Source organism: Patagioenas fasciata, chromosome 6 (assembly GCF_037038585.1).
Source record: "Patagioenas fasciata isolate bPatFas1 chromosome 6, bPatFas1.hap1, whole genome shotgun sequence".
Classification (NCBI taxonomy): Eukaryota; Metazoa; Chordata; class Aves; order Columbiformes; family Columbidae; genus Patagioenas; species Patagioenas fasciata.
The window spans coordinates 16,212,712-16,356,890 of record NC_092525.1 but is presented as its reverse complement, the minus strand read 5'-3'; the positions used below and the strand labels follow the sequence as shown (position 1 = coordinate 16,356,890).

The following is a 144,179-nucleotide window of genomic DNA, read 5'->3' as shown; positions in this document are numbered from 1 at the left end:
GGGACACAGCACCGGCACCCGCTGACACACCAGCAAAACCTGGATAAGGAAAACCCTTCTCCACCCCAGGGTCTCCTCTGGACAAAGCCAGGGGGTGCGGAGGCTTCGCCCCATTGGGCTCATCCCTCCCTGCCCATGGGTGCTGGTCAGGGGGGTCACAGCATCTTCCCACCATGGGCCACCCACAAGGGCACTTCATTACACTGAGAGAATCATTTGTGTCATAACTAATCCGACCTGGCGTTACAAAAGAACCTCTTCCGAAATGAGAGTTTAAACGCATCCTTTTTGTGAATGACAATATGCACAGATGCGGAGAGTAAAATTGTCTGAAGTGGTTGTTCTACCCACTCCAGAAATCTTTCTTTAAGGGAGAGAATTAAATTGAACTGCTGACATTCTCAGTTCTGGAAATGGAAAAAACATGTATTTGTGTGGATTTGTAAGTAAGGACAAAATAGAACTCATTGAACTTCAGTATATTCAAGAATGATTAAAATCCATATCTCATTACCAAAAAGGAATCTGCTATTTTTTCTAGCAAGAGGCAATTCCATTGTTGTGTTACTGAGAATGGTGCTGGCACATTGTACGTTGCTTTTATTCATACTGACTCCCCACTCTAATCCATGTTAAAATTCAAATCACTAGGACTATGTATATGCCTTAAGTTGGGTTCACGCATGAAGTTCACCCATAAATCAGGGTCTAACACTGTAATCATAAATCTTGGGGAAAAAAAAAGAAAGTTGAAGCATAATCATCTGACTTAAACTCTTAAAGTTAGCAATATCCCTTCTCCATAAATACTGTGAAACCAAAACTAGAGTCTCTCCACAGTGGCATGTTTGTTCCCATTTATTGTGCAGCTGGATCAAGATAAAATACTTGGTTTCTGTAGCCCAGAGGAACATGCGGCTGGCATTTTCCTTTCCTTTAGCTACTGGTGTTTGGATTTCTTTGTATTTGATGTGACACTAAGAAGTTTGATCCATGCTTTCCCCCAGTGTTTATACATCATTGCCTTCAATAGAAGAAATAAAATGTGAGTGGGTAGTGTGTCTTAAGACAGATTCATTGCCAAGTAAACATTAGATGTTATTTTAAAAACTCATAAAATTGACAAGTGGCATGGCTTGATAAGTTGTAATAAAGAAATTTAGTTTGCTTTGAACACCAGTCAGAAATAATGGTTATGTCTTCAGACTTACAACAAGAAAATGTTTTTGATATATTTTATAATTTGGAGAGAGAGCGAGCAGTAGTACAAGGCGAGGCCAGATGCCTGGAGATTGAAGTCAGAATGAAGCCATTTAGATGAGGTCTGGCTGGTTTAGTGTTTCTCGAGAACAGGTTAGAGTGAAAACATATTGGGGAAAAAAGGGTAAAGGTAAAACTCTCATATGAGACAGACTTGATGATGGCGATGCTGAACAAAAAATACAATTAGGAGCACATTGCTACATGGGAAAGCTCTCTCCTGTTGTGGTCAAAGCATGCTGGTATTTTATTCCACCCAGACAAAAAGCAAGCAGGATACAGCATGGCAAACATCCAAAACCCACGTTCCCTGGGACTGTGCTCACCTGGGCCATTCACCTGACATACAGTAGTGGTCAGAAACTGCTTCTCTTCCCCAGGGGCATCACAAGATCAGGACATTTCCCTTACAGAGGCAGAGCAGTGTCCAGAGCAGGGGTGCCCACACAAGGAGCGTGTGGGACACCCAGAGCCAGCAGGACAGAGGGATGAGCAGGGGGAGCAGGGGCTTTCGGCTGGGGATGCTCAGTATGCAAGGCGAGCAGGGGCTTTCCACCAGAGATGCTCACAGAGCACAGGGATAGCAAGGGCTTTCCACCGGGGATGCTCACAGAGCACAGCTCTCACGGGTAAATGAAAGAGATTCAGCAAAATGGCAACACATTTTATAAAGTGTGCATTTCTGTGCCAGACATGACAGAGCGTTCAGGAGAGTGCTAGATATATTTAAATGTATTCTTCCCTTCACATGGGTAATGTTTATAACACTCAACGCTTTAAAAATGTGATTTGGGGGAAAGGGAGGGCTGCAGAACTGTTGTCCTTTTGGCATCGCTGTCTCAGTGGCAGCGCATCTCAGAGGTCTGGCAGGGTGTGAACCTCCCGGCATGCGTCTGGGTTGGTGCTGGGCTCAAAGGCACTGCACACTGGTCCCCAGCCATGTCTGCAGGAAAAAACAGACATTTCTGAGTTATCGGTCCCATTGAATGCCTCAGTCCCATTACAAACCCTGTCTCCAAACAGGTGAAATAATCTCTCCTGGCTCGGACCAGGGGCTCAGGGCTGGATGCAGCCTGATGACTTCGCTTCGTCCTGTTCCCATTCAAGGAAATAGTTTTTCAAAACACCCATTGAATTTGTACCTCTATAGTTGTAAAAACAGGAATGATAAGAAAACTAAAGCTTAGCTCTCTTGTGGAGTTGTCATAATTCTGAACAAAAACGGGCATTGCTCACAGAAGCGGGTGTCTCAGTTCTCTGACCTGGTGGGTGGCCCGTGTAGAGACCCCCCACAGCCCTGGTCAGCGGAGAGACTGTCCCAGCCTCTCTCCTGGATGGTTTTGGGGAGGACACGCTGTGTCCTGGGCTGCAGGGATGTCCCTGAGCCCCAGGGTCCCCAGGACCCCACACCACAGGCAGGCTCAGTGCCGACCCTGTCTGCGTCCCAGCTGAGCGCATCCCAGTCCGCCTCTGAATTCTGTCTCCAGCCAACTCTCATTGTGCAAAACCATGCCGCTAATCTCATATTTTTCACATTAATTTCAGCAGCATTAGCATATTGGCGATTCAATTAAGTAATTATTTAATGTGTTTGTTTTCTTTTAAAGTACCCCCAGTAATAATTGTTGGCTCTGTTATTATAAAAGATGTCAGAATCTATTTCAATTATTATTACTTTTAAAACACAAATGACATTTTTAATATCCTCCTGGATGCTTATTACCATAGGAAATTGCCACAGAAGTCCAGTAACATCTCTTTCTATAACTGATATTTATATTCTTCTCATTATTTCCTTGGCCTCACTGAGCGCTTATCCAGCAGCGATTGCATATGATCAGGGATGTTGCCCTGTGTCCCTTTTACTAAGTTACAAGGCAATGACAACAGGAGAACTTCTCTGCAAAACTATATTTGTGACAAATTCTGAAAAAAATATTAAAAACAGTTTATAATGGGACACAACAATGCAGTTGTACAGTAATGTTGGATGGGCACCTGGAGCTGATCCCTGCCTTTCCTGGGCAAAGGAACAGAGCGGTTTGGTGTGAGCTGTCCCAGTGTTCCTGTGTCCCATGTCCCCCTCTCCTTGCTCTCTCAGGGCAATGCTGAAGGCAAATTTTGGTGATTTTGCCCAAAATCCCATATTGCCCAGTCAACACTTTGTAGGAAAAACACACCAGCAACACGTGAAACATGAAGCTATGGATGTCCCCAGTGAGAGATGTTACTCCTCCCTCCTCCAACAAGCCCCGCACTCAAACATCGATGTTTCTGTGGACAGGCTCACAGCAAACGTGCTCAGGTCCTGTCAGGAGAAGGGGCTCATCCTGATGCCATCGGGAAGGGGCACAGCTGCTGTAGAAGTCACAGATACTCAAGTGTTTTCTCCATGGATGTTGAGTCTGAGAAATGAATACTGGAAGGAAAAAAGGCAGTTGGATCATATGGAAACACAAGCCTTTTATCAAGCTACTGGGAGAAACCCGCGCTGCTCCTCCAGCTTCTCCCAGCAAGCACGGGAACGGGTCAGGGGAGCAGAAAGTGCCCAACCCTCCTCTCATCTAAACCACACTAAAATTCAGGTCTAACAGGTGTTGGCACAGTCAGAGCACCACCTAAGGACAGTAACTAAAACCAGAATCCGTGACCGAATTAAGAATAAATGTACAAAAATAACACACTAGAGATATGCATTAAAAAGACCCATTTACAAATGTACCTTTTAGTATCTGCATCTGTCTTGGCAACGTGTGGAAGATCGGCTGCTTAGCATTTGGATTGGAATTTATTCTGTGAACTGGAGTGAACAGAGTGGAGCTCCATGTTCATGCTATTGATATGCTGGTCATCCCAAATTTCTCACCTCACTACCCAAATTGCTTTCTAAAGACCTGTTCCAAAGCCTGCCGAAATAAATCGGTGTTTTTCCATTAACTGCGGCGGACATTGGATGGAGCCCTGCCTTTCACAGGGCTGCTGCCGAAATCCATCGCTGTGCAGGAATTGGGTCATGGTTTTATGAACAGGTTCAATAGTACCCTCAGGCTGAGCCCTCACAGCGCAATGCATGAAAGAGATTGTTTTTATACAGATTTAATCAGGAACCCTAGTATCTGTAACCAGAGAAATATATTCTCCTTCCCCACATCGGAAAGGTCAGATATCCATCACAGACCCATCACCACACCACAAGCTCCTGCAAGCGCCAGGTTCCTGATCTCGCTCCTGATTTATCGCCTCTGGCTGCCGGGGTCACGTTCACAGTGTGCTTTCCACATGGGCTGCGATGTGGATCCCGAGGGATAAATATTGAGGCTCTGTACCTGGGGCTCCTGCAGCAGCAAACGATGTCCCCAGATAGCTCTGGCCAAACGGAGCTTGCAGAGTCCACAGCCAGCTGCTGCACATCAAGAGGAGTCAAAGCATCGTAGAGTTGAGCTCAATAATAAAACAAGTGAGACAACATGAAAAAAAAGGAACTTTAAGACAGGCTGGCCTAGATTCAGCATCAGAATATCAATTCGAAAGCGTAGGGCCAAATTCTGCCTCCTACAAGGTCTTACAGCTCTCAAGATGCATCTCTGAGTTCCTGTGGAGGGGATCAGCTTTCTACTTAAACTTTATCACATCCTCCGCACAGGAAATCTGCTTTTAACTCAGAGATGTCTCTGCCTTCCCCTGTAAATTCCTGCAACTGCACCGTGTGAGAGCAGCACTTGCAGGGCCGGACTCTTCGGCAGTCGCAGGAGCTGCAGCAAATGCTGACGAACAGCTCACTCTTCTCTCTGCCTAAGTGAAGGGCATTCAGTAGTCAAAACTTCAACATGACTGGTCCCTGGCTCTTCCTACCGCAAATCTGGTGCTGTGAACCCTCCGCAAGAGCACACTGCTCATCCTTCCCTGAAACTGCAGTCAGTAATATATGTGCCTTTTCTGATCTGCCTGTCCTGTCCCAGCTCTCTGACAGGAGCAGATGCCTGTACTGAGCAGTACCATGGGGATTAATTAATTAATTGGAAGACCATGGCATGATGAGCCCGCTGCTGGGGCTGCATCTCCTCCAGCTATCCCTGGCCCCCTCTGACACAGAGCTTGTTTTTATTCTTGCATGTAACACCAACCAAAGTCCTCTGACATCAGAACATTAACATTAAAAGCTGTTTCTAAGTCAAAATCTTCCACAGCACAGGATGCACCAGCCTTTACGAGTGGGATCCTTTTAATTTGTAACATCTTCTTAAAAGGTGACAAAATATTGAGTGAGAAAATGATGAAGATATTAACATTCTCTCTCAAGGATTTTCTGTGTCTAATTTAATAGTTTTTAAAGCATTTGCCAGCACAGTTTTCCCACTTCAGCTGGGCACACTTGTGACCTCCATCTGAGTAGTGTCAGATCCCAATGTGAGACACTCCTGAATGCACAAATCAAACCTGTTTGCTCTTTCTCGGTTTTCTGGGCACCAGTTGCAACTGCAGCCTTGGACGGGACCCAGCCAGGTGGGAGATGTGGCTGATCAGCCCTGCAGCTGCTCATTGAGGGTCCTGACGAGGCTCTGCTGAACATCAGACTCTTCTCATGTTGTTATGCCTCGGCTCAGAATTTCGAATAATTCAAATATTTTGCCATCTTGTGTGTATCTGCTGGGAGATGTACCAGCATCTCTCCACCACGCCTGAGAAATACTTTATGTGTGTTGTGTGGATTTAGTTTGTTTGGGTTTCTTTTCCCTACAATGGCTTAAAAAGACAGAATTTTTGAGACATATGTTTTTTATTTCCATCACTTCGACATCATCAGTGTCCCGTTTCCAGAGCCAGCGGTAACTCTGTGTGATGAGATGACTCTCAGTGTGCACCTCATAGCAAACTGAGCAGTGTCCTGTGCATTGGGGGAGCAGTTTCAGCATCCTCAATATTTACAGTGTCCCTAGTTCTGCATTGTCCCGGCAGAGAGATTAAAACAATCAAAATCCATTACAAGCCCTTAATTGTTACTTTCTCCAGAAAATAGATGTTTGGATGCATGAGTCGTAATAGTTACCATTCATTACGACGGCATTTTTGTGCTGCTAACTTTAAACAAACAGCAATGTTTTGACAAAGTTTGCAAAAGCATAATTAGTCCTACAGGCACAAAATTTTCAGATTTCAAATGCTTGTTCTCCAGCTGTACTTTTTATATTTATAATTTCAAAAGCAGCTGATCACAGTCTCCACTGAAGCTCAAGATTGAGGGGGGGTGGTGTTTAATGGCACTCAAAACCTTATTAAAATATATGCACACAGAGAGCTGCAGTACATTTCTCCATTTTCTTTGTTACGTGCATCAGTCACAATCTAAAGAAGGATGAAAGAAAAATCTAATATAAACCCAGACTTTAACATTAATTCTGCTGGGATTCCACAGCATGTAATTCTTCTTTCATGCAGTTCTTTATTTCTTTAATGGACCAAAACACACTCAGGTAAAAGTCGCTCTTTCAGAACAGCTGAAAAGGAAATATTGTAGTAAAGGACAACAAGGCGAGACGAGACGAGAAAACCACGAGGTGCATCGTGCCAAACAGGTCCCGGAGCTTTCATGGCTGTAAAGCCCATGATGTCAGTTACAATCAGCTTCTTCTTGGAGAAACAGACTGCTACAGTGTGCTCGTTTCCAAACAAATTCAATATTTTGCTGGTTAGCTTGACTTTTAGCTTTTTATTTCCCAACTGACTAACTTGTGAGAGCCTTCCCTGTACGTAGCAACTGCTACTCTTAGGCTTTAGGAGCAGTGCAGGTTCTCCTTGGGCTATAGCAAAATAGTGAGTAATTTTTTATTTATTTTACTCTTTTAAAATGTCAAGATTTAATACACTCAGCCTGAGCTCAGCGGATCCACAGCTGTTTGCCGAAGCAGCTGTGTGAGCCCAGCCGCAGGGACAAGAGGTGCTTCCCCAATGGGAAGCCTCCCCAGCACCCACACAGGGGTTCAGGGAAGGTATTTGTCCCCTTTGGGTCCAAACTACGCCTGAAAACAGCTGAGGGTGGTGGGATGGAGCCTTCCAAGAGGCACAACTGCACTGCTTTGCCTCTCTGTTCAATGCAGTTCTAGAACAAGCAAGTCTTTGCATTCCAAGAGATAAAACACAAGTCAATAAAGGAAATTTGCCCCTAAACTCTGCAGTTTCCAAGCACTGGTGGTGATGGGGGCAGTTCCCCTCGTAGGGCAATGGCAGCAGCTGCTCCCCCCAGTCCACGACAGCCCCGTTCCAGACGCCAGCCGCGGAAGAGCGTTTCTTTCTAACATCAGTTCTATAGCTTTTTATCTCAATTGAATCTGAATAGACATTTCTATATGCATTCACTAGCGTATTCCTTTCTACAAAATTACAGCAGTTTGGGTTACAGCAATTTTCTGTGTTTCGCATTGGGAATTCTCTGTATCTTTCAGACAACGAGCTCCAAGTTTATCTGTGCCTACTAGCTTTTGCTTTTCTAATCCAGCCAGTGACCATTAACCCCGGCTGATCCTCAGTTCACACAAGCTGCTGCCTTCCAGAGCAAATAACACAATGTGTTCTTTAGTGTTTTGACCAGATTCATTTCCTGTGCTAGCTCATGTAAACAGCAATTACTTTAGAAAACTACTTACTTGTTTGTATTTATGTTTGTATTTGAAACTCAGGGCTGTTTCCTCTGTACCAGCACAAGCCCGTGGGAAGGCTGAGCTCTGGTTTGGGGCTCTGTGGTGCTTTGGGGATTGGAGCAGTTTGGGCTGAAAACTGCAAGAAAGATCAACAGCAAAAGCTGCATTTGAGGAAGGCGGGGACAGCACAGAGGGAAGGGACAGAGAGGGGGTGTTAAACCAGCAAGGGTTTGGAGAAAGCAGAAACCTCAGGAGACGTTACCCTAAACCAGAAATATCACAGCTCCCAGCTTGGATAACCCATGTGTCCTCTCCTCTAGCTTCGATCAATCTTTAATCTAAAAAATACAATTAAACAATGAAATTGCTTCACAATTATTGCATAAATATACTAATGTGCCAGTGAGGACGACACAGAAGATTCACTCATCAATGATTTAAGGTTTTCTAGATCATACCTAACGTGTATCGCCATTTCTATACGATAAATCCCAATGATTTGGGAGCAGTTTAGCAAACTGCAGCAGAAATGGAGAGAGGGAATGCCTTGGAACAAAAGAGCTTAACAAGCCACCCAGATTTTCTGAGCAGGCTGTGTTAGAGGTTAGTTATTCTCCTTCGTTTGCTATAGCAACGGACACTTTAGCTGCAATGTGGAGATGTCACACCACTTTCTGCCTTTTTTTTTTTTTTCTGTAACCTCTCAGATGGCCTGGAAGTCTGTAAGCATCTCTTAATAGACTCTTGTTATGAAAATTCCTTCCTGGGGAGCATCTAGAGATAAAGATCTTTCACTCAGAAAAAAAAATGTAATGGGCTTTCTCTGGTGCAATTGTAAAGCAATTTAGCATGCAATTAGTCAGAAAGAAAGAAAACGTTGTGTCCTTATTCATTTTTTAAACTAACAGAGGAGAATCTGGTGCATGCTATTTGTAGTGCAAGCATTTCAAGAAGCAAAAATACCCAAGTTATTTTAGCAGAGATGTCAGAAAAATCAAAGGTCACCAAAATGACTTTTGTGTTTCCATGGCAGAGACTTGGCCCCAAACATGAGGTTTGTTTATTTTCGGTTTATTTTCTTCCTTTGACTGCTGTGTGGGGGTTTCTAACCCTCTTGGTCAGGTTTGCATGAAGGGGTCGGGACAAGTCGGCTCCCCGCACCGTGGCAGCAGCTCCAGCACTGTCTGCCTTGCCAAAAATACTCTTTTCTGGACCTTTCCAGCAGCAGGGTCACAGTGGGGAGTGCACGCTCTGTGGTGCTGAGCTGTGGCGCTGCTGGGAGGTGAAGTGACACCGGTGTCCCCAGGAGCCCTGGGAGCTCAGCAAACCCAGCCACACACCGGGGACTGCAGAGCATCAGGCCCTTCATTTTTATGGAAATTACATTCTAAACAGCCGCTTATTGAGATATTTATTGGCAGTAATTATTCGAATGAAGAAATCAAGCCATTAAACTTGGTTCTTCAGAAAATTTGTACCGATTTGCAGCATTAATAAATACAAATAGCAAAACGCAACTCAAGTGCCATCTGAAAGTCCTTCATTCAATTTTTCATCATTCATTGGTTTGACAGACTTCAAAAACCTAATCTGAAATATTGTGGTAAATATTTTTTTTAGTTTATCTCTGTCTGATACCCATTTTATATAAACATATGTACTCTTCTCGGTGACAACCAACGGTAGGACAAGGGGTAATGGGTTCAAACTGGAACATGAGAGGTTCCACTTAAATTTGAGAAGAAACTTCTTCTCAGTGACGGTGACAGACACTGGCCCAGGCTGCCCAGGGAGGTTGTGGAGTCTCCTTCTCTGCAGACATTCAAACCCACCTGGACACCTTCCTGTGTAACCTCATCTGGGTGTTCCTGCTCCAGCAGGGGGATTGGACTGGATGAGCTTTTGAGGTCCCTTCCAACCCCTGACATTCTGTGATTCTGTTTAGACATAAAGGCTTGTCATCATCTCCCAAATCAAGGGAAAGGGAGATAAAGCATGAAGTTCTTAAAACCTGATTTTTAGAAGATCAAATTAGGTGGCTGAATTGAAAAATAACTTTTAAAATGTTTAAGGTTTACTTGGAAGAAAGTATTCACTTTTGCCACCAAAGTGAAAATAATAGGGAATACGCGTTCTGTAATATAAACGTGGGAAATGTCTAAAGACAACATGTCTGAAAAAATATTCATCTGAAGGAAAGTTCTGATTGTCTTGATTTGTGAACAGTACGCTTGACAGACAATTTGACAAAGCACATATTAATTTGTTTCTAACTTTTTCTTCTTTTAAAGCAGAAAAAAACACAGGTTGCAAAACTTCATCCACCTCCACTGTGAGATCTGCCATGAAATGCTGAACCCTGTGCTGTCATCAGTCCATCAAAACTGTGCTGAAATGTTGGAAGTGGCACAGGGAAGAGCTACAGGAATAATTTGCATCTGGAAGCCTCCTTGCAGGAGAAGATTTGAGAAGATCAACAATTCATTTTATTCTGACATGTTCAGAAGGTGACTTAAACTGATAGTAGAGGAGCTCAACTTAGCACACAACACAATCTTCACATTGTGAAGAAATGAGACAATTCTGAATAAATCAAAATGGAGTTGTTTGGGGTTGTTTGATTGTTTGTTTGTCTGTTTGTTTCCTAGACAAGGAAAACGGCTTCAGGAAGGATTTGCAGGTTTAATTTTAAAGTTTCTGTTTTGCAAGAGGTTAAACTAGGTGACCATAGTGGACACTGTCGCCACAAAATCTACACATCTGTCAACAGAGAGACATTTAACCTTTTTCCTACCATTCAAATTTAAAAGCATTATATAGTGTTAAAATCAGTGTTCAGACTGGACAAAGTTTAAGGTGTTATTAAACCCAAACCTGGCAATAAGAAGCACTGCGGTCACTCACCCAGCCTCCCGGAGAACATTCCACAGGCATTGGTGCCGATTCTGAGGAGCCCCCCACGGCAGGTCCACCCGGCAGATCTGCTGGTCACCAGCACCAGCCCCCAGTTCTGCACTGCAGCCCACTGCACTAAAACACAAAAACCTTCCAGGAATCAACCAGAAGAGACTGTGACCTGAACTGCATTGAACTCACACATTTCACCAGTTTCGGACAAATTAACACAGGTCTGTGACAGTCCTTGGCATCAAGTGAGGCAGCAAACGCTGTGAACTGATGCTTAGGGCAAGTGATGCAGATCATGGGCACACGGCCAGGGTTTTGGACGGGGTTTGGGGTATGAAATGCAGCATCAGAGCAATCATGTGCGCCCCATCTGAGAACAACACAGCCCAGTGGGCTGGGGAGCTGCAGAACCATCGTCATGGAGCAGAACATGTCCTGGGACTGCTCACAGCGAGACTCCATAAAACCACCCAACCCTGCAAGCCGTGGTTTCCTCGCTTGCTTTTTGCAAGCTGAGACTGACAAATGCATACGTGACACAAAGGTAAGCAAACACTTATTGTACATTAATGAACATATAATAAAAGTTATGAGTTTTTTCTCTATATATGCTGTTGTAATACCCTATACTCACATGCAAAAGGGAAATGAGTAAATAAAAGTCTACCCTGCCCTTTCTCATGGTCATGCAGTTGGCTTCAAACACAATCCTCCCGACAGTGAACAGTGCAGCCCCACCACCAGCATGGTTGCTCAGCAGGAACCACAGGGATTCATACCATCAGTCATGGGAGCACCACGTGTTTCACGCCTCAATAATAAGCCAGTGCAGAAGGGACCTGAACTCTGCAGCCTCACAGGCACTGAAAGAGCTTAGAGGAAATTAAACCATATTATAGAAATATGAACTATAAAGAAGGAAATACTAAATGATTTTTCCTCCATTATGTCCCACAATTACTTTAATTCCTCTCTAAAGGCAAGAGGTTTAGTGCCATCCCTGTAAATCAAGGAAGATTGATTGCGGGGAGCACCAAAGCAGGGCTTGGGCCAAGCCCTGACGAGCCAAAGCCCGGCCTGGCTGGGCTGGCGCTGCCCTGAGCTGGACTCTGTGCCTGCAGGGACAATTCATAGGCACCAGCACCACAGACAGCCTTGCATGGTGAGCAGCTCCCTTCTCCAGCCACATAACACATGCGGGCAAAGGTACCAAACCAGAGGCATTCCTCCTCCGGTTAATAGCCTCCAATTTTCCAGGCTTTTAAGGTCATCTTTTAATGATGTTCACTAGAGAAGCATAACATCTAAAAGGACAGGGCTGGAGAGAAACACCTGCAAAAGAGAAGGTCTTGAATCCATTAACTAAAATATCAATGTGGTTAAAACTATAAATATCTTCTTTTAAAAAGAACACTTAACGGGGCTTCTAAGCAGGAGTAATACTCAGAGAATACACATTATAAGAGTGCTGTATTCTTACCAAAGAGCTTGCTTTTATGGATGGCAAAAAGGAAAGGCGCTGACCCTGGAAGGAGCCAGGGTGGTACCCACGGGATGCGGGATGCAGGATGCTCCCAGCCCTGGTGGCACCATGCAGCCTCGGGCACAGACGCGTGCTGCACCACAGCCTAAAACAAAGTCTTGCCTCCCGTGACTAATAGCAGAAATAAGCCCATAATGTAGATTTCCAGTTGGAAATTTATTTCCAAGCAAATGATAAGTAAAAATTCTGACTTTGGGCTCATCAGTACGTGATGATCTAGCAGCCTTAATAATGAAGATGAATTTCTAAGCACGTCAAAACATTTATGGAGAAGAGTCAAAGAATTAAAAAATGCACAGAGATTCCTTAGACACTCAGACTGAAGTTCAAGCTAGTGTTCCATCTGTGAGATTTAGTTTCAATTATAAGATTTTATTCTTGCTATTAATTTCCACTGTCATCTGAAATCTAAGGATTTGATGTACTAAGACTCAATTGCAGTGGAAAATAGAAGCTTCTCTACTGTTCAGTCAAGAGGGCCATATTTTTGGTATTAAAAGAATAGTAAAATTAGCAACTATACACAAAGATTATTAGAAATTGTAAAAATACTCCTTTATAAAAATAATTTAATGCTTTGATTTGGATGAGCTTCCACTTACATTGCTCACTCTTTTCTATCATCTTTCAGTCCCTTTTCCTTGCTGATGTGGATGTGCCATTGCTGAGATGCCGGATTCCTGCCCGGTCCCCACAGCTGTTCCCCCTCCATCTCCCCGGACTGTTTTGGGGAGGGTGTGAAGGGGCTGATACCTCTAGGTCATACGCTTCTTTGTGCTTCCTTTCCTGAAAACCTGTAAATCTTTCCCGTGCGGGGGAATTTCATGCAGCAGTGGCCTGTCTGGTGAGCGAGGACTGTGCAGGTCAAAAGGTGGCTGACGAGCGCTGGTTAACGATCTGCCTTCCCTTGCTCTTGCGCTCCTCTCCGGGCTCCTGAAGTTGTTGCCAATGCGGAGCTAAATGAAACCAAAATCCTCCAAAGCTAAAAAAGAAGAGAAGAAATCAGAAAGCAGAGCTTTTTTCAAGTGCAGATGTAAATGAAAGATAACTCCAGACTCAGCTCTCGGCAGGAAACTTTGAGTTAAGATCCATCTTTTCCTCTACTCCCTTGAACAGCACCAAAATATACGTTTCATTTTTCATGTCAGCTCCAACAAGCTGCAGAATCAGCTGCTGGATAATTCTTCACATAGATAAATTAATGCGAGAGAGAGAGAGAGATGAGTGCCAGGCTGCAAATGTTTTATCGGGACAGCAGCATCAAATCACGGTCAGATCCTGGAGCTTTGCTGGGACAGCCCCTGCTCACCCTGCAGCTGCTGGTGTGTGGTACAGTGTGCCTGCTGAACACGGGACAAACGAGAGAAACACCTTATCTGAACCTGAAGTTCTCCTATTTATTAGATTGATTATTTTCTGAAGGCAGAAGGAAAATCTAGACAACCCATATCAAAAACAATTCAGCAATTTGTCAGCTTTCCTATTATGCCACAAGGTCATCTCTAATTACCTTTAAAATCCATCTTAAAGAAGGCTTTGCAACCCAGCCAAGAGCCCATCCCAGTGGGGCTGACAGTGCTCATGCCTCCTGGGGACCCCTCTGGCTATCACCCCCAGAGGCAGCACTTCCTCCTGGCCAGGGACGATCCCCCAGTTCCTCAGCCCCGAGGACACCAGAGCTGGAGGGACACTGAGCAATGTCCTCTGTCATGGGCTGTAGCTGTCCCCAAGCCACAGCTTCAGGCTCAGCGGGTCACACATTGCTCTTCAGCTCAGTGTGGAGGTCACACAGCTGAAAGGAGGCATACCGCGACATGGCTGTGACATTGCCAAGTGAATTGGAGAATCGGTGTTTTTTCACCTTCTGCAGATGAACAGTGAGGTTCTTCCTTTGTTGTTTGATTGCCTTTGGGATTATTATCACTTAACTGCACTGCAGCTACCTCTAGGAATCCCCTCTATCGGCCAGGACCTTCTTTGCACAAGCTTAACAAAAAAAGAGATTCCTCCCTGAATTCACAATCTGATGCTATTATATTAATTCCTGTGAGTGCTCAGGGAGTTAGGGTGGTGTTTTTTGTGAGGTCAATTTGCAGCATTGTGTGGTACGCACAACAACTGCACCGCATCCATGCCACCCCCTCACTAAACCCGGCCTGGCTCCTCCTCACCATGGCACCAGGGGCAAGAACAACTCACTGCCACCAGTGCCCCCAGTGCTCCCAGTTTGCTGCCCCTGGGGAATCGCCCATTTCCCTGCGATGGAACGGAAGCTGTCCCATGGCTGCTCTGCTCCACGTCCCTCTGCCAGCCCTGTCCCCCGCACAACAGCTGCTACCAGGTTACTGTCACATGGGACACTTTGCCTATTCCATCAGTAAGACAGTTTGAATCCAATGAAGATCAAACACAAGCAAATACAGAGCCAGGTTTTCCAAACTTTCCATGTGCCTTATTCCTATTGAAGTAATTTTGAACCCTGCACTGTATTAACCACTATATTTCAACCATTACACTGTATTAACCACTCCCAAATCAGTTTTCACACAGAGGACAATGATTATACTTATATGACAACATTAAATAAATCAATATCCTCACGGCAAAAAGTCCACAACATTCGGCTGCACAAAGTGCTTCCTGCTTACACCACTCATGATGAATGAACCATATTCACCATGAGCAAGGACACTATTTTCCATATCCCTGAAGGGAGCACGAATTGACTGGTCCTGCTCCATTTCCAGGTGGCAGTTCCAGGACAGCACCACGAACACCGTGACACATCCCCAAGGCCACCGAGCACAGGTCACCTGAGTGGGACACGGGGGGGACAGAGAGAGGGGCAGCAGAGACTGGTTCCAGCAGCGATTGTAACAAAGTTATCAGCTTTGTGTTTAAGCCACTAAAGACGTGATACTGACAACAGCACAAATAAATGGGATGTCTGTTACACAAACACTCCTGAAAATTTCATATTTACATGGCAACCGGCTTATTATATTTACATGAACATCTGCTGCAGGTTTGCTAGAATCTTTAAAACAGATGGACACGAAGAAAGAGCTAGTAATTAACAAAGCTATATGCTGATTAAATCAGCGTGTGGTTAATTCTAATGATTACTGATCTTTATTTGGGTCCACAAGACTTATTGAAATCAGATCCCCTTTAGCTGAGGGGCTGATCAGCCGCAGATCCAGATGCGGGCGCTGATCGCCCACGTGCTGGCAGCACTGCGCTTCGCTGCAGGCCAGGCTCTGCTCCTGCTTCCGCACACATTAATAGCCGGGAAAGCCTGTTGTGAGTGAGCATCACTTGTGGCTTGGACATAAAACTTTGCAGGACTAATTACTTTCCATTGAGAGCAACCTTGCAGAAAAAATGTGAACCAATCTCCATTAAGACATTTGGTAATGAGGAGTCGGCCATCAGCTCTGGTAGGATGCTCCAGTCACCAAATCACCCCTACCATGCATAAAACTTGTGTTTACCTCAGCTCCCAGCTTTGGATCTCCTTATATCCCTGTCCACTATCTTGTCAAACGTCTACTCCCTCTGTTCACACTCACAGGCTGAGATCAAATTCTTTGCCATCTCGTTCTTGAATTCAGCAGACTGATGCCTTCGAGCCTCTTGATACCCAGCTTCTTCTCCTGGCCATCACCCCACTACACATCCTCACATGATCTCTCCATGTGGTCCCTCTCCCCGTAGCCCCTGTCCCCTCATTCACCCATCACAGCTCAGCAGAGGGTTCCACAGCAGCTGGACCTGAGCCAGGCTGCCTGCACCGTCCCAAATCCCATCCCCAAGAAAGAGGTACCAACCGAGCCTCTGCAGAGGTGACAGCCATGTCACCTGCCACCGCAGCTGCTGCACGATGCTCTGGCACACATCGCAGCCCAGCAGCATCCCAGTGCATCCCCAGATGTCACACCAGTGCCAAAGCAAAAGCCATATGGTTGGTGTATCACCACTCTCCTCATCCACTGCATTTGTCATCTCATTAGAAAAAAAATCAGCCTTATCTACAGGTTCTTTTTTCCAAACCCGCAAGTTGATTGACACTAATTAGAATACATTCTAATTAATTATTCATTAATCAATTCTCACATCAGCTTTCCTGTTATTGTGGCAGAGATCAGCAATGTGCTAACAGGCTGGACCTGCCCGTATCGTACTGACCGGTCCTCCAGCAGCGGCACCAGTTTGTGCTCCTGCAGGTCCTGCCTGCAGAGGCTGCAGCCTCAACCCCCACTTCTCCATTTTCTGGCCAGTTCCACTGCTGAGGAGAAAGCAACAGGAGAATGATAATTTTAGAAAAACTTTGAATTTGTGCAGTTCAAAACAAATATACAAAGAGCTTCAGTGCAACTTCATGGCACCCAGCAGGGAAAAGTGGCCACTTGGTGCCCGCTGCTCATGGAAGAGGAGAGAAAATCACCACCGGGGGCATGGGGTGTGTCCAGAGATAAAAGAGGCGGCTCAGCTCCCCTGAATTATCATACCTGTAACAACTAAGGTAACTAATGAACACAAATAACACCTTTTCTGGTTATATCTAGGAAAATATGGCAATTCAGCAGCACAAATCACCTGGCTAGCACAAAGTACCGACACTGAGTTGATGGGGGAGCTGCCAGTCGAGCCATCCTGCTTCTTCATAAAAATACACAGCAGTGGCAGGAGAGTTTCAGCTGTCTTCTTACCACTATTTTAAGTGAAAAAGGGAAAAAAAATACTTATGGAAAAAAAAAGAAATAAAATAAAATAAAAACAAAAATAATTTTAACAGGGAACTAAGAACAGGAGTTGCAAAAAAAAAAATCTTTTCATGATATTTGACTATGATTTCAAATGAACAAACCGCAAAAAGAGAAGGCCTTTATCATAGAGTTAATTTATATTGAGGCAGTTATAAATTTTCGATAGAAAACAAAACAAAATGCCACTTCTACGCTGTCTGGATTTTCTCCAGGGCAGCAATCTGCTTTACCCGAGCAAATGTGCCGGTAGGTCTGTTCATCAAGTCACATTCACAGGACACCACACATGCACAAGCTTCTTTTAATAATTGGTGGAAGAGTGCTGAACAGCCATATAAGCATTTTGGGATAAAGCATGAAAGAAAATTCTCTTGAGGCAATTTCTGCCACACAATGTCTCCAGATAGGATTGTAGGGCTTTCTGCACAGCCCAGAGAAGAGAATGAGAATAAAACTGGCCCATCCCAGGGGGGAAAAAACTGTACTGAAAACATGCAGACTGATTCTCTGTTTTGCTAGGGAAAATAAATCAAATGAGAGTAAATTTTTGGCCGGTTCTTTTGTCACGAACATATACAGCTACTCCAGGATTGGGAAAATGGGAAGGCAAAGCCACTGGTCTGCAGTTGTGGGATGAGATATTGCAAGAGCAACAGCACAGATCTCCATCACAGGATGAGAAATCAGTGCAGTGCAGCCCTGGGGCTCAGGGGACATTCGCTGTCACTCCTTTGATCACCAAATCAGGGGCAGAGGGACCATCTCAGACCCCACAGGGCAGTGGGACCCGGTTCCTCACTGTTGTTTCAGAAGAGCTGGAAGAACACATGAAATAACCCACACAAAATCAATGTTTGTGTTGTAGATGTTGTAAAGTTTGATATACTTGCAGTAGAATGGTTTAAACAGACTTGCAAGCCCAGCCTGCTGTTACACTAATTACTCTAAACGAATTCACCAAACTGTGCAAACTGCTGAGTCTGTACTATAAAAACCTTCCGTAAACACCAGGCGCTGGGATCCAAAACGCTTTAGCGCGTCCTTGGAAGACAGGATTATCATTGCAACTCCCGAGTCACTGGCACTTTATAAGTAAAGAAATATTACTGACATAAAATTACTGTTGGTTTAACCACTGAGGGCCTGAAACAAGACAGTTGCCATTACTGGGGATACTCCTGGATTAATCTAGCCATGTACTTATTTTAAAAGCACTGTTCTTTCTGAAAATATTTAAAAATGACAGAATTTAATCCTTCAAAAAAAGCCTGTGCACCACACCACTTCTGTGCATTTCACCGTGGCAATGCCCTGGAATTTTATGTATGAAGTTTGCTCTTGCAAAAAGATGTGGGAACACAACAGGATTTTACAGAACATTAAAAAGCAGTTTTGTCAACGAGGAAACACAAAAAATGGCTTGATCTCAAAGGAAACAGACCACTCTGATTAAAAGAAAAAGGACTAAAAACACCTCTAAAATACTAAACTTGGTCCTCACAGATCAGAAATACTGCCATATGCTGCCACATAGCTTCACTCATTCAGCAATCCCAGGGATCAAGAAAACATTGTCAGGAATTATTGCAGTTAGCCTGGATGATACTGCAGAGATTAGATTAATTAAACCGATAAATCCCGAGCACGGATCAAAAGCATCTGATATGGAGACAGAAAGCCGAGCGAAAGATGGGAAGCGCTGCCAAGAGATCTGCAAAGGTCCCACCAGCCCAGCACGGCTGGCGAGCCCTGAATGCTAAAATAAGGAAATAAAGAGAAGGAAACACAGCAAGTGGCAGGTGAGGATGGGCGGAGGGTCTGTCCGTGCTGGGGTGAGCGGGCAGTGGTGCAGGGACCCCCTCATCGCCCTGGGAAGGAGCTGCCCGGGCTCCACATCCCCTCCTGCAACATGGTATTTCAGCTGGTCATCTTCAGAAAAACCGGGCAACCCTCAGGAAGAGTGAGCTAAAGAAACAGCAGCAGGAACATTCGGAGGTAATGGGAAAAGTAAAAGAGAAACACACAGAGATTTGTTATGTGGATCCTTTTCCCTTTGCAAGCCAGTAACTTAGCAGAGGACGGCAATGCAGAGGAGCTGCCAGAAGGAAAGAGGTCAGTAATTCCAACCACAGATTCCAGAGAAAAGCAATATACCCTATAATATACTTTACACAAATACACTTTAAAAATTAGAGGGAGAATGTGTGTTGTAATTCATTTTACATCAGAGTATATTTCTTGCCACTCGAAAGGAAGTGACGTTCAGTATGTTAATGACAATCACAGGTGACACTATTTTGGAAAATTAGCAAACCAGCACAGAAGATAAAAAATACCAGTATCATCAAAGGAAATATAAATATAGGCAGAAACAACCAATAAACCTCCAGAACATTGCCAATGCCTATTACTGAGAGCGAACATTTAACAGAATTCAGAAAAATATAGATATGTATATGGGTGCTGAGATGAAACACATATTACAGCTTGGTGTTATGGAAGAGGATAAAAACTCCTCTATGTCAGCACAGAAATACACTGGATTTTTCGTTTCCATGATTATCTATTTTTGTGTTTTTTCTAAGCCTTCTGAAGCATCTGAACCTGGTAAACTACAGAAGAAAGAATAACAAAAGGGATGGATTGTCAGCCTGATTTCATATATCAGTCCCTAAATTTCTGAGTAATCAAATGAGATTTAACTGAGAAAAAATGAAAACTATTAAGCGAAGGGGGAAGGCACATATTGAATAGGAAATGGAAACCTAGAAAGGCAGTAAAAGCTAGAAACCTTGGGGCTGGATTGGACAGTAAATTAGAAATGAAAATGCAATAGAATTTGGCAAGAAAAAAGGTCAATGCAATTTGGAACTGTATGTGCCAAGACTTTCCATCACAGAGCAGGGAGGATAGAGCCTATTACCAGTTTTCTAGATTTAAGCAGCTTGAATAAGTTTCAAATAAATATCCAAACATTTGGATGCTTAACCAAATCAAGCCTCAAAACCCTTTTGGATTTTCACTTTGATTTCTAACATCTTTATGTTTGGCCTCTTTTCTGAGAATTCAATCTGTTGTAAAAATGAATCTTTCAAGATAAGCATCTGCAGTTGCCAAGAGACTATGGTGCTAAGCCCGAGGATGATTTAGTATCCTTGCAAACTGGGATTTTGGAATAAGAAAAAATTGCTTTGCTTTTAGTCACAGATACATTTCAGATGCCTGAGAACACGGCTGTTGCTTCTCAGAAATTCTGATTTAGTTATTCTCCCCTCAAACTATAGCTATTTTACTTAAACAACACTTTCTTCTGAGGCCCATTACCCCAGCCACAGGATAACACACGCCAATAAATAAAGAGGAGTCTCTAAACGAGACACAAAATAGTCCTTTCATTTCCAAAGGCCCTGCAGCGACCTCCCCATCGCCAGAGCTCCATTTACTGCCATTTACTGATCTGTAACGCAATGAAAAGCACGACCGAAGAACGAGATTTCCTGCACCGCTTTTCCTCTGAAACTCGGCGATCTGACAGACTGAGTGGGACTAAACTGCAGAGACATCAGCTGCCTCAAAAAATGAATCTTACTAATATTTAATGCCATAAGCATTTTAATATTATGGTGCAAGGAACAGTAAGAATTGTTTTGTCTTTGCATGTGTAGTTGCCACACTCTTTTTATAAACAAAATTCCGTCTTTCAGCTGTTCATGACTGTTTGATGTAACTAAATCTTCCATGTCAAGGAAGCTAAAATCACTTCAGCCTTGACATTCACCAGTAATTTTCTCTGAAGACAGCAGAAATTTATTTGGCTTGACCTAATGATTGAACTAAGTAGGTTTTCTTCATGCCTTCTGCCAAGCTAGACATGTTTACTTTGCGTGCTCTAAAGTAGCATTAGAAATGTTCCTTGTAAGTAGGAAAAGCTCACAAAGCTTTTAAGTTACTGTGCATTGTTGGGATAAATCCAGTGTTAAACCTCGATGTTTTCTTGAGAGCGGTCTGGAACCGGGAGGGAGGGACTTCCATCATTTCTCTTGAAGGCTACAGAAACGCATCTTTTCCAGGCATTTCACTGGAAGGCTAGGAAGCAAATGCAGTCATTTAGAAACTGTAATCCCCTGTAAAGAGCACATCTCCTAACAGTATGGAGAAAACATTAAAACTTATTGAAGAGATCATCTGTAAAACTTCCGGTTAGACAGGGGCAGCAAATGTGGTTTTCACTCCACAGGTAACAGGCGCTTTGGCACGGGGAGCGCTGGAACACCCCAAAAGCAGCTGGGGAAGGCACCTCTCTCCCAGAAAAGCTGTAGGATGATGGGGGTTCCCTGGTGACCCCCAGGCTTTGAACACACGAGGTTCACGCATTCCCGAGTCCCCCACAGCTCCTGCACTCCGGCTCCGCAGCGGCAGCTCCTGCTCCTTTCATCCACTCCCTAAGAAACTCACAATTAGTTCGTGCTGCTTGAACTCCTTTAATTTTCCTGCTGCTCCTTTTGACCTAAACCACAGGTCAACTGAAACCCAAATTATGTCTGTTGGGTAGAGCAAAGCACATAGCAAGTAACCTTGAAAAAATGGGAGATATTTTTAGATCAAAAAGGCTCAATATTGCTGCTTATCCTCACTCTTTAATTTTTGGTCATTACACCAATAAATTACAGATTCAGATAAATGTACTCTTTTCTGGGTTCTTGGGACCTAGCAACAAAATCCTGAGAAATGTATTATCCTGCTCAGCACATAAATAAATGGAAATTCATATTTGGCATTAAAGAACTGGAAAAGAAAATAATGCTGTAGGAACTCCTGCTCAGAATTGCCCCAAAGTGTTCACCTTCACTCCATGCCAGCCGTGGAGACAGCTAATGATTCTGCCAGAACGCTTTGCTGACTGCTGCAGAACAGCCTGAAGTACCTCAAATTGTCCCAAACGGCAATGGTTGCACTACGATGTCAGCAGAAAGGTCAGAAATAACAGAACTTTGTTGCTCGGCTGTCTGCAATAATGCACAGCAAACTCGGGGCAGGTCCCTCTGCATCCCTGGGAAATAAGAGTTTCTGACTCTGCAGCCCACGGCTGCAGCCCCGCACCAGTCTCATTACTGGCAAAAGCTGTGTTAGAGCTCTGCCCGCTAAAATTTCCACACAGATCACAATACTGAGCACTTAGTGGAAATCAGAAAGAAGATGTGTTGCAATTAGGACATCAATCTAAAACCCAAAAATTAAATTTTAAAAAAAAGGTTGTCATTCAGTAGGCAGGATTGACTAGAGTGTATTACAAGTTAATTTTTGAAACAACTGCAGTGAAATAATACCAGTTGCTATAAGGACCGGAGTGAGGCAGGCAGGAAATTAAAAACTCAGGCTGGTACCTGAACTCATCTCATACCCATGAAATGTCTATTCATTAAAGTGTCAAACAATGGGAATTTGTCAGCCCTTCAGGTGGTGTAAATTAAAGTGCTTCCATTTGTTTCAGTGTAACAAAACCTGTTTACACCAACAGAGAAAACGTGGCTTGAAGTCCTCCTCCTTGTATTTAATCTCCTGGTCTTTGCTAAGCTATCAAAAGATGTTTTTACAAAAAAAAATTGCTCCTGCTAATTTTATCAGGCTGCCTTGGGAGGCTGGAAGCACTGAGCCCGATCTTTATCTCAGGTAAGCTGGTATAAAAGCTCTGGCAGAGATGCTCTGAGCTGTGCAGCACAGCAGGACAGTCCTGCCAGCCCCGGTTTGCTCAGCCCAGAGCCCACAGCAAACACCCACCGGGAAACCCACTGGGAAATCCACCGGGAAACCCATGGGTTCCGTGGGACCCAATCCTGCCCACTGCTCCCAGACCCCAAAGTGACAGACTTGTCTCTGCAGAACTTCACACTGGGGATCAGTCTGTAAACTGCACACATCACCAAAAACATACCCTTTCGATAAACCTTCAAATAAGACTTTCTAAATCCCACATTTGCAACAGAAGGAACTTGGGGTTTTTTTTGCATTTAAAACTCAGACCCACCAGTCATCCATTTATTCATTCCATTATTGCTTCCATGTAAGCCCCTGAGCAGTCATATAGCTCTTTAAAAATAATCTGAATTACCCTCTTTGAATGCTCCAGCACAATTAATTCAGAATCAAATAAACCAGGAAATGAAAGAAGATGGTCTGCAGGTACATGGGTGGAAGTGGTGATGGGAAGAGCTGCCAGGGATGGAGCAACAACAGCGGGTGTGAGGGGCTGGGACAGGGCAGGGGACATGGTGGGGGTGAGGGGGCAGCACCAGGCTGGACACCCTCCATAACGCAGCAGCAGTGACACGGGTCATGGTGGCACCAGTGGGAGCAAAACGAGTGACAACGTGGAACTGGAAAGCCTGTGAGCAGTGGGCACACCACCGGGATCTCGAAAGAGCAATTAATTGGAATTTCTATCAGTTAGGGGAATCACAAACCTATCTGAAACACATTTCTCATACACAAACGTGAAGTGCCGTGTACGCCATGGTTCCACAGCCGGGTTTGTAGCAGTGCCGCAGAGACACAGATCTGCTGTGCTGGAGTGTGCCCATCTGCTCCGGAGTGGAAATCTCATTGGAACACATGCTATGGAAACCCAGCATATGCTTACCTTCACTCAGACGCTGCCGTGCTGCGGAGCGAGCAGGAACTCCACCCACCGCCAATATAATACACCCGGAGATAAATCCACTGTGGTTCCCGTCTCCCTTCATGCAGCCAGAGGTTTCAGAAGGTGCAGGGTGTGCAGTGTGCGATGGAGTCACCAGCCCCCACAAGGAACCAGCCATACTGCGTCTGCTGGAGGCCAGCCCAGGCCCGTGTGCAGGTGGTGACAGGGCAGTGACCCTGTGACACTGACACCCCTGGGCAGCATGGGACAGCGGATGACAACTGCCCACAGACCCAGGTCTGCCCACCCTGAGCACTTGCTCCGCCTGAGAGACACGTTTCAGGTCCAGTGTCACCACCACCAGAAGGTGGAGACACAAGGTGTGCTGAGCCTTGCATAGTGCTGGGCTCCTACCTTTGCCCAGCAGGGATCTGCTCTGGGAGGAGGCTGCTCCTGGGGCAGCTCCACAGCATTTATTTCATTTATTTCCACAGCAGACCTGTGCTGCCCTGCCAGGGAACGCTGCGTCCCGCTCTCAGGACAGGGACCTGCAAGCTGCTGGCACTGATGAAGAGCAAGAGCATCCAGGGAAAACGCTTTAAGAGAAATTCCCCATCTGTATGTGAACACCCCAGGACACTCTCTGCTCCTTCCCAGGCTCAGCTCCAAATGCCAGCTGCAGTCTCTGGGCCATTCCCTTTGCTGATGGAACAAGGAAGTTTCTCAAGGTTTTTCAAGTTCTTCCCATTTGCTTCCTAAGCCAGCACTGCTTTGCTAAATATCAGTTCTGTGCTGCTGCAGCAGTGACTGCTCTCAGCTGCCAATCGCACCCTCATGATCAAATTCAAGCAGTTCTTGAGATACACTACACATATCATTTTCTCTCCGAGAGTCCTGATGGCTTTGCAATTTAATTAAAATGCAACTTCAAAGGCTTTTTGTAATAGATCATAATATCTTTGGTTTCATGACATCTGTTAGAATTTACAACTAGGGATGTCATTTTTGGTGAAATACATGTTCTTTTATACTCAGCCCATTTATTTGTGTATTTATTTAGTGACAGAGAATCTCATTTATAAGAAACATGCAAAAGCAATCATTAATCACGCTTTTGTCAGAAAGTAGCTTCCCCAGCAGTTAACTAAAAATCCACAGGCAAGCTGCTGGGATGTGGGTGTTCTGAGGACACTCAATGAAACCTCGCAAATCTGACAGAGACGCCTCTTTTTTCCATGTCTAGCAGAGATTTGGTAGAGAAAAACAAAGACTTGGCAAATTAAGCACTGGAGTTATCTGGAAAGTGTACAGCACTCCGGATGAGAAAGAGAAGTAAATCAAAAGCAGCCAGTGTGATCATTTCCAGGCTGTTTGACCGGGTTTTGCAGACACTCTTTGCGTTCTGTTATCAGAACAGTTGCAGAAAAGGTTTCATGCTTTTGTACGTTATTCATTTTAAAGAAATATGTTCTGGTTGTTCTATGCTGAAATCACAGTTTTGAAATGCTGGCATAACCATCTAAAGCACAACACCTCTGTTCATTTGGTTTCCAGTTTGCCTCAATGAACACCCGTGGCCGTGGAGCAGTCCCTGCAGATGAGCTGTGGCAATGGCACCCACTTTATCTTGGTATATCAGAACAGGCTCTGCTCTGCGGACACCAGCCTGTTAAACAACATCGCTCCTGATGGCTCTTTGTCACTTGTTCATCCCGTGGTGTCGTGTCTCGCTCCATGCCGGGGCTGGGAACATGTTCTGGCATTGCCATTTGGGCTGACGGGGCTGGTCACTTCGAAACAGAGGCATGAAGGTCACTGTATGTGCGAGTGATTAATGGACTGATGTCTTTCCTGAGTTCTCTGCACTTTAATGAATGCACTCACTATTCACACAAACCCAGGGGGTGTGCAGCCCAGCTGATAAAACCCGTCTTGTAAAAATCAATGCAAGATGAACAGACCGGTGTCCATTACCAGAAGGGTTGGACGCAGCTCATCATCTTCAGATCATCACAGCAGCGCTGGTTTGTCAAGTATCGCCCTGTATCTGCAGGCTGCTGTTTATTAAACTTCAAGAAACAACAAAAAACAACTTTGTGTCTGGACTCTGCTGCAGCAAAACAGAAATTGTCCTCATCAGTCATTGATTTAAAGGTAAGAGAACTCAACTAAACAAAAATCCTTAAACATTACCTGTGCATTTTGGAGAATATAGACTTTGAAACACAAACCCCAGCTGACTGACGGGGTGTGGGTGGAGGGAGAGGAGCCCCAGCCTTCCTCCTGCCCCAGGTCCACCACCACAGAGCATGGATCGCACTGTGTACAGTCGCAACTGTCACTCCTTGTCAGAAAAAGCTGAAAATATTAGCCGTGTCGCAAGTGAAGAGGAGCAAAGATTTGTGCTAGGGCTGTAAAAACATACCGCACCTCCCATTTTAAAGACTGTCTTCAGCCTCTCACACTTTGATTTCTGAACTTTTGTGGTTTTTAATTACGTAGCAGTGAGAAAACAGCACAGGTCATTAAAAACAAACAAACAAACAAACAAACTGAAAACAGGTTAGATCCCTGATACCCTGCAGTCCAAATAGAGACAGTACCAGACTGCTCAGGCTACCTACACCACCTGCATGGACCACAAAACTCCGATGGCTTCAAACTAGCCAGGTCTGGCTGAGAAACACTACAAAATCCGGGTTTTACTTGAGCTGTTTTTTGCGAAACTGGTTAGGATATTCACAGCCTCTAATACTTTGAGCCCATTGTAGATAAAGGACTTTTTGCATTCTGACATGGGGTGGTGTGATACGTAACTCCCCGACTATCTTTCCACACTCTGCACAATGCTGCAAATGCAAGATATGCCAAGCAGCACACAGCTGGAGCGATTTGTGGAATCTCTCTTGTACACTGCTGTGAGTGAGTTGCGACATCTTTTGAAGTAAAACCCTCTTGCAAAAATAAAGCAGATTCCTAAAGAAGAAGGATGCTGGTATTACATTAGTTAAGCACAGCACAATATTCCTCCCAAGAAAATGGCATTTAGCAAACCCTGTATTTGCTTTATCATATTAGAGAGGACAGAAATCCAATAACATTTGCACATTTTCATAATCTGCTGTGAAGCGCATATATCTATATGATATCAGCATGGGTTAGAAACAAATATCTCAACATCTGGAAGCGTGTTGGAAACGAGCACTGTGGAATGTCAAACTACAACAATAGCAAAGGTTATTCATTGTGATTGCAAACTTGTCAATGTCCTCAGGTAAATGTGTGAGTATCCCAAATCTCTTATCTTCATTAATCATTAGTACAAGGACAACCCAACAACACAACATTTTTGTGTCATTCTTACAAAACTCACTCCCACTTGACACTTGCACATGACCCATTTGTACAAAGGCCAGAAATGCCACCATGGTCACTGCTCACCCCACCACCAGCAACCTGCTTCAGTCTCACATACATTGAATTCTGCATTTAATGCATGTGCCAAAAATCACAATAGCTGTTCAGCATCATCCAAATGCAGGTTATTTTGGTTTTCAGTTTGCCTCTAATACATTCAACCCAAAGTGAAATTGTTGTGAATTAAGGCCTTTCATTCAGTATTCTTGTAAAATTAGTTTTTACCACAGCTACCGGAGATGTTCATGCATTCGTAAATGTGGAAACACGTCATTAAGATGAGATGCCTTGGTGAAAAGTCAGTCATTAACTGCAGGTAGTGGATCTGCTGAACCACAAATGCCAGTGCAAGGCTGGCAGGACATTCCACCTTCACCTTCCCTCAGCAAAGTACCTTTGGCTGGGGGAGCCACTTATGCCACGAGGTTAAGTAGAGTCAAATCACCATTTCTGTGGTCTAGGGCAAAATATATCTGAATCAAAGGGCATCTGTAGCAACAATATCGAATATGACAAGGCAAGTATGAACCGGGTCTAACAGCAAAAGACTTTTTGACTTTTTAAGATGTTCAATTGAACATTTAAAAGGTTTAGTCTCATATCAGGGCTAGAAAGCACCCCGGGGGCAGGCTTAAGTAACTACGCCATTAGGCAGTGAGCTGCAAATTGCCTATTAAGTCTGACTGAAACTGTAAAATTGCTTTTCACAATGCAAATTAATGTAAATAAGAACAATTGGTTACACATATCACAGACTATCAAATTGACGACAGATGATGCACACTGTTTTTTCCCCCTGAATTAGCATTGCTTTAAAGTTAAATTTAGTTTAAGAGATCTGGATGTTCTTATGACAAACTCTACCAATGCATTATAAACAGCATGCACATCAGGATGCACATCCTCTATTATATGAAATACAAACCTCTTCTTAAGCAAGTCAGTGATACTTTCTGCCCAGCCTAATAGAAATACCACAAAAAGAGCCATTTGCTCAGCAACAGATTCAGCCCTGTCTTAACCCCGTTCAGAAGACTGGGACTGTGAATCAGTTATGAAGCTGTGAGGAGGGAAGGAGAAAAGCTGCGTGTTTCAAAAGCATCGACAAGTGACCAAAGTCCCTTTGGGCTCCAGTTGCTCCCAATGGGACCAGCTGCCATTGCCACGAGTTTTAACCAGGCATCACGTAGTTATATTTGTTTCCCAAAGGCACAATGCAAAGTAAATTGGAAAGATTCTCTTCTCTGCCTCATCCTGCATTAAACCAAGTCACTGTACACAGGCACAACCCACTGAACCACTGGGGAAGAGCAAAGTGAGGTCAAGGGATCCGCAGGGTTGGGAGCCCAGGGCTGTTCCACAAACTCACCTTTCGGGGAGGTTCTGACAGCCAGGGCAGCAGCGCTGCAGCAGCACAGTGGAGTTCAGTGGTGGTGGGTGTTCTTATCAGAGGTTTTCCTTATCATTAGTAACATATGTTATCTGAATTTGTACATTCCCATTAGCTACAGAAATAACTGCCATAAGTTTATGACAGTCTCCTGCATAAATCAGATATCCCGGCAGCTCCCCAATGATCGCAGCTCACCTTGGTGGGGATGCAGAGGCTGTAATGAGCACAGGTATCCATAGCGCTTGGTAAAGTCCCACATGCTGGGGGATGTGCCAGCAGTGGGACCACGACCACTGGTCCAGGAGATGCTGCTCCGTGTGTGCCCAACCTGGGGATGATGGACACACTACCCTGGGGTTGGACACACCAGCCTGGGGATTGACACAGCAGCCCCAGGTCCCTGGAAAACACAACACAGGCACCTCTTACAGTAAAGCTAAGACTGTCCTTTAGCAACGTGCCTCCAGGCTCAGGTTCTCAGGAAGAAATCAGCAGATGCCATGAGACCTGTGAGGAAAACTCACCGGGCTGGAAGCTCAGCCCACGTCTTGCATGGCCACAGACAAGGGTGATGAGCATCCTGATGCAGCAACCACTGTGATTTCAAGCCATGTTCGTCACCTTCCTGCATTGCTGTGCTGCTGTGTTTTCAGCAGCATTTTCTTCTATTTACCCATCATTTTAATTGCAGTTTTAAAGAAAAGTATTTGGAAAAAGAGTCTGGTGCACAGGTCAAATAAACACCATGTTTGCTTATCTTTCAGAGTACAAATTTTAAGGAAAATAGTAATTAGCCACAAGCTGGGACTGTTTTCTTTCAGCCTTGGAGACCTTTCAGTGTCAGTAAGCTTTCCATGTCTCCCTCTCATTAACATATTGGTAGATATAGATTAATTAGACAAAAAGAACTTACACTAAATTGGAAAACATTGACCTATATTTTAGCTTGGTCGCCTTGGTATCCTCTGGAGTTTGTTCAGGACCTGCTGTGTTTGGCTTTGCTGAATGCATTAGAATCTTTTTATATCCAATTACTCACTATCTGGGACGTAACATTAAAAGATTTTAATCCCTGCATCAGCCAAGCTGTTCTTCTCTTCCTATAACTGATGTGTTACAGATAAAGGCTTCATTTAAACAAATTACAGCTCACAAGCGTTAAACAAGCAGATAAAACAGCATCGCCCACACTGCTCCCATGGCTCAGGGAGCCCTGTGGAAGGTCAGGAGAAGGTCTGGGCAGCACCTGCCCCTCCATCCTCTCCATCCCCGCATGGGCACGTCCATGGCCCTGCCGGCTGGTGCTGGCTGGTGCCTCAGGCTGTCCGGGCTTCCCAGACCAGGTTCTGCAGGGGATGGAGAGGGTCTGCCCTCCTGCAGGGTCATCTCATGCAAAACCAGTCCAGAAACTAGAATATATCTGGATCCATTGAACCATGTCTCAGCTGTGATCTTCACAGGCAGGCAATAATTTGACGGGAGCTGTTGATGTGCTCTGTATCTGAATATATTTCTTTGATAATAGTATTCAGCACATGCACCTGGTCTGAAAACCTGTATTACCCCACAACAAAGTATAAAATGAATTCTGAAAACCACAAAATTTGAATGTTAAAAGGCTGTCTTCTAAGCATCATGGCACTCCCTGTAAATCACTCACGGACAGTCCAGACCTTATGATACTGTTACTAACAGACACAGTTATTTATTAGGATTTTTGAAATGCTGAAAACAGGATCCCTATGCACATAAAATCATAGTGATTTATTTTAATGCATTTTGTAAGTAAATTCTTAACAGATGGATGGAGCACCAGAAGGGTAGCACAAGGGAGTCAGCAGGTGGACAGAGGAGCCAAGAATGGCCTGGCACTGATCAGATTATCAACTCCAAATACCTTGAGACAAGCACAAGCTGCCCACAAAACAGGCTGGCGCTGACCAGATAAACAAGTAAAAACAGGATGGAGCTGCAGAGCTTGCACAGCATCCTCCTCCAGAGCCGGTGCTCCTTCCTGGGGACCAGGACGGGCACAGAGACCCCCCAGCCACTCTGTCCCCAGGTCGGTGAGACGCTGCGGGGAGACATGGTGCTGTGATCGCAGGACCCACGCAGAACTCGCCACCTCGCACGCAGGCGTGAGCATGGACCCAGTCCCTCTGCACATGGACACACGTGTTTCCAGAGCTCCCCACTGCTAACTTGTCCTGATAAATGCTCTTGCCAGAGCAAATCAAAACTGAATTATCAGGCTGCCATTCAGTTGTTAAAATAATGCTTGTAATTTTGCCTAAAGAAAAGAATGGTTTTCGAACAATTACAAAGCTAATGACCAGATAGGCTGTTGTCTTCCCCTGCTTTCTGACACTTCCTGTCTCGTGTGACCCTGGATTGTCCCCTCTGGCTGTCCCCAGCACGCTGCTCTGACCCAGGTCTGGCTGTCACTGCAGAGCTGGGCTGTCACCAGAACCCACTCACATCACCACAGGAAGGCACTTTTGCTTTGGCCCAAAGGGCTGGACAGGACTCAGGTCTTTATCCCTGGGTAGCTGAAGGACTTGCAGTATATTCTTGACCTTCAGCCTCTGCTCCCAACAACCACCTTTGGCATGTTTACATAAGGTTATTCCATGTACATGCTATGTCACGAATTGTAACAAGTCTCTTCACCACTTTTATTGCCTCATCATCCCATTTCCCTACTGAAAAATATAACTTGGGTCTTCCCTGTAACGTTATCTTTAAGAAGGGAGGGAATGCTCACTCTGGCTGCCGACCAGCAGAGTTCTCGCCCACACACCCAGCTCTGGTTGCGGATGCTGCCCATGGGGTCCAGCGTGCGAGAGGCTCAGAAAATACACAGTGGTAAGTGCTCTGAACAAGGAGACTCAAGACCTGCAGAAGAAATCAATTCTTCTGGGTCTCTTTTCTGCTGTAATGATCGTAGGTGTTGATGTAACAATTACAAAAAAAAACTCTCCATAAAAAGCTGTAATATGTACGTCAGTAGTGCCTTTAACGAGATCAGCCTGAGGGACAGTCAGCGTGAGCCGTTCCACTTGGTATTTCTATCTTTACAGATGTCTCTTGACAGGTCCTTCTGCACTTGAAAAGATTGTTTATGATGTTTCAGAGGAAGAGAAGCTTTGACTGGTGAAACTGAAATCCTAAACATGACTGAAGGTTTGCTTTCTTCCTCTGATCCTTGAAAATAATCATTTACTCAAAACACATTTCCAGATATTACTATATCCACATTACACATCTGCAAACAGGGAGTTATGCTTGTCAAAAGAGAAGAGCCTCACATATTAAAATGTAACTGAAACAACCTTTTGCTATCTTATACACAGCTCCTGGATTAAATCTTGCTGTTGTGAAACAGCTGTGGTTTAACAACATCCAGCCAGTATACGGTGGTTCCTGGTTTGCGGTTCTGCCAGCAGCTGCAGTTTGTGCCCAGCACCGCAGCCGAACCGTGACGGTGGGTCCGTCACAAGCTTCACCTCCATCCAGACCCCCCAGGCAGCACAACCTTCCCCTCCAGACCCCGACAGACAGAGCCTTGAGAATGCATTACTGCAGCGGATTCTCAGCTACCCACTACGATCATTAAGGTCTCATCTTGCAGTCCGATGAGAATCATTAAATACAAGCGAAGTCGGCTAAAGACTGAGTGGCTTGTTTCATTAGTGCTTAACTATTGCTCACCATATATCTCTAACAAGATATTTTTGGCAGTACGCTTTACCTTTCTGGTTTGCAGATTTACTACTTTCCCATGGCTCCTTCTCCCAGAGCTTCTTTGCTGTGTTCACTTTGTTTTTTTAACAGAAAACTTGCCTCAGCTGCCTAAAACGTAATTTTCAACCACAATCTATTTAACACTTTAAATGTGATTGTGGCAATGTTCTTTGAGCAACAATACAAATAAATAAATCAACACCTTCTTACGGTTGGTGTAAGGACTGATTTTTCCCCTTGGCTGAGTTTTCTACACATTTGTGTATTGACTTAATTCTAAGTGATCAAAGCACACACTGGCTGCTGGATACAGCACTGATCTGTGTAAAATGAGATGGCCTAACGAGCCAAAATACTGCTGGTCAAGGTTTCCAAAAATAACCAACTGCTTTCTGCGGTCACCTTGCAACTTTTTCACAATGTTATTTCTCAGTTTTTGTTTGTTGGTTTGGTTTGGGTTTTTGTCTGGGGTTTTGTTTGACTTTGGGGTTTTTTTGGTTTTGGGTTTTTTTTTTTAGAAATGGAAGCCCTCAAAATACCTATTCCTTTCAAAAGATTTCGGCTAAACTCCTGGTGCAAGCAGTGCTACCACTAAATATGAAATGTAAGCATTACCGCCAGCAGTGCCATTGTTCAAATGACAATCCCAGATAGAGGGGAGCTGTAGGAACCAGTGGGTCCTTCAGCACCCAGCCCACAACACCACGGTCTAGCGCATCTGCACATTCACTGCGAACAGCCTCAGGAGCGCTGCTGTGACAAAAGTGCTGGCAAAAGGATGAAAAGGGAGGCAAGATTTGCAGGGAGGAATAATGTATTTTAGTAATCAATGAATAGGTGAGTTCTGGTATTGTTGGAACAAATAGACACAGCTCCTACCTGAGAGTGAAACAGAAGCTGCGGATGTTATTAATTGTCATCATTTATAGGAAAAATTGAAGTTCTAATGAAGACTTGAAGTCAATCTCAACCTGACATTAATATCTCCAGGCAAAACGATGCCTCATGTCACTCTACTGCTGTTTCAGTGTTTCAACAGCACTCAGTTGAAACATTCAACACCCAGGTAATAGGCAGCAGCTTGTTGTCCAGGCAAAACATGGCTCTGACCTCGTGTTTGACCTTGGCCCTTTTTAAGCATCACAGCACTGATGTTGAGTGTGTGCACCTCAGTATTCTCTGGGCCAGCCCTACCAGCCCCAGCTCTCTCTGGCTCCAGGTGACACCCAGGTCAGGGCTGGAATGGTGACAGAAAACAGCGTCCAGCTCATGTGCAGCATGGACCAGCAAGGTGGTACCAAGAGAAGAGTTAACCAGCTGTGCTGGAGAAGATGCCAGCAAGGAAGATCATTCTGGCACGTGTGCTGGACCTGCTGTGAGCAAGGGACACTTCCAGGAGGGCTAGAGGTGACAAGCTTGTCACTCCTTTCTGCCTTGGAGATGGATCTGCTGGGAATACAGCCAGAGATGCCATTAATGGATTAGCGTTAAACATGCTAGAGAAGAGGGATTGTGCAAAAGACGGGACATTTCCCAGGGAATGAGATTTCATTGGCTACTAACACCAGCGAGCACCTAAAGCAGGTGCCCATAAGTACAGTGAGATAACCACAGGTTTCAGGTTAATGCAGGACACACACAGAAACCATCTTGATCACCAGAGCCAGAGCCAGAAACCACACTTTTCACCCCAGAACTTTAAACATCCCTCTGGCTGGTGAAAGCAGAGCGTCTTTAGAAAGGCCTTTGCTGGCACATGCTGAACAGCAGCTGCAGGGAAGCGCAGGGTTGGGTGTTATCAGCAGCATGGGGACACCAGGGCTGGCAGGCCATGCACAGTCCTGGCTGTCCGGCCACCCCAGCTGCTCCTCCTCGTTTCCCTGGTGCCACCAGACAGCCTTAGGCCAGGTACCAGCCAGACTCCATGGGAATACTGTCCCCTCTTAGTCCAGGCTTGCAGCACGCCTGTCATTAGGTGACACAAGACTAGATTAGAGAGAGATGATAAACGAGCTGGCTCGGTTTATTTGCAAGCCGTCTGCGGTAGACTGCCAATCTAGCCTCACGGTTTCTCTCCTTCCTCATGTCCTACCACTTCCCTTTGATATGGAGCTTTTAAACACCACAGCGAAATCCAGCCTAGATAAATACACCTGTTTGCTTCATCCCCACTGCAAAGATTCCTCAGGTTCCTCAGGCAGCAATATCAGGCAATCTCCTGGCACAATTCACAAACTTATGACAAAGATTTAATATTACACGTGTACAAATGAGCTAGTAAAATAAAATAAAGGCTAACAAGCCACCTGCTTCATGACACAAACTTCCATAAATGTCATGAAATTTTATGCTCTCATAAAATAGTGCAATGAAAAAAAACTTCCATTATTTCACTGCAAGGGACAAAAGCTTTCGTGGTACTTGCCAGGACTTGCTCAGAGAAACACAAAAATAAGCACACAGAAAGGTATTGAGGGGAAGGACCAGGCAGTAAAATTCCCCAGAAAGCAGGTTCGTAAAGGGGGCTTTTTTAGCATGTCTGCATGGCAGTGTTCTGGCATCACAGTTTTTGATTGCACGATCCCTGGAACACAGGCTGTGCCATCCTCCCTCCTAATAACGACTCATGGGTTTTATCACCACGTTTATCCCAGCCTGAGCGAGTCAGGAAAGACTCTTTCTGAGCAGGGAGAGAACACCAGTAACGATTGCTTTTGCTGATGGAGAAACAACACTGGGGCACAGTGGACAGGGAAATCCAGGAAGAATTTTGACGCAAATATTGACAGAACCACAGTCCAGATTACTCGCCTTCTTTTCCATCCACCAGTCTGTTCTTTGCTGTGCACATGGTCAGCTCCTGAAAAACAAAACAAAACAAAACAAAACAAAACAAAACAAACACACACACACAAAAACCCAACCAACCAAAAAACAAACAAACAAACAAACAAACAAAAAAAACCAACAAAAAATTACAAAAAACCACAACAAACAAACAAGAGAACAGCACCGCAAGATACCAAAATATTAGTGCTTTGTCCCCACATTCTGCATTGTTTGGAAATTTTCTGTTAAAACTTTTTTGCTCACAGCATTGTTTATATGAAAAATGGGAAATATGCAAAGCTTGAAAAAAATTGGGCTGCAGAAAAGTAAAAATTAAACAAAAGAATTCAGCTGCTCCAGCACGTGGCTGCTGGCCCCACAGAGCTGTCGGTGTGTCGGTGCTCTGCAAAACCGAGACATTTCTGGCAAATATCTCCAGTAACATTCTTCAACAGACTGCCCTTCCACCAGCATCGCAAAACCCAAATCGTGACCCCCTCCCAGTGAAACTGGCTCCATTTTAACAGCCTCTGTGCACGGCAGAGGATGACAAGCGTCCTGGGGCTGGTTGCTGGGTCTGTGCGGTCACGGCTCACAGCAGTTCTGGCTGCTGGGGCAGCTCTAAGCTGTCTGCAAACAACACGGACAGTCCAGACAGGGCAGAGTAATGGGGTGATGTGAGCAAATACGTCAGGAGTGCACAATAAATGCAACAGCCACGGAGTTGTGCCATTTACCCTCTTAACCTAAGTAGCATGTAATGTATGCATAAGTTATGGGTATTAAAAAAAGTGTGCACACCGGATATCTGAAAGGCTGTCTGTAATATATCCTTTGAAACACACTTGCTAACATGAGATTTTACAGCATTGTCTTTGCTGTTGTAAACTTCTGAACTAGAGATGCTTCAAGAAACAAACAAAAAGCCAGTTATTAGTCTTAATGTTTTACTTAAATTCCTGCCCAGGGATCTGATGCCTTTGATCCCTGAGGTTCATCAGAACAAGTCCCCCAGTGAAGAGCTGCAAGAGGCCAAGGGAACGTTCCGCCCTCTCCCACAGGTGAGTGGGGGCATCACATCTTCCAAAACCCTTCTGCCAATTTCAGATTTTAAGATCACGTGCAGCAAATATCTGGCAACTCTCCACACCGCCCAGAAAGGAAGCAGACAAGTAGCACATTCGCTGTGTGCAAACAACTGTGGCAGGGTTCAGATTTTACATAATATTTTAATCCCAGCTCCCAGGATTCAGCGTCCTGTATCACCAGTAAGGACTAAAACTATTGAAAGTCATTAAAGAGCTTACTAATCAGTCTCTTAATTGAAGCTATCTTCTTTCCATTACACAGAGCCAAATCAAGCAGGTTAAAACAGCTCACTCTGTGCCTGTCCCATGGGTCACACCATGCCTGTCCCCCTGGTCACACTGTGCCCATCACCGGGGTCAGAGCTGAGGAGAGACATAGGGCTGCGGAACCACAGAAACACCGAGGGCAGGGACTTGCACCTCATGTCACCATTGCTGTGCCCCTTGTCTCCAGGTGATCCTCCCTGCTCCATCCCGGTGGTGCACAGGACAAGTGACATGATGCAGTTGGCCCAGCATCATCTGATGCTCGCTGTGCAGGCAGCATCCACCAGAACAGGTGCTGGATTTTGCACGTGCCAGCTAGCTGGCAGAAGCCAATACAGGAAAGTAGTAAAATCCCAAATCTAGACTGAGCAAGTGCTGGTGCCCTTCCCTTGTGGGAATGCTGACTGGAATGCTGGAGCCATGGCTGCAGGACAGCACTCGGGCAGGTCCCCAGAGGCATTTTCGGAAGATATATTCAGCACCGTAGTACCCTGCCAGGCTCTTGCCCACCCCAGCGGCACCAGCATGATGTGCTCCACGTGCTGCTGGAGCCCAGCAGAGAACCAGCCTCCGCCTGCCCCGGGGCTGCTGTCCCAGTGTCAGTGAATTAGCGTCTCCCTGGCACTGATAGACACGCTGTCACGGAGCTGATCTCTTTAACAGAGCTGCGGAGAGCTCATCACAATGCCCAAGGTGTTAATTTGCTCGCTCACTGATCACATTGTCCACTAACACTCCCGTGTTGCTGCGGCATGGTGCCGGTTCCCACACTCCCCACAGGAGCATCTCTCGTGACAGTGAGAAATGGAAGAGGGCACCAAGACCAGAGAACTCCTACAACAGCTTTCCTAGTCTGGTGGGCAGCGACACAAAGCCCATGAGGAACCTCTACAGACCCCACCAAGCACCTTCCCCCAGCTCTCATCCATGCCCGGGCAGGGCTGGTCCCTCCCTGGCTCCCAGTGCAGAATTAAGCATATTTCCAGAAAAATTAAGCCTTAAGAAACCCCTAGCGGGCATCACCTGGATCCATCCTTAGGAGCCTGTCACCTTCTAAATAGTGTCTCTCAGTGACAAGAAACGTCTGCCTTTATTTAACATGACCATCCAGAGCGGTGGACATGAGCAGGCCCAGCGCTGAGCACAGGGTGGCACAAACCTTGGCTAGAATGAGACGTATTTATTGCACACACTGGGAATCGTACGGTTGGTTATTGCTGAAACAAGGTCATTTTAGTCTCCCATCCATTACAGAATTTTGGCATTTACATTTTATAATAATAACAGTTTTCACCTCCCTTTCATGTTTTACATGTGCAGATGGATTTGACACATGCTACCAAATGTTTTTTTGTGAATATGGGCTTTTGGTTCAGTTTGGTGGTTTTTTTCTTTCCAATCAAGAAAGCTGTTCTACAGAATCTAATGCATGAGTTGTCTGTCCTCCAACTTCATCAGTGCCAAGTTTCCAAGCAAGAGCCATCAAGAAGCTTTCAACCATACACATTCAAGACAGAGCTTTTACAAACGAAACGAAACGTGAATCCCAGCGATGCCCCAGATTGCTGGGCAGCACAGATGGGAGAGCAGGAGCTGAGGTGGGAACCGCAGCTGTGCCGCAGCGCCGGGGCGAGGCAGGGAGGCCAGTCCTGGAGAGAGCACACTCAGAGCATCCTTCAGTTGTACATCCTAGAGCAACCAGGCAGCAGAGACACCAGTAACACTGGTCGGGCACAGCCCCATCCCAGTGGCCCTTCTCAAACCTTGGATTCCACCTTAGAGACCTCCCAAGGAAAGCAACCTGCTTCTAGCACCTTCTGAACCCAGAAACTACTGTTTTCAATTATTGTCTTAACAAATAAGGCAATTCACAGAGGACAAGAGGATTTGCAAAACCAACCTCAGCTCTCGTGAACCAAACCCAGCAGCCCGTGTTAGGAAAGTCCTCGGCAGCCTTGCAGGAACGTGCAGATTGCGCTGAGCTGGGCTCCTGCTCTGTGATCCGAGGAGAACACAGAGAGGAGAGCGCGTGGGAAATGTGTGGGGTTTTACAGTTATACCACTGCTCTGGAGAGCTCACTCAGGATCCATTACTGATGCTCAGATGCTGGTTCGGACAGGGAGCAGCGCGGAGCCAGGGATGCAGTGTGGCTTTCTGCAGAGAAACCCCAAGCTCGGCTGCAGAGTCACTGTGAGCACCCAAAGGTTATCGCTGGAAATATGCAATGAATGGTGTTTTGGAGGCATTGCATGGCTCCACTTCACAAACAGGATTCAAGAAAATAAAGAGAAACACATTTCTCCTTTTCATCTCCTGCTAGCAGACACAGAATTCATGCTGCTGGTTGTGCCATCTCCTCTGTCTCCTCTTCCTGCACCTTCCATGTGCAAGCAGAGACACACAACATTTCCTAAAGTAAGAAGCTGCTAGGGCACAGAAAACAGGCCAAAATAGTAAGACAAAAATACTTCAGTGGCAGAAATGCACTAGTTCGAGTCACTGTTGTGTCTTAGTATAGTCTCCACATCTTGAGAGGTTTTTATCATCATATTTTATAGAATATTGGATGAAACATGTCATCAGAAGAAACAATGAGAAAAATGAGAAAAGCAGATAAGTTATCAGAAAACACAGCAGTTACAGGTTTAAAATATGAGTTAGGTTTAATTTCTCCTGATTTCCAGCCTCACAGGTCCCAAACAGAGAACCCACTACTTTTAATGGTTAAAAAAAGTTAATTAGAACTTCTGAAACAATGAGACATTCAATTTTTCAAAGATGATTCATCCCGTGTCTGAACTAGTCTCACGAGGGTCATTTTCATAGTAAATTAATCTTTCTAATGTCAGACTTAAATTATCAGCAGTGACACCGTGACCACGGTGTCAGCAGTGGCGATGGCCTCGCTGCAGATAGGCGTGGTAGTGACACTGATGATATTGAGTCTGACAATATAAAAAATTAGCTTGGAATTAAAATAACTGGGCTGACAACAAACGCAAGAGAGGCTCCTCCAGCCCCGGCTGTGTCTGCCTTCAGCTGCAGCTCCGTGGCTTCACTGCCCCATCTGGAGACGGTGGGTGACCCCACCAGCCCTCTCTGAGTGTTACAGCAGGAGTTCCTGAGCTGCCTTCAGTTGTGAAATGCTAAGAGGTCATAAAGTACGTTGGGGGCTAGGTAAACAAAAAATGGCAAACAACTACCCTGACTATTCAACAGCTTTTGCCTCAGAGACCACAGTTCTCTTTTCTGGATTTTTAAGCCATGGACTGAATACATCCTGGAAGTAATGCTGTCTGCTGCCTATTTGCACGCAACTCAGAGAATATTTCATATTTTTCTTGGCAAGATGAACTTCAGAATTGCATTCTAGCAAATATACTCTGGGATCTAGACCCTCATTGTATATGCCATCAAAATTCTACAACATTTCACCAAAATTTTCTTCTTTTGGCAAGCACCCTTGCCAGGAAATTCATTAGCCAGGACTTGCAAAAAGTGAAGAAAAAAAAAATCAGTATTAGCTCACACAGAGCAAATTCCTTTGCTTATTAATGTAGGTATTGCTTGCGCTTTCTTTACAGTCTCAGTTATCATTGGCAAAATACAGTATGTGGCAAGTATTTAACCACACAAGCTTTAGCATCCCTTACAAACCAGCGATGCCCTGTTGGAGGTGCTGTCCTCAAACAGCTCTGAAAAGGCACCGCCACGCAGAGCGGGAAACTGAGCAGCACAATCACACACAGAAATATCCACAATAGTCACATTAAGCGGTGGAAACCTTTTCAGGCAGCAAACGCCCTGTGGACAGAACAAGAGCAAACGCAACACCTCCCCACACCAATGTGCTCATCACCAGAAGGCACTCGGCAAAGGCAAACCTAAATTAACAGAGTTGTGAAGCCAGAACAGATTGCTTAGACCTCATTGCACCTTCATGTGGACACTGCAATTCAGAAGTAAAATTCCCCTGGTTGCCTGAAACTTAATTCTCTTCCAAACTACATTAAGCTGGCAGCTTTCCACCTCCTTTTGCCTCGCGGGCACCAGAGATGTGGACAGAGATGCTGCAGAAGAGCAGCGCACAGTGCGGGAAGCAGCTGCCCTCGGATTCAGCTGTCCAGCAAACCCTGGGCTCCCTGAAACAGACCAAAAAGCAGCTGACTAAGCCAAAGAAAAGCCACATTTGTTCTGCTTAGGAAGGTTTATGCATTAAGTAATCTACATTAACTGTTAATTTGGATTGTTTTCCCCCAGTACCCCACCCAGCCAGATGATTAGTACCACAAGCTTGGCTTGTTTTCCAGTGGAGCTATAGATCAGTATTTTGTAAACTTCAGAAAAGCTCTGCAATTTAAATTTTTTTAGTTTAAAAACCCCTCCCAGACGTGCAGTTTAACCCTGCATTCATAAATCTTACACGCAATTAAGAGGCACATTTAGATTCTTCAGATTAAAAGCCAATGCACAAGTGTAGCACTGATCAGTCATGCGGCGTTGGTAGCACCAAGCACCATTTTTGTAGGAGAAAACATACACCAGCTACCCTGCTGTAAGCATCCTAGTTGTATTAATAGTAACAATTTAAAAACCAGTTTAAATCTTCGCTGTGGGGGCCAGGTCAGCAGAGCCACCGGAGCTGCCGTCCATGCAGGGCCACCTGGGCCCATGGTCTGGTTGGTACCAGCTCCCTGATCAGGGTGGTTCACCCAAAGCAACACAAACAAAACCCACAGCCAGCCCATCCACCCAAGGACAGCCGAGAGGCTTTGCCATTTCCTCCTTGGGTGATGGGACACCCAATGTCACCATTCCCAAGACAGACAGACACCTGACAAACCCCGAGAGCCACCCTGTCACTCCGCAGCCACCATCACCCCATAATTACAAAACAAACTATGCAACAAAATAAATGAGCTTGGTAATTTGTTATTGTTTTACTGCTTCATCAGCGTGCCGAAGATTGTAAATTGGGTGCTGTATTAAAAATGACAGAAACACATTGGATCCTGCACTGAGAGAGTGATTTAAGTAAGATGTTTGTGCATTTCAGAATCTGCAGATGGTGATGGGGAAGATGGAAACAGCAATCACAAGCCAGCAACCTGTCCCGTGGCCAAAAAGGGGTCCATTAGGAAAAGTGTGACCAGCAGGTCATGGAGGTTGTCCTCCTGCTTTACTCTGCCCCAGCGAGGCCACATCTGGAGGGCTGGGTCCAGTTCTGGGCTCCCCAGTTTAAGAAGGACAAGGAATTACTGGAGAGTCCAGCAGAGAGACACAAAGATGGTGAGGGGTCTGGAGCATCTTTCTGATGAGGAGAGAAAATCGAGAAAGCTGGGTGTGGAGTCCCCTTCTCTGAGGACATTCAAACCCACCTGGACGTGACCGTGTGTGATCTGCTGGGGTGACCCTGCGTTAGCAGGGGTTGGACTGGGTGATCTACAGAGGTCCCTGCAACCCCATCCAGGCTGGAATTCTGTGGTTCTCTGAAGAGAGCGATGCAAACCATCACAATTAAATGAGTCTGGAAAGTAATTTTCTGTCTGAAAAAAAAAAAAAAAAAATCAGTGGTTCCAGACTCTTGTGTTTTATTAAGGTTTGTTCTTCCTCAAGGGCTTTGCTTGGGGTGATCCTGCATTATAAGGGAGGATTACCCTTACTTCCTCGCTTCTGCCGAGCACAAAGCACTGTTTATGAATTATTGAACTCTTCATTTGCTGTGCGCACTCTGGTAATGGCGAGTTCCTGTGTTAAGAGGACAACCTGCCGATTATTCAATTTTCCTGTGCTTTATTAACATGGCACGTCAAGTGCACACACATCAACAGCACAGTGAAAAAAACTCTGTTTGCTTTAGACTCAAATATTATACAAAGCAAAGAAATTATTACAAAAAGGGCTTCCCCACATCTGTTAGCAGGTTCAATTATTGTGCCACTTAACCTGACTATTTTAATGTGCATCTCCCTACTCCACATGGAAGCAATATTATTAGCACTATAATCACTTAAAAATAAAGCAAAGCCTTAAGACTGCTTAAGAGTTTTGGTTTTAGAGCTGAAGCAGAAGTGCACAGCAAGAGTTACTGAATGAGAAGGAAGCTGGCATGTTCTGTGCCTGCTGTTGGATACATCTCCAACACCATTGCAGGGAACAAATTAAACAACCCCCGGTTTTAATTAAAGGCGAAATTATGGATATAGCTCTTCTGATGCCAGCAGGAAACAGAGACTACCCCTGGTTACCTGTCCCTTAGCGCCGGACAGACAACTTGGTCAGATACTGTATTTTTTTGTTTCTTTTTGCATCTATCCATCATGCACATCTGAATACGTAGCAGAAAACACAGCCAAGACTAATTTCTCTCTAGATACCGAACAGAAATGTTTGAGCACTCTGTGTTATTTCCTCAGCAAGAAGCTGGGCTGCACTGAAGGCACCTGCTGCAACCGCACGGCAGCGATAACGCATGGCTGGTAAACCCCGAGTAACACCACGGGCACCCGCGAGCTGCTCCCAGGTGTTGTACACGCTAATCAGTCAGAGGCTATGCTTTCATTATCAGATAGAGTTGGATAATTAAACAAATCAGCTATCAGCAGCGCTTCAATAGCACTAGTTTGGAACAGCCATTACAGCTTGGTTCTACCCTGTTTCCCTAAAAATAAGACCTACCTGGTAGCGTGATTTTTCAGGATTTTTGAGGATGCTTGAATTATAAGCCTAGTTACAGTTCATTAAAAAAAGTCAATTTAAATAGTGTCTAGGCAGCTATACATGTAAAAAAGTAAGCATCTTCTGGAGCAAAAATTGCATAAGACCCTGTCTTATTTTTGGGGAAACAGGGTACATAAAACAACTGCATGAAAAAACTACACGAAACGCACTAAAGTAGCATCAAAATTTCAATATCAGTTTGTGACTTTCTTGCTGGCCTTTCACACTCTTATAGATCTGGTTCTTCCAAACATGTAACCCGGCACTTAACAAAGTGCACTCAAGGAAACCAAGCAGGAGGGCAGTGCAGGGTACGATGATTTCCCACACGCAGGAACACTGGACAGACCGGACTGCTCACATATGTGGTGTCCATCATGCATGCAGGAACCTCCCTGATTGGAATAAGTCACCGTGAACCCCGCTGTGCAGGTTGGGGCTGTGCCGACCAATGCTCTGCACTAGGATGGGCTCCAGGAACCGCCCACGTCTAACGAGGTTCCACAGGCTTTGCTGAAATTAAGCCTGCACAAAATGGATGAAAACTTTCTTTGAAATTTGAAAGCAAAACGTATTTAACAAGATATATAAAGATGCCATTGAGAGTTGGTAAAACTATTCATATAAAATGAAATATTCAGTATAGTTATTCAATCATATTCTTTGTCATTTATCTGTTTTTACATATACGGAGGAGAAAGATCTACTATTTGTTAGATGCTTAGCTTTTTGAAAGAGTAACATAATAAGTGAATTGATAAGTAATGAAAGCATTAACTGTCATATAAAGATTATGGCTCTGGTGCTCAGTAGTGCAATTAAATTTAATGTTTGTTTCACTGTCTCTGTGAATAATGATAAGATTTCCCTTGAGAATATCTAAGCAGCTGACTGCTGACATGAGGACAACTGCTCTGGATAGCCAATGCAATTCATTACTAAGCATGCCATTAAAACTAAGTTTTGCAATTACCTTAAGTGACCTTACCTGCTGAGCAACAAGAGACTATTTAGGTGTGATTACCTACACAATAAACATGCATAAAACTTTCCCCAAAACACGTCACCCATTAAAAAAAAACAAAAAACAAACCAAAAAACCCTCATTTGAATAATACAGAGATGTAAAGATGTATTCATGTTGTGGTTTGTTTCCTGTGATGTGCCTGTAATACAAATATTATTACATTCAGAAATACGAATTTATAGTTCTCATTTCCAGATAAAACAGCCAGGAAGGCATTAAAAACAACTGAAGAACAATCAAAATCAGAAATACTTTCTGAAAAGGGGGTGATTGAGAAACAGAAAACTTTACACTTACAACAAATAGTTCTTGAGAGAGAGACATAATTTCTGAAATATGTTGACTGTTATCTAACTAAATAGAGGAAAACATTCTGGCAGCTGGATACCTCAACAGCACAGTTGCTCTTCAGGAGTGCTTATTAGTGAGAACAGTGGTGTTGGTTTAGAGTGATGGGCTTGCCCTTACAGAAGACCTGGGTGTTATTCAATAAAATTCTTCCTTTCAGAGACAATGAGCATCTCACAGGAGAGCAGAATTTGAAGATTTCAGGACGGCATAATTGACCAAGTCATTTCATGCCAATCATTTATCTGACTCATGTTGGAATTTCTGTGGAACACAACACTCGTTGTCTTCTCCTCTTACTTGACCAACCTCAGTGATGTCCTCAGATGTCTGGATGAAATGATCAGTGTTCAGTAATGACAGTGACAGTCACCCTCCGCTCCTACCAAGTTCCACCGTCTCACACAATGATGCCATGACAGCCCTGGTGACAGCTGGTGCCAATGAACAATTAGCAATGGCCCAGCAGCAGATTGCAGTGAGGTACCTGGGCTGATCACCAGACCCTCCTCCCCGCACCGGCAGACACCACATCCCCGTGCGGGTGGCTCAGGAAGCCAGATGGCCCTGACACTGCTGTCCCCTCTTCTGAGCCCAAGCTTCTCCTGTTCCTTTCCACCCATTTCCCCATCGTGTGCATCCCTGTTCATCCAGAGACTGCCCTGTCTTTCAAAACAGAGTTCAGCCCCACAGCTCCTGTTGGATTTACTGAATGCTTCCCTGATCACCTGAATTCTTGGTGATCTGAGCTTATTTAATGTGCCTGGGAGACTCAGTGAATCAGGGTGGCATGAGAGGTGATGTACAGGATGTGACTGATGTCAAATTGACTAGAAGATAATTAGATGCTAATGTCAGTATTGTGTGGAGATGACATGAATATCACTATCTAACACATCTGTGTCATTTCTGAGTGACTCAGGTGTCACCTTAGAGCCAGTTCCAGGCGCACTGACGGTGGCAATGATGGGATGATTGCAATATCACCGGTGCGGAGGCTGCGCCGGTGGGGGAGCCAGACACCGGCACCGCAGCACACTGGAACACTGCGGCACCGCACCGGTACACGGCCTGCACCCAGAGCAGAGCCAGCAAACAAGATGAACCGAAATATTATCACTTTCTTCCCTCTCACCTGAGCTCCTCCCTCACCTGTGCACACACTGGAAAACTCTGTTTCCACTGTCTCTAAAGCTCAGAGCTGGTAATCCTGACTTAACAACCACAGCCCATGCCATGCACAGAACCTGGATGAAGAGCTGGCAGATCGTGGTGGCTTTTCTCTTCTTTTCTCTCCCCTCAGCCCTGGAGGAGCACACTGTCCCATGTGAATGCAGCCCTCAGTCTAATAAGGTATAAATTATAATGTTATACATGGGACAAGAAATTCTGTCCCTTTAAAATGTACAGGATTCCCAACTCTGATGATACTGAAACTACAATATTTACATTGATCCATGAAAGAAAATGCCTATTTAAACACCAAACCACTGTAGAAATGGAGCATTCTCAAGGAATTCCACACCACCGGCAAGAATTTCACATGGACACGTCCATCTCCAACTCCTAAGCGTCAGGGAAGTGTTTGTGACAAAAGAAATGCTTGGTGTTTAAATGCAGTAATAGAAGGTTTCCAATGCCCTCGAGCATGGGCTTCCCTCCCAGCAGATATAATGAGAGGGTAACTGAGAGTTCAGCACCCACCACGCACACATCTCCTCTGCTTTTATGAGATCTGATATGTAAAAACTGTGCTCTTCTGTGCCACAAAACAGAAAATATTTTAATCTCAGTTGGATTTTATCAGACATGCTGTACCTATCAGCTCTTTGACACAAAAATCAAAGAAAAACACTCAAAATAAAAGCAGACATAAAATGAAAAAGGAAGAGGATACCTATAAAAATATTATTAACTTCAAACACACAAATACATTCCAAAACCTCCAATTTTTTTTTAAAAAAGTTGTTGCATTCAGATGTCCAACTCGGAACAAAGACAATCAGGAGTAGCCCCATTGCCCAGAATGAAACCATTCCTACCTGTCCCAGCTTTGAATTAAATTGAGAAGTCAATGCTGGCCTTTGCATTTTAATTATACTCTGAAAACTTCCTTAGTTAGGGGGCACATGCAGACAATCTATGTCCTAGTAAACACCTTTACCTATGGTTTTGAGATCCAGGCACATACATCTGAAGCTTAAATGCCTTGTGCTGGGCACTCTGGAAAGCTCGATATTAGAGTTAAGCTGCAAGGCACCAAACCACTGAACTGACAAGAGATGAGCTGCCACCAGCCGCTGCCACCACGTCCTGAGGACAAAACCTGCCGATCATCCCCACCTGCCAGCTCCTGTTTAAACAGCCCCGGTCCCAGGGACTGTCCTGGACTGGCAAACAGTATTTATCTCTGCACTTAGGTGTGTAATTGCCCCTTTACACTCATTCTCAGTTGGAGCTCCTGAGCGCTGGGCACGTTCTGAGGCCTGACACTAAAACACGCAGAGCAGTGCATTAAGGCATCAAAAATGGGAACTTATAAGTCATTGCCGTGGCTACATGACAACTTATTTTGCAGTATAATATGTTTTATGAAGTATGTATGATCCCATTTAATATATTTGTTTTTAGCATTTCATTTCTGATAATAGCCTTTTAATGATAATCGTGGTCTTCTAATGATTGTAATAATTAGTCTCTTATAAATCAACATGGTTTATGTTAAATATGCTGAAATCCTTTAAAAATATTTATTTTGTCCTGCACTTTAGAAGGTGCTTTGCTCTTTTGCAGTGTCAGGAATCTGTTTAGAGCCACATTCAAAAGTCGTCCTGAGCCAAATTTCTGTGAGAGGCTCCTCAGACCCATTTCTTCTGTCCTTAAGGATGTGATAAAGGTGGCAAAATCAGGCATCCATCGTTTGCACCTGAAGTGCATTCTTCATCTTGTTATTAACCAGAAACCATTACAGGACTAAATCTTGGCAATGAAATTGTAAACAAAGGGCTCAGAACAACAACGAGAACAACAACAACAAACCACTTCAGAAACAGTGTATCTCTGCAGCTAAAGGCACCGCCTGGTCTCAGGTGTCAATACAACCAGTAATATTGCTTTATGGACTCACTTTCTTTCTTGTAGAGCTAATATTAGAGAGCTAAGTAGCTTATAACTTTTCCATTCTTTGAAAAAACCACATCCTTTCAGTGTTTCTTGTTAAAAAATATTGACAGCTTTCAGACAGGTTTCAGCAAGATTTCCAGAAGGGAAATTCATTTGATCTTGCAGTGCCCCACATTACACAGGAAGGTTTAATTATACATCTAACTTACCCATTTTGACATAGTTTCATTAGACTTTTATTAAAGACAGGGCTAGGCAAAGAGGAGATCATTTGTAATTCTTTTTATTTTTTTTTCTTTTTTTTAAAGGGCAAAGTAGCCACCGTGGAAGTGTTTCCATGTGTCTGCCCAGCAGCCACAGGTACAGACCAGACAGATTCCCCTTGTTGGACACGCAAGAGCAAGATGACTTTTTTTTTTCCAAATAAATAGAAGATTCACCAAAAAGATTGAAATGCGCTTGACAGAGGCTTTGCATGGATTGGATTTGGGTCACACTGGGGGTCTAATTCCATCAGAAGACAAACATATCAGCAATTGGCTGAGCTGAGGTCACTTCCCACCCACCTAGCTTTGAAAGCAGGTGCTCAGTTATTTTAAAGATTTCCATCCTCCTTTCAAGGTTACTTGGGCTTAGCCAAGAGCTTCAAATACCTTTGGAAAAGACCCAGATGAACAGAGTAGAGCATGGTGACATGCAGAGCATGGCGATGATGTGCAGACCATGGAGATGTGCAGACCACGGAGATGTGCAGAGCACAGTGATGATGTACAGACCACGGAGATGTGCAGACCATGCACTAAAGCCGGGGCCATGCAGCAGCATCCCACGGAGACACAGCAAACCTACGCTACCTCCTGCTCTCTTCCCATGCTGTGGCAGCAGAGGTGAGGGCAGCACTGCTCCACAACAATTTTGGTGGCAATTAATGAGCAGCACTTCAGTTTCCAAGGATAAGTCTCTTAACATTTTCTGTAATCAGTCACAAAGAGACTGAAAAGAGAAAAATGGGTTTTCAGGTCCTAGCCAGCACCTCAGGATAAATGAACGTCATCAAATGACAGTGTGGCCCTTGGTTTTTGTGCCTCTCCTTGCCTAAGCTCTGCTTGGGCAGCCTGGTCCCAGCAGCGATGTGACGGACCGACCAGCACCAGCCCCTCTCTGCTGCCTCCTGCTCTGGTCCCAGCTGTCCCGCAACCCGACATGAGCCCTGCCCAGGCTGGCAGCAAGCTAACCCAGTTCTAAGAACAGTTTTATTTAAAACAGACAATGCTAAACCACATTTGAAACCTGGTAGCGCTCCCAATAGCATCACATCAGGCCGAGTCTGAGATGAACACACCTTGTACAGCCAAGCTCAGCTGCAGCACAACTGTCCGGGGACACAGTCTGACCCCAAGCAACCAGCACAGTTCTACATTCTGTTACACCAGGAAGCACTGGGACAGCCTTATCCAGGTAACAGCTCCACCACAGAGCAGGCAGCACTGCCAGAGCAGCGTTTGCTCTGGTGGTTTTTGGTGGTGCAAACGCTGTGCTCTGGACAGGCGTGGAGGCAGAGGTGAGGTGTCTGCAGCTGGGTAAGGACAACGCCTGGGAAACCTGGCTGTGTCCCAAGAGGACACTGAGCACGCAGCGCTGTGTGCACAGGGATGCAGCACCTCCTGTGCTGCTGTGTCTCCTCTCCTGTACCCCAGCACACCAGACCCTGTCCTGCACACCCACCACGGTGGGATGGCCAAGAGACAGAAGAAGCATCTCCACCCGGCCCGAAAATTACATATTTGCCAGATCTATGAATCTATTATCATGCATCCACACATATTTTAACATTTTCAATGGAGAAAAACTCAATTTAACCAATAATTATAGCAGATCCCCTCTTTATAGTAACAATGGAAGGAGAACATTATCACCACTGCTTGTGGCAACAACTTGAACAAAAACGGGTTAGAGGGGAAAAAAATAATTAGAATGAGACATGCATGTCTGACTCTGAAAGAAAGATTGTTTATGCCTAATACATTAGAGAAATTGCTCAAGAAGAGTTCAGCGAGAACCTGGCTTATCTGTCACGTGCAGCACGCTGGCTCCACGGGCTGCACAAGCCCGACGGCGACAAACCATCTCCAGCAGCCGGCACGAGGGAACATCCCCCACAGACACTTCACAGCTTTATCTTCAAGAGACTCTTGGGAAAAAGCGAGATGGAGAAGAGCAGGAGCATCATCCGCCCGCACCTGCCTCAGGAGAACTGCTCAGCACTGCTCTTGTTGTAAATGGGAAGGAAAGCTGTGTGGCTTTCCTGGAACCAGAACACGCGTCCTGCACATCGGCACCGGCTGTGGGCACCCCAAACCACCCACCCTGACCGCTCGGCACCCTCACGGACCAGCGTCTCATCCTGCTCATACTGGGGTAAGTGGGCAGAACATGCAAATGCTTGGGGCTCCCTCCAGGCAGAAAGACACCAGGATCCACCCGGAGAGTCCTCCCAAGGGGGAGGCAGTGGTGAGGGTGTGCGCAGAGGCATGTGTACCTCTATACATGTATGTATAGATATTACCTATTTCTTTAGGTGGGTATTGGGTGCTTCATACACACAGGAGACTTCTCAAAGCAATTCCAGTCAGCAGGGACCCTCCTGCCCCACACCATACCCGAGGATGGATGGAGATGAGAAAAGTTCACTTCACTGCCTGGTCTCTGGTAACACCCGCGGTCCCCACACTGCAGCCGGGCTCCATCAGTGGAGTTAAAAAAATACAGAAAACCAGAGTTCTCTGCTTAATATACGAAAGAGTCAAAAGCCTCTAGAACCACAGCTGGGGTAAACAGCTTGACTAAAGAGTTATACATTAACAAAAAACCCCCACAAACAAACAAACAAACCCCCACCAATGTATACATTTAGTAGACAGGGTGGGCTGTGCTGCTCACAGAATTCCAATATTTAAGGGAGGAATGTGATTTAATGGAAACCAAATACAGAAATGCCAGTTATATCACCTAAAACCGCTCACCCTGTGCAGAGTTCATCATTCACATTTGTCAGGTGTTCTCCAATTCCATAACACGGCGGAGATGGCTGCAGATTCAGGCATGGGATGTTGAACCCCTGGCTCTGCCACACCTCGGGAATTCTCTCCGGCTCCAGCACTGCAGATACAGCCCAATTCTCCCCAGGGTAAACCACCTATCACTGCAGGGACCTGAGATGTCCTGGGGCTTCAGTCCCCGCTCCTCGGGGGGATGACAACAGGTCCCTGGTTCTCAGGAGCATTCCTGCAGAAACAGAGCACCGCTTCGTGTCAGAGGCTGTTCTTTTATGCTTATATATCTGTGGTGCACAGCACAGGGTTGTTGGTTTTTTCTTTTTCGTGACAGGAGAAAACAAAAAAAGGGACTCAGCTAGTTCTCTGGGTATCTGCCAAAAGCTATAAAATGAAAACAAACAATAAAGACACAAGCTGCTTCTAACTCCCCAGGCCAGGTATTAACCAGCCTCAGTATATCAGCCCTAACCGCAGCATCATGTAAGCGCAGACATTTGTCCTTGCCTCGTTATCCATTCTTGAACGTGGAGTGACCCTGTCTGCCCACATGGCTCCGGGGCCACGGACAGCAGAGCATTTGGAGCCACAGGTGCGGGTCTGAAAAGCACCGCAGAACACGGGGGTTTCCAGTGAGCCGATGACATGTGGCTGTCTGTACAGCGCTCCACGTGAGGGATCCTCCAGCATGGCAAACCCAGCTGACTCATGCTGGGAGGATGGGATGGACTTGCACACGTGGGGTTTGGACAGACACAGCAAGTGATCCTGTTCCAGGAGCAGTGACAGCGCCTGTGACATGGCAGCGATGTCCCATGGGCAAAGTGCTGATAGCCAGGAGGTGCGGGGTCACCCAGGACACCCATGTCCCATCCAGCACCAGTGACCTCGGCCACCAGCACGGATGTGTGGAAAATCACACACAGCCCTCGGTGTCCAGGTCACTGTCCTGCAACCCCAAAAGCGGAGTGGCTGATGCAGTGGTATGAAGCGTGGGTTTCTGGAGGAGCCTTCATAAAAGACGCTGCCAAGCAGCCCATTGTGCGGGCAGCTCCGACCGGCCCAAAAAGCAGAAGAAAAATCTCTTTTCTTTCCTTCTTTCCTTCCCCATCTTTGAAGGAATATGTCCCCAAAGGACATTAGTGCAACTAGTAGCAGAATAGTGTATTTATAATATATAAGTGAACAGAAACAAAAGCTTTATATTAAAGAAAAAAAGTACTGTATTGAAAACGGGAAAGGAAAGTGCTGGCAATAAACAGAAAATAAGAATATTGAAAGTACTGCCAAGAGCGGTACAAAATAATCATTCATGTCTTCTTGCATTAGCATCACTTTTTCATGGAGCACACCTAGAGAATGCAAAGCACACAAGGTTTCCTTACAAAACCCCTCATTTCCATTCAAGTCTGAAGTTACAGGCTGGAGCTGACGGGGTGAGAGTTCCCAGTAATGCTACAGCCGAGGGCTGGGATCCGTGGGGTTTACACAGCCCTGCAACGTGGGCTGCAGGAAAAACCACAAAAATACGACGATTCTCAATGCTCGTTTGATCCTGGGGAGCTTGAATCAAACCCTGACCACAACACCACTTGTAGACTAAAACGTGGGTCATGGGTCTTCATTTTCCTGGGGAGGAAACAGCCCAGCACCCACCTGCCCAAGTCAGCATCAGGCCTGGAAGGTTCCCAATAGCCAGAAATTGAGATTGTCCTCCACTCACTGCACACTTCTCTGGATTTCCTCTACTGAGCTCCTACAGTGTGCTTCTCAATGGCAATTTCTGAAAGGATTTATTAACATCAGGACCAACAATTACCAAATATTCAGTGATTATATCAAAAATAGATACTTGTAAACAATGTTGTAAAGATTACATTGTGGACTTCTGTGAGCGTTTCCTTCATACTTTCTAAAGATTTTACTTTTTTTTTTAAATGAATACTGAATAGATGCTGCCATCTACTGGAAAGTATAACTTAATCAAGCAAAATTTAAGTGTTTTTCCCCAAAAACCTTGAGAGGGCATCAACTTTATTTCCTTACAGTTGCTCTGCTGAATTCAAAAGGACTAACTCTGTGGCTTAACATTAAGCATACACAGAAAGACTAGACCTAAACCAGTGACAAACAAGCTAGGACCGTAAATAAAAAATTAACAAATACGCCTCAGTACTTTGTTTGCCCCATCATAGGAAGAAAACTTGCTGCAGCAGCTTGTACCCACTGCACCTCAGAGCTTGTGTTCCTCAAGGACAGAGTCTGTGTACAGCCCTTGCTGCTGCCCCAGGAGACACACATCATCATCATTAGTAGTATTAGCAGCAGCAGTAGTAGTAGTAGTAGTAGTAGTGGTGGTGGTGGTGGTGGTTGTTGTTATTGTATTAGGGAACCACCAGCCTTTCCTATTCAGACAGCGCAGCTTTTCTGACACTGGATAAAGGAAAGCCAAAATATTTAACTAGAACTACAGAACATAGGGAGCACAGGAAAGACACGGCAATAAGGTCTAGAATGAAGCATTTTGAAAAGCACAAGGTATTATGTTAGTAAAAAGAGCTTACAGAAATATGAGCTGCCTATGGGTTCATCTGCAAATTCAATATATCTGTTAAAAGATGGCACTGGGGGAAGAAATAAATAGAATAATCTCTGTCAAATGAATCCGGGAAGGAAACAATAACAGATGAGGCACAAAGATGGAAAAGTACAAAGTGAAGGAAAAGTCCTTCACTCAAATATTCACTACTGAATAACCTCAGCCAGATGGTTACAGATTATTCAGGTAAAAGTATTGGTGAAAAAATGGTTTTGAAGGGATCTGTAGGAGGCAGCCCCGGTCCTCACCTGCCATTGACTGTACAGGTCAGCTTTACATTTATGTACGAGACAACTGGGGGGCGGGGAGCGGTTGTTGTGCTGTTTGTTTTTTTTTAAATTTATAACAGGTATTAATGTATGTTTAATTTAAACATATTGCCCCGTGGGACTCATTAGCAGTTTAACAAAATGCCTGGGTAAAAATGCTCGGCAGATAAAAGGACAGAATTTTAAAATATTGCATGTCTGCAAAAATAATCCAGATGAATGATGAAGGTGTCAGAGAACTGCTCAACCACATCAAACAATGAAAACGCTCTTGGAGATGGGCTATTCAAATATTAAATAAATACACAGAATTTCTGCAAATGCTGAACAGGAGATATGACAGAACGTTATTTTTCCTAATCTGTTCATACTGTAATTATGGACTCTATACTCCAGCTAAAAAGATCATTTATCTTATGCTGAGTATTTCAATTGCTTTTTCTCCAATAAATTCCAGATATTACCTTCAGCTGGTAACTAAGCACAGCAAAGAAGTTTCAGGCACAGCTTGTAAAATATTTAAGATTCGTCTAACATATGACTTTTACAAAATACATTATCTATATTCTTATGAAAGCTCTTCCTAACCAAACGATGTATTGCTAAAAAGTTACTTGATTCTATCCCAAAACACTAATTTTAGGGGGAAAAAAAGGCTATTTAAAGGCAGATATTCTGAACTGTATTCCCTTTTTTTTTGTAATACCAGCAGTGGTGTGAATACAGCTAGAAAGACGCTGTTAGTTACCTCGTTCAACCATCTAGATGACAGAACCAGTTTGCATTCTGTGATTCCCACATGAAGCCCATAATTTCTGGCTGCCTGTTGCAGAGACACCCATCCCATCTGATTCAGTGGCTGCAAGTGGTGGACCACGACTTGAAGCGGGCTGTTTTCACAGCAAATTGCACTGCTTAAACAACTTCAATTTACTTATTCTCCCAATCTGCCCACAGCATCAGCTTCCTGTCAAAGCAAGACCCTCTGCAGAGGTTCTCACAGCCCAGCATCTCCTCATGGACCAGCATCTCCTCATGGACCAGCATCTCCCATGGACCAGCATCAACTCATGGACCAGCATCCCCTCATGGACCAGCATCTCCTCACCTCCCCCAGACAAACCAGACCAACCCAGCTTCCCCCATGTCTCTAATTGATTTATCTTCTGCAACACCATCAATGTTTCTCATTCCAATTAGACTGAAGAATAAACAGCTTCAGGAGAGTGAGCAGCTCTCAATGATTTTTTATGTATAGTTTATTAATTTACTATTAATCACCAGCATAAACCAACAGAGCACAGCTGATGGCCCTGGTGACACGGAGGTCACAAATCAAGGACTCAGTGACACGGCTGTCACTTGCTTCATCCTACAGAACTTTTACAAACACTATGAAACACAGAATGGAAGTGGATTCTCCAGTCTCTCAGATTCAACAAACACAGAACTTCACATTTATTTTTAAGTCAATTTTCAGAGAAAACGACAACTTCTAAAGTCCCTTTAAATAGAATGCCTATAAATAAAGTGATAAAAAAGCAATTTCTGTGTATAGCAAAAAACTGCATTAGGCAATTTACTTTCACCATACATTAAAAAAAATTAACCTTTCAAAATCTTATGTTAACTGAATCAGGATATATTCTAAAATACACGCTTGAGTCATTTTTTTCATACCAAAAATAACTTAAGTTAGGAAACACTTAAGTTTTGCATCACTAATTTCAATTCTACGTTCAATTTAACAACGCACTGTGCAACACAGAAATCAAGTGCTTGTGTCTAACCCAAGCAAGATACTACTAAGCAAATATTTTTGGCAGCAGTATGGCAGGGTATAGATATTTCTGATGCCAAGGAAAGAGGAGTCGCTGCTCTACTCCCAGCACAGCCCAGCCCTGCAGGGTCTCTGCAGCCAGAACGGGCGCACAGGCGCCATCCCCACAGCCCCATTTGCAGTGTGGAGTGTTCAGAGACATACTCTCCATCCCTAAAATTGTATATCGACTGCTAATATTTATTAATTTGTCCTCTGTTTTCCTCAACAGTTCTTTGTCTCTTCTTTATGGTATCTTCACCTTCCCTTCGTCAAGTCTTCCATGTCAAAGGAACACGCCGAGCACTGAAGACACTTTATGAACACTCAAATGTTTTTGTTTCTTGCTGCCCAAGAACTGAGTACGCCTTTGCCTCACATCTTCAATGATCTTGATGTTTTCAGTTGATGCTGTTGTAAAGTTCTTTCCCTTCTCAAGACTTCTTCTCCAAGAGTTTTCTGAATTCTTCATTGTTTCTCTTCAAGAAACCCTTGAAGACCCGAGCTGCCCTTCCCCATCAAGGTACCCACTGTGACTCTGTGCAGCATCCAAGCGGAGCTGCTGCCTTGGTCATGCTCTGAGCGGCAGCAAAATGAACTGGGTCCAACCTTCCAGCCAGGTCACTCTTTTCCGAATTAACCAGGCAGATTCCGGCACTGTCTGATGGAGCAGAACCACCACAGAAAGAGAGCTGTGGGGCAGCGTCCCCCGGGGGGGACCCTCACTGCTGAACCCGGTACCACTGCAAAGCACCAACTGCACTCCATTCTCTGTATCAGTGCTCCTCATCTTCAGAGGACCCACGAAGAACACAATACAGCATTAAAGCCAGTCTTTGGAATATAAAAATGTACAATCATGGTGTTTGTTAGAATTTAGCATTTGCTGATGACAGATCTATTGTGTAAGACAAGTTACTGCCTTGCTGTGTTGAATTAAATATCACTGTCCTTTGAAACTGACTTGGTCATGTTGTTTTCTTCACCCCACGCCATCGGCTCCCAGAATCTGCCTGTTCAAACACACAATACACAAATACACAATTTCTGTACCCTAAACTCTACAAACAAAGTGAGTAAAAATGAAAAATTTCCTGAAAGTTTCACAGCTTCCTACAGTAGCTGCTTTTTTAAGTAGACTTTAAAAAATCTTCTGACAGTGCAAAATTCACTGCATAACATTGTATACAAGTAGAAGATAATAATACAAATGATGTTTCTGCATGTTCATATTTAACATGTATTCCTTCTCTACTGGCACAATAGCGCCTCCAATATTTCCCTTGAAATTATGCATCACATTTATGTGAAACCATATATTCCATCTTCTATATTCACTCTTCAAATCCAATTTTCCTCTTTTATAATCCTGATATAACTCGACTAAAATAGTGTCTGTTAAACTTTATTTACAAAGAAAATTCTCACAGCATGACCATATACAAGACTGAGTTATTTTTGCAGGGGATTATTTTACAAAACAAGCATTCTCTTTCTCAGACCGCTATAGAGCCTTGGCTTTTCTCCTTGCGCGCTGCCATAAAAAGCAATACAAACAAAATACAGTGCTCCTTCTTCTTGCCCGATTTTCCATGCTTTCCACTGCTAGCACTTTGGAGCAGCATGAAGAATTAATCAAGACTAGATTAAAAAGGATCAGCCTGTTCCCTCCCAGGACAAGGTCCCTTCAGGGAAGATTGCCCAGGGTAGGACTCGCTAAAGTCAATATGTCAGAATTGTGTATTAACCTGCTAACTGCTTCCTTGTTAGTGCAGTTTCACTAACTGCTATTTGCAGTACATATTCAAGCACCCAATACCTAATGACAGTTGTTATTATCCTTGCAGACGATGCACGACATGACACACATGCAGCATGAACGTGAGGGTGGGTATCAACAACTAAACACAATTAGACAGTCACTTTTTTGCAACTGAAAGGATAATTATTACCATCTTTTCAACATTTGTGTAACCACGGCTGTATGTTTAATAAGCATCAGCACAATTGTCATGTTTGTATCCAAACGTTTTCATAACAAAACACAAACAAACACTGAAGGCCATAATATTTAGAAACAATCAGTACCATTGGCTCCAAAACAAACTTGATTTCCAGCCCTCATCACAAACCTTCCTCAAGACAGGACCGCTGAGCAGAGCTCAGCCCTCCGGCCACTCCGGGACAAAGAGCAGGGACACGGGGACACAAGGGACATGGGGACACAAGGGACATGGGGACATGGGGACACCAGGATCAGCCCCATACCACAGCAAGAGCGGTGCAGGTAGGATTTAATATAAATTAATTCCTCAGGCAGGTGCTACAGGGTTTAATATAAATGAATTCCTCAGCAATACTTCATTGCAAGCATTCGGGTCCCAATTATAGCTTCAAAGGCCTGCTGCAGTTAAAAATAAATTAGTATTATTGTCAGTAAACCATTAATTACTTTGTATCTCTAGTAGTTTCCTAAATGACTTGTAAATTAGCATGTATTTTAATCACACTGTGAAAACTGTGTCACTATTGAGCGAAATATATGAGTTATAGAAGACACCTCAAACCGATTTATTATATACAGACAGACGAGTCAAGGATGGATCAAGAGCACAATTAAAAAGAGCGAATCTACCATAACACAATAAAATGATTTCCCAGTTTCAACTCATTTTTTTCCAATTCAGAAAGCCAGGAATTCTCCCTTGGCCACTAAATTACGCATGAGGAATGGGACACAGGAAAACTTGCTGGTGAGTGTGTGAGGGCGCCCAGCTTTGTTAAGAATCACTCGTTCTTCTGACTTCAAATAGAAAACGTTTGCTTAAAGAGCACTCTTTAATGCAACCAGAGTGATGCAATTTTTAAGAGGGTTCATGGAACACAGACAATTGACTGGATTCATCATTAGTGCTACTTTAGTCGGAAGGTAAGAAAGGGGAAAACAGTATTAAAAAAACAAAACAAAACAACTTCAAGCAGCAGTGACACTTCACCTGCTGTAACTAAACCTGACATCTTTAAAGCTGGGCCCAGGAACCAGGATCTTCTTCTCATTGAGGGCAATCTAGTTGTTGTCAACAATGAAAACACAATGCAAAAGAAGAGAGCAAAATTATAGATTCAACAAAATATACCATGTTCCTTATTAACTTGAGAACACACAGAAGGATCACACATATCTTTGCAGTGCACGTTGCTCTGATCAAGGCTGTTATCACATGCATCACAGACAGGTCTCCAACTGATCACGCAGCAGCATTCATCTTTTTAATCTTCTCTGTCAGCAGTTTACAATCACGAAAACCATGGATTCTTTTGTAACCTTTTTCTCTACCTTCCTAAAATCTTTTCTCCAGCAGCTCTGATAGTGCTTGTACAGCTACTTTTTATTGTAAGATTTATATATAATGAGATCTTTTCAAGACAAACCCTCCTTTCGTTTCCATCTGTTTGTATTTGGTACCTGTAGACTCAGCAGACTCCGAGGTCAGGGAGCCAGATCAAGTCCACAGACCACAAATCACAGTATCCAGAGCACAGAACGGCAGCGGGAAGCGCTCTCAGCTGCGTGACCGGCGCCAGGATCATCAGATCGTTAATTGCCCACAGGGAGCGACCCCGCGGCGGGTCCGTGTGCGCTCAGCCCAGCGCACCCCGGGCCGGGGACCCGCGGTTAATTAACTGCGGGGTGGGCGAGGGAGACTGGAACAGACCAGCTCACGGGCAATTAGGGTTCCGTTCTTAATTAGCTTACCAAACCGGCAATCAGTTCATTCTGCTCCCTCCTGTCGCTGCCACGGAGGTGTAACCTGTGCCTCAAAACAGTGATCAGTTTCTGCAAACGGACAACACAACGGACTCAGCCCCGGGAAAACCACCCGCTTCGCGCTCTTCGGGCTCGTACCCGCCCGCCCGGGCCCCAGGTGAGTGTCCCGCCCGCACCCCCTGCTCCGCCCAACCCTACAGTGGTTGAGCGCAGCTCCAGCGGGGCCCACCCGGCTATCCCTGCTCCGCCCGGGGCCGACCTGCAGACCGGACGCCCGCTCCGCCCAGGCTCCCCGCGCGGTTCTTCCGGGTCGGGCGCTCCGGTGCCGCCTCCCCGGCGGTTCCCGGGCCCCGGCGCGGCCATGCCGGCGGGCGAGCGCGGCGCGGCGGGAGGACACGGCCCGGCGGCTGGCGCGGTTCGCGGCGCTCCGAGGTGGGGCGGGGGTGAGCTGGCGCGGGGCGGAGCTGGCGCGGGGCTGCGGGGCGCTCGGCTGGCCGGGGGTCCCTGACGCGGCTCCGCTCTGCCCGCAGGGAAGGCCGCCCGGCCCGGCGAGTTCTGGGACGTGGTGGCGGTGACGGCGGCGGATGAGGAGCAGGCGCGGGCCTACCGGCAGCAGCTGGCGGAGAAGCTGCGGCGGGGCGAGCTCCCGCGGGGCGCCCGTTACCACGTGTTCGCCGACCCGCCCGGAGCCAAGATCGGTGCGCGGCGGGGCGTCGGGCCCGGGCTCTGGCGGGAGCAGTGGGGGAACGAGAGGGGTCCATGGCCGGGCCGCGGGCGGGGCTGCCACGAACGGGCCAGGCGGTGCGGGGAGCAGAGCCTGGGCGTCAGAGCCGCGGAGTGCGGGGAGGCAGAGCCACGGGAGGGTCAGAGCCGGAGGGTGCGGGAGGTCAGTGCCGCGGGTGGGTTTGTATGGGTGCGTGGTGATGATATGTGTGGCTCTTTTAAGTGTATCTCATAGAATACAGAGCATCACTGACTCATCTTTTTCATAAATTCATACTGCTTACCTTAACCTGATTGTTTATATTGAAAAAATGTTTTAATATCTTACCCAATGCACAGCACAAACCTAGAAGAAAGTGGTGTGACTGTCCATAATGTCTTCCTGTAATTCTCAATTTCTGTTCACTTTGATGTGGACAGTAACTGATCTCAGTAGCCTATCTGCAGTATACAATAACAGGCAGAGATTAATTTTCAGAAATCTAGCGATTTTAAGTTATAGGAGCACATAACAATATCCCAAACCATTTCCTTTTAAAAAATAGATGATGAGTTACTTTCTAAAGCAGAAGGCACATTTGAAAGACAGTTCCTGATCACTCTACCCCAGCACCAGATCCCAGTACGCTTCACGTGCTGGTGCAGATACTATTGGTGCTCTTTTCAGCACCTGCTAACCTATTTTTCCTTTAGGAAATGGTGGATCAACGCTGCATGTTCTTCAATGCCTGGAAGATCTGTATGGTGATAAATGGACATCTTTTGTTGTGCTGCTCATCCATTCTGGTGAATTCTCTTTTACATTTCACACTCTAAAGTTGTACTTTTTTTTCTTTCTAAAAATAATACGATGGCAAAGGAGGAGTCAGAATTTGGAAATACAGTTCAGAAAAGTAATCCTGAATATGTCTGATCTGATAACTTGAATTTAGATTGATACTTCAGGCACTGAAGTTGTTGAATCAAACATGGGGAAAGAAGTGTAATTAAGAGTATCTGCATAACATTCTGCTTAGAAATGCCCATTGAAGGGGCTTGGCCCCCTTGGCAGGGCCCTGTGATTACACTGAGCTTGCCTTCTTATCCCAGTAGTCAGAAAAAAAGGGAAAACAGTTTTGCAGAGGAGGAAAAAAATGAGGTAATAACATGTCACCTGACCAAACTGCTGGTTATTTGACTTATCTGGCAGAATTCCTTTTTGGGGGGGTGGGGGTCCTCCTTTTTTTTTTAAAGTGAAAAACAGGTGTCATTTGCTTTCTGTACTTTAACTACAGACAGGTGGTCCTTATTCCAGCTCTGATGCAAACTAGAGGTAAAAAATCAGCCACAATTTTAGTATAAGCTATTTAAGGCATGCTCAGTTTTGGACGCAAGGTCAGATCTGCGTTGAGAAATGTTTGAAGAAAAATGATCCATGTGTTTTGGATTGTTTTTTTTTTTTTTTTTTACATGTGTCTTTTTTTTTTTTTTTTGAGGAATACTCATACATTGACCAAGTTTGGGATTATTTTTAAACCTTTGTGTATATGTAAAATAGCTATATAGGTTTAGATTTTGCTTACTTATATGTGTTGTCTCTGTGTAACTAACAATGTCTTTTTCTTCAAGGCGGTTACAGTCAACGTTTGCCAAATGCAAGTGCCCTGGGAAAGATTTTCACGGCCTTGCCTTTTGGGGATCCTGTGTACCAGATGCTGGAGCTGAAGCTCGCCATGTACATCGATTTCCCCACTCACATGAGACCGGGAATTCTTGTTACATGTTCAGATGACATAGAACTTTATAGCACTGGAGCTACAGAAACGATCATGTTTGATAGACCTGGGTTTACCGCGCTAGCTCACCCTTCAGATCTGACTGTTGGGACAACTCACGGGGTGTTTGTTCTGGATCCGTGCGGTTTCACGGGGAAAGGAGGACTGGAATACACATCTTGCCGCCAGTTCCTGCACAAGCCCAATGTGGGGACAATGCGTGAGCGCGGTGCGGTGTGTGTGAGAGGGGACTCGGAGTGCGTGTACACAGACAGCATCTTCTACATGGACCACAGCGTTGCAAAGCAATTACTGATGTTTTATAAAGAGATGGGTACTGTTTGCTGTGAAATAGATGCGTACGGTGATTTCCTCCAGGCCCTGGGACCTGGGGCCACTCCGGATTACACAAAAAGCACAGGTAACATGGCAGGGAAGGGATCGCAGCTGGCAGAGGTCCGGCAGAAGCTGTACTCCCTCCTGAAAGGAACCTCACTTAACGTTATAGTCTTGAACAACTCCAAGTTCTATCACATCGGAACTACTCAAGAGTACTTGTTTCATTTTACATCTGATAGCAAGCTGAGATTTGAGCTCGACTTGCTGCCTGTGGCTTTTAGCATCTCTTGTGGGGAAGTCGGGACATTGGGTCAGTCAGTGAGTGTCATCCAGAGCGTGGCCCAGCCCGGGTGCTGCCTGGGACCTGGCTCTGTTGTCGAATACTCCAGGATCGGGCCCAGGGTCTCAGTGGGGAGCAGCTGCATTATCAGTGGGTCGCACATCGATTGGAAGGCAGACATCCCCTCACGCTGCTTTCTGACCTCGTTGAGTGTGAAAATCAGCAGCCAAGTGCAGTACGTCAGCATGGTGTTCAGCGTGGAAGATGACTTGAAGAGGACTGTGGACCTGCTGTCGGATGTGCACTCGCTGCAGTTCTGTGGGGCCAGCTTAGCGCAGTGCCTGCACCTCTGGGGGCTGCAGGTTTCAGAACAGCTCTTCTCCAGCGGGAGCTCCCGGTTGGGGCTCTGGACCGCCAGGATTTTTCCTGTGTGTTCCACCTTAAGTGAATCCGCCAGGATGTCATTAAAAATGTTAAGTTCTGCGCAGCAAATGTCAGCTCTTGCGTTGAATGGTTTCACGCTCTTGTCTGTTGAAGAAATGCTCGCCTACAAAGATGTGGGAGACATGTTGGAGTTTAGGAAGCAAATTTATGATGAAATTTGTCTACAAAGATCAAAAGAGAAGTCTGATTTGTAGAAGGAACAGTACTTGAACAAATTTCCCATTTTTGTTTGTGGATGGTTGGTTACATCCCAGCTTGTAGAAATCACAAGAGAAAAGTACACAGATCTGTTCTCTGATTCCATTGAAGTAGAAATAATGAAATCGCATTAACAATGTTGTTGTAGTGTAATATTAATAATGCAGCAAATGCAGATAAACTTTTTTTTATGAATTAATGAAATATTTCAGATCTCTGAAAACACTAATTAGTGACTTTTCTTGGGGCATGGACTACTATGTTTTGTATTCTTATCAGTAAGAATATGATACAGAACAAATTAATTAGAAATGTGACTGAAAACTGCTTTAGAAGTTTTTCAAAGTAGAACACCTGCTCTGAAGGGAGATGACAACTACTTTCTTTTGCAGCCAGCTGGGATAAACTCATCCCAAGGAAACAGACCTGTGCAAAGCCACACAGTAAAACTTAACAGCAAGATAACAATAATGGTGAGGTGGCTGTTTTCTAATATCAGATTCTGAAAACAGGACCATCAGGGCATTCTGGCCCATGGTTTTCCTGCAGTGTGTGATAAAGGATGCAATGTGACAGTGACTGTCACGTGGGACCTTCTGAGAGCAGGAGGCCCCTGCTGGAGTTTGGTTTTGATTTTGGTTGGGGCTGGGTGAGGGTCCCAGCCAGAGGCAGGTTTGGTGCAGCCCCTGGGTTGTTGGCTGGCTCCAGCTGCCCTCAAAGGCAGCTCGGGCTGGAACAGGCTCAAATAAAGCCAAGATGAGTGTTTAATGATTTTATTCATGTCAGCTTTCTTTATTTAATTAGCTTTGCTGTGTAGTGCAGTAATAGGGCTCATAATGAACATCATCTTAATGATTTCCCGGAATGCTTTGAAAGCCTGCTGTAATGAACAGAGATTTAGCTGTACTGTGTATACTGCACTATGAAATCTGAGCGAGGAAGATAATTTCAGTAACCTTTTAGGCAGGAAATTGAAATCTGAGAAATTGGGCACTTAAAAAAGAACGCAAGGGAAGGCAGCTGAGTTAAAAATGAGCAGCTGAAAGATGTGGGTGCCAGGAGGTCTGGGGCGTAAGGACAGACAGGGAGCTGCGGCATTGCTGGGGTCTGCCCAGAAACGTTCTGAACCTGGATGGGAGTTTGTCTGTGCTGGAGCTCAGTGGTTCTGGCCCCTTCCTGTCCCTAAATCACCAGTGGAACAGCTTCATTTTCTCTTCTCTTTACATGTGGAAGATTAATCTCTGGGCAAATGCCACTCTAGTAGTTTGAGAACAAAAATAGCAGTACTATTCTTCTCCACACTGCTTTTAATCCACTGCCACACAGAAGCCATTGTAAACACCTGTTTCATTATGTGGACTACAGAGTTCCTTGTACTTTATCTTCATAAAAATGTATTTTCTTTTAGTGTCCTTTTCGTTTTCTGTGACATATCCAAATGTCACCAGAATGACATTGACATGTATAGGAGCAACTTACAGCCTCTTGAAGTGAATGATAGATACGGATATGTTCTGATTAATTTGAAATAAAGATTGTTTCAAAAGACTTGTACTTTAAAGATTCCTTATGAAGGACATTTAAAACCAGAAATGGGAAAATAAATTGTTCATGTTTCTTGTGTAGGAAGCATGACAAGTGCACTCTCCAAACATGAAACTGCAATAAAACTTCTGAAAAAAATGAACCAAAGAAATTCCTACAGCTCAGTACTCTCTAAACATTACATCTGAAGTCTTTACTCACTGCTAAATGTTGCTTTTCACATTTTAGTGCTGCTTATATAGAAGTTCATTAGAACTGGCCTCACATAGTAGCCAGTGCAGTTATCCCTTTCTACTGTTTAGCAAACAGGCTCTTATTAATTTTTGTCTTTTTTCCCCCCCTGTAGTTTAAATTGTTCACATAACCTATGATGCAGATGCTTCAAGAATCCAGCTGAAAGCCGATTTTGTGGTGAGCAAAGCTGTTGTGTTCACTTTGCTGACTGACCAGATCACCCTCTGCTGCAGTTCCCAGTGGTCCCTCCAGGTCCATGATGATGATGCAGATGCTGCGGGTCACACAAGCTGCATCTGTGCCAGAGCTGGCCAGACCCTGTCTGCGGCTGCACGGTCACAGCTGCGCTTCGGACACCCCAGAAAAACCAGCAGTGCTGAGCTAGCGAAGCAGTGGGAGAGGAGGTGATACCCACCTCTGGCTGCATCTCCAGCTCTTCTGTTGCTTGGCAACGAGATGAGGAGGATCAGGTACCGGGCTGGGGCCTTTCTGCAAATATTTGGCTGAATATCACAGGGCATGTTGTCAAAGCAGTTCAAAGTCTTCTGAAATGCATCCTTGGTTTTATGTGTAAATCAGTTCAAATAAATAGATGAGCTCAAGCTGTGTCAGGAACTATCGCAGGAGCACAAGTTTGTTTACAGTGGGATGCAGCATGCTGAAGATTTTATATATGTACATTATATTTACATCTCTTCTTGCCTATAATCCCGTAACTGAGGAAAGTGAGGACTTGTACATAGAACAACTGCCAAGGTCAATTAACACACTTTGAATATATAAATGTGTATGTGTGTATATTTATACACATGTAAGTATAGATATATCAAATGAGTTAAAAAATAAAGGAGGAAAAGTGACATATACAGAAACCAGCATGAATCCCATAATTGGCTGGAAAATATGTGCAAAGTAATTCCATTTGATAGAAAGCACAGGGAAATGGATGTGAGAAGGGTAAGCAATAGATGAGCTAACCAGATGACTGGGGAGATTCCGTTTATGCAAGTCAAAAGCAGTGTTATTTTGTTATCAAACAATCTTTCACGGTTCTTAAGCACAGACTCTTAGAGGAATGCATCTGTGCACACAGTCTGGATTAATTTTGTTGTGGTTTGTCTGCATGTGTGTATACAGAGCTCAGTTCACCCGTCACTGGCCACGGGGTTCTTACTGTGTTGCTGTGACATTGGGTCCAAGCAAAATGCTCCCAAACAGGACACAGGGGTGAGCACAGCATCAGCTGGGCTGGACACACTGCCTGGGGCACCAACAAAGCAGTGAGGTTGTGTTCTCCCCATCCCAGAGAAGTTCTTCCTTCCCAGGACAGCAGCATTTGTCCCTTCCCTGGGTCCCCCTGTGGGACCAGCCCACCTGTGGGAGCCATTGGGGTCTGTCTGTGGGTCCCTGTGTGGGACCAGCCCAGCTGTGGAAGCTGCTGGGGTCTGTCTGTACCCCCAGTGTCAGAGCTGACATCAGCCTGGCCTCCCCAAACCCCAGTACCCCCAGGGATCCTGATGGTGCAATGGGAATCCAGCTTCTGAAGTCCCTGTTTCTGTGCAAGATTGGTACCAAGCTGCCCCATCACCAGTTTTGGGTACTCAGCAGATGAATGCCGATGTTGCTGCTGAAGCAGACAGTGGGGTTTTAAGCAAGCTGCTTAGGTACCTTTGTTATTTTTTGACAGTTGACAGCACAGACCGTTGTGCTCCATGTCATTGTTGCATGACATTCCGTTTGGCACAGGGTTTATTTTTAGCCAGCAACTATCAAAAGTATTTTTCAGTAGGACTGTCACTGCTCTTGAACAAGGAATCATATTACTGCAAGAACTTTGCTGGAACAAAGAAGATCTACTGGACAAATGGGAAACTATAAATCTAGACCAACCCAAACTTGCACTGGTAATTAATGTTGCTTTTTTAAATGCAATATACCATACATCTGTCTACAAGAAGCAAATGATATTTCGGGAAATAACTCATGGCTAATTTGCTCCCGAGGTCAGGGATAAGGTATTGTATTGTTCTCAGCTTATGAGAAGAATGGATAACCCATGTCGCATAGGCAGCCTGTGGAAGAAGACAAAAAGCTAGTGAACTGAATTTTTGTGCAGTCCTGTAAGTTCATGTTAACCTAGATTGTTATGCTGATTTAACTTGCACTTCATTAGAATAACCTTTAAACTTCCAGCCTTTTTGTGCTGTGGGTCTATGCTAAGATTTAGGAAATAAGAGCTAACAAATGCTGCCTAAGGGTGAAGTTTTCTCTTGTTCAAGTTAAAAATATTTCTGATAAGTATTCATATGTATTAGTTGTCCATGAAATCAGTATATATGTGTTTATATTGGTTGTAGCAAGAACAGTTTAAGAACTGTCACATTTTAAAATTTAATACTTTAATAGAAAAATTTATGAAAGAATGTACAATTGAATGTTTAAAAATCAAGTGCTTTGGTTACTGGGACATTATGATTTGAGTTCCTGCTTTCTGTATGTTTTGAAACGTTTTCTGAATCAGGGTTTTTTGTTGTTAGATGAATGGAAGAAGAAAGTTAGTGAATCGTATGCTATAATCATAGAACGATTAGAAGATGACCTGCAAATCAAAGAAAAGGAGCTGGCAGAACTGAAGCATGTTTTTAGGTAAAATATTCTGGAAACCTCTTTAAGAATTTATTTCAAATGAATATTAGCTATTAAGCAGTATTTTCAGTTTCAGGTGTTTTCTTATGGAAGGAGTTTCTCACATATGGAATGCATGTTCTTTACTGTCTGTTTTTGGGGATATATGATTACAATTCTGGGACAGAGTCCCTTAGCGTAGTACCAGAATTAGTGGGCATTAGTTCCCAATGCCAATAGTTTATAACAAGTACCTATATACTTCTGTAATTTAATTATTTTTAATGGGGTGACTGATTTTGTTGTGAACTTTTTGATTTTGCTAATATGTTGCTTCGGACAGGAATATCACAAAACCACAGACAGGCTGGGCTTGGAAGGAGCCTCTGGAGTTAATCCAGTCCAACCCCTGCTAAAACAGGTTCACCTCGCTGAAATAACAAATTCTAAATGAACACAAATCAGATTATCTTCTGAAAGTGGATTACAAATTTGTGATTGTAATCACTTTGTCAGGACAGCATGTGCTTGCAACCAAGTTCACCCAAGTAACATACTCCTATATTTGTTATCTGAAAAGCTCAAATAGAGAAAACACCCAGCTCATGAACTGTGAATAAGTAAGTTAAGAAAATGATCGGGTAAATTATTTCGGACATAAAAACTACTTGGAAAAAATAGTGAATTCTAAGCAGAAATAAATAGCGAGCTCAAAAAAGCCAAACTGGTCATATAAATGATTCATCATGCTGGTTTCATCTAGCATAATTTTCAGTGTTTGAGCCCAGTAAGCCAAAGAGCATGTTGAGCTGTCACTGCAACAAGCTGAGCACTTCAGCCCTAGTACAGTGAGGTTCTTGAGGACTTGCCTCATTTTAAGTAGTAAAAGTAATTATCTTAATGAATCAGAACCGGAGTGCTCTCTGTTTTAGATAACCAAGACACTGAGCCCATGGTGGGAGTGCTGGATTCCTGCCTGAGGCACCAGAAAAGGAAACTATGAGGTTTGAGGGGGTAGCCTCGGCGTTGGGCTCCTCAGTCCCTCTCAGCACCCGTGTCCCTCTGGCTCAGGTGGGACCAAACTGCTTCCAGCAGGAAGAGGGGAACTGGTGATGCTGGTGCCCTGCACTGGGAAGGAGCTTTGTTTTCAGTCTCACTTGAGGAATCAGCAGTGGTTTCAGTTCCAAAAGCTGCCCCCAGCCATGGAATCGGTCCCATTCTGCACCAGCATTCCTGATTCAGAACCATAACATGGATTAAATAAGCGGAATTTAGGTCAGGGTAGACCGAGCTGAGCGAACAGAAGCAAAGACAAGTCAGTGGCTTTGTCTGCATTTTGAATTCTGTTTAAAGAATAAATTATTGACATCTTTATTGAAGGAAAAAGTCCAAGTGCCACTTGCTTAACAGGAGAGGTTTGCAGAGGGTTATATTTTAAATTGAGAGAGAAGTCTTATACCTTATTTTAATTGTAACTGTGTTAAATATGATTAACAGTACTACTCAGTATGAATGTACAGATACACAAATCTAAGTGTTCTGCTAAACTGTGATCATTGGTTAACTGATACTGAATGGAAAAAACCTGAACTTCTATGGACAGACTGAAACTGGCATTCTCCAGAAAAATATTAATTGTTTTGTGTATTAAATTTTCAACAAATGTAAGTTCAGTTGTCTGAGAACTTTAAGTGCCAACATGCTTTTCCTTCATAGGATGCAAGTGCAAACTGTAATATTTTAGTTGTTCGCATCAAAACCAGAAATACTTGGCTACAAGATAATGGGAAGTGAAAATAAGGATCTATAAAGGATTTTAAAATTCTATTTTACTATATTCTACTTTACTATATTCCAGTGCAATAAGGCACTCCCAGTTTTTTGCAGTAATCATTACCAGATTTTGTTTGAGCATTAGTAACTTCTGTGTACATGTTTCCGTAGTGTGTTCACAGAAATGTTCCCATGTATTGATTCTAAGTTGTTTCTGTGCTCTCATTTGGGGAGCATAAAGTCACTTTCTGAAAGGCTTTTTCTGGTTGTCGTTTTTACTTTGTTTGCCTCTAGTTCTGTGCGTGTCCTGCTCTTTGTTTTAGAATGAACACACAGATATTAAAAATGTTTCTCGGTTAGTATCGCATAAATAAAGAAACTGATTTTGTATGGATTATTTAGATTTCTGAAGAGTCTTTCCTTTTTTTTTCTTTAATGTATAATAGCTGAATTCAGAATGTATATACTGTGACTGAATAGCAGGATCGTTCAGAAAACTGTAAATCTAGACTACTCACTTGATAACAGTAAAGTATTTCTAGATTTACAGAGTGTAAACTGGGTGTAAATTGGGCCCCATGTCTTAAAAAAAATTGCATTGAGATTTCTCTTTTAAATTTTTTCCAAATGAAAGAAACTGTGATGAGGGATGAAAACAGTAATCATCTGTAAAATCTCTTTTTTTCAGCTCTGATGAAGCCTTCTGCAAAGTCAATTTAAATTATCGCACAGAAAATGGGCTCTCTCTACTTCATTTATGTTGCGTATGCGGGGGTATGTATTTGAAACATGATGTTCTTTACACATTCTATTTCCATGGCTGCTGACCTGTTCTGTCTGATAGCTGTCAGGATGATTACCTGCTCAGTTAATTGGTGTCTGTGTTGTCCTTGCTGACAGCTGGATAAGCGTCTGTGTTACCTCAAACCCTGTGTCCAAGGGGGGTGAATCAAGTCACACCCAAACCCGTTATAGCTGATTCTTCATCCCAATGGAAGTTTTGGTTGATAATGTAACATATTTTACTATAGGTGCTAAATTAATTCAAGATTGCTTGTGTGTTAGTCAAGCAATCCACACTCATTGTGTAGTATTGCTCTGCATTTCTGTGTTCTGTACATGGTACAGACAGGCTGTGGGATAGGCAGCTGCTTTTAGCAACACTTGGCCATGCATATAACATCTGTGTTTCTAGTATAATGAAAATAACTGTGCTTGATTTCAGGGGGATTAAAAGAAACATAACTCAAATGCTTCAGTGAAAAATATCAGCTGTTAGGATTTTTGCAGATAGCAAATCAGAGTATGCAAGAAAAGAGTGTGTGATGTCTTCTGGGGTGTTCATAAAAACATCCATTTCCCACTGATCAGCATTGCTGCTCTGCTATCCACATAGTGAGTCATTAGTTCATGCACACTCTTTGTGCTTGTTACACAAATTTCTGCAGAAATTGGCTGAGAGAGGCAAAGACAATGTTACTGTCAGGTTCCAGCTCTGAAGTATTTACAAACAAGATGCGTGAAGGATTTGCTGGGTCTCAGTTGGGTGCTGTCAGGGGAGCTGATCCTGTGCTGCTCAAAACCCAGCAGATCTTCATTCCTCATCTCAGAGAGTGCAAGAGGGGATCCTGAGGTGACAGCAGAGCCACCAGTGGGGTTGCTGGGAGGGAGCTTAATAGAACACACAGAGTTCATTAATTAGGCACAGCCTGTGAGCTGTTGGAGGAGGCAGAGAAGCCATTAGGCATGACATTGGCCTTGATTACTGCCAGAAGAGTTCAGAAGGCAGATACATTTTTGGGATCATCCCTGTGCACCAGGAAGGTAAGAGCAGAGTGACTTTCTGTGCTGACATCCGTCAGCATCCTCAGAGCTGTCCCCGAGGTGACTGTATGTGGGGAGGGGAGCAGGGCATGGCTCCTCCTGAGGGTCTGAGGAGTCCTATTTTTAGGAACCAGGGGCTCTGAAGCCCCTGCTGGTTCCCGGAGCTCTTTGCAGCATGGTCGGGGTGCTGAAAGAGCAGTTTGCTTTACAAGTTCAGCTATCCCTAACAAATCCCGATTGAGTGCAAACAAACAGCCAGGCAGTGCGTGGCCAGGTGGCAGCTGTCCCTGGGTGATGAGATGGTGCCCAGTTCCACTGGCAGGTGTCACCAGATGCATTTCATGATTCCTCTGGGGTCGGCAGACGAGCTACCTATTTCTCTTTGCTTTCAGACTCACACAGAAATTTCTTACTCCATCTGCGCATTCTTTTCTGTAAATGACTCTGTTTCCCAATTTTCATCCCAAAGGTAACAAATCACATATTCGAACTCTGATGCTAAAAGGACTACGTCCTTCCAGGTTAACAAGAAATGGATTTACAGCTCTGCACTTGGCAGCCTATAAGGTAAATTATTTTGAATAGAATTGATGAAAAGAAATCAGAACTGGGCAGCTTATTTGTCTGAACTATCTATTTGAACTCTCTAGTTGCTACTTCTGGTGAAAACATAAATTTCACATTTACAGTGCATGAGAAAATTATCTACAAAGAGCCCATGCACAGGAAATCAGTGTGTGCTTTTTCAGTGTCATCTATGAGGATACAATATTGCTTAGGAAATATGGATTAAATCATGCAATGCAGCTCAAGATAGAGGAGTGTTCTTTTTATTATTATAGCTATTAATAGAAACAATCTCAAAAGATTTTGGTTTACAGTTTCTGGTTTTTTTACTTCTTTTTTTGTTGTTCCTCCTCAAGTTCCACATTCAGCTTCAATATTCATTTTCTTCACTATTGTATTTATCTTTTAAGACTCAACAATAGCAGTAGCAAGGAATAAAGTGGACAAAGACAGAATTTTCCTAAAGAATTATGATTCTTATTTTGAGATGGAGCATCTTAGAAACTTAAGCCATGTATAGACTAGCCCTAAAAGCACTTAGTTTTTTAGCAGGAACTCAGATCAAATTTAGAAGTTTATATTCTAGACTGTAGTGTTCAACCCTTATATGTCCCATAGCTGCCACAAGGTCCTAAGTCTCCTTCTTCTGCCAAGCTCTCTATTTGTAAAGAAGAATTTATTAACAGTCATATTACCCGGGCCTTATGACTCTTAAGGGGTTTCTCAAGTTTATTTTTATTACTATAATTCGATGGTGCCTATTGCTGTTGCTATACCTGGAAGAAGTCATAGCAAAAATTGTGTGCATGGCAGGAAAGAAGTGAAATGATATGAAAAACAAGCTCACTGTTCAGAATTTGACATACATGTTACATATTTATCCTGGGAACTCCTCAGGTGTCCTCATTCTTGTTAGGTACTATGATGTTTTGACATTTAAACAGCTTATGTGAGCGCTTAATAACGGCTTGGAGAGATCTTTAAAGGCATCAAAAATCAGAATAGAGACTGGTTTTAAAGGCACAGGGTTTATATAGCAAAAGAGAGACTTGTGGTGCCCAGGTCTCCCTTCTGCTCCATCCTTGCACCCCGTGCTCCGGAGTCACACTTGGTCCCCGCTCTGAGCGCAGCAGGTGACAGCTGGGGACACTGGGTGCGTACAGCTCTGCTGGGCTCCCCTGCAACCCAGGCAGCCGTGAACCAGAGCTAACGAGTTCTGTGTGCACTTCTCGCAGGACAACACGGAGCTGCTGACAGCGCTGCTGCACGGCGGGGCTGACATCCAGCAGGTCGGGTATGGAGCCCTGACAGCCCTTCACATCGCCACCATCGCCGGGCATCACAGGGTGAGTCTCTGCTTTTCTGTACAGCAAGTTAGGAGTGAGTGCTAGGATTAGCAGGTCCTTTATTTTAGATCAATGCCATTCAAAACAAAACTCGGAATTGGTTTAGTGCAGCTAATTTTTTTTTTTCTTTTTACATTTTGGGAAAACATCTGTGCAGATGTTTTTAGGTTGAGCAAACAGGCACAAAGAACATAGATCTGTTTGTACATCGCTTACCGGAATTTAAATCTCTTCAAAGTCTTAGCAACCAATGTGATTGTTTTCTAAATGTCAGAATTTCTGAACCTGGATATGGAGGGAGGTTTCCAAACAACGCCTTTCTGAGCATGAAGGAAGCACAAGGAAAGAGCTCTATTCCCTCTTAGCGTCACAGGTTCCACTTCACAGCCCCGTGACTTCCACTTCAGAAAGGGACAGAGTTTCTCAGTTTGGAGCTATTTTATACTCCGGATTAGTGCAGAGAAAGTTGTTCTCAGGGTAGGTCATTTCCAGCGGGAAACTCAAACATCTGCAATGATAAGTCTTCTGTGGGCTGGAGACTCATCACTGGGAGCAGGGAAAGGAGAGGGACAAGGTTCCCTGGGTACTGTGATCACGCTCTCTAGACAGTTTCTTATCACCCACGACCTCAGCGCAGTCATTTCACACATCAGCTCATTTCTGTCACCCTGGCAACAGCTCACTCACTGTAACTTAATTATTTTTTTAATCTCTTCAAGTACCGGCTGTGCAAAAATACCTCGGTAATGAAAGGTTTATGACTGTAAACGTACTCATGAATTCAGATACTCCACGTTTTATCTCCTTTGGGTCCATTAAGCAAGCAAAGATTTTGTCCTCTGCTTGAGTAAAACTTTTAACTTAGAGAGTGCTGGACTAATTTATGGAGACAGAAACAGCAGAATTCTTTAAAGACAGATAATCAGCAAGAAATGCATGAAAAAATAACTAAGTACAAAGCAGGAAATACAGATGATATTAATACCTGCCTTTAAGCTGTGAATTTAGCTGTGCATTTTAGGCTTATAAATACGCTTCAAATATAAGAGTTTGGCTGAATAAGTAGAACAAAGCGTGTGTCATTTTCAACAGAAAAGAAGAAACTCTGTGCATGTACATTACAAGGAAAGATACGTGTCTGATGAACTCCCAGGTTAAAGCAGCCATGGAGCTCACTGAAAGAAATCCATCTTTTGTGCTACATTTTCAGTCAACTGGCTTATACAGACACACACACACACTATTTGCACTGGTTCAAAGGCCTTAATTGCTAAAGTTTTCTTCTCATTTAAAGTTTACCTGCTAAGGGGTCAATAATCATTGATTTTATTTTCTTAGAGGATTTCTTATCCCTCCCTTGTCCAAAAGACAAAGTCCTTATGTAGTCTGCCATATTTTTTGTTTTGTTGACTCCTTCTAAGCTTCAGAGTAGCTTAATTAAATGTCTCAGAAGTAAGCATAATTGGCTTGAATGTTCAAAAAGCTTCTGAATAAGCCTTTCATAAGAGAATTTTAGGAAAAATTACACAGTAGGAGTATTGTTCAAAGTGTTCCAATTATCATTTTGAATTAAAAATTGGTACCCTCATGGTAGCCTCTGCCACCACGGCACGAGTGCACCCATTGCTCCCAGCAGCACTGGTCCCAGTACAGACCCAGGTAGAGCTCAGCTTGACCTGAGTTTCCAGACAGGGGACAACATTATAACTGCTGCTCTCCAAGCCCATCAGGTGTGTGATGATGTGGTGTCACCTCAGCGGTGACAGAAAGGTGTATTGGGTGCAGGTGTCATAGCCAAACATCACATCTGCCATGTCCCCTCATCCACCACCAGAGTGGGGCTTCCCAGCCACCCACCGTCCAGCATCCTCATCATTGTGAGACTTAAAAATTAACATTCATCAAAACGATATGTAGAACTCCTCCAGTAAACCACAGCATGAGGCCCTTAGCATGCAAAAAGCTTCCCTTGTGCTTCAAAAAAACCAGCAGCCCTTGGGTGTCAGCATGTGATCCAAAGTGATTTCATTCACACTCCTGTTTTGACAGTTATTCGGAAAGCCAATGTTTGATAATTCATAGCTAACCATGAAAACACTGGCCTCCTGAAAGACCAGAAAACTGACATTTGAAAGAAAACACTTAGGGTTATTTATTGAAACCAAAGGGCTATTATGTTTTAAAATAAAAGGAATCTTTACACACTGAGGGAATTTACCTTCACACATTTACATTTAAAAGAATATTTCATTTTGTTTTGATTTGGTTTTTTACTTCTGAAAACTCTGATATGTTTACTGCTCTTTGTTCATAACTGCTACAAAAAAATTAAAGGTTATTCTGAGAAACTCCAGACAGTCATTTCTCTGCCTTTTACTTCATAAATCAATCTCTTTACGGGTGAACACATTTTCAGGCTTATTTATAAAGCATCAGTGACATTCAGTGTTCAGTTAAAGTACTGTAAGTAATCACTTTTACATGTACACAGTTCGACACCTTTATAGCTTGCTTGTTTGGAGCTTTTTGCTGTTTTTTAAGCTGGTGATGTAAGGTTTCCAAATCTTGCATTACTAGCTGACCACCTATATATAGCGCTTCTACTTGGGATTTTCTGTTTGTTTCATTCCAGGCTGTTGAGATTCTTTTGCAGCATGGAGCGTATGTGAACGTTCAGGATGCTGTTTTTTTCACCCCATTGCATATTGCTGCATATTATGGCCATGAACAGGTAATAAATGGGAGAATTTCAGAACGTTGAGGAGTAGAACACCAAGGCAATGCTAAACTCAGAGTTGTAGATTTTTTCTTTGCAGCCCAGAGGGTACTGCCCTGGAAAGGTCTCACATACTGAAGTTACACGTCTAGGAGTCTGAATATCAACAGGACATTTCTACACTTTAATTCCCTGTGCTAGACCCCAGCAAAAATTGGTGTTTTCCCCTCTGAACCTCTTGAAACAAATAATTGTCTCACTAGCTATGACAACCTACAGACAGACCTGGACCCAGAGGCACATTTCATATGGTGTTTACTCACCCCACATTTCACAGGTTGCGCAAGGAATGCGAGTCTGCTACCGTAAACTTCTCCAAGGAAGTGGACATCACTTCCCAGTAATAATTACGTGGAAACTCTATTGGCTTTCTCTGGAACTCACAAATTGTGGCCACTTTCAAGTTAACAGAAAGAAACAGTAATTTGGGGAGCAGGATTTTCCATGAGGTGCTGTGCACAGGGCAGGTCCAGCTGTGCTTGCTCTATTCAAACAGATCACAAACTTGTGAAACATGATCTGACGTTCTGCCCAAAGCTGGCATCGACCTTCCCAATTCTTCCTTTTACTAAAGGATAGTTGACATGTGGTTAATCTAGCACTCATTTGCCCTGAATAGCCCTTCTATGTGAGATGTAATAAAGAGTCTATTTGGGCTTATGCAAGTCATTCCCTGTACTGTTCCTTGGCTAAAAGCGTGTGTTCTGGGATATTGTCAAGTTTCAAAGGATGACCTACAAGTAGAGTGTATTTTTCATTCCAGTGACATGTTACTTGAAGTGTTTTTGTAGGAAAAGCTTCTGAAAGAGCAGAGTCTGTTTGCACAGATGATTCAAAATGCTTCTGTGGCTATGTGACAGCAAGGGTGTAGACCACAGATGCATCCTGAGATCCCTCTTGTTGTACACATAAATATATGTGCCTCATCATCCAGCAGCATTAAGAAACTCCTTGCATGTTGGGCTGAGAGATTAGTTTGCTTATTTGTCGTAAGCCATTTCTGAACAAATAATCACAGTCTTGTGAAATTACACTAAAAACTCCGATGGTCTCTTGTGGTAATATACACTGTTTGGAAAGGAAGCCAAGGCTCTAACATTGTGGACTTTGGAGGCAGTTGCTTTGTTATGCTGACTGGTCAGTTGAACAAATACATGCCTTGTGTCCAGCCCTTTACTATACATAACATTTCAGAGAATGAATGAGCACTTGCTTTCGAGCATTTTAATCTTTTCATAGAAGTGTAATTTGAAAATGAGTTTTGTATTGAATCTCTTCTCCCTCTTGCAACTTTTAAGAGATGCTCACGTATACTATTACGCAATGCAATATTCTATCTGATTTTGTCAAAAGATTTATCTTCATGTGATATTTTAATTAGCTTTGATGAAATATTTAGGTAACTCACCTCCTACTCAAATTCGGAGCTGATGTGAACGCAAGCGGTGAAGTTGGGGACAGGCCTCTCCACTTGGCTTCTGCCAAAGGTTTCCTCAATATCACAAAGCTCCTGATGGAAGAGGGAAGCAAAGCTGATGGTAAGAAAAGATATTTGAAAAAATTCAACTTTAACATTGTATTTTATAGGCAGAGTCAGACCTTGAATGTTGAATTTAGCTTCCTAACACATACTGTGTGTTTGTGTATCATCTTTGGGCAACTGAAAGAAAGAAATAGCAGCTGGAGAGTTTTCTTCACTTGGTTTGTCATCTCACTTGCGTTCTGTTTCCGTTCTTGTTAACTAATATGTACAATATATAAGGTAAAGTCTTGTCCCTCTTGTAGTCTATGGCAAAACTTCCATTAATTTCAGTGGGGTTAGCAGTTTGCCTTGGGATCTTGGAAATTTGATCCTGGAAAAACAGAACTGGAAAAAACAAGAAACAAATGAACTAAAAGAGCATGTGGTGTAAGAAGCCTTTTGCTCCCAAAGTAGCACGCTTTGAAACTTGGTATAAATATAGCAGTGAAGGAACAACTCTTAAATGCCTAGGAATGGAAGTAATTGCTGAAATAACCTGAAGAAATTTTGGCAGTGTTCTGTGCAGACCAGTAATTGGTGTCATAAAGTTGAACTATTCCTTTTAACCCAACCTGAGTGACTTGTTGATCAGCTCTGGGGCCATGGCAACTGAAAAAAAACAGCAACCGCTGAATCAGACTGAAAAGGTCAGAGTATTGCTGAAATACAGCAATATTTGCAGCCTAACAACAGCCAAAGTTCTTCTTAATCCCCACCACAGTATACAAGAAAAACTTATAAAAGCTATGTACTACCCATGTATATATCATCACAATTGTTCATATTTTATAGATGCATGTATATAAAATATGTTACAAGTACAGTTGGTTTTCCAGATACTAATCTCTTCATTTGTTTTAACATAAAGACTGTAGGGAAAGACTGAGCAAATTCTGTGTATTTTCAGAAATCACATAAGGTCTCTCAAGCACATTTCTTGAGCTGTTGATCAGATTCCTTTAAGCTTCTAGTTAATTCTGAGATCTTTAATGTATCTCGAAGACCAGCATGCCATTACAAGTTTCTGTCACTTGAAGTGTCTTAACTATCTGGAGATGTTTTCAAACTGATTTAGCCTGGAATTTTTCATTTATGTTTTTATTTTTAACAGTTCCCATTTCCTTCTTCATTTTTTCACACCTTCCAAATTCCTAGAGATTTCTTTGCATTACTGAGTCAATGGGATTGCTACCAACGTGCATTATTTATTCTGTCAGGAAATTCAGTTTTATATTTTAGAACATCCAAATCGTAGAATGTAGCAATAATTGGGGCATATAGCATCTCTTCATAGTTTTCGATTCATTCTTGTCATCTGGTAGAATTTTTCCTGGGTTAATTGTAATGAAAAAAATGGAGAGGAGGGTTTTTTTCTTAGGGTAAAGATGCAGGTGAGCCCTGGGCTGAGCCTGGTCTGGGGATAAGCCCGGCCTAGGACTTGTGTTGTGGAGTCCTGAGCCCCTGGGCCATCAGAGGGAACGTGGTCAGGTCCCAGCAGCGCTGGCATCTGGACCGGAGCCCAACGCATCCAATTGATTGGTGCTTCTCAGTCTCATCTGCCACTTACATGAAGGGAGATAAACTTGATTATTGAAAATAACGAGCTGTTGCTGTGTTATCAGCTGACCCGTCCCAACACTCCAGCAGAAAAAGGAATGGGTGGATGAAAGGAGGGATTTTAAGAAAACAATTAATGGTGATTTAGAATTATCGGTATGTTCCGCTCTTTCTTATGTTCCATTTCTTTCAAAATAATTGCTTCTTAAATGTAGAAGTAGGACTTCTAATGTAGATGTTTGTGTGACTTCAAAAACTGTTCCCTTCAAAGTGAAAGAAAAAAATTCATATTTAGAAAACTGTTTTCTAGTCTGGTAGGGTAGCTAAAAAACAGAACATCTACAAACTTAGCAAACTAGTCAGTGGCCAGGAAACAAACATTTTCTTTTCTTCACGTAAGCTAAATGCTTTTTTTGTATTATTCTCCACACTGGTGGTTCTGGAGATTTCTTTCATGGACAATGTGATATCAAATATATTCTTTGACTTTATAACTTCATGGTCTTCTAATATAATTTGTCTGCTCTCAGGACTACTGACCTGCCCAGCATTCCAGCTCCTCTTTTTTCAAGTATCTTTGAAAATCACTATCACCTCTGCCAAATACAATCCATTTCAAATTTTAAACCAGAGTTTCATATTAAAAATCCAGCCATGTTCAGTCAGGCTTCTCTGAATGTTAATCAGTTATCACTCACTGGGACTTGAGCAATTTCCCTTATTTTTTTTAAAACAGACTTGCACTGTTTTTTTTTCATCCTTTTACTTACTGAAATGATTTTACCTGTTACTTTCTACCTAACTAATCTCGCCATCCTAAGAATAATTTCTACAGTACTCCATCTTCTTCCAGATAAGAACTTAGCATCTGCTCATTTTTACTGTTCACTTGTAAGGCAACCAAATTTTTCAGTCCCTGACTGCCACAACAGATGTATTATCTGTCTTCAATTTAATATAAAAATACTTTAAAACTGCAATTTGAAGAACTCTCCTGTACTCTTCTTTAGCAATACCTGAATCAATATGATAAATACCTTTTTGCCATAGCTCTCTTCTAAAGTGCTTTTAACTGATTTTGGTTTGTTCTGCCTTTGAACTTCTCCTTCTTTTTAAGACAATATTCCAACTTGCCTGTCACATTTCGTTTAGGAATCAAAAAGCTATCAATTAAAACAAAACCCATCATCCCATGTTGTATAATATATCCCTCCAGAGCAAAGGAAAGGGTTTGCCAGCATTTGACACCGTTTCCACCTGCACAAAAAAGGATGATACATGTGTTCTCCTTGCAACCCTTTACACCTTGTTGTGGTGCAGCCACTCGTGGTCCCAGGACCCCGATGTCCTTCAGGCCGTTCTGTGGGCACATATTCTAAAACACTGACATTCGCTGTTGTAGAACTTTGACATTTATTCCCCTCTTATTTATAGCACTTCAGAAGGAATCTGTGCCTGGTAGCTCATCATAATAAAAAATAAAGGCTAACATGTCACATGAATCTATAAAGTGAAAAATTATCTTAGAATAGAGAAATAAACCAGTTTACTTTTCTTTACTCTTTTTAATATAAGACTGATAGGAAGGTTAGTGGGGACAGTTAATGAAATTTGTGGGCTACAAGCTTAATGCAAGCTACAGAAATTCCTTTTTTTTTTCTTTTTTTTTTTTTTTTTGGCCTGAAACACAATTCGTCTTTGGAACTACCTGTCACTAGATATTAGTGAAGCTACAAGTTCAGCTCAGTTTAGAGGGCCATCCATTTCTGTGAGCATTCAGCACTACTTCAGGCTCAGCTATAGGAAAGAACTGTTCCCAAGAGCTGTTTGTCAGAGCTGTGCTGAACAGCACGAGTCTGGACATCTCTAACAAACACATCATTCCTGAGTAGGATCTTCATTACTTGTAAACCGTCTCAAAGATCTGGTGCTAGACTGGACTGAGACCTAAATGTTGCACAGGTAGGCTGGACTTGTCAGTTCTATCAGCTGCGATATCAAACAGCTGTGGTTGGATCTTTAAACATGGAAAGAAATACCCTCAGAACCACAGCAAGGCTTGCTCTCTTTTAAAACAGAGTAAAGACCTTTTTTTTGATAATGAAAACAGTATTTGTATGTCTCTGCTCCAACGGAAAACTCTGCCTAGAGCCTTGTACCATCTCAAGAACTGTTGGGTTTATCTTGTTCTGTTACAGGATATTTCAAAAATAGAAGCTCATGATAAAAATTGTGTCTTCATTTTGTTCAAATTTCTTTTCTGTCACTGTAACTAATTTTAGACTTTGATCCTGCTACCTAAGGAAGCTAAAATAAACCTTTAAACCAACTGGATTTTCCTTTCATAAGAGCAACAGTGAAGTTTGTTTCTTTCCTGTATTTGCAATTAATAACTGTTGTTCCGTGCATTGGAATAACTCTATGGATTGCTTTCTTACATGTGGTAACTACGTATCTTACTTCTGCTTCACATTGTATTATGCCGGCAGCAATTGTTCTTTCTAAGGGTCATTTATAACTCGTGATTCATTCCTGGAAAGTCGCACCAAAACGTTCAATACATCTGCTACTGGAAGAAAGCAGTTGTACCCAAAATCCAGAAAATTGTCTTGACAGTGAACTGCAGATGATACTGAGTAATGTAGTTTTGATATATGCTATCTCACAGAAATTTCAATTTTAAAGAAATAGGACCATAAATACTTTAGCAGGAGATTTTATAATGTATATGCACAGCACATAAAGCATTACTAAATATCCCAAACAAGCTATGTTAAGTATAAAATGCTTTCTTTGTCTCTTTCTGGGTCGAATGACAGTGAATGCTCAGGACAACGAGGACCATGTTCCTCTGCACTTCTGCTGTCGATTTGGACACCATGAAATTGTGAAGTTCTTGCTGCAGAGCAGCTTCGAGGTGCAGCCCCATGTGGTGAACATCTATGGAGACACCCCCCTGCACCTGTGAGTCCCGGGGGGCTGGGGCACACTGTTTGGGCATGACCAGAGGGCTGGTGTGTTAACAACCATCACTGGCTTCATCCTCAGCGCCTGCTACAACGGGAAGTTCGAGGTTGTCAAGGAAATAATCCAGCTCTCAGGAACAGAAAGTCTCACTAAAGAGAATATATTCAGTGAAACAGCTTTCCACAGGTGAGTGTTTAAAATGCCATTATCAGCAGAATGCATGACCCAAAATTACAGATGTCCCAGGTGAGGAACAAGGAATCAGAGAGCACGTGGATGGTGCGTCTGGAGCTGCAGGAGAGGACGTGCTGTAAGAGGTAGAACCAGGTGCTGAATGGCAAAAGAGTGAGCAAGCGTAGGGTAGGCATCGGGTTTGTCAACATGTGTGTGAATGGCGATCTCTCCTCCTGTCCAGTTTGAAGCTGAGTTCAGAGCCTGTTCTGCCTGGAAACCTGCTTGAGCCTCGATGTTCCACATCAGGAATGAGGTGGCAGAACACGGTTCAGTCATGATGCTGTTAGTTTGTAAGGTGTTATTTAAGCGGTACTTTGCAAAACAGACTGTATTATTTTTGCATCATTGTGCAAAATTAATTTATGTAAGAATAATTAGAATATTTCTGAAATGATGGGAATGAACATGCTTTGGTGGATTAATCATGCATTTGCACATATCTAAAGACCCCTTATTCTATTACTACATCTTTATCTCCATGTAGTACTTCTAAAATTTTTGGCTACCCGAAGTATTTGTCCTTTTATGGACTATAGCATTCACTTTTGCCTTTATTTTTTGCAGTGCTTGCACCTATGGAAAGAACATAGAACTGGTAAAATTTCTTCTTGACCAGAATGTTGTGAGCATCAATCACCAGGGAAGAGATGGACACACAGGTAACATCACCATCCTCTTGTGTATGAGTGCATGTACCAGTGCCAAAGAATGTGGAAGCCATATATGCAGTCAGGATTTCCAGGGTAATTCCCATGATAATTCCATGATCAGCATCCCATTACCTTTCAGACAGATCTCAACTTTTTTGAAATATATTTGCAGGCAGGCACAGAAGTGGTAAGAGTTCAGTGAGGATGTGTCAGGCTCATTAGCTTGTATATGAGTGACAAAACCTGATGTAAACTGGTTCTCACGTTGTTAGGCTTCTCAATAGTTTGTAGAACTGATCCTAAGTGTTACTCTACCAGGGATGGGCATATAGGACATGGTGTCTGAAGGACCACACACCTCCATGTCTTCCCCCCCCCAAAAAGAGCCTTCTTTATTTCTAGTTGCTTTTCCTCAAGTACAAAGTTGTTAATGTGATTTGTAGGTAGCAGAGTAAATGATGACATGTTGTATAGCAGGCAATAGATTGGTTCTTGCAGCTTTAGTATTTTATTTTCACCTGCTGCCTCAGGTATTTTTTTTATAATATATTCCTTTATCAAGGAAATCTATTTGTGTTTTGTAGTTGTTGCTGCAAGCCCTATTGTGATGTTCTGGCAGTCGTGCTTACAACCTTCTCTGATGTTCCAGGGCTACACTGTGCTTGCTACCACGGGCATATTCGACTTGTTCAGTTTTTACTGGATAATGGAGCTGATATGAATCTGGTAGCTTGTGATCCTAGCAGGTCCAGTGGAGAAAAGGATGAGCAGACCTGTTTGATGTGGGCTTATGAGAAAGGTACTTCAGTTTTCTAGTTTCTGCTACAAAATCCATAAGGACAATCCAGGAAGGAGAGAGCAGTACAAGAAGCTGATGACAGCACAGAATAACCCTTCAGTGCCTGTAGACTCAGAACTCTCACCATCTGCTTTCCAGTTCCTGGCACAAGGGGTTATAAAAACCAGCCCTTTTCTCTGTCTTCTCAGATATGCTGTTGAACATCAGTTTAATTCAACACAAACTCAAGGACAGGAGTATTTATGTGTTGCTACAATAGAAAACATACAACCTGTTTAGAAAAGGTTATTTCTCCCTCTGGTATGCATTTGAGGAGTTTTAATTTTATTACCGAAGGTGGCATTAAAGGAGCAATGAATCAGAGTCCATAATCTTAAATTCTTGCAAATTTGGATCAAATCAAGACATTTTCCATGTCCCGTATGTACAGTGTTCTGTCGGATTTCTGTCCTGCTTTTGACTTCATGCAAATGAAAAGCTCTATTTCTTCCTGAAAATGCTTCTGACGTTCATATCCATGTATGGATTTCATGGGTGTTTGAGAGCCCTGTATTTTTGTGAGGTGCCCTTCAGCTTGTCCTTCCTGGCATGGACATTGCAACCACGGTGATGGAAGCAGCCTCTGCACTGCCTGGGGAAGGGACCAGCCACCTTTGGGTCAGCACTGCTGTTACCTGGGGTGATAACACCTCAAGCATTTAGTTCAAGAATCCTCAGAGTCTGGATGTCCAGAAAGCTGCTACCTGTAGAAACCCGTCCTTAGTTCAAATTCCTGTGTTTTAGAGAGCTGTTTTTTTCTGGTGACACTGGTGCAAGCCCGTGTCCCCAGCAGCCGTGGAGGCAGCAGGGCTGTCCTGTAGAGGTACCGGGATGAGAGTCAGCAAAAAGCATCTGCCTCCTGTTTCCTCCAGAGCTGGAGCTGTAGGTGGTTTGCAGGACTCCAGAAGGTCTGGCAAAGAGCCCTTCCTTAACTCGTGGGTTTGCTGCCCTCTCCCTGGCTTCCTACAAGCCAAGAGGTTTGTACTCATCAGAGTACTGGTGCAAAACATCCGTAAAGAAATGCCAACAAGCTCTGCGACGGGACAAGCAGGGATAACAGGGAGCATTTGGAACGTGACCCGAGCAGCATCAGGTCCTCAGTGCAGACGAGTCTGCTGCTCCTCCTGCCTGCTGCCGTCCCTGCGAGCGGCATGTGGGACCATCCCTGGGGACACCAGCAGCACTGACCCAGTGCCCACACACCGCACAAGGCTTCTCTCCGCTATCTCCTGGGGATGGGGACAACAGCAGATACAGCTGGGGGGTTCTGGGACATTGCCCCCACGTCCAAAAGCAGTGCGGTACCATTTGTGATGAGAATGACTGTCATATAGCAAAACTATGGGTTCCAAAGGCTTTTCCAATACCTGATTGTAGCAAAATACTCTGTATGAAATTGCTGAGGGAAAATTCATTTTTGAAAGGTTTAGGAAAAAGTTGTGAACACTGCGAAGCAGAACTGTGTGCATCAAACACCTGAGAGCAAGGCATCGTGCACACCCTGCTCTGGTTCCTTTGGAGAATGGGGAGCACAGCAGCTGCCACAGCAGCACCAGGGGGAATTTTGTCCAGTTTAGGACACCAGAAATGAAATATTTTCAGGCACTGGTTGTCCCTGTAAGGCCTATTGAAGACTATTGTCAGCTTCCATTCTAGAATTTCTATAGCAGGGTTTCCTGTTGCCATTTATCACATGTTGGGATTAGGTGGCCTCGTGAAAATAACATGCTTCATTTTATTGGTAGGTATTTCCCTATATTTCTGTATTTAAGAATCCTAGTATGTTTCAGATTAGCACCATTGTATCTCTGTTTACATGTTCTATAGGCACATTGTGCATTTTTTAAAAGTCTCCTAATTTTGTATAAATCAATTAATAAAATTAAATAATAAAAGCAAAACAATCAAACAAACAAACCCCATTATTGAATTTACCTGCAAATCCTTATATTTGCTCTTTCTTTCCTAGGTCATGATGCCATTGTGACTCTCCTGAAGCATTATAAGAGACCCCAAGATGATTCACCCTGTAATGAGTACTCACAGCCTGGAGGAGGTAGGGTCTGAGAAATCACTTTATTCTCTCACTGAAGAGTCTGATCCAAAGGCCACTGGAGTCTCTGGGAATATTCCACGGATGGCAGGAGCTTTGGATCGATTCTGTCTGGCAGAAAGAAAATTAGTGTCATGAGAATCCCCATTTTCCAGGTACCCCCTATTTATGTCAAAATCCGTCCTTTATCTTAAAATAGAGTTGTCACTCTGTATTACTCACTAGAAAGAAAATCTAAAAGCTGTGAGGTGACGATTGATCCCAGTAATCATTACCCACACCTTTTTACATCCTTCAGACCTTGTTTAGCCATTCTCTTTGTGCTGTTAGTTCTGATGTTTCTTTGATTACTGACATTCAGCATATTTCTATGATCAGTTCCCTTCATATTTTTTAGTATCTTTTGATATCTAATTCCCCCTTGGGAAAAAAAATTAATTACCATTTTTGCTACAAAAATCCTCATTTATTTTGGCAAGCGGTTAACACACCCAGACAGAGGTTTTGCTGGTGACTGTTTGAAGCTCGAACAGAGACACAAGAGATGAAATCCCTGGTAGGTGGAACAGCCGAAGTGTGTTGGGCACCTCCCAGCACACTGACAGCGCGATGCGCTCGCAGCCCAGGCTGGGTTAGTGAATCTGCCCCGGGTTCCTTCACAGAGTCTGGCTGGTATAGAATAACAGGTGTCTGGAGCACCGGGGACAGTCCAGTCATTCCACAGCGCTTGGTGAAGCGCTACACAAGTTACTTTCAAGAACACAGCAATATCACTTCACAATCATACATGTTTGTGTGCTTATGTGTATTTTAAGCCCTTTATTTTTCATTCTTTAAGCAATCGTTGCCTCATTAATTTATCAGTACACATGCTTATACTTTCTTTGAATTCCATAAAATGTTCTTTTATTTCAGATGGTTCCTACGTGTCAGTTCCATCCCCTCTAGGAAAGATTAAAAGCATGACTAAAGGTACTCCCAATGGCAAGGGAAAACTTGAACTTGTATGGTCTTTTTACCCAAGGTATTAGTCAACCGGAATGTGCTACACAATTCATGATTCCTAGCACTTTCATTGTTCAGAAACTTAATGATGTGCATAAGCAGCAGCTATATTTCCCTAGGATAATTTTAGGAAACAATACATTTAGTTTTGTTGCTCAGCATCACAATAGTTCCTATATTTATCTGATTTTCATGAACTTTATTTTTTTTTTTTATTTGGAGAAAAGGATGTGATTGTGAATCAATACTAATGAAATACTCATGTATGCATGAATGCAAACAAATATCTTATTGAATTTCTCTGTAAAATGCCTGCATTCTGTCAAAATATGATTTGTGCTAATCTGAAACACATATAAATAAAACATTCAGATGAGTATTTGTACTTTAAAATATTTCATTTTTCATGGTACTTTCAGTTTAACACTTCAAATACTCACTCTGGATATGATCAAATCCTTACATCCTTTACACCACAGCATTGGAGTGCTCCGTTTAGAAATATTCTGACAAACTTTATAGTAATAAACCAAAAAGATGAACAAAGTAGGAACGTTTGCTAATTAAATTAAGTTGCAAAACATAGATTCCGCATGTCACTAAAGAGCCAGTCAGATCTGGAACAGCGTCCCCTGCACCAGCAACGAGCATCAGATACACAGACAATCGGGAGCTCATTCTCCCTATGAAGAATTTTAGGGAACCATGATGTGGTACCAGCAGAGCCCACCCATGGGGCAGCGCTCATCAGTGATACGACTTAAAGCCAAGAAAGCCCAAGGCAACAGTAGCATTGCAAGTGTTAATATTTGTTCTTGGGGTTTACTGCGGTTCCTAAAAGAGAAGGCAACAGGATTACCAGCCAAGCAAGTTACAGGAGGAAAATCAGCTTTCCTGTGCAATGGTTTGGTGAAGTTAAATGTTTCTATTCTGTCCTTCCCTATGACTCCATGTTTTACAGATAGGATCTATGTTTTGTTTCACAGAAAAGGCAGATGTTCTCCTCCTCCGTGCTGGTTTGCCATCGCATTTCCATCTTCAGCTCTCTGAAATTGAGTTCCATGAAATTATTGGCTCAGGTACCAGAAATAAGAATGCATCCGTTTTAAATATCTGATGTTCGTAATAACTATATTGGTGCTTATTTATTTTAAACCATTTTAGGGTCTTTTGGAAAAGTGTATAAAGGACGATGCAGAAATAAAATCGTCGCAATCAAACGGTAAGTTTATCTGACTTTTCCATCTTGTTTGGTTAATGACCTAGTCTGAAGGGGTTTTTTAGAAAAAACACATTTTATTATATTTTTGCTTTACTGTTTTCTCTTGTGTAAATTCTAAGCTATCGGGCCAATACCTACTGCTCCAAATCAGACGTGGACATGTTCTGCCGCGAAGTGTCCATCCTGTGCCGGCTGAACCACCCGTGTGTCATCCAGTTTGTGGGCGCCTGCCTGGACGACCCCAGCCAGTTTGCCATCGTCACGCAGTACATCTCTGGCGGGTCACTCTTCTCCCTGCTGCACGAGCAGAAGAGGTGAATCTGCCGGCGTGCCACAATTTACAGATAAAAGTAATTTACATATAATTCTTGTCTGTTTATTAACTTTGAGTATCTTTTTTTTTCCAAAATACAGAACTCTGGATCTGCAGTCTAAATTAATCATTGCTGTAGATGTTGCCAAAGGCATGGAGTATCTCCACAACCTGACACAACCCATCATACATCGTGATTTGAACAGGTGAGTTTCTTTCTTTACCCGAAGAGTTCAGGACAGATGAAGCCCCAAACACTGGTGCTGCTCTGCAGTCCAGCTGTTTGCACAGCTGCACAGGATCTCATTAACAGCCATGGAGCTGGAGGAAGGTCTGTGCATCCACTGGACTGGGCAACCAGGACACAATGCTTCCACATTCACTGGAGGCTCTCACACATTTTAGTTGGATGACTTGACAGACAGAACTCAAATTCGTGCTTATAAAAATTTCACTGACAGATATCTTATCTGAAATTTCAAAGCTATTCATACCTTACCTGCACACACTAGCCCTGTGGGATAGCCTGTTTACAATTGGTGTATTTCCCCAATATAAGTTCTTAAATCCCAAACATTAATTAATTCATTCCACCGATTTTTGTCCCTCTAAGAATTAAGCGCCTGATTCAAACTAGTCACTAGTCCCCCTAAGTTCAATGCAGGAATGCAGAGGATTTCTAGAGGCAACTCCTCCCTGTTGTTTTCCCCTTAGAAAAGGGGGAACCTTGATTGATCCTGTGCGTGTCCTGGAAGGGAGCAGCTCAGACTGTGCCCAAAGCTGAAAAGACTCAGAGTTTTTATGCAAACTGCTATGAGTCGCATTTGCTGAACTGTGATTGTCATTAAAGGATGCAGCTGCTAAAAAACAGTGTTTTCTTGCATCTAGCCCACCAATGTTCCATCTTGGTTAGAAGCAGGAAACATCCTCTTTGCTGAGCAGAATTTTTGTGTGTTCTGTTTACATCAGAAACCGCTCAGACCAGACATTCTGCACTAACTCCTACTTTGGAGGGATTGAGCCCAAATTACCTGTAGGTGTGTTCAAAGAAAAGCAAATGGGAAAACAGTCAGTTCTGGAGAAGTGGTGCATTTCTGAGCCTTGAAACAGCTTGTGAGACAAGAAAGCTGCTGCAGAAAGAATTCTTATAAAGTAGGACAAAGTGAGTTACAAAATGGGGTTTCTTCAGTGTCAGACACACGTCTTCATTTCCCACTAGCTTAACTACTTGTTCATTTTGTTTGCATCTCAGGTGACTGGGGCTATAGAGTTATGGTGATATAATGAATAAGGTTTTCCTGCATCTTGCTCTAAGTTTTCATTTTCCAGTGGCACAGCTGCAGTGAAAGGTTTTTTGTGAGAGACACTTGTTCTTTTGGAAAAGGGAGCTGAGTTTTTCCCTTTGCTGAGCAAAGAAGTGAACCAATCATCAGACTATACCCAGTTCAAGGTTCTGGTATGAAATTCTGAAAAAATATGAGGCAGCAGCAGTTTTCTGGATGTTGTTGTTGGTACCTCCAAGAGACCAGCATGACTTGCACGTGTAAAGGGTTCTGTGTTCATGCTCCAAGCCAACAGTTCTGCAAAGGCCACCAGTGTAGGCAGGGACTTCAAATGTGGTGTTTGTTCTTTACAAATTGAAGGTTTCTTGGGATTTGTAGCATAACGAGGACACAGGGTCTGTATATATATATATATGTAAAAGCAGATACAGGGGTGCAAACTGAAGCCCACCAGGCTCAGAGTCCTGTCTCTGGCAGTGGCCCGTGCTGACAAATCTGAGAGCCAGGCATGTATATAATGGTAATGTATTGAATTCTCTCTCAGTTCCCAAGAACTTTAGGTTGAAAAGGATATTTTCAAAACTGAGTACCTGCTTTTGAAGTCACATTTTTTAAATGAAAGAATAACTCTATTTGTGGTTATAAAAGAAGAAATTTCCTTGCAGACCGAAGAAGAAAATCAGATCACTAATGCAAAAGAAACTGCACATTTATTTATTTTATTCTGAAAAATACCGTCTTACAAACCGTATCACTTCAAGCCAGTCTTCTGGGATTTATGTGCCCTAGGTTAGCAATATTGGCACAAATTCTGCTTTATACTCTGACTGCAGATTTTAGCACACTTGGCATTATTCTTCTACTCCGATGTACAAGCGCATCCACCTGCTCATGGTAAAACCTCTACGAGCACAAGCACCAGCTTGGATTATTTCTGCTGGTACCCCGAGTGCGAGCAGCTGGCCCTGGGTTGCAGGTGAGGGTCACCTGTCTGGGTGGTCTGTGGTGACATTGTCCCCAGTGGGTACATCCCACCAGTGTTTGTGAAATGCTTTTGGGGTTCTGGCTGATTTTGAATTATGCTCCCAACCCATTTGCACTCGGTCTATTGTTTGGATTTGGTTTCTGTTTCAGTTCCGCATTGAAGTTGCTTTAAGCTGATTATTTTCTTGGAGTTGTTCTGGGGTGCCCTCATGACATAGACCCCATTACTTTATTGAAATGTGCAGATACGGTGTTTCTGTGTGGATATGATAAATGTATGATGTTTAGAAGAATATTGCTAAAACAATAGATTCATTGTTTACATTGAAGGGTTAATCCAAGTATATTAATATAAGCCATATTCTGCAATTTTACTGTAGCAGAACTACATAAAATTTGTCACAGAGTATTTTAAATGCACTTTGGATTGGCCAAATACTTTCAAAACCTATGTCACTCATAAAAATTCTTTTAGCCTAAGAAAGCCTGAACTCACATTTCAGAGGCCTTTCAAATGCTTCGTTTTGACATTTTAGATTATTTTTCTATTCTTCCTAGCTTTTTAATTTTTTAATTGTCATTCAACTTCCAGGTTTTAAAAATAAAATTTTACTTATCAAATCTCAAAAATTTATTTTTAAAAAGGAACGTTTCATCTCCCTAAGAACAAGTAAAGTTTTGTTGACAAGAAATGTCTGTTCCCCACTTCTTAGTTGACATCTTGTCATTATGAAGACTCTCTAATGTCTTAATAACTGAAATTATGAAATGCTGGACACTTAATTCATTGGTTTCTGTCCTTGTTGACTGGATTTCCCACACAGGCAAATACTTTCTCTTGCTGTCCTGGAACGGTGGATACAAAGTAACACCTTGTCAATTTCTTTCATTACTGCTTTTCCTTTTCTTTGTTTGTTTTGTGTTTTTTTACTTTAAATATTTTTCCCTAGTCAGTTTCTTGGTTTGTTTGGCCCATTCATTACAGATAAAGCATCTCTGATTGGGTGACTTCTAAGAGCTGAAATTGAGTGCAGATCAGCTCACTCATTCAGTTAATTTAGTGATACCTGAGTAGAATCACCAGGTCCTTGGTCTACGCAGAGAAAATCCAGCCATGGAGATAGGCTCAGGGTGTGCACCTTTCAGTGAAAGGTGGTGAAATAACTAGCTGGACTGAGCTGTGAGATTTTAGGTGAAAATGCCTCCTTTTGCTAAAGACACACAGACAGTTATTCAGCAGAGCTCACAGCAGCTCCCCCAGGCCATCACGTTTATGGAATGAAGCGGTTTGCTCGCAGTCAAATCACACATGGTGGGAAAGGTCCACACTGCATGCAGCTCTGATGGGGGTCAGGTGCTGTTCTGCTCCCTTGGGGCTTTCCTAAAGGAAAGTTCTTGGCCAGGTTGCAGCTCAGGCCTTTCCCTCCTGTGCAGTCCAAACCAAACCACTCTGGTTTGGCTGGGGAGTGTGAGTGCATCTGCCACAAATGTCTTCTACCTCATTTTTTTCTTTCCATGCTTGTATTTGACCCGGTTCTCTGTTGCACACCATCCATGTGCACCACCTGCTCTCCTCCTTCCAGCCAAGGTTCTTCTCCTCGCCCCACTGACTCCTCACACCCTCCACTTCCTCACCAGCCTCTTTCATGCGTCTGTGTCCCTCCATGGGTTCCTTTGGGCCACTGGGCTGTGGGGCTCAGATGAAGATACTTTCTTTGGAGCTGTAATTCTTGCCCCAATCATGACACAAGCCAAGAGCCCCATGCCTGCGTGCTGCACTCTGTGGAATGGCTTTAGGACAGCAAAGATCCAAACCTTACCGTTCAGCTTTATGCCTTGCCACTACTGGCTGTTAGAAAAGTGGCTCTGCTCTAAAGGATTTTAAATAATGTTTTCCACAAAAGAAAACCCAAAACAGTATCTTACTAGAGAGCCAAAAAGCGTATCATTACCTCACAGAACTTCTACCAGATCATATTTGTGAGGGTCAAAAGATAATTTGCTGTAAGCACATCAGTGCGGTTGCTGTGTGGTACTGAGAGCAGCTTAACTTCTGAAACTTTTCAGTGTGAGAGCAGAAGTCGTGTTTGCAGCATGAGTCCCAGCCAGCCCACAGGCACAATTACTAGATGAAAATCTTTACTACCACTGAAGAGAAAGATCAAGAGTGAAATTCTGACCCTTTTGTGTTAAGTTTCGCCAGTGGCTTCACAGGAGCCTTAAATTTTTTACCTTAAATTTTCACATAGCTTGCAACCCCCTTTTTGAGTTCTGAAATCTAATGCAATGCACATAATGCATTAAATAAATCTGCAATATGGCCTGACAGAACAGAGAAGAAAATGAATCTTTCATGTCTCTACCCTGGAAAAGGGGTTATCCTTCTATTTTGAGAATAATTGTGAGTTCTATTTGGCTTCTGAGTTCTGAAAAAAAAAGTTCTGACAGCTATCAGCAATGGTGACCTGTATCAGCTTATTACTACTTACACCATGGTGAGGGATTGTAGCCACAATGGTTATAGCACTTTAATAAAAGAAGAGACCATTTTAGTATCAATTTAATTTAAGCAATAGCAGCTGAACATGTTTAGACCCAGTCTTTGAGCGCCCGACCTTCATTTACCGTCTGTAAGTGTGAAGGTTTCGGAGCTGGCTCAGCCAGGGCGATGAAAGGGGATGGCAGGCTAGTGGGGACAGGGACGGTGTCTGCAACTCCTCTTTGTTACAGAGCCCCTTGTGAAATCTGAAAATAGCACTTGCCTTTCATTAAACCCACAGCGTGTTACAGCAGTTGCCTTTCATTAAACCCGCAGTGTGCTAAGGGTATAAGGATCTTTTCATGGCCCTTTTCTCTGGGAAGGGACAGCCCTGAATGTGCATTGCTGTCCCCTGCCCTGGCAGGTCTGCAGAACTACCTGCTCTTGTAAAGCCAGGATGATTACACGCTTCTCATTCTTCTCTCATATTTTTCCTTCCATGGTTTCATGAAGAGAATGGTGCTTGGTCTCACCATTTCAAACTGTATGTGGCCTGAACAGAAGACAATTAATTCCTGATTCTGCTGAACTCATTATTAACCTTCTCAGCTCAGATTTATCTGCCTGTATTTTTCAAATAGGAGGCTTAAGAGTTCCTTTCTCATCTGTGGTTTTCAAATTTCCAAGTGCCATTGAGGCAATAACAGCATTTTAGAGCTATTTCTGTGAGTTATACTTTTTCCTTTAGAAAAGAAAAATTAGTAACTGTAGTGTTCACGGGTGGTACCAGACTGACAAAGCCACTCCAGAGATTTACCTCCTGCTCTCACGTGCATCCCGCACTCAGCACCGAGATGGGCTTCTCGTACATTTTGTCGGAAAGGCTGATGCACACCATGCACAGAACGGGTCTGTTTAGTGATTTTTCAGCCCCTCTACAAAAACTGTAAACCGAGGTCTTGACACTATCCGTTGTCAAGCTGGGTTTATTTCAGGTCTATACAACCCTTGAGTAAACTCAAGCTGGAGCTCAATACAGTTTATTCACGTTGAGAAGTGGTAACCATTTTTGTCCCTGCTGACAGAGGTCAAATTTGAACCAAGCCCACAGAAAAGTCTAGTTTTGTATGATTCATGTGCCTACATTCAACCCAGGGTACAGCCTTCAACGGTCTCTCTAGTTTAGCCTTGTGCTTGATTAATTTTCAGTTGCTATCTGGTGAGGGATCTCAAAATAATTCCAGATGTCACACTCAAATCAGTTAAATATTTTGTTGGAAAGTATATATGGGACCTAAAATCAGATTAAATAAAAACTGAAGGAGTCTTGGTTGTATTGTATGAACCCACTGCACTTTAAAATGATCATGCCAGGGCTGAGGTTTAGGTGAAGCTGGAAATCTCGAAGACAGTGAATTGTGGGAGTCCTGATTGGGAGAGCTTCATTTTTTCTGTCCTAAAAACTGATGAAATGATTAAATTTTGAAATGATGAAACTGGTGAAATTTTTGTTTGTCACTTGACTGTTCTTGCTCATAGCAACGGCTCTAATAAGGGCAAGTTATGCTTTTTTTGTTGAGACCATCAATATTACTTTCATTTTCCCTTCATCATGTAAGCCATTGCCAACTTTTTCGATTCTCTTTTTCATATACTTTTTACTCTCCTGAATTTAGTTGGATCAGTCAACATGTTGATAAATACCTTGTAAGCATTGTTGTGTCCGCATTCATCTGCTGTTGTGTTGTAATTTGCTCAGCCCTACAAGAGCCACGTGCTGTGCAGGTATGCAGTGACTGGTGTGAGAATCTGGAGTTACTGGAAGCTTTTGACCTAGATAAAGCCTTTTGTGAATCCTTCCCCACAGTTGCAGGTTGTTTGAAAATCTGTGTTTGCGGTGCTAATTTCTAAAAGCCTTGCTCTTTATTTGTTGTATGCAACTGATGTTTTTCTGCTTCCTCCTGCGTGTTGTTTACTGGAAATTAAATCAATTGCAATAGCTTCCTTGAATCAGTAAATCAATTTTCAATAGATTCTATACACACTTTTCCTGCTAAATGACATTTTGCAATAGGCAAAAGATGTTTTGCCTGCATGGTCATGATCTGTATTCTTGTTCTGCATCTTGAATATAGTACGTCTTTCACTAGCAAACATTGGAATAGCAAGTATTTTGTCTTTGTTCCTCAGCTCGATTCTGTCCAACTTTTATAGAGCTATAAAAAATTGTAAATGTGGCAGTCGCTCCCTTTTTCCAGTTATTCTAAAGGTTTCCTCTCTCATCAGGTGTCTGTACCAGGCACAGAACCCCTCTGTTCTCTATCAATCGTGACAGAGATGGAGCAGTGCTTTGCTGTTTCACAAGACATCCAGCTGGACGTGGTTCAGGTGGAAGTGGGGAGATGTCATTCCAGCTCTTTGAGCCTCTCTGGTCGCCAGAATCAATGGCAGACGTCCCTGCAGCAATATGTAGCTGCATTCTGTGACAGTATCACAGGGGTTTGAAAAACAAATGAATCAGTGTGTAAAAACTTGGGATTTTCTTTTTCTCCGGGAAAAAGGGATAGGACCCTTCAGCCTGTTCCTGAGCTGCCTAGAGAAGCGCAGCTGGTTCTGGGCAGTGGATGCATGAGGATAACAGAGCGAGGGGCTGCGTGTAAATCCTTCCCGGTCCATTAGCGTCACCCATACCTTCTCAGTAATTCTAATTTGTGCTGTAACAATCTCTCAGTGTTACTGACTTCACAAAATCTTGACATACTTGAGCTGATCTTTCCAAAGTGGGGTAAATGTAATGTTTTGTTTAGAACACACACATTGAGTTCCTTTATCCCTTGGCTACTGACTGTGCTTCATCTTGATCAAACATAGAAACAAACAAAGAGAAATAATCAGAGCTTCAGTTTTGTTAATTCCTGGTATCTCGACTTCACAAGTTTGCCTTGCATTTTCCATTTTATGTACTGACTACAGAGTCTCTCCCAGGAAACTGAGATCCATTAAGCTTTTCAAAGTTTGAAAGAGAAGCTTACATCTCCAGACATCCTTCTGGCATAGTAATGAATTTTGATCCACTGTTAGTGTTCTGTCACAATAAATGGACTTTACTGAGCTCTTTTAGAGAGCCCAGCAATACATATTAGCTCTTGTGTACATGCTCCATCACCTGAGGAGATGGGTTCTCAGACTGTTTATGAGACCATCCTTCATCCCTGGCACCCTGTGGGTCCCAGGGACCCTCCAGCCAAGCAGCCTGGTGGGAACACACTCATGTCCTGTCCTCAGTGTGTGACAGCCCAATGTCCCCCGAAGTGTTGGGGATGCTGGGCTTTGGGGCGGGGGATGACACAGGAGAGCAGCCCTTGTACCCACTTGTGACTCCAGGTCCCTGCACAGTGTCACTCATGTGGCAGCACCAGGCTCCTGATTGCTGCTGGTCCCAGTGCCACTGGTTTCCCCAGGAATGGTCCTGGGGAGCTTCTACTGGCCAGATACCCAGGGGAGATGATGCTGCCACGCGTCACATTGGGATTCGAGAGCACCCAGTTTCAGGGCACTGAGTGGGAGTCCCAGATGGGGCATCCTCGTGGTAAGAGCTTTTCTTTGGAACATTTTCGCTTGAAAACAACCATGAAGTACCTGTGTCTAGGTGTTGGCCTCAGTGTCCTCTTGATGTTGCTGTGTCTCCATTCATGGAAGGTGCACATAAGCCCCTGAAAAGCGCAGCCTTGCAGGCTGGCTCACAGACCCGGGTTTACCTGGAATAATCTGTCTGCAGCTGCTGCACTGGAGTGGCTGATGGGCGCTGGCCAAAGGCTTCCCCTCAGCCACCCTGCCAGGGTGTCCCCACTGCTGTCACCTCCTCTGTACCCCATCCTGGACGCAGCTGGGGAATTGCCCCTCAGTTCAGGCCTTACCTCAGCATTTTGAGAGATTATGTTTATGGTGCACTAATCTGCAGGGAACTGTAGCAAGGCTTTTAAGTCACTATGTGTTGTGTTAAACTATTAAATCTCTATTTCTACACCTGAACAAGCACCACAGTCAGGAGAGGTATGGAAAACCCAATTTTGGGGAGCTCGGTAGGGCTGCAGCACAGGGCAGAGGGCAGGCTCTGGCTCAGGGTTATTAACCTGCTCTCTCTGCTGCACACAGCCTGGAAACGCGGGATCCAAGAGCTCTGGCTCAGGGTTATTAACCTGTTGTCTCTGCTGCACACAGGCTGGAAACATGGGATCCAGAAACGCTGCTCGGGGTTTGGAAGGGCAGCACAGAAATGTTTTTAACTGTTTTGAAAGCCAGACTCCAATGTGGAGACTGGTCTGCGCACGTTTATATGCTTTTGCAGAAAGAGTCAATATAACAAGAAATGTAATTTGGACACTGATGCAATCAATAAGTACTATGGCTTACATCAGAAGTTTGTATAGAGTAATATCCCCTGGAATCAATGCCCATTGCAGGATATAACCATTTATAATTTTGCACTGATGTTGCAATGATCCACTGCAAGGTTAAGAATAAAAGATCTCGGAAGCTGTAAATAGAGTAAAGCGAATCAGATCACCTTTTAGTCTCACTAGCAGCTATGTGTACTTGAAAACTATTACCCTCATCTTTTTGCAATTTACCGACCTCAAACTATGGTTTCCCAAACCCTCATATCTAACAGCTCAGCTTCTTTTCTAAAAAACCTTCAATTGAGAGTGTCATGTTGAACAAGACAGGAACGTGACCTAATTCTGAAGACTGGAAACAAATTTAGATTCAAAATAGTCTGTTTCTACACAGCCAGGAATGAAAGCACATCATTTTTCTCCTATGGGGGTATTTTTCAAACACTGTGCTTAGTCTCTTGTTCATCCCACTCTATAGACAATAAAAGCAAAAAGAATAATTTTAGTTATCACTCAGCTTAGAGCTGTGGGACATTATGTCAGTCAACAAATTTAGATCCAGCCATGCCAGAGTCTGGGCTGTATGCTGTGGGCCGTTGTTTTGGGTGACTGGTGCATTCGTTTCAGCTGGAACACCACTACGTACTCGAGACTTTAAGGAACAGATAATCTATCACTTTTCATAGCTTCCCTTCACTTTAAAAGTTGCAGGTACCCTAGATCTACCAATATCTATTGACTGGTCTCTTCACCTTCTCTTGGATTATCGTAAGACTTTGATTCTCTTCATGTAAAGTAGGTGCCTTCCAAACCCACGGTGTTTTCTCTTTCCAGACAAGCTTTGCGGTTTTGTCCTGGTGATTGCTCTGCTTGTGCTCACCTTAGTTCTGAGCCACTACACCCTAATTCCAGTTTGAGGTCACTCGGTCTTGTGAATATGGCTTATGTTTCTAACTCCTTAGTGACCTCAGTTTTGTTATATTGAGTAAATGTTATGTGTTTGTGCTGAGTTTTCCAAATTATAGACAGCTCCTTCAAACCTTGTGAACACAAGTTACACTGGGAGTTTTCCCAGGTGAAAGTCCTGTAGTTCAGGTGGCTGGCAATGTGGAAATACTGCAGTCCTAAGAACACAACTGTACTGCTTTCTGGTGCCTCAGAACACCATGGTTCTGGAGTCTTTCTATAGCCAGTGCTGAGCATGAGTGGCTAAACTAATTTGGATATGGGGAGGGAACACTTCCGTTCTGATCACTAAATGCTGTCAAATGTGTCAGCATTGCAGTAAAATGCCACATCATTTTGCACACTCAGTATAGAACAAAGAAGAGGAGCAGGGAATAAGTGTATTCAAAAGGCATTTACGGATCTGCAGAAATGAAAGCCCGTATGTGTATAAATATGCATATAGGTGTTTGCTCAGTGCTTGGGGAATTGATGAATTCCCGCAGCAAGTCCCTAGGCAGTGTGTTGCACAAAGAGCTGCGTTCATGTGGAGAGATGCAGGCCACAGGAAAGCTACAGCTGAGAAAGTCGTAGAACACTTCGGTTGGGAGGGACCTCCAAGGTTGTCTGGTCCAAAACCTCCCCTGAAGTTGGGCTGACTTCAGAATGAAATACCTGTATGAAATCCAGTAATGGCACACAGTGTTGGCTTCAAAGCTTCTCCAGCAGAACAGTTCATTTCCTATGGCAAAACCCACCAGCAGGTTAGACTGAAACCCCTTACGAAACACAGAAGAAAAGACATTTTGGACTAGACTCAATTTTGGTCATTTTGATTGCCAGAACTTGAATCCTTTGCTTCTCTGTCCCTCCGTAAAGAATTTCTGCTGCCAACAGCTTTCATTTCAGTCCCACAGTCCAGTCAAAAGCCATGAAATAGGGACTGGTGTTGGGAGAAAGAAAGAGTTTCAAGACTGAGGTTTTGAAGGCTCACTGACCCCTCTTTGCAGTGTCACGTTGCTTGTGAAGCAGTAGTGTCTCCTAAGTGACCAGGGCACGTGTCCATCTTTCAGAGATGTCACCAGGAGTGTCAAAGAAGCTGATGTGATTTAATGCTCACTGCCATTCACTGGGCATTAACAGACTGCGAAGGGGAAAAGGGATCTCCTTTTTTCCTGTCTTTCTTATTTGTTTTTTGGTCCATTAAGGATTAGGCACATAAAAATAAAATAAGATTTTTTTAAAGGATATATATCTGATAACCCTGTTACTAGCAAGTGGTTTAGCTCCACAACATACTGACAAGCATAAGAAACATATAATTTGTGGTACTGTGTAAGGTAAGAGTTGGCAAAAAGAAAATACCTACTCCAACAGTTCCCATGCTTTGTAACTGTTTGCTGGTTTTCTCTATACTTTTGACAAAGTTAATATCATTTGAATTATCTTTCCAGAATGACCAAGTGCATTTAAGCTGAACCAAGTGTTGCCGAAGGGTTGAATTGATTCGTATCCCAGAGACCCAGAATGAAAGGAAATTCAGAGACACTGTGCGGTGCTTACAGACTGCATTGCACCCCCCTCTAGCGACCAGTCTTGGAAACTTGCCTTTGCAAGTATTTCCTATCAAGAGAAGTTATGCTTTTGTTTTGGTTTTGCATGATGTTTGCGGAATCCTCCTCGGGAATTATAAAAAAATGTCCTTTTTACATGGAGTTGTTTGATGGTTGAAGAATGTAGGCTCCTGAGATTTATTGTCATTTGTAATGACGGCCAGCTTAGAGGATAAGTTTGGAATGAAACACTTCAGTCAGGTTATTCAGGTACAGGGAAAAAATGTCATCTTCTTTGTACACCACATTATGAAATGTTTGCTTACCATCTTAATTCAGAACAAAATCAAATGTTTCTATCTCGAAAATTTCTGGAAATACCTGGGTTTATTTCCCAACCCACTCTGCTAAATGAGTTTATTTCCAAGACCTTTGAGGCTTACATTTTCTTACGACATTAACCTAGTCTCTGTTTATATGTTACCAATTTTCTGCAGATGCCTCCATCCCGTTGTCCTTTTGTTAGTAATTCTGACACTTTGGCAAATGGATAAAGCTGAACAGGCACCAGAAAATCAGCAAGAAGTCCCTGAACTTTCGTCGTTCTTGTGCTGTTGTGTTCTTAGGTGATTCTGTTGAGATAATGGGATTTGAGAAGATGATACAAAACATCCGGAGTATTTTAAGTTCTATCTATTGCTCTGAGGAAGAAATTCTTCCCTCCTCATTGCAAACACGCATTGGGTGCTCGTGGTGAATGCCAGCCCGGAGCACAGCTCATATGTTTCTGCTTGGTTTGCAGCTCTGCTACCTACCTGCTCGCAAGTTGACACTTATCAAATGCATAGGAAATATTTACAGTCTGATAAAAATATTTTTGTACTTGTTTTGTTCATACTTGGAAGCTTATATTTTTAAATCCTCTAATTAACAAAAAGGATGCATATGCAGGGTTAGGTTTCCTGCCAGGAATTATCCGTATGCCTCACTGCCTCTGAACAAATAATATGTAAGTAAATCTGAATTTTCTTCACAATTCCTTCAATAAATGGATTTTAACCACCACACAAATCTCATAATTCACCTCTTTGGTTCTAGCAGTTTTAGGACAAATCCAGTAGATTTAACGTTAAGCCTCGAAATATCTCTGCTGACAATGTAAGGTACAGTTCTGCTTATCCAAGTCTTTACATCCACCGAGGCCGGCAGTTGCTATGGCTTCAAAGATTTCACAGAAATCAAAACACTTTGATAGGTGTCAGAACCAGTAGTTATCAGTGATAGAAGATTTCTCTGATCTCTGGATGTCCTGACAGAGATTGCCCCGTACAGCTGCTGACCAAACAAGAATTTTCCTGCAGTTATTCCTTTCTTCCTGACTCCAGAAACTGTCTGGGGCAAAGATGAAGACGTTTTATTGACATAAGAACCTGACACACAGAGGTCTAATCAGAATGGCACATTTTCCTGTGATTTTTTGCTGCCTGCAGCTCAGTTAAAAGAGGCGACCGTGAACTTCACTCCAGCTGCAGATCTGGGATCCAGGGCACTTTGGAGGGTGCAGAGGTGCAGGATCTGGGATCCAGGGCACTTTGCAGGGTACAGAGGCAGTTCTGGTTGCAGATCTGGGATCCAGGGCACTTTGCAGGGTGCAGAGGCGGTTCTGGCTGCAGCATGCCCCGGATCACTGGGCTGCACCGTGTTCTGTCTGTGAAATCTTGCTGGGTTAACCCCCAGCTCCGCTCTCCACGGGGCACCAGCCATCGCCCCAGACCCCTCCTTGCTGCCGCTCACAGTTACAACCCCCAGTCTCTGCGGATGCTGATCACATCTTATGGACCAGTTTGCCCAGGGAGCTTATCTCATGAAAGTAACATTTACATTATCAAGTGTGGTTATTAAAATGAATAAGACTTACCATTGTGTCATCGTTTTTTCCCCAGCTTAATGGATTTCTTACGGCTTCTGGTGATACATTCTATATAGACTCTTCAGATCTGTTCCTTCCCTTCCATACATTGGCATTAATCTGGAATTACTGCTATGGATTTACATTTATGTGAGCCTTAAAAGAGAAAATAATCAGCCAATGTAATTTTATTTAAAGGCCATCACTGTATTTATATTCAAATATCTTTTTCACTTCATCAGTGTGATTCAGTGCACATATTGAATAAAGCTGTTGTACTTGATCTGTAACTGTTTGAAGAAAACATTTTGCTCCAGTATTGATTAGAAACTCACATTCTCGTTTATGAAGCTATTGGGTCTGCCCTCTCAGAGTTAGTGTGTACTTTAGAACAACAAATGTGAGATTTAGCTGAAAGTTGTTTATTTATAGACTTTCATCTACTTAAGCAGGTAATTTGAACGCCTCAAGAGTTTAGCTAGTACAAAAACTGTAGAATTTTCACCATCTTTAAGACACTATTGAACAATCACCTATATTTCTTTTTTCCCCAGCCACAATATTCTCCTGTATGAGGATGGTCATGCAGTTGTTGCTGATTTTGGAGGTAAGGATTTTTAATGAAACCTTTATAAATTAACCTCAGATTCTCTAAACCGAAATACCTGCTGACTAAGAAGATGCTGGGGAGGTTGCTCTTCATGTTGTTATTAAGAGAGGACACAAAAAGCTTGGGGGATGAGATACCCCTGGGTTTGTCCCCTCAGCAGGAGCTGTGGGTACCCAGCAGCCCAGGTGATGTGAGGTAGAGGCATCTTGGTTGGAGCAGCTTCTAGGGGCAGGTTGGAGGAACAGGTTGAGTGACAATGCTGGTGACAGCAGATGTGCCCTCTCGTCTTCCACGGCAAGTGCTCAGGACCTGGGGATGGTGCAGTTCTGCCAGTCTGCCCACTGGCAGCCAGCCCCACAGTGACAGGTTTCTCTCATTTTAGTTGAAAGAGCAGAATGTGGCTCCTTATTTCAGCTATGGACCTCAGTGACTTCTGCTCAAAATCAGCCTGGGCTTTACTCTGTGACTCTGTATGTCCTGCACTGTCTCGGTGCTTGTCTGCCCAGCTCCACGGGAATGGTCTGGTTGGTGCAAGGTGGAGTCCAGGGCTCTGGGCTTGACCTACCTGCTCACAACTGCTTGACGAGAGACGTGGCCATTGTCACCACGCGATGTCACCACAGGTGTGACCAGGAGAGATGCATGAACACCAGCCTAGGGTAGGAGGGCAGTGTTGGTGTTACCGTGTCCATGAGAACCCAGAGGTGGCCAGACCTGCTGTCACCAGCCCCAGGCTGGGACAATGTGGGATCAGCTGCCTGGACACGGCGTTGCTGACACGCTCTTATTCTTACCGTGCACACTTCAGCGTATTTGCCTGATATGTCAAAGACACCTAAGTCCTGCCTGGGGATTTCTTTATGTGTCACAAAATGTGGCATATCCCACCTTCACTACAGTCATGCCAGATCTTGTCATGTTTAGGTGGGCTGCTTTTCTGACATTGAATAAGACTGACAGGGTCTGTGGGACTGCCGTTCAGTGCAGTGCTCAGTGTGTTGTCAGTCCAGATACGGTTATATTGACCGGTACAAATAACCATGATCTCACAGATTGAGCTGGATCCTCAGCTGCTGTAAACTGCACTAATGTCAATGGAGCTTTGTAGGCTGGTGCCAGTGCTGAATGGGGCATGCAGGTTTCCGGAGCCTCATTATCTGTACATGTCCTGGTTGAAAAAAAGTTATCACCATTCTCCTGGACTCTCAAAAAACAAAACACCACAACAAACGCTTTTTACTAAGACTTTTGTATAATAAGATGAGCATCAGCTTAACAGTAGTTTGTTGTTGTTGTTCTGTGTATTTCAGAATCTAGATTTTTGCAATCCCTGGATGAAGACAATATGACAAAACAACCTGGGGTTTGTTTCTTGTTTTGTTCCACATAATTAGTATAAAACATATGGGCAAACTCAGGTTAGGAGAAAATTACACTAGAAATATTTTGTTGGAAAAATGAACCAGTATAGTATTTTATCTTTCTAAATGTTTCTTTGTGTTTGTTTGTTTTGTTTTGTTTTTTTTTTAATTTAAGCCTTTTTAATAACAGACATGAGTGAATATACAATATCTGCAATGGAAAATAATGCTTTACAAGTTTGTCTTTGGAGCTCTATTTACCCCAAAATCCTTAGTAAAGTGTCATTTTTTTAATCCACCCTTACCCACTCACACACACGTGTTGCTGGCAGGTGGTTCCTGTGTCTAACAGGGAATTGGTTATTCGACACTGCTTTTCTTTCAGAGTTCTTTTGTCCATTACAAGCCTGTTACTCACAGAGAGGCAGCTTCACAAGACAGTGTTGATGTCTCCACAGGTTTAGTTCAAGTGCATTCTGTGTGTCACTGACACTTTGCACCATCTTAATGACTAATTGTGGAACAGGGTGGGTGATGCTAAATCCAGGGCTTAGCAATCATCTTTTTACCAAGTGCTAATAGGTTTTGACTGTGTGAGGAGTGAGTGCTGCTGCAGGCTCTCCTGGGAAGGGCTGTCCTGCAAAGGGTGTAGATTTGGTTACTGGGTGTGAGGAATCTGCACAACCACCCTGAAGCCCTCACTGCGTGTGCAACAGCCTCAGGATGGGGCTTGTGTAGAATGTGGTTTGTGCAGAACATGGTGAGATGCCCAGAGAAGCACCAACCCAATGCAGTTATCGGCAGCTTTTCCATCTGCCAGCTGGAGCAGCAGTTAATTGGCATTACACGGAATGCTCAGACCTTATAATGTGGTCTCCAGGCTTTGAGGCTGGTGTCCTGCTGTTATTCTAGCACCACTTTCCTGTTCAGAGCCCAATCAGTCTGGCTTTATGGTGCTGAGACAGCCATGCTAATGCTGTTACTTATTATGTGCTGCCTAGATTTTGCAAGCCAGGTGGAATTTTTTCCTGGCAAATTAACCAGTTATTTTATGGAGCAATGGAGACAGGGAAATAAGAAAGGAAAACAAACACAGAAATACAAAGGATGCGTATGTGAGGAGGTAACCCCTGCTGATGTGTTGCCGGTGTGTCCTGGGCGCAGAACCTGCGCTGGATGGCCCCCGAGGTGTTCACCCAGTGCACCAGGTACACCATCAAAGCCGATGTCTTCAGCTACGCTCTGTGCCTCTGGGAGCTGCTAACGGGTGAAATCCCATTTGCTCACCTGAAACCAGGTAAGGTGCTCAATGAATGAACATTTAAATTTCTCTGAACTGAAGAAGTAGCTACACTGTATAATACTAACCAATTTTTACTGAAGTCTGATATTAAGTGCAGGCAAAAGCTGCAATGAGGACAGACAATGGCTGAAATTATTTTTATGATGAACACTATGATGGGAATGAGATATGGTTAAAAAATGTTAGACCATTCTTGTTACAATCTCATGGTAGCAATCTTACAGTTCCCTGCATATCCCATGTACTCTGATCACATCACTTCAAACTGTCAGGCAAACAAAGTATTTTACTTAGCTTTTGATATGACTTCAAAATACATTGGTTTTGACTTGAAAAAATATTGCTCAGAAGGAATAAGAGCAATTAACCATGTGTTTGGATTCACTAAATGTGCAAATCAAGTTAAGAAAATATCTTCCTATGTCTCAGCAGTGGCTTGCACTTATAAAAAGGCAGTCACTAGATTTTTACTGAAGAAATACTTAAAATTAAATTTTGTCTTAGACTGTAACAGAACTAGCCGTGGGTTATTTTAAGAGACCTGAGTCTGTTGCCAGTTTATCTGAAGTACACCTGTCACCCTGTCTAAGTCATGAAGATAATAAATTATTTTTAAAGAGAGTTGAAGTTTAACTCATTTTTGCCCCTGAAGGCCTTTTCTCTTAGGTTTTAGGCTAAATTAGGTTGTCTTCACCCGTGCCCAGCGCTAGCAGCAATGTGTTTACACTCTGGGCTGTGACTGCCTGAGCTGTCTTCATGGACAGCATGGGCTGGAGATGCCTCTGCCGGTCTCTGTCCAGGGGTTTGGTGTGGGTGTCCCCACTGGAAGGGGTGGGTGTCCTCCCGCCAGGGTGTTTGTTGCTGAGGCCGCACTCTCCCACAGCGGCAGCCGCGGCCGACATGGCGTACCACCACATCCGCCCGCCCATCGGCTACTCCATCCCCAAGCCCATCTCGGCGCTGCTGATGCGCGGCTGGAACGCCTGTCCCGAGGTGAGTGTCCCTGCTGTGGAACGGGGGTTTCTGCCTTGTCTGTCTGCATGGGGCTTCCCCAGAGCCTGGGTTCTGAGGGAAGTACCACTGCAGAGAGCCCTGTCACAGATAATGGAGTGACAAGAAATACAGAGGGGCTGATGAATCAAGGAGGAAGGCAAATTAACATTTAACCATTAAATGAAACTATCAGCAATTATGTAGCTTTGATTATTACTAGAGTGAAGATTTGGCCAGAGCCATCACTTTGGAACAAGCCATCACTTTCATCATCAGGGTCCCTCTGTCTGGGAGTGCGTGGATGTTTTATTTGCCTTCAGCACTGCATGAGGCTTGTTTTGCTGTAGAAACTGGCACATTTCTTAGTCAGACCCAGCTAGAGACTTGACTATTGTTTCCCTTTCCTGAGCTAAGCAGTGGTTACAGGATCCCATAGTGAGATAATTTTTTGATTTGTGTTCACACTGGGATGCACCTGGAATCCTGGATTTGTGCCCTGGAGGCCCTTTCCTAGTTAGCCTGGCTTAGAAATATGGGCTATCAGGTGTCTAAACCTGTCCTTGTCCTGGACCCCTGAGAGCTTTCCCAGCTGGGGCAGTGCCCTAAAGCACAAGTTGGGGGCAGTGGGGTGGTTGTGTGACTTTGGGCAGCCCATGGCTGAACCAAGCTCTGCCCCTTGCTGTGCTTCTTAGGGACATAACACATCGGTGTGGGAATTGTGGAGAAAATCCATTTGCAGTGCAGGGCACAGCTGCTTGATCTCATTGCTGGTTTATTTATTGTTATTGGTGTTTCCTGCCCTTCGTGAACTGATGTTGGGGGTGTGGGGGGGCGTTTGTTTTCCCTGTAACTATAAAGTAACTGCTAAAAATCATCAATATGTAACTCGCATTCTATTTAAAATTATTAATAAGATGTCACAGTAAATTGTTGACTTAAGTAAGCACTATGTAATGGATATAGTCACAGTATCTTGTTAGCATTTCCACAGCTCATTTAGCCCCAATAAAAAGAAACCATCTTTTCAGAATCCTAATGCACTTCATTACTCATCAGTATCACTCCAATGTCACTTAATCTTGCTAATGTTTTAGGGCTGCGTGATGGAATTACAATGCAATTGATAGCTCAGTCAGCCAGCGGATGGCTTGAACTTGGCATAAGATGTGAGCAGAAACTTATTAAAATGCGCTTTATTGAAGGTATTTTGCTACCATTCTCGGTAAATAAGTGTTTGAGTTACTTCTGAGGGCCTTGGAGTGGTTTCAGGAAGGCCAGTGAAGAATAAAACAGCATTATCACCCCCTTGTCAGCCTTGCAAGGGTGGCTGCACAGTCACAGCCCAACCTGAACCCGTTGCGCAAACTCACAGTGCTGCTGGAAATCCAGTTCACCAGCAATTCTTCCACAGTGTCTCAGTGTTCTGGTGTGTATGATAGTCCTGGACTCAGTGATGTCTCTTGGACACACCACCCAACGCTATTAGTGAAACACCAAAACAAGCGGAATGAGCAAAAGATCTGAATGCTAAAAGGCATCACCGTATCAATATCCGTTTTACAGCGTCTCACTGGAGATGCATAAAGACATTTACTTAAAAGAAAGGCTGTTTGTTAGGGGAAAATGGTGAATTTTGGAGCTCAATATGTGTTCACAGGTCACAGTTCTCCAAGAATTTTGCTCAGTTTAAAACAAACAAACAAAAAGACAGAAAATTGAGTATATCTGTACGATTTTGCTGGATGGCTATAAAATGCCTCTAAATTTTAAAATTTATTCTTTTGTTTGTCTTTGACTTCGTTCAAGGTTGATCAGGACCAAAAACTAGTTCCCATGTGTCATGTCACTGTTACTATTTATCAGGTACCTGAATATCTGTTTCCCAGAAACTGTAGGCAGTTGTTTCCAAAGGCAAACTGATGAAAATTAGACAGTGTCTCTTAAGCAGCATTTTTCATTAGTTATTTTAATTGGTAAGCTTTAATTAGAGTCAAAGTGTTTGCCATAATACCTGGGGCTTAGTTCTGTACAGAAAATTGACATTGTTTTAGTTTCATGAGGCACAACTGAGGTGTCACAGCTGGTTCTCCCGTGGGGTCCCATCGAGTTCCAGTGCAGGTGACAGGGTGGGACCCTCTCGCTGCCTTCAGCACTTCATGAGTTGCTCAGAGCAGCCAGGATGCTGCCAGGACACCATAAACTCACTTTGCTCCCTCCCTCTCTTGTGTCACTGCAGACAAGGACAAGCCTGTGCAACTTCAAACGGACTGGGCATTTTCTTTCTTACCCTTATGAGAAATAAATGTATTTAGAACCCATTTTGTTAATACTCTTTCTCACAGAGGGCTAAATGCTAAAGTCTCATTTGTGTGAATTGTCCCTCTGCTATGGCTCATAGATGTGAGGGCTGCAAGACCTTGTCCTCAGCTCTGAAATGATCCTGCCTCTTGCAGAGACTTTGTTGAGGAAGATGTGGCAATGGGAATGAGGAGCTTGATTAACAGTTGATTAATTAAGCTATTGCTGGTCCTCCTCTGGCAAATACCACTGTACGCAATGATTTAGACCTCCTTATTTTGAACGTGAAGGACTTAAAAAGGAGCAGAATTGGCAAGGGAAGTGAGATGGCTAAGAAATGCGGGGCCATGATTTTTTTTAAGTGTAGTTATCCAAAGTCACTGTGTTCTTTACAGTCTGTGTTTTGGAAACATATAATAGAAAACATGAAAAATACATTATTCAAGCCATTAATTAACTGCAAAGTTAACAGAGCATATAAGTTTAGGTTGCAACCTTAATCAGTACATGGAATGTAGTCAGAATGTGCTATTTTTATGAAAATTTCATTGCTTAAGTTGTCATGCACACACCTCTTAGTTTCATAGCTTGGAACTGAGTTTGCACTTCCCATCAGATCCCTAAGCAGCCTGAAAGCAAAGCCCTGAAATGCAGAGAGCAGGACACAGGGGAGCTGAGGTTCATCTCATACCTGTGGGTCAGCTCACTTACAAAGATCTGCCTCCTTCTGCTTTTAACACATCTCTGCTCGTTGTGTTCACAGGGGAGGCCAGAGTTTTCAGAAGTGGTCACAAAATTAGAAGAATGTCTGTGCAACATTGAGGTAAGGACCTTGTTTCCACCGTGGAGTGTCCATGCGTGCGCTGCGTGGTTGGGAGAGCAGAGCAGTGGCTTTGGGTCTCTGAGCTGCTTTGGCCACTTTGGCCAACACAGCGTGTCTGGGAGGCACGTGGTGGTTCTGGGGTGCCAGGGACTGGGTGTCACTGTGGGTGTCAGGAGCTGCTCGAAGGGTTCAGTGAGGGGAGTGTGACTGGGGCTGTGGATGCACTTCACAGCAGCCCTGGACAGAACTCTGCATTCTGTTCAAGGCTGCTGGTTGTGACTGGCAAAGACCCTTGGGAGAAAGGTGGAAAGAGGAAACATGAGGACAAATGGAGAGGCAATTCCTGCTCTGCACTCTGGTTGTTACACAGATGGTGTATCACCCCTCAGCCTGCTGCGAGATGAGTGGTCAAACAAAGTCAATGATTCAGGGCTGCAGTTCCTGAAATTATATTTTGTTTGTGTGTTTGTGTGTAAGAGGTTTGGGGTTTAAAAACAAAAAATTCAAATGGATCAGTGCTCTTGAGCTTAAGGGTCAGACAAGACACCCATAAACTATTACATTTCTTCATGCTCTGACTGCAGCTGGCTGCTCTGCACGTAGGTGGAAGCTTTTAAGTGTAAAAAATAAAAAGTGAAGCACTATATTGCAAGAAACTGTGTCGTCTCATGGGAGACCTGACTTCTATGATACATTAGCAGCAGGGCATGCAAGGAGAAATCTGGGGCAAGAGCTTACATACAAAAAGAAGAAAAGAAAGGATTATTTAGCTGGGGAGTTAGACCTGAGCTGCACCATGTCCAGGGCAAAGCCTTGTTTGAGAGGAGTTCTAAGGAAAAAGATCTCTGGTAACTGAAGCATGGCAGCTGATGAGGGGTGAAGGTGGAAAGGTTTTTCTCTCCACCTGTGTTTCCTCTCTTTTTCCTTCTCCTCTCTCAGCAAATCGTACGTATCTCTAAAACCAGGCATGGTGGGACCTTTTGTGCCAGCAGGTCTGGGTCCCTGCTGCTGCAATATGTCTGTTGTATGGTTGGTCCGTATATATAAACATGCATATGATGTGCCACCCTGCATTTACATTGCCTGCCAGCCTGGGTTCCTGTCCCGGGACACTCAGGCCCCTATGACCAGGCAGTGTCACTGTTCTCGTACAGCTGGGACAGTCTTGGGAGCCCGTGGTGTCTCCCAACTGCATGGCAGATGCTTGCAAGCCCAGTAACTCAGGACTGAACTAAAGCCTGTCTACCAGAAAGCCACCCAGCCCCAGCTCAGAAACTCTAGGCAATGGTAAACTGGCCGCTTTATTTGGCATCCAGTTCTCAGCTGACCAAAGCCAGGCAGCACGGCTTTTCCAGCCAGACTGCAGAGGCAACATGGGACACACAACTTAGGAGAAAGAGCTGAGGAAAGACTTGTAAATATGTAATAACAGTGCCTTTCTGTTGTTGTTTTAACCAGCTGATGTCTCCAGCCTCCAGCAACAGCAGCGGCTCGCTCTCTCCCTCCTCCTCCTCCGACTGCCTGGTCGCTCGCGGGGGCCCCGGCCGCAGCCACGTTGCCGCGCTGCGCAGCCGCTTCGAGCTGGAATACGCCTTGAACGCGCGAGCGTACGCTGCTTGGTCACAGAGGTACGCACTGGTCATTGCCTTTGCATTTTGCACTGTAACGTAAAAATAGTAGGAAATCAAGTCCTGCCATGGACAGGTCCCCCATGCATCTGGAGAATAGAGCAGGCGGTGTTAGTGTCATGTCGGAATCGGAGGGCAGGATTTGCTGGTCCTGGTCAGAGTTACCCGGTGAGCTCCCCTCTCCGCAGAGATCCAAGCCCTGCAGAAATGTGATAAGTGTATTTGCTGACTTGGATCACAAGCATGGCTTGTTATCTGTGCCAAAATACAAGGCAGACATGTCCTGCTGCTTAGGATGAATAGGGCACACCGGGGGAAAACCAGCTGAAAATCCTAGAAATAAGCAAATTTGGGAAGAAAGGTCATACTGAAATGCCATTATTTTTATTATGTATGAAAAAGTTTGTTTCCCGACACATTTACATTCATATGACCCCTTTATGGAGTGCATGGCTTGTGTCTGGCCAAGCATCTGAAAACTATTTTCTAACATGCCCTCAACTCTGTTAGATCCTCAGTACTGGTCGAGTTTCTTTAATGAGAAGGGGCTTTATGGACAGGGAGAGCAGCACATTCCCTCCCCATGAGAGCCTGTGGTGAAAACAAACCACCAGCAGAGAACAGTGAGCCCAGAGAGCAGCTGCGATAATGGAAGAAGTGCCATTTTCTGATGTTGTGTTTCCCAGGTCTGAATTTTAGTTTTTGGTTTTCTCATCTTGCTCTCAAATTGTGCTGTGAGTGACTGAACGAAGGGGCTGTGCAGGAGCTGCAGCACCAGACAGCGCAGCTCATCACAGATCCCAGGCTGCTACCCCGGCAGGACGGCGAGTGCAGGGACAGACAGACAGAAACCCAACTGTCCCAGAGGTACAGAGGCAGGAGATAGAAATACCAAGTCCATGTTCCTTAAGGAAGAGGAAAAGCATCTCAGCCTTTGTGGGAATCAGCATTGCTGGGGCTGTTCCCACCAGAGCACATCCTAAGAATTGCATTTCATCCAATTTATGAACACAGAAGTGCAAGAACTGCAGATATTTTTAAGGCGAAGTCACATGTGGGTTCTCTATATTATTTTACCATTAATATCTGAGGCAATCTACTCTACCACTTGAGAGACCCAGTTTTGAGGGCAAATTTAAGAATCTCCCATGTGTATCCCATGGGGAGTGAGTACAGTGAAAATGGAGTGGTGCTCTCATCTCTGCCAGCCCAGCTGTGCGCTCAGTCTAAACTTTACCCTGTAGCACCACTTACAGTCAGAGCTGGGAACGGCAGAGACAGCCGTGCTCATCCGGGGGGATTCAGAAATATAATCCTATCAGCTAAAATAGGGAGCAAAATGAATCCATCTTCACCCTGTTCGAGGGCTCATTTGGAGAGGTAGAAGGCAAACACATGCAGACAGACACTGAAATCTTTCACATGAAATAGAGATCAGACCCCATATATTTGAGGGAAGTTACCTGGAGAACAGATGAAATGTGAGTGTGCATGTGATTCATGTTCTTGCTTCATAACTTTTATATTTTTTTGATTACTGCAAAAGCCGGTGGCCAGGCATCAGGCTGATGTATTGGTGGTACCACCTTTCCCTTCCAACTCTGTGGAACTGGTTCTCATGGTCTGGAGATGGGACATTATCAGTCTTACCTAAACTGACACCTTCTCTCTCATTCACAGCACCGGGCAGCACCCTTCACAGGGCCTGTCTTTGGATGACATGAGAAGAAACTTCCAGTGCTCTCCAATTGACAAAAACGGTGAGTTAACACAGAAAACTCCTTGGTGTGGTTGCCCAACGCAGAGCTCCAGCCTCCTGAGGTACAAATGGTGTGAGGAGAGAGACGGTGCCTGGTGGATGCTGCAGGTTGGGGTCTGCGGAGCCAGCGAGGTCTCATCTCAGCTCCTGCTGCTCTCCGCCTGTGCACCCCAGCACCATGGTCCTTTCTGCCCATGCACAGAGCTGTGAACTGGGAGAATATGGAGCATTATGTCTTCAGGACTCCTTCTGCGAGCAGTGGGAAAGACAGTCCCACTTCTGTGGTGCCCTAGGAGCATCAGGGACACAGCACAGCCTTTTCACAGCCACCCCATCCTTCTGCTACCCTCCAGAACAGAGATCTGCTCCCTGCTTGTTCCTGGTGCCTTCTGCCCATCTGTCCTGCCACATTCGGGTGTTTGTCCATGCATCGCTGCACAAACACCCCCCAGCCTTTCCCAGCCCTTGCATTTGCAATCAGCCCTATCAGCCTCTCCTGCTATTGCTCAGTCTTGTCTGGAAGCAGCTCCTCTGTAGGCTGTTCCTCACCCCTCCTTTCTAAACAGCTCAGAAACTCACTGCCTGGTTCAAATATTTTTAAAATGCTTATCAGAATGTTTATTTTGAGCTCTGCAAGGCTCTAGTTGAAAGGGCAAAAGGTTGGGGTTTTTTTGCTGGCAAACTTCCACTGTGTTGTTGAAACACTGAGGTCTGTGGTTTTTATGTCAGTCACCAAACATTCTTCGTGCTTCTTTGTGATTACTTTGTGATTATTGTGAACTCACTGCATGAATGACAGGGTCTGTTTACTTCCTATTTAATTTTTTCCTCAGCAGATGATACTGAATGGAGATTTGCAGACAGCAAAAAGGCATCAGCAAGATCTGTGCCTCTATCTCACAATGATATGCACAATATTCTGTTGGCATTGTGACTGCAGGGAAGGGTGGGGAGGAGCACAGCTGTGTTGAGCCACACGTGAACTTCTCTCTGCCCCTTGCAGGGTACGTGTCAGACCCCATGAGCACCATGAGGTTCCACTCCTGCAGCAGCAGCTTTGAAGAAAGCAGCTGATGGCAAGAACTGTCCACTACAGAGATGCTGTCAGCCGGCATCAGCCGCTCTCACCACATCAGCCTCCTCCAGGCACTGCCATGTGTTGTGCTGAAGATCCCCAAGCTGAGCAGCTTTAGTTGTTGATGGCAACTGTCCCTGTCACTAGTTCTGCTCAAGTGTCTTTCTCTGCTGAACTGCTTGAGCATTGGGTTTTTTGATGGTGTGTACCTGTCTTTAACCAAGTCCACAAGGAATGCTGCACTTTCATCTTGAGCACCTATAATTTGAAGAGATGAAAGAAAAAATGCATCTCTTGTAGTTTTGGAGCTCCAAGGGCAGTTGTTCCCTGGGCTGCACCAAGGCCTAGGAGCCAGCAGCCCTGTCCCATCAGGGAGAGGAGCAACCTGTCCTCCCCAGCACCATCCTAACTGCTTCTCCAGACATTTGTGTTTTCTTATCCCTCTTGGTTTGGTTTGTGTGATTGTTTTTCATAACGACTGTTAGTTTTCATTCAGACATTTGCTTACAAAAAGCAATACAGGTACACCAAAACAAACTTTAAACTGGAAGGAAAATAAGGGGAGTTGTGTTACAAATATGATAATCTTAAGACAGTGCGAAGCTGCATTTTTGATGCAAAGCAAAACTGCAGCAGAGTTCCAGCTGGTGCATGGGGAGCCAAGGGGGTGCTACAACTGGGCTTTGCAACAGCAGCTCTGATCACTGGAAATTAGAAAAAAAAAATAACAGTTTAAAAAAAAAAAAAGTAGGGCAGGATAACTTGAACTCTTCTTCTATTCTTCTAGAGGCAATTACAGAGTTAATTATGCTGTTATTTTCTGAGGTCTTTTTTCAAATTGGGAAAATGTAGCTGCAAGTGATCCTACTTTAATATTATTCCTTAAGCAGACTCAAGGACACAACTGTCGTATTGGCCCAGTAGAAATCGGTGTTCACAACTGCCGTGTGTTGATCTGTGGATGGTATTCAGGATGTTGGTTTCCTACAACCGCTGACCAAGGTCTGTGATGAGGCACCGTGCAGTGCAGCACACCTGAACTGTAGGTTCTGCTGCCTCACATCGTCCATGCATGTCATTAATTTCACGGTCCTGAAGCAATAAAAATGGGAAACATTTCACTTAGCGAGATTTAGAGCTGTTTTTTCATTTGTTTTGTTTCACTTTCTGAAAAAATCATTGAGGAAGAAAGGGAAATAAAGCTGCAGATGTTACCACCACTTTCTCTTTGGTTCACCAACAGCCAGACGCTATCAAGGGAGATGTTTTTAACCCGAACAGTTGCCATTTTTGGTTTCTGAAAACCAGAAGCTATAAGAAGCAGAGTTCGTTGGTGTTAACATCTCAGTGCGCTCACTGGAACCTGAGCTGCTGGTACGAGCTCCCAGTAGCTCCTGGAAAATGCTCAGAGGTGGACACGCAGGACCAACAACAAAAATCAGAAAGCTTCTGAAGGCAAAACTTTTGTAAGTTAGAGAGCTCTTTACAAGGCCAGCTGCTTGCAAATAATTTCACTAGTAATTAAAATTAGTGGCTCCTTGAAGCAAACAATGTCTTGGTTAATTGATCTCTACAGGAGAAACATCAGGCTTATGGAAAAGCATGTTTCATAGGAGTGATCAGTTATTAATACATATGAAAAGTCTGAAAAATGTAAATTACTGCATAGAACATGCTCTGAAGTTATTTGTGGGAATGAAATTATTTTGTTCCCAGAGAAGCTCAAGGATCCCAGCACACTGAAATATTTGTAAAGAATGAGAAGCTCCAAAGATTCTTACCCTGCTTTTCAGACCAGCCCATGCCTGGTAGCTGTAGCAATGGTTTAGATTGTTTAACACATCAGTAACAGATGATCTAGATTAAAATAAACGGGTGTCCAACCAAACATTTCTCGGCTCTGCTGCTGAAATGCAGCTGTTCAGCCTGTGCAATGTCACTGGGGCTGATTTGAGCTGCGTGCACCATAATGAGACATTTGAGACACAACCATCAGCACCCAGTGACAAGCTACTGAGAATACCTGACAGCTAACGGAGGTTTAAAACGCCTTTCTAATAAGCCAAAAATGAGGTTTTCCTGTGGCAACGCTTAGTTTGCTTTACTCACATATGTTTAGTTTGATAATTAGTCTCTTTTTTTGTTTTTCCTACACATCTTGTCTTTCCCTAAGGTGTCACCTGCATTTTTTCACTTTGAAGTTAATTACTAACTGGAAATGGACGGAAGAAATTACCATGGGTAGCATTTCCAAAACTATGCAATCATCCATTTCAGTGATTTTGCTTCTCAACAAAAATCCCACCTGCTCAGATTAGAGATTTACTCCTGTTTTAAAAGCACACAAATGGTTCATCATTAGCAGCCATACTAATAGCATCAGGGCAGTTCTCTGGGGCCAAAATTGTCAAATTCAGCTCAGTTCCACATTTGGTCCCAGTTCTCTGACCGCTTTAGAAATCAGTAGCCTGAAAGGTCCCAGACACAGGAACAATAACACACCGTCCCAGCACAAACCTGGCTCACGTCACCCTGTGCCTGTGTGATCCCGAGGAGCTGCCGGTGGCCCCACTGGGGTGAGAACAAGTGAGAGGAACGAGGTGCAGTGGGAACCCCTGGAGCATCGCGGGCTGCACAGCCAGGAGACAAGGGCTGGTTCCTCACCACGGATCAAAGCTCATCTGTATCCTGCAAACATGGCTGTTGGAGAAAGAAGCACGAGAGAAAACAGATGATCTCATAAATATGACACGTGCTCAGAAATTATGGACTATTTTTGGGAAATTTGATTTATTTTTCTATCAGCATATAAAACCAGAGCATTTGAAGTGTGGCCTTTTTTTGAGCAATACAAGAACTTGTATAAGTCGGCATGCTCCTAACCAAAGGATTCATTTCCCTATTAAAAAAAAAATCACATGCATGAGTGCCATTTATAAATATTTTAAGTGTTTTAAATTATGAATTGTCAGCTTTCCAGTTCCTTACAACCACCACTGCATTGTTCATCTGAGACCGCTCCAATGCCCCCAGTTTGTGCAGCCCAGGAGTGCCCTGGGACTCCAGCTGCCCCTTGGTCACCAGCTCTTCTATTCTAAAAGGCTGAGGTGGGTCAAGTTAATTCTGCTGCTGCAAACCCATACTGTCACTTACCACCTTAAGCACGCTCTGAATGCTGAACTGCTCCCAAGGAAGCTGCTGCCCACACAGGTGTGTGAGGAGAGCAGCTGAGGCTGCACCAACAGGCACCTGCTGCAGCAGCTCCGAGCACCCCGGGCAGCCCCAGCCCCACTCTGCGGGTCCCTCCCAGCCCCCACAGCCCCGGGAAGCAGCGCCAGGCAGGGCTGTATCCCAGGGGACACCTGCGGCAGAACCGGCTGCGGCTCCTGCCACGACACAGAGCCAGCGCTGGGGAACCCGTTCCTGCCACTCCCCATTTGCAGAGCAAGAGTTATTTCAGAGCATTTCAAGATGCTCTGCAGATCAGTCCAGCTCTTGCCTGCAACAAATGAATCAAACCTCTTACCTTTCTCGTTTTTATCCTGTGCTCAGTATAGCAGCTACATGTCGAATGAGACACTGTGGTTCATGACCTGCACAAGTGTAGCCTTAGATTTAATCGCAGCCCCTCCCAGGAATCACTGCCCATTCAAACCCCTGCCTCCTCCTCCTCCCCATGTGTGCCTGTCTGGTGGAGGCTTTGGCCAATCCTGCTCACAGACCACAGGCATTGACTTCCCACGGCTATCTGCATGGTACAGTTTTAGCAGCACAAATATTCAACCCAACATCAGCCATTCAGTTGGAAAGCAGAGATTAATACTGAACACCAGGCCCTAGTTGATGGGCAGGTATTTCTTTTAAATGAAATAATTAGCAAAAACTCAAGGAACTTCACAGACTGCTACAGGGTTTTTTTATAGACCCAAGCAAATGTGCAGAAAAAACAAACCTCTGGAGGTTATTAGCATGCACTGAAATTTTGAACACTTTGCACACCAGGTGTATTCAACCACAGAGTATGTAAACACAGATCATCTATTTACTGCACTTTTTTAATATTGAACAACATTGAAAATGTCCTGGTCCAGTGAATAAACTACTTCTGATTTTATGGATGTTCCCTGGTTAAAAAGTAAAGACCAGGTAGAACGGTCAAAAGTCCACTATGTGCTTTGTAAGTAAGTACTGTGTATCTTCCACAGAATGAACAACTCAACCACAGTGCTCAGAATCACTTGATGCAATGCTTTCATTTAAACTGTGGAGGACCATAAAGCTATTATTTTTTGCCTACTTTTCACTTTCAAAGCACTACCTGGTGTCCAGGCTGAAAACACAAGTGCAACCATCTTCAGTATAGGAGAGAACAAACTTAATCATATTTCAATTTCCTAGCCCATGTATATTGATCTTAAGTGACTCACAGTAACAATTCACTCAAAATCCTGCTCATTTTGGTCCATTTCCCGATTTGAAACCCCAGTTACCCCCCATGCAGGGCTGAGCACCAGCAGCCTGAGCAATGCTGGCCATGCTGCCATGCACCCAGCCCGGGCACAGTGGGTCAGGGGCTCCCGGGGTGAGGGGAACCCCAGCAGTGGAGACCCAGCCAGGCTGGGCTGGAACAGCTTCACCGCAAGACCCCAACACCAGCACCACGGGCCAGGGAGTCACTGCTGGCTGACACCAGCAAAGCAAAAGGCCGGGCTGCATTCGTTCATAAATACAAGTTATAATTGTTCTGATTCAACAATTTTCAACAACATTTCAAAGTCCCAAGAGGGCCCTGCAGTGTGACCAGCAACAAGCCTGGCTCCCTGTCCACAGCAGCCCCCACACACCGGGGACTGGTCCCTAACGGGTGTGCACGCAGCTCCCGCAAACTAAAACCCCCATGAGGGCACCACCCCCTGATCCTGCCGCTCCATCCCTGCCGAGCACCCCAGGGGCTCTGCTCAGGCTCCCAGCCCCGCGCTGTGACACAGACACAGCCCGACCCACCACCAGGAGCCTGCAGCTCCAAAGGCAAAGCACGCAGGAGAACGCAGCGGGTGTACAGACACGGACAGGCAAACACTGCATTGTGCAGACACTGCGTGTCCAACAGAATCACATACAGAACACCTGCCCCTAGCCTTCCCGCTCACCAGCCCACAGAATCCAGGAGGGGAGGCTCAGCCAGTCCAATATTTCTCTGTGTTTTGGAAAAAACAAACACAACCACTGTGGAACAATCCTTGTGATTATTGTCTTCATAATTATGAAGGAGTGCTGTTTCCGAGGCTGGCAGATACAGGTTTATTTCGGTTGTCTGCTGCACACTGAGAAGCTGCTCTAGTAAAAAGTGACAGATGGTACTTGTGGAGTAAAAAAACAAGAGTGACATCCCAACCGGCACAAATCGACAGAGATTCATGTAAATGCTGCAGGATACAACACTGAAGGAGCTGCAGAAAAAGCTTAGAGGAGAGTGTCTTCTTCATTCTGGGGTTGTACCGAAGGCTCAACAGCTGCCTCTGGGTTTACAACATCCTACAAAACAATGAGAAAAACATTAGCTTTACAGAAAATATGCTAAACTTCGAGCTACTGCTGTACCGGACATCCCACAAACAGATACTGGAGTACCCAGAGCAGCCGAGTGCTGCCGTTAACCCGCAGCATCAGAGCCCACGGGCGCTGCCCAGTGTCACCCAGTGCCAGCACTGAGAGCAGCAGCCGAACCCCGCAGGACTCACCTCACCAGGACCACGGCTCCTCTGGTCTGCGGCTGCCGGGGTGTCCAGGCTCCCTGCAACAGGCCCGTCCTGGCTCTGCTCGCTGTCCACACTTGTGTCCTGGGCGCCGTCCCACACACCTGCTGCCGCTGTCTCCTGCATGTTTCCATGGAGGCCTGGTTGCTCCCCCTCTGCTTTCATCCCCACTGGCTCTGTCCCCTCCTGTGCACTGTCCTTGTTTGCCCCTGTCCTGGGAGCTGCCAGCTGCAGGCAGGTGCCCAGGCATGGCCCTTCGCCTCCTGCAGATCCTGTGCCCCCCAGCTCCGCTCCCCCGGCCCCTTGTGCTGGGCTGCTCGGGCAGGTTTCTGCCATCGGCTGCTCCCCAGGGAACATCTCTCCATGCTGTGGGGACATGACATCTGCTGTGTCTATCTCAGCCTGACCCTCGGCCCCCGCTGGTGCCAGCTCCCTTCCCTCCTGGTTCACCCCTCGCTCGACAGCCGCGGCTCCATTGCTTACCCCTCCCCTGTGCCTACCCAAGTCCCCAGCTGCCCCCCGGCCCTCAGCTGCCACCCCCTCTGCTGCTGACACCCCTGTCCCACTCTGTCCCCCACATGCTGCCGCTGTCACTCCCTCCTGTGCCACCACCTCGTCACCCACCCTGCTGTCCCCAGCCACTGCCACCTCCTCCCCTACCAGCTCCCCTGGTACTGCTGCTTGCCCTGGTACCTCCCCAGCAGCTCCCACCTCTGCTCTGTCTGTCTCCACAGAGTCTCCTGTGGTCCCTCCATCAGGTTTATCTTCCACTGCACTCCCTGCTGTGCTGCTTGGAGTTGGCTTTCCACTCAACAGTGCTTGTGCTGAGCCCTCCTCCTCCTCTGCTGTGGTGGTATCCTCCAGCTGAGATGACCCTTCACTTCTGGGATCCTCCCCAGCATCCACTGGTGCCTCTAACCCAGGTGCTATTTGCAAGAGGGGACACTTGTCAGGCTGCACAGCCGCCCCCACCACGTCCCCTGCTCTCAGGACAGAGCTCTCATCTGCCCCCGACTCCCGGCTGGTCTCAGGTGCTCCTACAGCAGCTTCTCCCATCTCCGACCGCTCTTCCCCTGCTGCTTCCACCTGGGGAAACTCATGTGGTTTTATGAAGTCTTCTCCAGGCGTTGCTTCTCCAGGCGCTGCTTCTCCTCTGCAAATGTTTGTATCCTCTGATGTTTCCAGGAGAGCCTCAGGCTTCTCCACATCCTCCTCTCCTTCTGAAACAGCTTCTTCTACAGCCTCGTCCCCTTCCGAAACAGCTTCTTCTACAGCCTCTTCCTCTTCAGGGCCATCTACCCCGGCAATGCTTTCCTCTACCATGTCGGCATTCTCCACCATGTTAGCATCCTCCATCACCTCCTCTCCCTCAGACACAGGACTCACCACAATGCCCTTCTCTACAAAACCTCCTTCCTCCATGGCCTCCTCTTCCTTGGACACCATCTCACCCAGCTCCTCCTTCACAGCAGACCCTGTCAGTCCCACAGCCTCAGCCTCCTCCACCTTGGCTCCTGCTTCTGCCTCATCCTCCTCTGCAGTCTCCTCTCCTCCAGAGACCTCCCCATCCTCCTCCTCGCCCTTGGATGCTGCTCTGTCCGTCTCCCTGCCTGCTGCTGCCAGCTCCTGTCCCCCAGGCGCCTGCTCTCGCAGTGCCACCTTGCTCTCTGTCCCCTCCATCACAACGTCCTGCTCCCTATCTGCTGCCTCTGTGCCAGAGTCCATTCCTTTCCCTGTGCCCTGTCCCTGGGGATCTTCTGCCACGGGGCTCTCCTGGGGTGCAGGTTCCTCCACCACACGCTGACCCTCTGCCTGCAGCGCAGCCGTTGTGTCTCCCATGGGCAGCACATCTCCCACCTGGGCCAGTTCTCCTGCCTCTTCAGTGCCAGCATCTCCTCCCTCAGCAATAACATCATCCTTCTCAAGTGCTTGTCTGTCCCCTGCCACCTGCCCTCCTTGTACCACTTGTTCTGCTTCCTTCTGCTCGTCAAGTGTTCTTGTTCCTTGTGCCAAGAAAGCTCCATCTGGTGCTATTAAGAAATAATCAAAACATTAGTTTTATTGAGAAGAGTGTTAGCATTAAGGCTGTTTTACAGGGTTGTTATTAAAGACACTATCTCTCCCAAGCAATGAAGGAACATCAGCATGGTGACGAGAAGAAAACGTGCTGAGCTGCTTCTCATCATGCACCTGTGCCATTCTGGCATCTGGCATAATTCATTTAAGCAAAAACGTTGATGCATGACCAGCTTTCCAGTCTGACAGTTCTGCCTGCTCTCCTTCCTTCCCTAACCTACCTAGCAGGGAGCTCAGGTGTGTGTGAAACATCTATAAGCTTGACAGTAAAATCCAAAAATTCAGAAATAGGTGGTAAATTGCTCATGTCAAATATGCATACACAGGAAGAAGAATACTCAGTTGTTCATGTAAAATGAGTAATTGCTTCCCATGGACTCTGAAATTACTCCAGGGGAACAATACCAGGTTGATTCCTGTCCCCTGGGAATGCAATGGTAATGGCTTCATTGAATTTGGTGCTCAGGACCTGCCCTGGGCAGACACTCCTGGTAGTCTGTGCTGCTGCACCTGTGTTCAGTACAAATGTGGCAGGTTCCTGCCCTCTAGAAAATGAGTCATTTTGTGCCACTGAAAGGAGCAATGCCTTTCCCAAGCTGCCCTTTCCCAAACTCGCCAAAGGCTGTCTTGCCCCAAACATCTCCCACTGTTCGTGACTCACTTCACCTTCCCGCACCCCACAGTCGCTGCTCTTTGCTGCCCGCTGGGGCAACCACCTATGCAGCCAGGGAAGGCTCCAGGTGACCACAGGCCTGGAGGACATTCTGTCCAGCCTGTCCCCTGTGCTGGTGTCACAGCACCCCCCGCTGCTCCTGCGGCCGCTCTGCCTGTCACAGCCAGCCCGTGCGCAGGGTGGCTCTGCTGCACCGGGAGGCAGCAAGGGACACAGGAAAGGACGGGCTGAGGGGTGTCCAGAGGAACAGCCGAGGGTGGGGAACAGAGGAGAGGGCACAGCAGGTTGTTTTGCCCCATCAGATCACACATCAGCTTAGACCACACTTTAATTTTAAAAGCTCTGTGTTTTGCAATACAAGACATCATGCCTTCATCCAACATGCATCTCACCCCAGGTTTGTTGCTGATGTTTACTACTAGCTTTCTGTCCCTTATATTTTAATTTTTTTCTTATTTTGTACATGTATATATATATTAATCAGTTATCAATCACTATCACATTTTTACAGCACTCACACTGAAAATACTACCTCCTGAATCTGGGATAGCTCAGGCCCACTATCAAAATCAGTAAATGTAATCATTTAAAAAATTTCTAATAGCAGTTTTGGTACAAAATGAAACATTCTTGGAGGAAATCAAGATCAAGCTGAAATTTCCTCACTGCCATTTATGCAAAGTGTTATGACAGAGTTGAGTTTGGGAGACAAATATGGTGCACCCTGAGATCAGTCTGCAGCTCAGCTCCACCCCGTCTCACTCCATCCTCTGTCCTGTCTGTTCTGGCAACGCATTTCCAAGGAGACCCCACACTGCCTGGGAGCAAAGGAACACTTGCTGCATTCCTACTGCCCAAAGCTATTTTCTTGACTCTCAGTCAGTTTTTTCATGGCCTGGATTCTTTACCTGGGACAATTATAACTGCCAAAAAAGCATTAATTATACACAACTACAGAAGCCAGCTACTCATCACCCAATTTTCTACAAGTTTGGGAAGAGAAGTGCACAAGGAGGGTTTGATAGCCCAGAAGGGAAAGTGAAAGGGCAAACACTTCCGTAAAAAGACTTCAGATGAATAAGATTTGATCCATGTCCCTGATAGACAGCCAACCTCACCTTCACTGGCATCATGCTCTGTACTTGTCACATTCTCTTCTTCCTCATCTGCACCAGAATCACAGGGTTCAGGGTCAGAATTCACATGATTATCATTTCCAATTGCCTTTGCTATTTCCTCCTGGACTGGTTTGTGATCTTCAAAATCTATCATGAAGTTACAAAAGAGGAAGCAAAAAAGAGAAACCATTAAAAAGCGAAAAGGGGAGTAGAAGTCATTCAGCTACCTCAGCCTGGTTTAAAATTTGAAATCTTAGGGCAGACCTGACTGGAGCCATGTCAATTTTCACCAGCAGGGAAGGTCCCAGGAGAGGATTTATCAGGTTCCTGCTGGTACCCAAGATGCCGGCAAAGGTCTGTGCACAATAGCGCACAACTGCTGGAATCATTCTGATGTCTCAGCTCTGCAAACATGACACTTTCTGCTCCAGGACACCCCGTGGCTGCCTCACATGGAGGTGCAGCCAGCACTTGGATGCACTGAAACACTGAGTCTGTGCCAGCTGTGGTGGGTCCATTTTACCTGGACCTGACTCAGGGCCTGGCCTGCCCAGCTGGCAGGTCTCGTTCTCTGCACTTTACTGCCTGTGTGACATCGGACAGGATGACAAATACTGCTCACAATGATTCTCTCTTGGGATCAGCAACATCTCTTTGTCACACAGCACCACAGGACCAGGGAACGCGCAGCAGGAGCCCAGCCCAGGTGTCCCCACACGTGTGACAGACCCCGTCACACCGCTGGCTGCGATCTGCCCAGACTCAGCCTGAACAACCCAGTGGAACATTTTGCACTTTCTGCTTTTCTCCAGCACAGACAGTTTTCTCTGATCTGTTCTGCACTCTTAATGACAGCCCTGGTTAGGAGCATGGTGGGTCTCACTGGGGCAAAACCCAAGCAGGGCCAGGTCAGTCTCACCTAAACGCAGGTTGAGCGATGATGAGAATGGAGAGAAGTACATGGGAAAAAATCAGGAGGGCCCCAGAACAGACTGAGAACTGTATTTTCATAAATTCTGCAGTCACAGTAAAGGGCTTTCAGCCGTTCAGGTGTCTCTGGAGGCTTCTAGCGTCAACCTTTCAGAGCACTGGAGTAGTGGGAGCAGCTCATGTGGCCAACATTTTACCAGTGTCCACAAAGATAAGTTCGAAACTGCAAAATGCCCCTTTTATCAACAGTAAAAATGAAGTGTCACACACCCAACTGATTTGGTCCTTGACAACAAATCCATGACAGAGTGAAGCAACACAGCTACGGATCAGCTGACACAGTTTTGATCTTCATCTGTGGCACCATGACTTGCACAGTAATTTTTTGGGTTCTTTCTGAACCTAGTATCTCATCATTATAAACAGAGACCCCCAATCTGGCATACAGATTCTCCTATAGGTAACAAATCGCGTTTGGACTTTATAATAATTGCATGATATGTGAAACCCAACGCCATACACTTGGAGACACTAGAAAAGAAACAACAACCAAGGCTACATCTAGTTGGTGGTTTAGCAGCACAGAGCACTCCAGCAGCCTGCAAACAGCCCCACAGCCACATTCCCCAGCTGCACCAGGACTCTGTACACAGGCAAACACCGCAGCACTGATGTCCCCAGTCACCCGCGGCTGTGCAGAGGCTCTGGACTCACCGCCCGCTCCACCACCCCCAGCAGACTCCTCTCTGCAGTCCTCCGCTTCCAGCACGCTGCTTTCCAAAGGCACTACGAGACTTTCCTCCCCATCATCCCTCCGGGAATTGCCATTCTTCGCTCTGTCTTCCCCTGTGTGACTTTCCACTGACCCAGTCGGTCTGAGCTCCCCGTTCACTTCAGGACTCTGACGTTGTGTTGCCATTACATTGTCATGAAAAACTGCAGTATCTTCTCTTGCTGCTAGGTCTTCTGGGTTTTCCTTTTCCTCTTCATCTATTCCTTCCTTTTCCAGCGCAAAAGTTTCCTGATTTTCTTCCACTCTGAGCAGTTTATTCTCCCCGCTCTCATTTCCATGTTGTACACGTGCTACGTTATCAGATGCCCTTTTGATGTCATAGTCCTTCGTGTCCTTAACACCGTCTTTCATCGTTTCAGCATGAGAGTCATTGTCACTGCTATACTGAGTACTGATGGATGAGAGGGAGTGTGCAAGCCTCCTACCTAGAAAGAGCAAACAGAATTTTGGTTTAGTATCTGTCACTAAAGCAGCTGCATTCATTGGCCACCAGTTCCTTTGCTATGCACAAAAGCAGATACATTCATCTGATATCAGTCTCTGAATTACACCATATGAGGATATCGGGACAAAATTCCAGTAAGTTCAATAGAAGAATATCGCGCAAAGGTATCAAAGTGCTAAAATCAAAGCCATTTAACATTTTTTTCCTGATAATGGAAATTAAGAAGATTAGCTCCAACAATCACACAGAAATACACCTCCAAAAGCACCTCTAAATATGACTCGGACAGGTTTTAGAATAGTTTCTTGAGCTCCATTTGATAAAAGATTTCAACTATAGCAACAGTCCCTTAGTGCATTCCTGTTATCTCAGTGAACACAATAAAAATCTCCAAGATCATGTGGAAACAATTCAAGTTGAACTGGAGATGAAGATCACTGTCTCCTCTAAAAAACATATGGGAACCAGCACATAAAACTCATGAATGGAAAACCTGAGAAAAAAAAAAAAAATCATATAACATTTAGCTGAACAGGAGAGGTCACTGCTACACAGCATTGCTGGTGTCCAAAGTTCACGTGTGTTCAGAAGAGATTAGTCAAACCCAAGTAAGAAAAATGCAGTGAAGACTAACAAGTAAAAGGGATCACCCTTGACACCAGGTGATTTACAGGGGTGGGAAGACACAGTGGGGAACCAGCACAGAATTCTTGCCCTCTTCATATATTCTTCTTATGCATCCACTGCTAGACAAAGGCCAGAGGTACAATTTGGACCCACAGCCTGTCCCTGAATAGTCATTCTCAGAGCCACAGGAGCCAAACTGGGCCACACTATTTCCTCCCATGGTCACAATCTTCCGGCAGCCCCTACACCTCTTCTTCCTCTGTGGATATGAGGAAACCTTATTGCAATTTTTTATTTATCCTTTTAATATGCAATGTATTACAGCAGCTTTGAAGGACTGCTTTAAAAAAAACCCTCAAATAATAAAATACATGAACAAGCAAGTTCAGGGACAGAACAACTCAAATATGCAGTTTGCATGCTGTACTACACGAATTGCCGGTGATTCTTTACAATTTATTCACAGGCTCATGATCCACAAGGATTTGAATGCCAAGGTCTCTCTTACATGCTCTTTATTTATGTTTGATTCACAATATTGTATGCAAAAGTAACATCTCTGGCACCACAGTTACCTGGATGCTATTCAAAAACTCTGTATACTGGTTCAACTGATCCAAGGGGCCTAATGAATCCAGACACTCCTGCTTAAGTGCAATGATACACTGAACTAAGATGAGACAAAACCTGCCCATGGCATGTGCTCAGAAAAATCCCGATCCCACTACTATTAGCATGTTAGTTCTACTACAGCAGCACTCATAGGTTACAAGTGGATTAGCATACTGATCACTGAAACACAAAAACATAGTGTCTACACCCAAAAGCTTACTATCCAAAATCTTGATCCATCAACACTAACACACATGCTTACTGAAAACAAGTTCTTCAAAAAAATTACAGCTCCAAGGCTTAGCAGATGAGTTCAAGGCACAGTAAAGGTACTGAGCACAGGGAATTTCAGGTCCTGAGAAGCTGAGAGTTGAAACTAGCAACAACTAAAGTTAAATTGCTCAGAAATGTGTGGTGTGGGTCATCTCCAGGTGGTCACAGGCTCGGGTTTGCCAGTGGGAGCCTGACAGAAAGGAAACTTGTGCTGCCAGTGACCAACATGCCACTGCAAGCTGGGAACAAGCTGTCTCAAAAAGAACTTCATACACTGCAAAAATGCACAAAATAAAAACATCACAGACAAACGCATGTTGAATCGGTGAGTCTGGTGCATGCAGCAGTACTACAGCCCAGCACAAAGGTGGCCCCCAGCGCACGCCCCAGTGCCAGGCAGGAGAGGCCCAGGTCACCGCTCTGTCCCCACACACCAGCACACCCTGACACAGCCTGGGAACAGCTGATCAAAGGCACAAAAAATTCATAATGCCATACACTAGCAAGCAGAAAAGGATGCTTAATCATACAGATTATTCATGAATCACAAGCTATTTCTGATTATCACAAGGAAACAAAAATTAAGATCAATTTTGATAATTGCAATGATTTTATGAGCAAGAATGTTTCAAACCTGGTTTGAATTTCTGTTGGATTTTATACTTCCTATAAAAAGACTGGATCTTTATTGCAGCTGCAACCTTTTCACAAACAGCTGTATTAGCTTTGTTTAATTCACCTGGAAATACAAATGTGAAAGTAATGTTTCCATTTAACTTGAGAGAGTTTGCACAATAGGACTGTCAAATGTAAGGAAGATAAAGTAATTTATCTTAAAACAGCAATAAATGGAGAACTCCTGGTACATTGTGACAAGCAAGAGACATGTAAGTCAGCTCAGGATCTAACAAAGCCACAAAGGAGAAATGTTAGAGAGAAATAAAACCCTGTGCCAGAAGGAAGAGGCAGTTGACTCTTGGCTTATTTACCATGTGGTAGATGAATTCTCTTGTTTGTCTAATGAATGAGAAATTGCCTGCAAGTTTTCTGTGGGATTATTGATGAAGGTGCACAGCTTGGACTGCACGAAGGCCAATAGTTCAAACACTAGAGGTCAAAAGAGATGATCCAAAAATCTGAATGACAGAAACCGCTACTTATTCTCCAAAAACTTATTCCAGAACAGTTTAATCTGTCTGAATTGATAATAATAATGGTCTTGGACACTTCACTGCACACTTTGCACCTACATTTGGATCAAGACCCACAGACTGTCACACTGAGCCTGTTCCTGGCTCCCAGCAGAGCGGAACCGGGACCCCCGAGCTGCAGGCAGACCACACGGGGCTGGGACAGGCAGGGACAGACCAGGGGACACAGCTTGGGGTCGGAGTACTTGTTAAACACAGCACTTGTACAGTGCTGGCTTCACTGGTGAGTTGTCAGACGAAGGTGCCAGTTCTCCAGGTGAGAGCGCTCACAGCTCCTGGGATGTGGTGACCAGGGACACGAAATGCAGATCTGCCCCAGGATTTACAGCTCATTTCCCAACTGGCTCCCTCTCCACTGACAACTAACCAGTCCAGCAATGTCTGCTGTGAGCTGGCACACGCTGACGCTGCCAGGGGTTTGGCTGTATTGCAGTGGCAGATGGCAGAATTAATAAGAACAAATAAAATAGCTATTCTATCTTTTACCAATTCAGTAGAAAATGCACATTTTTTCCTATGCAGATTCAACATACATACTGGACACGCACAAAATGTAAAACATGCATCAGGTCAATTTCTTTAAGCCTCATTATGAGAAAACTCACCTGGTTTGTCATCCTCTGAGTCACTGTCAGAATATCCATCACTTTCATCTGTCTCACTGTCATAGGTCTGTCGTGCCTTCTGTGATGAGTTTGTACTCTCCTTTTCATAGTCTAAATTATGCTTTTTATCATCTGAGGATGACTTTGACATTCTATTCATTTGATCACCAGTCTGTCCCTCTTCATTAACTTCTTCATCTGCTTCAAAATCTTCATCATACTCTAAAATAAAAGAATCAGTGTGAGACAGGAAATGAAATTCACAACTAGTAAAGTTTTTTTTAAGCAGACAGAGGTTAACTTCATTAATCTCTGTTTGTCTTTGCATTTGTTCTGTCTTTTTAAAGCCATGAGAAAATCTAAGACTGCAGATAGGAATCATAAGAGCACATTATCATGAAAAAGTATCATGTTCTTCATAGAAAGTCTAGCAAACATGCTATGAAGCTATTGAATGAAGCATCAAATATGATTAATACATTGAATACCAAACAAACAAAATCATTAGCCACTGAAAGGACTAGAAAAATGAAGAGCTGGGCAAATTCAGAAATAAAATGCAGGACAGTCCCACTACAGGAGAAAAATGTTGCAACGAAAAAGAAATCCAAGCAATAGACAAAGCTGGAGAAAACGTAATATATTGTACCATAAAGCAAAAGTGGATTGACACGGCTAATTAGCAAAGAAATGGCTTACAAACTAAATTAATTCATTAACTCCAGCCAAAGGGCACTACAGAGGAACATTCTGTTATCACACTGTTTGATACGCCCATCAGGGTCCCAGGTGCAATCCTGGCACAAATGAAGCTTACACAGAATTACCATGTTCGCATCACCAGGGTCTGGATTCCAGCCCAGGCCGCGAGCCTGACAAGTGTTAACATTTGACAGATAACTTTGCTCAACTCTATAGATAAAGTCTGTCTCATGCATATGCATTAAAGAATCCTTCCTGTTCCAGCCACGGCTGCAGTATTTGAAACACAGGCGCCAGCACACACGGTGATGTCAGTAATTCCCATTTAAAATGCAGTAATTCCGCTGCAGCCACCAGCTCACTGCACAGGCAGCAGAGGCACCAAACCCAAACCCGAAGCATCCTGCCCAGCAGCTCCACCGTCTTCATCTCATTGCACACCTCTTTCTCTTTCCATCACTGCTGCTGAAGGACTCGAGTGACAGAAGGTCAAGGATAGAAATGAGAAGTATCTGATGCAGAACCAATTAGGCAAATAAACAATTACCCAGACAATGAAAATTAAGGGAAGCAGAGGATTTGTTTTCAGTATTAAAACTCAATTGGGATTCCAACTCCATTGTTGGAAGTGAGGCTCCTCAAGTACCTGTCAAAAAGGTGCCCTCCCTCTGGAAGGAAAGAGGCTTAATTAATCACAAACACATCCTCAGGGACTAATGAGAAAGCACTGTGGAATTATGAAAGGAAGAATAGAACATAGGAATTAAAATCTCTAAATTTGACTAACTCTGAGAAAGGCTTTATAAGAAGGAGTGAGAGTGCAGGCTGAGCTGCTGTCCCTGCCCCATTGTGGCCCGATGGCAATGGGGACTGGTCGGGTGGCACTGGGGAAATTGCACGTTCTGAGTATGCAGGCAGAGCTGCCACACCTCATTTTATACCACAAATACTATCTTTGCGTGCCACAAGGAACACCCTTGGGCACACTTTCAGCAAGGGCAGCCTCTCTCCAGTCATTCTTTTCAAATCTCTGCCAACAGACAGGAGATGGGACCCCAGCAGAGGGGAAGGTCAGGCAGCTGCAATGGGAGTATTGGGGACAGGGAAGAGATGAGACCCCAGCAGAGTCAGGCAGAGACGATAAGGGGCGAGCTGATGGAGCTGGAGCGGAGGGAACAAGCGCCCAGCCAGCGAGGTGCTGGAGTTCAGGCAGGGGTCAGGTGAGTGATGCCCGGGGTAGCAGGTGCAGAAGGGACCAGGAAGAGCCCTGGGTGAACAAAGCACCGCACTCCCACCAACAACAGTAGAAAGTATCAAAATCGCTCACCTCATGCCAAATCTTGCTGACATTTTGCTGTTCTGTGCTCTTGCACATTCCCTCCCTTCTGCACCCCCACTGACCCTTGGCAGGTTGGCCCTGTCCCATCCCCCTTGCAGCAGGAGGCTCTTCCCGCTCCTGCCCCTATGGCCACCCTCATCTCTCTGCTCACCTCATGCCCATGTCCTGTCTCTCTCAGCAGCTCACCCCAGACTCACTGTCCCCCAACACTCAGTCCCATTTCCTCCTTCTGCTCTGCTTGTCCTCCACCTGCTGCCATTCTCCTTTGTCACAATTGTCCCTCCACTGTGCCCCACTTCTCTCCAGCTTTCCCACCCACCTCAAGCTCCTGTTTCTGCCTCTCAGACCTTCCTTTCTCACTTTCTTGGCTCTTCCGAAACACTCTCATCCTGTTGCCTGGCTGAAAGGAGCCCCGCTAATGTTACTGCCCCAACACAGGCATCGCATTTCTCACACAAGGTGTCCCAGGAGAGGATGCTCCAGGCGAAGCTGGAGGTACACAATTGCAAACCTTCTCCAGAATCACCCTCTCCCATTTTTCATGCCCTGCTTGTGTTTTGGAATACTGTACCATTTTTACCGGTGTCTTCCTGACTATCTTCACTCTCACAATCAGGTAGTTTTTTCTTTTCTTCTTTTCTGTACTCCTGTCCAGTCTCCATTTCATCCTCAATAGTTTCTGCACTTGCTTCATGATCTGGTAAGATGACTAACACTGAAACTTTGCCTGGATTCTGCTCAGGACTGGTTTTACTTGGCTCAGCACTGGTTTTACTCGGCTTACTGCTGGCCCCATCTCCCCAGGAACCCGTGTGCGTTTCCTCATGGTCCTGCATCTCTCTCTTGGGAGGGGATGGTTTTTTGTCCAGACCCATTGCAATAATGCACCTATAGAAAAAAACCAAGGAAATTGGAAAGTATCACATTTTTTTTCTGCAAACAGTGGAAGGGCAGCAGACATGGTGAGCTATGCAGCTCGTTATCAGCAGCAACACCAGGTACCTGTCTGCCTCTGCATTGCCACCCACCCCATGAGCTTACTGATAGTGACTCACCTGGAGAAGTGCCCTAAAGCCCATTGAAACAGAATTATTTTCAGTTTCTGGTCTGCTTTTCCCACCTAACAGAAACCCAAACAGCTGGAAAACAAAGCATTTGGAATGACTTGTTGGGACTGCTCGTTTCATGTAAAATGGATTCACAGCCTCTACGTTGGGGTTAGGAGGCTCAGGTGAGAGAGCACGGGTCCTGCTCTGGATTGACATGAACTGCAGACCCAAAGAACCGCCCTGCACCCCGGGGGAGGGCCAGGACTTTGTGCTGCGTGTTGTACTTTGATTCAAATCTGCAAGCAGAGGATGAAACTGAAATTTTCCCTTTAGCTAATCACTAAAATCCCATTTCTCCAAGCAACCATATTTTCTTCACAGACAACTATGTCTTAAAAACTTTTCCTCCACCAAAACTGTTTTTTTTAACATCAGGCTTGATTGCAATTCCCTTCAAAATCCAGCTGTGGAACATCCTACTGACATTCAGTCTAGAAATCCTGTAGTTTTGCAGGTAAAATATGTAAATGTGGCAATTTCTGAAGAGTCCTAGCTCTTAATGATTTGTTTGTGGTGTTTTTTTCAGGGACCTTTGAGACATCGAAGCACTCCTGCTGTACAGAAATGCAGGACCGAGGCCAGCAGAAATCTCTGTGCAAGGATGACAGCACCAGTGCAGAAAGCCCTGCAGCATCACCTCTGTGTGAAACAAAGCCTCAACACACCAGAAAATCAACTGGGACCTTCACTGGGAACCAGAGCGGGTATTTAACATGTGGGTGTGGTGTCACACTCAAATCAGGAAACTAAAACAACGGCACTTGACGTGAAAATAGTCGTAATTTCCAGGGAGAATCTGGTTAATGGAGATGGGGTTTAGTCACCGCCATTTCTGGAGGCTATATCAAACAGAAAATTCATTTCCTATCTTTCTAGAAATCACACAAAAGCTGAGATTTGAGCATTTCCTAAGCTCTATCACCAATATACCCATTCTAAATTCAGATGCTTTTCACTACCTTGAACATACCAAATAACACATTTACATAAATCATGTCCAATGTTAGACTGGAGTAGAAAAAATATGGTACAATAAAGTAATCTTTTTTTCATAGAATTTGGTCTTTATCTAAAAAATAGAGTGTATGGAGGTTCTCGTCTTCCAACTGCTTGCTGCTCTTTTGAAAGCTTACTTACAAAAATAACAAAAAAGTTTTTAAATTATCTGCCTGTGCAGAAGTTTACTTGTCTGACATGATTTAAGAATCACACCAACGGAAGATTTTATTAAAATCAAAGCTTCTTGGGAAACCCACAGCTGTTGCTCACAGCATCAAATTTTGCCCAAACCCAGGACTCTTCTGCACAGATTTGTTGTCTGAGGCAGGGCTAACATTGCACACTGACTGCAGCCAGGGCTGTTTCAGCAGAATCCCACCTTAGAGGCAGAGCTGGTTAAAAATCAATCATCTTGTTCTCACAAAGAAAAGCCTGAAAAATCCAGTTAACTCATCAGCACTCAGTATTGATGTCACTGTCACTCTCACCAGCAGCGAGCAGTGGCACTTGTGTACTGCACAGCATGGTCCAACCCGAGACGCTCGCTGCTGCATGGGGACTGACCCCGCACAGAGCCACCGGCTCTGCTGGCAGCCTCTGTATGGGACCCTGAGGGACAAGCTCGAGTCTGCACATTTCAAGGGGCGCTGAGAAACAGAAGGGGTTCTACAGAGCTGTGTGGTGTCAGAAAGATTAAAAAAGAGGAAATGAGTTTTAAACTCTAAAAACTGGGCTGCTGGGTCCTTGTGAGCAAAGTGTATTCAACTCATACCTATAGCAAGGAGACGCTCCCTCCACACTGAGAAACCTGAAGTAGCCACGTCTGCCTCGTGTCCTGGAGCGCTTCTGGTGTTTGTACTCACAGCAGCAGCTCAGTCTGTCCACTTGCAACCCATTGAGAAAGAAGGTGAGGCTGAACGGGAAACCGTGATGCCTCCTGGAGATGAACTGAAAGGTCTCTGCAACCACAGAAAGGGTTCAAAGGAGAGGGTCAGGCGTTCCTACCAGTCTGCTGCAACTGTGTTATCTATCTGCACCACCACCAAAGCACCCAGCCCCCCAAGCTCACACACTTTGGTTCTCAGTTGTATTAATTAGTTGGTGAAACTCTACCTCTCCCCACACAACAGCCCCATCCCTTTCCAACCCCAGAGTTCCAAGCTGGATACACCTGTGACAAGCGAATACACCATCGGTTTGGCTGCTCACTGCTACAGCAGGACAGAGACCAGAGTCCACACCTCAAAACGATTATCTCTGCCACGTGCTGCTCAGACCTGCACATCACGCCCAGGACGGTCAGGGCTCCCGCTGTGTCTGCACAGGGTGGTGCAGCAGCGCATCCCTGCTCATATGGTGACACACACACTGCTTTGCGCAGCCCTGCAGGGCTCAGCCGGCTCCAAAGCAGCACAGCTGCAGTTCCAGTGGCTCCGGGCTTGTGAGCAGCTGAAAAATTCTGTTTCTGGAGCCATTTCAGGCTGCTCTGTAATGGTACTGCTCGGCATCCAGGGCACCGAGGCGGCTACCAGCTCTGTGCCGGGGGCTGGTGTGTGCTCCTGTTACAACCCACAGCATCCTTCCAGCAGACATTGGGCACACACCAGCAGGAAGGAAGCCACGCTGTACCCCAGCAGCTCATAAGAGGTGAGAACGGGGTTCGGGAGAACAGAAGCACACAAAAGATAAGGACACATCCCACAGCACCGGGACGTGGCTGCAGCAAATGCCCCGAGCAGATCTGTGGGCACCCTCAGCCTCAGGGACAGGTAGCAGCATCGGGATCTCCACACCACCTCCCACATGCAGCAAAAATGCAAACACAGTGGGTCTGGGAGCTGGAATGAGGGTGTAATTTGTGGGATTGCTCTTCCTCATAAGTGAAAATCTTCCAGCATTTCCTCTTCCCAATGTCCCAGAGCACAATTCACCTTTTACCAGTGTGACTGAATCACACTCGCATAAAAGAGATGCAAACTGGGCTCCCTTCTGGAATAATAAGCAACACGCACTGACGTACTACAGCAAGTCACAAACAGATAATCCCTATTTAAGAACAGTTTAGTGCTACAACTACTTTATTAACCATACATCTCTGTACAAAACTAACCTAAGCTACAGCATTTTGTTAAATCAGTTCCCTAAATTCTTTCAACTATAACTCGCAAAAGTAATTGTACCCTCCCTTTCAATCATGAATCAGTAGATCCAGATTTAGTGTGGAGGCAGATGGTATAAAAATCCCTGATGTACATACCTTGACTGAGCTCAGCTGAAATCATTTTGATATCACATCAACATTTTAGCCAAGAAAAAGAAGCTGTTGCCAGAATCAATATGAACTCTGACTCTATCCTTACCTCCTTCCAAGAGCTTGCCTTTGTAGACACAAAGGTTTTCTCCTCCACAATGCTGCTGGTAGACTTTGATTTCATCTCTGTAATCAGTATCATCGTAAGACAAACGCACACTTTTTCCTAAAAAAAACATGGTAACTAATGCGTTGCTGCGTAACGAGGACTTAGGGAATCCTCCAGAATTCTGCAGCAGGAAATACACAAAAAAAAATGTATTCAGTTTCAAACTCTAACAGAAGGTGAACACAAAGATCATATATGTGTGACATACACTTGAGGCTTCCAGCCTTTTGAGACAGGTCTTGAACCACTTAAATTGGAAAGTGTTTTGTAACATGCAGAAGCGCAGGAAAGTATTTTGAACTAAAAATCCATTGCAATAAATTGCCCCAAATTGTAAGCACCACGTTTAATGACCCACATCGTCCCTCCCAGTCCTAGGTTCCTAAAGTTTGCTTTACAGGAGTTACAACTGGCTGCAGATACAGTGTACCAGATCCACTCCTTTCAGACAATCCTCTGAAGTTCTGGGACTAGATACAGTCAGACACAGCATCGGATTGACTACAACTGGAAGTCGTCAGTGAGAGTTTCTAGGGGTTTTTCCATTCAAACACCTTTTTTTTCCCAAAAAATGTTTTCGTATATAGAGAGGTGGGTGGCAGTTCTATATATTGATAGTTATAAATTTTCTTTCAAATATTCAGTGAATTTTTATGCGAAGTGGGTACACACATCTTTTAGCATTAGGCAAATACAGTGCTGAGGAAGGTAACACAGCTCTACACAAACAGTGGCAGGCAGAGATAACTTACCTTCGTTAGTAGTTGCTCCAAGTTTGGTGCTGTGATGGGACGCAACTGTCTCGCTCTGAGCGCCCCAGTTCTCCCCACATTTCCACTCTTATCTCCTTTTTGCAGGGGGTGAGGTGGCACTGGGATCATGTAGTTGTTAATGACGGGGAGTTGATATGGAGAAACACCAGTCCTGTATTCCACCGAATTCATAAGCCTTAACCCACTCCTCTCCCCCTGCAAAAAGCATTTTAACCAGGTTAAATAGGTTATGTAAAAATAGCTACTATGCATATCAAACTAACCATGGTTTGACTGCTCTTTACATTTAGTAACACACACACTCCTACAACAAGTCCTTTAGCTTCGTGCTTGCAATTTTGTTGATGGAAACTTTTCCAATAAGTTCTTGTTCTCTGAACCCATTAGCGTGACTTAGTAGAAGGAATGGTAAAAAAATTAGGTTTTTGCTACTTTGTAGCTGTAGATGAAGATGAAAATTCATAAGACTATGTGAAAGTATTCCTGAGTAATTGGTGTTAACCGAGTGGCTGCCTCCCTCTCTACATAACAGAAAATCTACATAGAAGCAGAAAATTTTGCACGGAGAAAGATTTTGTACTACGAAAGAGATGTCACAACATTTTCTCCTGGCTGTGATCAAGAGCCAGGCATTAGACCAGCAAGCAAATGTCTTAGTAATTAAGGGTAAGTTTAAAAGGAGAGTTTAAATAAAAGCTGATAACCATTTGGTAGGCACATTGCCTGCAGTATACAGTTCTCAGAACTACAGTACTAAAGCAATATCATAAAGCTGTCCCTAAAACTATATTCTTTTCAGAATGAAACACGGGCTCACCCCAGTGGCAAACAGCTGATGGTGTTCGAGTGAGTGGCCCTTCTGCTTGGAGCCGTGTGGCTTTGGTGCTGCGCAGCGCAGGGGCTGCAGGTGAGCCGGGCGCTGCATGTTCACCGGAGCCGTATTGGGGCGCCAGGAAACCTAGAAAGGGAAAAGCAAACAGATACGAAACCTCAGGGTATAGTTTCCAGTGCAGCACAGCATCACAGAGAAAAAAAAAATAGCACTTATGAAGGCATCGGGAAGCGATGAGTGATTCTCAGGTACCATCAGGAAACAAAATTTTCTAGTCGGCCTCTGGAGAGGCAGAACCCTTTAGGCATCTCTGACTGAGCGTCCAAAATAACTCCTGGGCATAAATCTAGGTTTTGCTACTGTCTCTTCAGGGCAGCCTTGAAGTAAATGATTATCCTTGTGGGTCCCTTCCAACTCAGGACATTCTATAAACATCATGAACTCACAGAAACAGTGGCAGCGTCTGTGCTTCAGTGACTCCAGCACATGGACACTGAGAGGAAGCACTGCAAAGGCATGCCTATTTTTATTCAATATTCAGCGTTTTTCTGACATTTTCTGACATCTTTTCCTTGTATACCCTTCAGAACACCACATTAAGATGTTAAAAGCTGTTCAACTGGGTGAACTCAGCACCTTAGAACAGGCCGGCTGCTTGGCTCGGTGCAGGGGAGGGGGGCGTCCACCACAGCAACCAACTGCAGGTCCCGGCACCCTCTGTACGGGATGGAGAGGAAAAGGTCATTCAGCACTGAAAGTCTCTCTCCAGTCTGAACCAACTATCATCACTGAAGTGCAGAACCAGAAAAAATTGGACTATATGTTTGACACGCTGCTTGAACTCACCAGTTGCGAGCGACTGGCTGCTTCTTCAGCCACTAGAGGACAGAGCGCAGAATGATTTCTTGGACCAAGCGGTGGATGTGGGGAGTACATAGGGCTAAAACCTTCCACCCTTCTTCTGGATTGTTCCACCTAAAAGAATAGAAATATAAGTCTGTGAGGTACAAAATACTCTTCACAGCAGTGTTTGAGCTTGCCTTCCGTCTGTCCTTCATTGGACGATCAGATTGCTCAGACCCGATGGAACACCTGGCAAGGGAAGGGAAGGGAAGGGAAGGGAAGGGAAGGGAAGGGAAGGGAAGGGAAGGGAAGGGAAGGGAAGGGAAGGGAAGGGAAGGGAAGGGAAGGGAAGGGAAGGGAAGGGAAGGGAAGGGAAGGGAAGGGAAGGGAAGGGAAGGGAAGGGAAGGGAAGGGAAGGGAAGGGAAGGGAAGGGAAGGGAAGGGAAGGGAAGGGAAGGGAAGGGAAGGGAAGGGAAGGGAACCAAGGGAGGAATGGGAGAGGAACGAGGGAAAAGACTTGTTCCCATCGCTGATTCATTTCCCTGCAGCCCTCTCCAGCTGCAGATCGCTCCAAATTCAATTCATCTGCCTGTTTCCCTGTATCTCCCAGTTCTTGCTTTGGTTGAAGATCTTTCTTTTTTAAATTTGAGAGCATCTGCCATTTCCTTGCTCTGACTGCTGCCCCTCCACACCTTTTCTTCCCAAAAGCCCCACCGTGGGCTGCCACTCTCTGGCAACAGACAGCTGTTTCTCACCCTCCCTTGTCCAAGTCTTTCTCCTTTCCCTTTAAATTAGATACTCAGCTGAATTCACTGAATGTCTGAGGTGGGAATTAAATTACAGCACTGATTCCAGGCAGGTCCCATGTCCCAGTGTGGCATCATGGCAAAGCCACAGATCACATATCTGCAGGCATCTCCCTTATACTTCTCACTGAAGGAAGCAGTTTTGGTTCAAGTGACTTCATGTTGAGAAGAACCACCAACTTCTGTGGGATTGCCATGACTCGAACAACTACAGCTGTCTGAAAGCTCTTTTCATTACTGACATGCTGGTTCTGCTAAATGTCACGTGGAGAGGCAAACAACTGAACGTGTGAGCTCAGTGCTCAGCAGCAAAGCAGAGTGTCTAGAATTACCAGAACTGCAACATGTATGTTGAATTATTCATCCATTTCTGGTTCCTCATTTCAAAACATAATAGTGGAAGTGGAAAAGGTAAAAAAATGGCAACAGTAATGAGAAGCCTGGAATGGCTCATGTATGAAAGATTCAGTAGACCGAGGGTCTTCATCTTGGAAAACTTAGAAGGAACATGAAAAAGGTATGTAAAACCAAATGCCTTGGAAAAGGAGAACAGTTATTAACTTTTTTCACAACAAGAACAAAGGAGCATCCAACAGAATGATCAGGCAGCAGATATATTTATGGAAGATTCTGAACTGCTGGATGGAGAAAGAAGAACAGGATCATTCTCAGTTGGCTCAGTGAATCTCTGGCCTGACTCACAGCTGCTGTTTAACACGGGACAAAACTGCCGTGTCCCGTCAGTACCCAGCAGTACTCAGGTCTCACCTTCATTCTCTGTACCCTCTCCTTCCTCGCCGCAGTTTCAAGTTTCCTTCTTATTTCCAGCTGATGACGACACTATCAATGGAAGAGAAAGAGAAATCTCATTAATGGGCATGAGATAGCAGTAAATGTTAGAACACTTGCTTCTGTTCTGCTTATCACATGCCTGCTCCCTAGTCACGCCCCTCACTGAGCGTATTATGAAAATACCATTGATTCAACCCATTTGCATCACACCTGTGTGCATTAACCCTGGTGAAAGAACAACTGAGCATCTGTAAAGCTGGAGGGACCAGCTCCGTTCTTGATATGTAACAGGAATGTGCCAAAATTTTGTACCCAGATAAAATGCATAACCATGTTCAAGCCATTTTGTTTTGATTAGAATTTTTTGAATCAAACCAGCTAACAACAGTGTGGTTTAATGTACATCCTAACGAAGGTGTGGTTTAATGTACATTCTGATGAGGCTCACGCATCACCAGTAAGCACCTACCTCCATGTCAAGGACCTTATGGAATATGGCCCGAGCCAGGCACTCCTGTACATATCTTTGGTGATCCCTCCTCAAAGCATTTAGACGGTATTCTTTCTCAGGTATTAGTCTTCCAGTCCTTGAGATCTGCCATAAATAGATACAGTGTACAAAAAAAAGGAGAAGACAGAATAAAGTACATTTTTAAACAGAGTGCAATCTCCCAGCATGACTGCTCTTCCCACCTCTGCTCCTGCTAGGGTGCTGGAACTCACCTTCCCAGCACAGACCCATAGTTTCTTTGACCCCACCAGCCTAGCAAGGAGAGCAGGAGAGCAGCTCCCGTTTGCTGGTAGCCTAGGGCTCAGCCTTACTCTCCATGGGCCATTGCCCAGGTCAGTGGAGAGGAATTAAATACTTGCCTTCCTACCTGTAACACCTGTGCTAAACAGTCCCACCTACCAGTGTATCAGTATTTTGAAAACATGCAGCATGTTCACCTTTACCAAATCCTTCCGTTTTCCATTAAACACACTTGAAAAATAACACTGAAGCTATTTAAACAGAGTGAAAGATGCTTGGATTTCACAGTTTAAAAAACCTAAGAGAATCAGCATGTTTCTGTTGGGCCAGCTGGTGGGATTCTTACCAATGACAACACGTACCTCTAATAAATAAACAACAGAACCACTAGCGGCTGGACTTGTGTGATGTTAAAAGAGACAAAGAATGATTTTATTTTTTTCCTCAGAAAAGGAAACTCTTGAATCTCACCAGTCCTGATCTCTGAAGGTGTCGCCTTATCCGGGCATTGCTGAAATATCCAGTCAGGTGCTTGTCTGTAAGGCTGTTGTAGGCTGACAGAAGCCTGAAATAAAATCGATACAGATGAAAATTATTACAGCTTAAATTATAAAGACCTACACAACAGTTTGCTGCACAAAATGCTGTCTTGATGAATCATGTCCAGCATTTTGTCAGATAAACGCCCAGTAGATTATGTAAAGGTAACGTCTTATTGCCTCCAAAGATCTGTACCAGAACCAGGTGACTACATAGGACACAGCAGCTCAGCATGAGCAGCAATGTTTTAACAGACAGGTGGCTGAATCCCAATGGAGAAAATGGTTCAAAACAGGAGTGAGGTCTTAAGCGTATTTTTTGACAAAACAAAAAAGCCTGTCTCAGCAAACAGTTCTCCACTTGGCCTTTACATCAACAGAACCCACAAACCACTCAGGAAAACCAACCCATGACAGCAAGATTCAGAACTGTCCCTTCTGTTTCGGGGACCAATTATTTGAACACAACAGTGACTCTAGAATTTAAATAAGCAGCCAAGAATGCTTGTCCCACAAACATACTCATAAATTCAATTGCACAAAACTTGTACAGGGCAAGATTCATGACTTCTGTGGTATTTCTAGGCTAGAAAGCATATGTTACTGTAGTACAGTTTTGCTGAATGTCACCATATGGCAGCAGTTTGTCTGGCATGCAGCTTGCATTGATGAGAATAATTCTTTTTCCTCTCCTCTACATACACAACATTTTACCAAAAAACATCAGATCTACTCCATGCACTGGATTTGCTCAAGCTAAATAAACCACCAGTGTAGTCTGCAGGAAACCAAAGTGTTTGTGCAGCACATCCCGTGCCCTCCAGCCCCACCGTCCCCACGGAAGGGACACTGTGCAGGACAGGGACAAGCCTGGGGGGACACACAGTGTCTCAAGTCTTCTCCCATTCCCAGGTCAATTCTCTTTAATGCACACATTGGACAACCCAAAGCGAACAAAACACACGTGTCTTCTATCTCCTGATGAAAACTGTGATACCAACCCCTAGACCCGCAGCCCCCGTGAGGTCCTGCCCCTGTGCCCAGGATATGAGAGCTGAACACAAACACTGAAACATCCATAATCTGCAGATACATTTTCAAATAGTTCCTAGCACAACCATATCTTACTTCACCCTCTGGAAAACAGGACAAACTAAGTGACAACAGGCTTAAGTTTTTAATGCTCTAAATCCCTTCACAGTTGTAAAATGTATACACTTGGGTCCATGTTCAGCCTTCGCTTCGGGCTCTCTCAGCAGGATATGTTTTAACTACACAAGGAGAGACTGATGTCTTTTGTTTCCTTTGGCTTTCAGTTTAAATGCCATTGTACCTATATTACATATTTTTCAACAGGACAGTTCAAGATAAATGTCTATGGGTAGGTTGAATTACCACACACAAAAGCACCCACAAGTAAAGAACAATTTAAAAAACAACCAAAAAAAAAAAAAAAAGGATCATAGATTTACAGGAATTTTATCTGACTTTTGGACTTTCACAATAATCTCACAGGTAGCCTACCAACAATAAATTAAACTTTAAACAAACAGTTTAGCTCACCCCGTAAACACTGGTACTATAGCAACTGTTGAACATTACTTCTTCAATCCACTGTCTGCATGTGCATTTGAAACCACCAGATTACATCAATTGTGCTGAGTATTGACTTATGGTATCACCTGGCAATCACACGTGGAGCCAGAGGAGAAACTCAATCCAAGTCCTTCTCATTTGCTTCCTTCCATCTAATATTTCACGGACCATATAACCTCCAAGTTCTGGGGGTTTTCCCTAACAGCAAGTTGTTGGGGAAATGCCATTAATTCCCTGACCTGAGGACTGCCAGAAACAAGCTCCAGCAAAGCAGAGCGCTGCTCTCATTTATGCCACTGCTCCTGCACACTTTACAACAAAACAGTAGAAGTTCATGTCTGCGAAGTTTTCTTCCAGAGATTTTAATATTTGAGACTTATATCCAAATGTCACCTCTAAATCCCCTACAACAGATACAAGTGTGGAACTGACAAAAATGCATGTTAGAAAAACACTCAACAAGGGAAACGCATCTGTCTGAAACAGTACTATACAAAATATTCACTGCAATCATGTCACAGTACATTCAAAAGCCCATTTTTCTGGCCTGTCCCCATCCCTTCAGCAAATTCTTTGTGCCTCACAGCTCTGTAACTTTCAGTGTTTTCTGTGGCGGATGCAGATTGGAGAAATGCCTTGAAATATCTGTGAAGCGAATGCCACCAGTCATGGCATAATTGCTTCTCAAAAACATCCAGAGCCCAGAAGTGCCTTACATGGTAACCAGAGTGAAACAATCTCCCAAGAATAAGGTTTGAAGTATTTTGTCCGGAGTTCTATATATTGCTTCATAAAAGAGATTTTCATGAACAACACTTTTTCAAAGGTTTTTACATAATCAAATCACACTACAGGTTCCAGTCTGAAATACAACCAGGCATGGGAATAGGAGCCAAAAGCTTCCAGTTGTGCCACTGTTGGCCGTGAGCAGGTTGCGCGGTTATTTCTGCACTCAGAGCATCGCCCACTGAGCGGGATGTGCTGGATTTTGTTATGGAGATCTGTGATTCACAGAATCACAGAATGTCAGGAATTGGAAGGGACCTCAAAAGCTCATCCAGTCCAATCCCCGCACTGGAGCAGGAACACCCAGATGAGGTTACACAGGAAGGTGTCCAGGCGGGTTTGAATGTCTGCAGAGAAGGAGACTCCACAACCTCCCTGGGTAGACTGTTCCAGGCTCTGTTACCCTCACCGAGAAGTTTCTTCTCAAATTTAAGTGGAACCTCCTGTGTTCCAGTTTGAACCCATTACCCCTTGTCCTACCATTGATTCACATTATCTTGGGGAGGTTTGGCTGCTCTGACACTCAGAATGTGCAGCTCTGAGGTTGGACAACAGCAACGGGCGATGCCCGGAACCGGTGGTCGCGCTCGGTGATCCCCGTGCCCGGTTCGGCGCGGCCGGTACCGGTCGGGTCAGAGCTCCGACCGAGAACAGCTCCCCACGGCTGGACACCTAAACCGCCACCGCCCGCGTCCCCCGGCTGTGTGTGCGGCACTTCGCTCCCTGTCACCGCCCTTACAGAACCGAGACGGGTGAGAACCGCTAAGAATCGCTAAGACACCCCGCGCCGCGCACTCACCCCGGCGGGCCGCTCATGGCGGCGGCCGCTTTGCCGCACCTGGCGCTGCCGGACCTGGCGCCGCCGGCGCGTCCCGGGCGTTGCTAGGAGACGAGGGGCGGGGCGGCCGGGGGCCCCCCGCCAATGGGCGGCGGCGCCGGGGTCGCGCGGGGGCACGTTCGGCGCCGGCCGCGCCTGCCGGCTCGGCACCGCCCCCTGGAGGCGGGACACGGACACGGCCCCGCCGCACGGCTGCAGCGAACACCGGGAACGGAAAAACGGGAAAACAGGAGGAAAAACAGGAAAAAATTAAAGAGGAGGGAAAGGGCGGGGTGGGGGGAATGAAAACAAAAAGGGGGGAAAAGGAAAAAAAGGGGGGAAAAGGAAAAAAGGGGGGGAAAAGGAAAAAAGGGGGGAAAAGGAAAAAAGGGGGGAAAATGAAGAAAACGGGAGGAAGGAAAAAGACGGGGGGAAGGAAAAAAGTGGGGAAAAAAGGGAGAAAAAGGAAAAAATGTATGGAGAAGGCACTTTGATCCAACATAGACTTAAGAACTTAAAAATACAGCAGCAGGTAAGAGGACACACAACC

General features: G+C 44.4%; 3 protein-coding genes and 1 long non-coding RNA gene across 12 annotated transcripts; 2 read left to right on the top strand and 2 right to left on the bottom strand.

Annotated features, from left to right (window-relative positions):
• Positions 1 to 54,870: 54,870 nt before the first annotated feature.
• Positions 54,871 to 59,409, bottom strand: LOC136103612 (uncharacterized). 2 transcript variants are annotated; one of them, XR_011739681.1, is made up of 2 exons: positions 58,915 to 59,409; positions 54,871 to 58,515 (listed from the first exon to the last, which is right to left on the bottom strand). It is a non-coding gene; the product is annotated as an uncharacterized lncRNA (long non-coding RNA). The 2 variants fall into 2 exon arrangements; XR_011739682.1 differs by having other exon boundaries at positions 59,206 to 59,409.
• Positions 59,410 to 59,411: 2 nt separating this feature from the next.
• FPGT (fucose-1-phosphate guanylyltransferase) lies at positions 59,412 to 64,503 on the top strand (the record flags this gene model as incomplete). The annotated part of the gene is made up of 4 exons (XM_065841837.2): positions 59,412 to 59,649; positions 59,748 to 59,915; positions 60,634 to 60,726; positions 61,549 to 64,503. Coding segments are annotated over 4 exons (1,902 nt in total), but the record flags the coding sequence as incomplete, so codon positions are not given.
• Positions 64,504 to 66,503: 2,000 nt separating this feature from the next.
• On the top strand, positions 66,504 to 114,531 carry TNNI3K (TNNI3 interacting kinase). 4 transcript variants are annotated; one of them, XM_065841833.2, is made up of 25 exons: positions 66,504 to 66,638; positions 67,272 to 67,380; positions 69,821 to 69,906; positions 71,426 to 71,523; positions 72,759 to 72,869; positions 75,502 to 75,600; positions 77,045 to 77,183; positions 81,544 to 81,688; positions 81,773 to 81,877; positions 82,490 to 82,584; positions 83,225 to 83,374; positions 85,383 to 85,469; positions 86,382 to 86,438; positions 87,458 to 87,550; positions 87,636 to 87,693; positions 87,813 to 88,007; positions 88,108 to 88,212; positions 102,111 to 102,163; positions 103,477 to 103,529; positions 104,692 to 104,824; positions 105,714 to 105,823; positions 108,885 to 108,944; positions 110,403 to 110,572; positions 112,253 to 112,332; positions 113,335 to 114,531. In XM_065841833.2, exons 1-25 carry the CDS (start codon positions 66,599 to 66,601, stop codon positions 113,403 to 113,405), a joined length of 2,502 nt encoding a protein of 833 aa, XP_065697905.1. In that variant the 5' UTR covers positions 66,504 to 66,598; the 3' UTR covers positions 113,406 to 114,531. The 4 variants fall into 4 exon arrangements, with proteins under 4 accessions (XP_065697905.1, XP_071666150.1, XP_071666152.1 ...); XM_071810049.1 differs by lacking the exon at positions 113,335 to 114,531 and adding an exon at positions 113,168 to 113,289; XM_071810051.1 differs by lacking the exons at positions 66,504 to 66,638; positions 113,335 to 114,531 and adding exons at positions 66,648 to 66,749; positions 113,168 to 113,290.
• A 2,914-nt stretch (positions 114,532 to 117,445) lies between these two features.
• On the bottom strand, positions 117,446 to 143,691 carry ERICH3 (glutamate rich 3). Of its 5 annotated transcripts, none has more exons than XM_071810044.1 (18): positions 143,612 to 143,691; positions 140,363 to 140,456; positions 139,610 to 139,735; positions 139,117 to 139,188; positions 137,546 to 137,674; positions 137,336 to 137,416; positions 136,685 to 136,825; positions 135,847 to 136,062; positions 135,035 to 135,215; positions 133,447 to 133,633; positions 131,138 to 131,454; positions 128,526 to 128,747; positions 127,344 to 127,448; positions 124,674 to 125,177; positions 123,030 to 123,176; positions 119,874 to 121,192; positions 119,148 to 119,528; positions 117,446 to 118,941 (listed from the first exon to the last, which is right to left on the bottom strand). In XM_071810044.1, the coding sequence occupies exons 1-18, from the start codon at positions 143,626 to 143,628 to the stop codon at positions 118,870 to 118,872; spliced, it is 4,311 nt and encodes a 1,436-aa protein (XP_071666145.1). In that variant the 5' UTR covers positions 143,629 to 143,691; the 3' UTR covers positions 117,446 to 118,869. The 5 variants fall into 5 exon arrangements, with proteins under 5 accessions (XP_071666145.1, XP_071666149.1, XP_065698302.2 ...); XM_071810048.1 differs by having other exon boundaries at positions 119,148 to 119,282; XM_065842230.2 differs by having other exon boundaries at positions 119,148 to 121,192.
• Positions 143,692 to 144,179: the final 488 nt, after the last annotated feature.

Coding starts and splice junctions, on each gene's coding strand:
- TNNI3K (XM_071810049.1), top strand. CDS start 66,599: ATGGGAAACTATAAATCTAGACCAACCCAAACTTGCACTG. Junction 77,184..81,543: donor AGAGGGAAGCAAAGCTGATG/GTAAGAAAAGAT, acceptor GTCGAATGACAG/TGAATGCTCAGGACAACGAG. Junction 83,375..85,382: donor GATGTGGGCTTATGAGAAAG/GTACTTCAGTTT, acceptor TTTCTTTCCTAG/GTCATGATGCCATTGTGACT.
- ERICH3 (XM_065842230.2), bottom strand. Junction 136,826..137,335: donor AGCAGCCGGCCTGTTCTAAG/GTGCTGAGTTCA, acceptor TTCCCTTTCTAG/GTTTCCTGGCGCCCCAATAC. Junction 123,177..124,673: donor TGGGGGTGGTGGAGCGGGCG/GTGAGTCCAGAG, acceptor ACTTCATGATAG/ATTTTGAAGATCACAAACCA.